Genomic DNA, 116,124 nt, shown 5'->3' on the forward strand with positions numbered 1-116,124 from the left:
CATTTTCTTAATCACACTTAATGTCTGAGACATACATTTTATTTTTTTTTAGGAAAGAAAGCTCAGGTATTAAATGTGTAGTTAAACTTTACACCGACATTACGAGAAATTTCACCCACTTAAGATGTAGTTTGTAGAGTCTGACATCCCTCGTACAGTGCGAAAATAGATTTTTTTTTCTCCCTAAACGAGTATGATAAAAACCATAAAATAAAACACTGACCTGAACTATACTGTCAAGGCAAAGAATATAAACAATATGTAAAGGTTAGGGATGCTATTATACATGTATTTTCCAGCCTTTAGCCATGTCCCAAAGAACGTTTCTTTTCACCGTACGCCTAGCGCCGCTCTCGCGAGGACTTTTGGCAAGTCACGTGGTGCGGATGTTCTTCCACGCTGCGACAGAAAACATGGCTGCGCTCTTGAGATCGTCCCGGTTACTCAAGTTTTCGCCTTCGGGTGTGCTTCAGATCACATGCACTAAAAGAAACGGACCGACGCTTGGTCGGCTGTACAGCGGGGCTCTCTGCGGCAGAAGGACCGGAGTTTGTGCCCGACAGATCGGACCTGTTACTGAAAACGCGTCCAGGTACCAGGCATCTGTGATTCACGCGTGAGCATACAGCAGCAGAGATGTCATTGAGGCTCAATGACACCCAAAGGCACACGCAAGTGTTGACAGATATGACCTGCTGCATTAAATGTGGTTTGTTATCATGTTAGGATACGTTATAGATCACGTAGGTAACAGCTCAGTTCTCGTTGGTTAAACATGGCTACCAGGTTATGCAAGGTGATGATGAGTTGTTGTGTAACCAGGGTAAACTCACTGTCTGTTTAATCTGTAATCAAGCCGGTTACTATAATCTAGTTCGTAATGAAGCTGTAACTGTTAGCAACCAGTTCCTGCTATCAATTTGCTCCCAGCTGTACACACGCTGACTTTTGGGCCTATCCTCCTGACTACCAGGAAAAAAAATGTTGTCCAATCAAAAAAAATAATTAAATCCCCCAATGTTTGTAAGGTAATTAGAAGACTGAAATAATTTTTTGGGAAAAAAAAGTTTACATTTTTTAGATATCACATGTCCACTGCAGAGGACATTGGAAGGCCTAACGTGTAAAAATGAACTTTGATGGCAAACATTTGCTTCAACTCTTCACCAAGGAGAAGTTTGAACTCAAGGAACTGTAGTGGTTTCTTCCCCCAAAACTGCAAGTCATTGCTATACTGAAGCCACGAGTTGGTGATTGCCAGATCAAAAAGTAGAAAACTGCACAAACTGTCAATTTCTGAGTGTGAGAGACCATCCTGTAGAATCTCAACATTCGGCAACAAGGTCCACGTCACCTATATTGGTAGTGTACTCAGCAATTGCCAGTGGACTTGGCACATGGACAAACCTTTTGTTTTTCTTAGACCATCTTGTGCGTCTGTCCTGAGGTTGATTGCCATAGGCAGAGGATGCCATGACAACTGTCCAACCACTTAATGACAGCAAGTTCAGGTCTGAGTACCATCCCTGATGCTCCTCCTTCTTTCTTCTTCAAGGGCTTATTCCCTATGATCTTCTTCATCAGACAACTCAAGATCTGAGTTTCCCTCATCAAACTGCAATAAATTTCTTTCTGCTTCTAAAAAGGACTCCTTTTCTGGTCATTTAAAAAAACAGAACAAAATGGAGGAAATGACTACAAATGTCCACTATGGAAGACATTTTTTAAACACTTCAATACTATACTAAAATGAAGTTAGAATTAAGCATACTATGTTTTAATGTGTTATTAAGAGACTTATTTAAAATATGCTAACAACATTTATAGCTAAAAATTGCTCAATAAGAAGTTTTATGCACTTACTTTTCTTCTTCTCATAAAATGTGCTTGCAGCGATGGCCGCCATGTTCCTTAATGAAAAAACTAAAGTTCCCAAAGCTCCACCCCTTCACATTTGGTATCATTGGAAAGCCCTAAATGTCCTCTGTAGATACCAAAAGGAGGCAATTCTGTAGTATGCAGTGCATGGGAGATATTCAGGTTTAGAAAGGTGCTCTACAGAGGACAAATTTGCATTGCTGGTAGTCAGGAGGCTATCACTGGAGACCAGTGTGCACTGTTACACAGCAGCCACGATGATGCGCGTAAATTGCAGCTTAAATGAACATTTATAGTATTATTAATGAGCACGAAAGAAAAACTGGCCTCAGCTGATATAGAAATGATGGCTACTAGCAGCCGTGGACCTATTTGGAGGGACTTTTTCTTCACTTCAAGGTCACAGGTCTGGCTTTCACTGTGTACAGCTGTGTAACTGTCTTTGACAACATGCCTGTTGTTGTGCAGTAAACACATACTGTGATGGTGGGGCAGACTTTCTGAAATTAAATATTTCTTTTCTCTGATATGCATCCACAGCAGAACTGAGTTAGTTATTTTTCTGCTGTTGCATTTATACCTGTGGCCTGTATCTTCACAGTCGTGTGTGGTCATATGCAGCGGGGTGTGTGCGTAGTTTTTCTGTGGCCACCGAGCTAAAGGATGAAGCCAGCATTGCAGTGCGCTCCAAGCAAGCGCAGCAGTTTGACTGGGCCCTGACCAGGCTGGACAGTTCTGTGAGGAGGACCGGTCGTATTACCAAGACCCTGCTTCTGCGCATCTTCCATGATATCTGCAGGGCAGGTAGGCAAGAGGATGAGCAACCACAGAGGGACCTTTAATAACGGATGCCTGCTAACGGCCATTTGAACTCTTTGAGAGACAGTAATGAAATGTTTTGCTTTCTCTCTCCTTCCTCATCCACCTCTGCCATCTGCAGGCTATCCCAGTGGTAACCAGGCCCTGTTGCTGCTCCGTAGCTGTGGGTCCCTGCTGCCTGAGGTGCCTCTGGAAGAACGCACTGAGCTGGCACACCGTGTGTGGGAGAAACTGAAGGAGTTGGGTAAGGGGCTGCGCTAAGTAGAGTGTTTGTTTATCCTGCACACACAAGAGATGTGCACTACAAAATCCTAGTTGTGTAGTGAGTGTTTTGTATATGTTTAATTACCCTGGCTGCACATTGTCTTCGCTAGGTGCACAGTATGATGTGAGCCACTACAATGCTTTGCTGAAGGTTTACCTGCAGAATGAGTTCAAATTCTCCCCCACTGACTTCCTGGCCAAGATGGAAGCGGCTAATATCCAGCCCAACAGAGTAAGTAGTGCAGTGCAGAGTGCTGTAATGGCAAGAAATGCATAGTTAGATTTGTGTTCTTGGTCCCATCAGCTACATGAAGAGAGTATTTCATTTTGTTAATTCTAGCTGTTTTAATTTGTTTTATTTTATGCATAGGTTACCTACCAGAGGCTCATCGCGGCCTACTGCCAAAATGGAGATATTGAAGGAGCCAGGTGGGTAAACGTTCTTTTCTTAATAGTAACCTGTCCACTGTGGGTACTTTTGCTGAACTAACAGTTTCACAATTCAGGTGAATGGAGTAGGTGTCTTTAAAGAAACTATTTTGGTTACTCCTAAAAGTCCACATCCATATAACACCATGTGAAATGTTTTCATTGAACCCAGTACTACTGATGAGATTGTCTCTATTTCTACTGACTGCAGTGTGACTTGTGAGCACTGATCTTGCCAGGCGAACGCTCCTCCTCACAAATTTCAGTGTATTTCCTGAGTGAATGACTCATTCACTATTGTTTTTTTTTTTTTTAAAGGAACAGTGCATATTAATTAACATGAGCATTTATATTCATCATGTAAATATGACTTTAGTCATTTGTAGTCCCTGGTATGACCCTACAATAATAAAATCCATCCTCCCCAACAATCAGATTGCCCACTATGAGCAAGCACTTAGCGACAGTAGGAAGTTAAAAAGTACCTTTTAACAGGAAGAAACTTTGGCAGAGCCAGGCTGAGGGAGGGGCAGCCAAGGCTTTCCATGGTCAGCCCTCTTGTTATATCGTGATCAGGAGGGCTGATCATTATAAATTTTTCTGTGTGGTGGTTTTTGTTTATTTATTCTTTTAAATACTTGTCATTCAGCTCAGCAGCCTTTTCTGTGTCTGGGTATTTTGGTTTACTGTGCTTCTCATGGGTTTACTGTTAGATTACTTGTTGTGTTGCTTGCTTTTTTTTCTTCTCATTTTAATGTTGATGTAATGCTTTTCGGCTTTCTCAGCACCATATTGGGTTTCATGAAGAATAAAGACTTGCCCATCACTGAAGCTGTGTTCAGTTCGTTGGTGACAGGTCATGCTCGTGCAGGGTAAGTGTCAGTACTTTTTTATTTATCTATTTTTTTTAACATACTGAATTTAATATCACATAACAAATGCTATAATTGAAGGAATTTGGATTTAAATAAGCTGTAATCTTTATTACTCCACAGTGACATCGAGAGTGCTAAGAACATCTTGTCTGTGATGCATGGAGCAGGAATTGAACCGGGTCCCGACACTTATGTGTCACTGTTGAACGCATATGCTGAGAAGGGCGATCTGGAAAACATGAAAAAGGTGTGTGCATTAATTGTGTGTAGTGCCACCTAAGGGTTGAAGGTGTAGGTGTATTTAAGCGTGCAGCTTTTGAACTGCTTGCCACTTTTTTAGCTTATCTGGTGAAGGTATGCTGAGCTTGTGTGATGCGAGGTCTCCAACAGTCCATCCAAAACTCAAAAGAGTCAGTACTCCAACTACAGTTCTGGTCCAACATTAATTTAATTTACAGATAAGGATTATTTAATGGGTGATCATGGTCTGTTGCTACTCTTGCTTTATTTATGTACTTCACACATTACAGTAACCTTTGAATTGTGAGCTGGATGAGCTACTGTGTCACTGACATTGTAATTAAAAATATAACATATAATTGTATTTTCAAACCACATGTGATGATTTTTTTCTGTCTCACTGCATTTTTGCCCATGTTGTATATCGTGAGTAAGTTGAGGAAGGGATTTTACCAACAAAAAGTTCAAAAATCTTCTGTTTTGAGTCTTTTCTACGGTGGCCCTGAGAGGCCAAACGGACTGCAACTTAAGAAAACACCAGCAATAAGAAAAAGGCTGCAAAAGCACACAAAACACAACGGAAATAGGAAAAAACAAAACAGAAATAGGAGAAACAGATTTCCAAAAGCACAAGGAAAGTGTTTCTGGGGAGACAATAACCCGATGGACCATTTGCAGGAACCAAAATATGCTAAGAATTGCGCTGGGAGACACTTAAAAGAAGTGGAGGATCTATCGGTTTTGTGAGCAAAGAAAAGATGAGAGGTAAGTGTGTTAGCCCAACTATTAGCCTAAAAATCTGTCATCAGTATTTTATGAATCATGATAAAACACACCTAGCATGTTTTGGGTTCCTGCAACTGTTCCATCGGGTAATTGTCTCCCCAGAAACACTTGCCTTGTGTTTTTTCCTATTTCCGTTGTGTTTTGTGTCCTTTTGCAGCGTTTTTCGTATTGCTGGTGTTTTCTTAAGTTGCAGTCCGTTTGGCCTCTCAAGGCCACCGTACTTTTCAGGTATTAGCACGTGTCATCTTAGACTAAGCCTGATAAAGTTTGTTAAATGGATTGTTGATTTAAATTGTCCATTACATCTGAGCGGCTAGCACAGGGAATTAATCTGTTAAAAACAAACATGCCCCCCCTAGGGGGCACAAACATATGAAAAATGGGTTTGGCTAATAATTATATTGCTAACTGTATAATAAATGTAATTTTGTCTAAAATAAATAATTCATCTGTCTAGTAATAATGCTGTTTAAAGTCAGACATGTCAGGTTGCCAAATAATTGATATATATAACTTTTGATTTTCAGACAAAATTTTATGAAAGTTATCAGAAGAATTTTAGATTTTCAAGGTTGCTTACTCAGTTTTATACCCCTCCTCTCTCTTCCTTATTAATTTGCTTTCTTTCAGACTCTGGAGGCGGCAGAGAGTGCAGACTGCAGTCTGATGGACCGGGACATCATGCAGGTCATCTTCACGCTGGCCAAGTCCAAACACCAGCAGCACATCCCAGAGATGGTCGAGCGCTTGAGGCATGAGAGGGGTTACGTTCCAGGTACACATTAATGTGACGTGTTTTACAGCACTCACTTTAGTTTTATGAAAGTAAAATCATAAAAAGAAATACAATTTAGTCAAAGTCTCGATTTAAAGAAATTGGGAGCTGTTATACAAATAGTGTGTGTGTTGTTGTTCTTGCAGATGCCATGAACTTGTGTCTGAGCCTGATAACTCAGGGACAGGAGGACACAGCTTTTCACATCTTGAAGACGTTTCCCACTCTGCAGTCTGATAACTCAAGTGACTCTGCCAACCTGGGCAACTTCTTCCTCCGACATTGCATCAACATGGATACGGTACTCAGGCCCTGGTTTCTTTAAGAGACAAAAACACAGGATCAGACCATATTTTAGAGGAGGGGTGTCAAACATATGGCTGATATAATAAAGACTTTCTCCCTGCCCATTCATACTACACCAAAGTACTTAAGTAATAGATATTCAATTAAATGACAGAAAAATTCCTAAAATTCACTTGACATCAAACTCGGCTGTTTATGGCTGCTAATGTAAAGTTGGTTTGATATCTCTGGTCAGTTCTCTTTAGCAGTTGACTGTTAGCTGGCATTGATTTTCAAACTGGATGCAGGGTTTGTAACGTTAATAACAATATAAATTACATTTTTGTTTCCTATATGTGGACTCCAGTCTCTGGAGAAGATCATCTGCTTCTGCAAAGAGCTCCAAGAGTCAAATATGCACACATCACCACTCAGCTTCACTCTGTCCTGCGCCCTGGAGGCCAAGAAAACTGGTACGGCACATGCTTTCACTTACATGCATCTGCTTACTCACAGATATATTTATTTGCTACTGATGCATGCACACTCGCCAATTTACTTGCATGTGGTCAATTGTAAGCAAAACATAAAAGTTTTCCAGTTATATCCAGTAACATATCAAGTTATTAATTAACTTTTTTACGTGTTTTTGCAGGTACTTCTTTAGAGCTGATGAAATTATTTAAGGAGGAGAAGTTGCCCGTAAGACCTCACTTCTTCTGGCCCCTTCTCACTCAGCACGTCAAAGACAAGAACATAGCTGGTACACACACACACACACACACACACACACACACACACACACACACACACACACACACACACACACACACACACACACACACACACTTACTTTTACTACTACCTTTGTGATGATTAAGCCTGATTCAAACCATAACCTCAGGATCAAGTCGTACCCACTAAAACAGCCCTTTAAAGACTTTTTGGAAAGTCAAGACCAGCTAAAATGTTGCACCTCCCTAAGATACTCATACAACTTTGATTTTGCAACATTGTCATATTGATGAGGTCCATTTGACTTTATTTTACATCCTGATTAATTGCTGTAGAAGCTAAACATGTCTTCATGTGTTAATGTTATGTTTTTTTATGAATTATTGCTCATGTGCTTGTAATCTGTGCCATCACTTGGAAGCCAATAACTTGACAGAAACCATTAGATCTTGTAGCTAAACAAGCGGCTTTACCTGATGCGAGCAATCGTGTGTGTATGAGAACCTAACAGGTGTTATACAGCCTTGTGACAGAAGGAAAAACTGACCTACCAGCTGTTTTTAATACACGTAATAGGAAATAGGTTTTTGGTGAATGTCATATTAGCAGTTTTTGAACATGTTTTTCTTTTTTTTTCTGTGGTGCAGAGGGGATTATGACTTCCTCTGTACCAGAAAGAGCTTTTAAAAGAGTTTCCCTTAAATATTAATGACTCACAGAGTGGTCCAACTGGGACAGGTTTCACTTGGCTGGGGCAGTCAAGGGCGAAGAGGTCTGATCCTTGCATGACAGAGTCGGAGCAGGCGAAGACGAGACAAACGCACACAGAAACACCTACTCACAAATCCACACGGGTCTCTCTAGAGAGTTCTTGGAATAGATAGCAAATTTTAGAAGATGTACACACTTTGCATTTGTTCCGGATCCTAAAGAAATGTTGACTTTCAGGAAGTGCAGAGGCAAATGAACATTGTATTTTTAGCTCATCTGGCTGAAGGACCGATGAGCTTATGCCATGGCGAAGCTTCTGTACGCACATCACAAGAATTGCTACTTTTCCTTCAGCATTTCTCATAATTTAATCAAACTTGCACACATTGGTCACCTAATGGGTCTTTTGGCCTTTTTTACAGGAAATAACTAGAAAAGCTACTACGTCATTAACGTTTTGGTTTTTATCGGGTTTCCGGAACTCTAAACACTTTTAGATCTGTTGTGTAAGTCTTTGAAATAATCTTTGGTATGTGCTTCTAGCAGTGTTGCAAAAAGACACCGTACATATAAAAGCAAACACTACATCAACTGCGCAGAAGCAGTCTGAATGGTTGGACTTCTGTATCTCCCTCCTGCTCATACAGACCCACATAGATGGATGCACAGACCTCTCGGATGCATCGAGGGGTCAGAGGTCATTTTGCTTCAGTCGTTTCCTCCAATCATTTGTCTAAGTCAACTTGTTTTTCAGTCCAGATGTTTTTCCGATTCCCTGCAGTACTCCTTTTCCACTGAAGTGTTATGCCGATGCCCTGTGGGGGCATGGGGCTACATTTAGATTATGAGAGTAATCTTTGCTTTATTTCTTTCCAGGATAATAATCAAATGGGGACTTTTTTTTTCCTCCTGAGCAAAAAAAGCAGTAGCAGTAACTGGTTGTATGAAATTAACACATAAGTGGAGCCATTACATCAATTAATGTAATTTATTTCTGCAAAGTATTCTGGACAATAATGAGCAGGGTAGGTAAAAAAGTATATTTCATAGCATATTATTTTGTACTCTTGGACAACAATGAGCTAATGCGTGATATTACACAGAAAATGTGACGGCTGTCAGAATATTTACAGGAGCAGCTTTTTTTTTAAAAAGCTGTTTCTTTCATGTCAGAACAAGCTTGACAAATAATTTCATTTTTAACTTTTAAACTTTACTCACCTGGAGCTTTTGACAGGTACTATGTGTGATTTGTGTTAAATCTGAAATGTGGCACAGCCCCCCTTTTTTCCCCCCTTCTTTCACTGGGCACGTTACTTTTACTGGACTCTTGTCTGACACTCGGTTGAAAACTTTTTTGGGTTTTAGCCTCTTGATATAGTTTAATGGCTCAGCAGATGCATTTTATGGGAATATTTCTGTCCCCAATTTCTGTCTCGTTTGAAGGAAAATAATTAGTTTCTTTCTCTTGTCTTTGTCAGCTTGTGGGGGAAATCGTCTCACTGACAGATAGCTGGCATCTGGCGACTTGTCAAAATTCATAACTCATTAGTGAATGTGCTCTGTCAAATGTGTTCAGCAGCCGCTTGGTTTTTAAGTGCTTTATTTATGCTGAACCCTGGGTCTCTCTTTGGGGTTTTTTAGAGCGATTAATAAATGATGTATTTTTCAACTGTCAGCCAATTGACAGCATTTGAACTGGCAGGGAGTAGAAACCGGTTACGCCGGTGTGGCGATGCTGCAGATTGGCTTCTCCGTGTGGTCGAGACAGATTCGCAGTTTGAATGGTGAGATGTCTCGGCGGCTAGCTTGACAGCATGAACAAGTGGACTAGACAGGAGTTTAAACATGCACAACCACACACACACAGACACTTACTCCAGCTTAAATTCTCTGACCGCACAGTCTCGAAGCCACACAGACACATCGGACAGGATCCATTTAGGTATCACAGAAGGAGAAAGGAGGAAGAACGGAAGGAAGGAAAACGGAGAAACTTCACTCTCACTCACACACTCGCTTGTTTGTGATGGTGTTGGCCTCAACGCTCATGAATGATGCAACTTCTCTTTTCTTTCCCCCCTTTCTCTCTCCTGCTGTTGTTGGAGGTGTGTGTGTGTGTGTGTGTGTGTGTGTGTGTGTGTGTGTGTGTGTGTGTGTGTGTGTGTGTATTGAAAGTTGGAAGTGGAGAGGGCGGGCTTTCGAAGACCAGTGCAGGTGATGTGACTGATGCAGAGTGACTTGATTTCATGTAAATGTAAGGGCTCTGAGGGAATTCACTTTGGATTACGCGCCCCACTGTGCACGGCCTATGAAATATTAAGCGCCGTGTCACTTTTTGTCCACAGGTGTCACTAGCAGGCAGAGAGGCCGGAGCTGTGGAATTGAAGGCGGGCAGTGGCGGGGGATGGGGGAGAACATTCTGATTAGGTGTGGATTTGGCGGGTTTGGAAAAAGCATATGTTTGGCCATATATGCCACCTGCCTGCAGCTAGTCGATGCTTGTCAGTCCTCGCAACGCAAAGCACTCTTATCACATCTGACATGGAGGAGCAAGAAAAGGGAGCGGAGGGGAAACTGTAGAGGAAGGTGGTGTTTCTGGCCTTGTTTGTTTGAGAGTTGGGGTGATGAGGTAAAGGCTCCCTTCTCTGCTTTTGCCCCTTACCTGATTTTGTTTACATCCTCTGTGGGAAGCAGACTTTTCTGTCAGATAGTTAGCACGTTCACAGCCTGACCCTGAACTTAATTCTGATTTAAAACGTGGTGTGAGAGCCAAGTATCATCTTGATTAAAAGAAAGAAAAGGAAGGGTGAAATTGCAGCTCTTGATGGCTCACAAAATAGACATTTTCTTATGTTTTTAAACATAACCTGCCCTTGCCTTGCAGCAACAATGTCTACCTTTAGAGAGTCATGGACACGGAGAGACAGATGGTGTTAGGGGGGGAGAGAGCAAAGGGGGAAGTGACAGGTACTCATGTCCAAGGACAAGAGGAGATGACAGCGACCAGTTCACTCCACTCCTCTCCTCCTCTCTCTTCTCCATCCTCACTTCTCGTCTGTGACAGTTAACCTGAAGACATGAATCTGATGATGATATCTTGTGACCACTGCCATGCTTAACTCACTACTTTGATACTTCTTGCCTGGATGGTATGTCAGTCTTAATGCTGACCAACCTAGAGAGGTCTCCCCTCTTCTCAGTTGTCCTCTGTGCCAAATCTGTCTTTAAATTGTTCAGACAGGGAGGAAAGAAGAAAGAGGCTTTCACATTATTATGTATTCTGGAGTGAAAAGACAAAAGAGAGAGCGGTATAAAGGACACTACATATTATCAGGCCTTGTTTAGCGTTGTAGCTGAACTGTTCTGCTGTACTAATTTATTCGTAGTTAACAGTTTTGACAGATGAGACAAAGGCACTGGTTCTGTATTTACTATATTGACGTTACTTAGATATAGTACTGTGCAAAAGTCACCCCTCTTTTCTTTACATTTTGCTAGGGATATAGTAAAACGTGCATGGAAGGCAAAAACAGTCTGTACAATTCTAAGAAGCTTGAAAGTCAATATTTTAATAGATAGTATTGGATTGTGGATCAAAATCTGATGATATCCATCAGATTTCGACAAGATCTCAACACCAACGCCAAAATTCAGCCCCAAACCATCACAGAGCCTCCATCTTGGTTTATAGATGTACCTACTGATGATGATTTGAACCTCCCATTGCATTTGTCTTCCACTTCCACTCCCAGTTTCCTCAATTGTTTTTAAAGTACACACTGCACACCTTGTCTAGTTCTTCGCTAATAGCTCTTTGGGAATCACTTTATTGGTCCAAAAAATAATAATTCCTAAAGATATGGTTTTAAAATCCGTTCTTTACCAAGTTATTGGTGATGTGTAGGCACAACACTAGTTCATCCCTTGAAATAGGTGTCATTTTAAGGATGAGTGATTCTTAGTTCAGTTTAAAGTGGCTTTACAGTGAAAAGGAGTGAGAAAGCAGCCAATGTTTAAACGAAAACTTTTAAAAGATCTTCAGAGAGCTTGGAGAACTATTTCTTAAGACCACTTTAAAAATTCTAAGAAAGTTTGGCTCCCTGGAAGTAAAATATAAAGAAATTAAGACTTTTGCACAGTATTGCATGCGTAACCCCCTTTTTTAAAAAACAAAGAAAGAAAGAAATTTTTAATAACTAGTATTATTCATAGGCTTGCTTCTTAGTTAACTCAATTCAAGCCTTTAAATCAAACCGAAGAAGAAACAACCTGAAGTTCAGAGGAATTAAAGCTTTTGGTTAGAGTTGATTGTGGGGATGAAAGCACACAAACCTGCTCAACTGACCAAAGAAAAGTGCTGACGGTCATGAAAGCTCATGTGTGGAAGCTGAAAAACGTGAGAGAACCTGTCCATTTATATACTTCCAGCTATCCATTCACTTGTTTTCAGCTCCTTTTGCTCTCTGTGAAATTGATTATGGATTATTCAGGAGGACAGAAGGTGCTCCCTGTTTTCTTTCATAAAAAAAGAGTTGGATGAAAGCGATTAGGGGGTAAGAATGGAGGGATGGGCAGCAGAGTGGATGGATCCTCCATTGAGAAGATCGTCTGTTTACTTTAACTTGAAAGCAGGTAGATGGATAGTGAGAGGGGACGATGAATGAGTGAAATAGAGGGCGGAGAAGGGTGGATGGATGGAGTGGTTCAGGTAGCCCTACCTGGGATAATGCACCCCAGCGGCAGGTTTTAATGGCATATAAAAGCCCAGGACTCATCTTTTATTCAGCTGAAAAGAGGCTGCCAGGTGAACACATACGTCCCATTAGGATGCAGAAACACAGATATGTGTGTGTGTTTGTTTTAGTACCTGAGTGCAGCTTAAATACACACAGCATCTTAAGATATGTCAACTCAAGGAAGCACTTTAGGATAGTTTTCAGAAGTCCGCTTGGGAGCCAGGTGTATAAGCCCTTGATGTGCTTATGCATAGCATGTATAGTACCATAGATGGATTATTTCTGTCCTTGCACCAAATTGTAACACTTAATAAGAGCAAACACGCACACACAGACATGTATATGTGCTCATTTAGGCCCATTTCCTTTGTGGCCATGCTCCCAGAAATATGCAAAGTGCTCCAAAGCTGCTTGCATATGTGCACACACAAACATGAAGATGCTTGAAGGCATGTTAAACATGCGAATGGCTGTTCCATATGCATGTGACTGTTTTTGGCCTCTTTCCCTGGAGCAGGACCTCCAGTTTCTGCTGGAGAACAGGGTGAGGGTGCAAGAGTCCACTTCAGGGCAACTGCATGTTTATGCACACGCACTCACTCGTCTGAGGTAGATCGCGAAAGAGTCATTTGCACTTTGTTGCTGAAAAGAAGAGTGGATTTAATAGTTTTTTGTCAGACCTGTGCACAAATATGAGAAAAGGAAAGCATGTATAAAAGTTCTTAATTTCACCCTTTCAGTCACATTAACTTCAAGGCCTTTCATATTCTATAATGCATTTGTCATTAGAATCTGAATGATAGAAAAGCTGGTTTAAAAAAAATTAAGATTATCATTTATAACTGTGCAAATAACAACCTTGCTTTTATATTTGTGTGTTTGAGACTTTTCTTCTGATTTTTAAACTGAATATATTCTGGTTTAAGGGTACCTGTTTGACAGCAGCATCCTAGATTCTAGGAATGAGTGATTTTCAAACAATATTTAACTGAGTACCTTCAGAATTCAAAGGAACCTCTGATAGAAGCATTGATCTATTTTTGTCTTTTTTGTCTTTTTATTCTGTTGTTTCATAAAAAAAACAACTCTTAGTTGCTTCTTTCACTACACAACATAAATGCATCCATCTGGGGGAAGAAAGGCAGATTTTTCTTACTTATTACTTAATAATAATGATAATAATGGATTGGATTTATATAGCGCTTTACAATGCCACTATTCATTCACTCTCACATTCATACACTACTACAATACTTGTGTGTTGTAGGTGTTGTAGAGGTGATGAAAGGCATGCAGGATCTCGATGTTTCCCCTGATGTCGAGACTTTATCCAACTACAGCCTCCCTGTGTTCCCCAGCATTGATGCAGCTCGACAAGCCCTCAAGGTAATCCATAAATCTGTGTGAGGGTTCTTGTTTGTTGGTTTGTTTGGTTTTTTTCATGTGACCAGTTTGCATTTATGTTTATTCTGATTTAAAGTTGTCTGGGATTTTTTTTTTGTTGTTTTGGTCTTCAGGATGCAGGCATCTCTGTGGAGTCGGAGGGCTTTTTATGCTCAGAGATGCGCTTGGTGGCTGTGACCGACCTGGCCAAACTCTACACTCTGCGTAAGTACACACTCTCTTATTCAGTCTAAAGAATCTCTGCAGCATTTTTTGCACTTTGCCTGCAGGCTAATTGGCCCAGCATTAACACACACACACACACACATTTGCCCACTTGCTTCTCGTTGCTCATCAGGCCTTTTAAGAGATTAGTTTGTGTGAATATGTAAGAAGCGAGAACGAGAGGCGCCTCAACTGGCAGAGGAATGGGATAGAGATGGCCGCTAAATAATGGATGACTCTTCCTGTTTTCCCTTTCTTCTGTTTTTAGTCTCTAGCATCCACCACTCATTTTCACAGGCAGCTGTTGGTTTCTTTCATTTGTACTCCCTAGTGGATTTATTTCCTTTTTTCCTTTTTTTGACCTCATGTGAAGAAAGTTTTACGGATTCTTTAACCCTCACATATCTTCCTAGAAATGGTGCTGGGTCTTATCTGCTGCCAGCGTTATGTATTGCCTTTTTGTGTGCAAAAAAATAGTCTTGGCAGAATAGTTAGATACTTTTCTGGGGTCAAAAAACAATTTTGACCCACCCCTGGAATGTGGAAGCAGAAACCAAGACCATGTCTGCATGCTTAAATGCATTGAGTTTAGGGCTGTTCGATATAACGATATATATCGGATGACGATATAAAAACGTCTATCATTTCATTTTACGCTATCGTTTGTTTCGTGGTGTCGCAAAATAAACTGTTTACGGCAATATTTTTTCATCGTTTTGATGGTCACTGTAGTGGCTATATTAATTTCTTAAAGTTTTCTCTTTCTCTTATATTTCATATAACCACACTATGGCTGGACAAGCGCCTGTTTTTATGCGTTGTGGTTAGCAACAATGACGGTAACACCATCGCATGTCCACTTGTTTATTTTCCACATAAACCTTTCACAATAAAGCTCAAGATCCTGTTGAGACTTTTCAAAATAAACTGAATCACGTGAAAGAGCAGATTATTTACGGATGAGAATTAAAAAAGAGCCGCCAGGTGCTAAAAAATAAACCTTAGACCAAAGAAAACGGCGGCCTTTACAACTTATGTCTAAAAATGTATAGTTTCATGCATCGGTTCACGCAAGACAAGCAGCCCGAGATTCACAAAAATTCACAAAATTTACAGAAAATGCTACGTTTTTGTGATTTATATCGTTATCGGGACGATAGAATTCTTATATCGGGATATGAGATTTTGGTCATATCGCACAGCCCTAATTGAGTTACTGCCATGTGATTGGCATAGTGGTGTTTCTTCCAGCTAATAATGGCAGGTGAATGTAGAAGTCTTCACACAGGCAATGTGTCATCAGTGTTACACTTGGACACTGCCTTTTAGGCAGCGTTTGGGACTGTAGCTTCTGGCTTATTACTGGAATAGCATTACTTCTAATCACATTCCCTGGGTTTTATGCAGACTGGTGAGGGTGGAATAACTATCACATTACAGCTTTAAACAAAGCTTTGAATTTAAGCTTTCTCCTGAACTTTGCTGAAAACGTGCTGAAAGCCTTGCATGTTAGATTATTGATTAGTTGAATTGCAAGGCCACCAATCCCAATCTTAAACTTCATTGTAGGATTCCAGAATGTGAATCGGTTTGTCGCTTTTTTCCCCTGTAATCATGATTTGTCTTCTCTTTCCAGTGTCGGATCCTTCCTTCCCCTCCCTGGATCTCGGTGTTTTCCGCAGCAGCCTCATTCTGGGCTTCAAAAAGTGAGTTATTAGCCTGCCGTCCCTTCATGTGTTCACATGTTCCCCATCACTTTATATTCCATATTTCTCCATATTTTGCCCCCAAACTCCTCACTGGTGTTTGAGGGAGGCCTGTAGCTATGTGGAGGTCACTGCAGCATATGCTATGAATATGACATGTGCAGCTGATCACACCATCTACTGTGTCTGTGCTTCAGCAGCTGCGGGGAAAAACACTACCACACACACATGCATGCAGACACATGCACACACACAAAAGATATACATGGATGCCTCATGCATATGGAGCTTGCCATCCCTTAGCTCTTGCCTCAAAGCACCGTGGGAGATATGTAAATTAGCAGATGCCCAACACTGTCGCTCATACCCAGACCCCCATACTGGTCTCTGGTTGTCTCACCCTACACAGACACACAAACGCAGACTGACCCACAGGCTTTCTTGAAGGGATGTTTATGAATATTTACAGTTTAGCACTACACACCCACACAAAAACACTCCAACCCCTGAGTGAGGCTGGAGGTGTGTCAAGAGAAAAATGCTGACTTGTCTGCTGGGACCAAAGTTATTTCTTCCACTAAGCCAGGATACGCTCAGTTGAGCTTAAATTTGAGCTTTATAATTCAGCCGGTAGTTTCTTTGTTGTAGTGCATGCTAACTAACAAAAGGGAAAAAGTTATGCTGATTATTCTCAGGAATCCATCATTTAAAAAACAAGACAAAACAATGCCATAGTTTGAGCTTGGCAGCATAGTTTTTACTTTAAGGACTAGAATTAGAGCAAAATGCCTTTTTTTTTTTTTTTTTTTTTTTTTTAAAGCTAAAAATTTATTCAGAAGCTTTATAATAAAAATGTAGTAAAAATAATAAGACAAACTTTAAATCGATATGTTTCTCTACATATGTGTCGTTTCCATTTTAACTCGCAGTATCCACGTTTGTTTTTATTTTATCTCCAGAGCTTTTTTTATTTGCTTTTCTCTCATTGCACACACACGTACGCGCACACACACTCTCTCACCGTTCTGATAGTTAGGTTGGCTGACAGGGTCATAATTGGGCTTGTCACTTGGGGACCGTGTGTGTCTGTGTGTGCATGTGTGTTTGCGAACGCCGTGTCATCGCTGTGTAAGACCTGCTCCTGTCAAAGACAAGGTCAGGGGATAATTTAATCATTAAAGACCTCTTCTTCCCTCCTCTCATCACCCACTTTCTCCTCCTTTCCGCCAACTAGCTGACAACGCCAGAAATGTCACACATTGTCATCATTTAGCCTGTGTGCATGTGTGTGACTTTGTGTTTCACTGTGTCTTTTGTGGTTTTTCCAGGCTTTTATACTGCCGTCTCTCCTCTCATGTACAGCGAGGTTGAGAATGTCAAATTACAAAATCTGTCGCTCTTTCTCGGTGTATTGTGCCACGCTGTCAATTCAGAAGCTACGGGAACATGACACTGTCTGTGTTACGATTACTTGATTTCAAATGTCATATCATGTGTGTTGTTAGAATAAAAGTTACGTCATTTATTGAGTAAGTCCTTAATGCAAAACGTCTTTGAGCGAAGATGTATCATTGTAGTTGCTGAAGAACTGGATTTTCCTCACTTTGGGGGGAAAATGTAGCAAAATGTACAGAATTTGTGTTTTTCTTTAAAGGTATGAAAATGTATTTTTGCTGCTTTAAATATTATATAGTGTTTTTACCTAATACTTTTTTTTAGTGTGGCGTTAAAGGGAGGCTGTTAACTACTAGCTTAAAACAGTTATATATTAACACAAAGATATTAAGGGGAAGTAAGCTGGTGACGCATAAAGATGTCCTTTTATATTTAAAGTATAGCCTATGCTTGCTTATGACCAAACTGCACAGCAACTCTGTGAAGTTGGAGTCTTGTTGACCTGCCCGTGTTTCGTGCTGACTGGGTACTCATGTCTTGTCCTCTACTGCCCCCTGCAGGTCTGCTGATGTGGAGAGCATGGTGAAGGTAAGAGGTCAACATGCCCACGCGGGCTGCAAAGAGTGATATAGAAGTACAACAGAGAGGTTTAGAAGGAGTTTATCAGCGGCTATGTTAGAAAAAACAAGTGCAAATAAAAAGAAGCATTTTTTAAACTTGACACAAGTTTAATGAGACATGAGATGAATTTCTGTCTGCCTCTGATTGGCTTTTTTCTTGTAAGTTAAGATGAGTTGCATTTAGGAGGGTTGTAAAATAAGGGTTTGATATTTAATTAGATTTTCTGACAGAAAGTCAGTAACATTCAGTAAAATCTAGATTGTTAAAACATATGTACATTCTTCCACTTGCTGCATATGACGTACTGTAATTTCTATGTGTGATCAATTTGTGTTTCCAGATTACTGAGGTCTTATACAAAGATGAACGCTTCTCTAAAGGAAACTTTTCCCCTGCTGGTAAGGAAACATTTATATGTCCCATTCCTACCAACAATTCATGATGCTGATATCTTGTATACAAGGACACGGCTGGAATGTGTTTGTGTGCATTTGTGCAGGTGAGAAGGAGAGAGGAGTGAGAGTATGGCTGTACGTGTAACTCATATTGGTATTCAGAGTCGGGACTGTATGCGCTGTCACTTTCTAACTATAATTCAGATGACAAAAAAATGCTTTGCATGTGTTTACGTTCAGTCTCAGTAGCAGTGGACTGCTGCCCGGCCCACTTCTCATCATTTTGTGTGTGTGTGTGAGTGTGTTGCTGTGTGGATGAAAGACCTGCCCTCTCCATCGGAGGAAAGGGAGCCTAGCTGCTGACACAGCGCAGAGTAGTTAAAGTGGGTATGTGTGACTGTTAGGCAGCGTTTTTGCGCTGTCAGTGTGTGTGCAGAGCGTTAATGTCGCTCTGTGTGTGTGTGTCACAGAATGTCCAAAGTGCTGAAACTGGTGTGTGTGCTGGTGGGAGCGATGGAGACCGTTATCCATGTCACATCCAGTTACACGACATCTGCAAGTGTGTGTGTGTGTGTGTGCACGCTGCAGTAAGAGGAATCTGTCACTGCCAGCCGTCGTACATTCACTCAAACTCCAGCCCAAAAGCAGCTTCTGTCAGCAGAAAAGAAACACAATCACACACTCTGCAGAGGTTACAGAAAAATAGTATAAATGCACAAATGGCCAGAGTGACTGACACGGTGGCAAATGAAATTTATTCCCAAGACAACGGCTCACTGTGCATGTGTATATGCGTGTGTGTTTGTGCAGAAGCTACAGCCTACTTCCTGTATAATCTGATCGACAACATGTCAGAAGGGCAGGTGCGGGCGCAAGAAGACAAACTGCGGAAATTCTTCAGTCAGCTGCAGTCTAAGGTACACACACCGATTAAGTTGATTGGGGGGAGAAATGCACACACCACACATTCATGTACTAACATCTCTATATCCAGTACATTCATAACCTTCCCACTTTAAAGGAGCTTGGACTGTCTGATCTGAGATGATGCCGTGTGTAATCGGACTCGGATTATTTACAGTATACACGCTCATCCTGTGCTCTATTTTTCAAGAGTGAAGGTTTGAGTTACGAGGTCCAGACATGTCGAAGAAGATTAAATCATGTTTTACATCAAGGATTTAGGGGGGAAAAAGTAAGAAACAAAAACTGTCTTCACTGGCTTTGTTTGGAATTTAAAGTGTAAAAAAAATAAATGTTAATCCTTAAGTGGACATTTTTTTTGATACCAGTGTTGGCAGTGCTGTTTCTCACCTTCATCTGCGGAAATCCTTTTCATATAAAGCGATACTTCATATGCTTTGGAGCAAATATGAATATATATCACAATATTTATTAATTTGTCATTTTCCTTTAAATTCTAATCAGCATAAACATTCACAAGATGAAAGTATCCTAATCAATTTCTCAAAGTCCAGACTAGTGTTTTGTGAGAGTGTGTATATATATTCTATTTTATTATTTTGGGTTTTGAGGTCTTTCATTTTTATCCAGAATTACATTATTTTATTCACCTTCAGGGTTTTTGACTATTGTATATTATATATTTTAGGATTTTTTTTTTCTATATGTATCCAGCCATTATTTAGTTGTTTTTAATGTATTTTTTGTCTTGTATGTATTTAAAGTTGTCCTGTTGTATTATATTTTCATTGTTTTCATCTCATTATTGGCTCATCAGTCATCTGTGGAGGGCCTTAACCCACATAACATAAAACACACAAAAGCTCAAACTCTCATCTGCAAAGTGGAATCCAGTGAATAGTTGCATATTCATTTTTGACTAATGAGTCAATAGCATCAACTCTAATTTGCATGCAGGTCATCTCTCAGGTATTAATCACCAAAGAAAGGATGTCACTGAAAGAGTTTTGCCATTTTGTTGTTAATTAGTCGTTAATGTCCCTTTATTGAAATTGCATCATTTCCAGTAGCACCTGATTACAGCGTTATGCTCCGCAAACGATTTTGAGCATAAGCTCTTGATGGATTATTTTTAATTTAGTTGTGGCTGAGAGATTTTCAGCTGACTTTGTAACAGAAATCGACAGGTTAAGCTCGAGTTTCTTGCTGATGTTTGTTTTCCTGCTGATTTCTACACAGAATATAATGATTTCAGTAAACCTCTATCGAGGGATAAGGAACCTTCTGGATTCCTGCCACGTTCCTGAGCTTATCAAGGTATTGAGCCCGACCTTCAGTCTTTTATTTTTAAATATACCTACTGTTACTTTGGACATTTTATTATATCGTTTTCAGGTAAATTAGAGTCAGTTTTTCCACTATGTTTTCTGCACTGTTACTCTAAGTGCTCATTATACTGCAGTAGAAATTGGATGCCAAGTGTTGACGCTGTGTGTGCATGTGTGTGTGTCAGGATGTGATGGCTTTGGTAGACCCCAAAGAGAAAGTCTCCAATGGCCCTGTGCCAGCTACTCCTCGTGCCACTGTAAGTAGGACATTGTGAAGGACGCATACAAAATGTTCAAGTTTCACAATTATCCTCATAACTTTCTTTGATGTGCCATTTTGTAAAGACATCTTCCCCACACCCCAAGTAAGAGCGCAGCTCTCCTGTGGAGATGAATGTCCATGTGTCTATTTGTACAAGCTCCTGTACCCGTGAGGTTGGACAGTGGTCATGTACATGTGTTTAACACCTTTCTGTCGCCTTTAGGGAATTGAGGGCAAGGTGTTGGCACTTGAGAATAAATTGGCTGAACTAAAAGCAGAGAACAAACCATTAGGACTTGTTCTCAAACAGGCTATCCAGGCTCTGAGTGCTGAGGAGGTAAAATTTCTTTTGGTCTCATAAGGCTCTTTTTCTTTTGTTTTCTTTTTTGAAGTTAGCTGCTTTGTTTTTGTGTTTGGTTTTGGGTTATTTTTTTTCCCTGAGAGCGTTGTTGTCTGATCAGAACCTGCAGCGTGCCCTCGAGCTGAAGCAGCAGCATGAAGAGGAGATGACAGCCGGCGGCTACGCCATCCTCATCAACCTGTGCTGTCGCCAAAACAATGTGGAGGAAGCGCTGAACCTGAAGAGAGAATTGTGAGTGGAGCATAATGTGCGCACACAAACAAATTTTCTACACGCGCGCACGCACACAGACGCACACGGCTGCACTGTGGCCAGTAGCAGGCCATTAAAGTTTAACTTGAGTGGTATTAGGGGAGACATTAATGCAGGGTCCAGCCGCTTAGTTGACTGGCTAAAACACAGGAAACTCTCCCCTCTGCCTCCCCCGTTTCCTTCTCTTCACTCACCACCTGCTTCCAGCATCAGCCTGAACACTGAGAACGTACAATAGATGAGTTGCATTACTGTAAGTGGAATACATTAATCAAGTCTGTCTGTTGCTATCTTGTCTCTGCTTTTAGGAGTCGTAAGGACTCATCAGTAGCATTGGATGCCAGCAAATACCTTGCGCTGGTCAAGGTCCTTTCTGTAAATGGCAGAATGGAGGGTAAGTTAACCTAGAACTACAAATAATGTATTTTTTTCCTTCTTTGTGCTATTAGTTTGACAAATTCTTTGATTAATAAATTTCTTAAGTTGTTAAGTCCTTTTTTTTTTTGAGTGATTAATCCTTTTTTGTTTTGTTTATTTTAAATTTGCGTGATGAGGATATTCTTATAAAGTTGAGCTTGCTCCAGTAGCCTTCCCTCTTTAAATAAAAGTAATACATACAATTGACTGCTGCTTTTTCTTTGTCAGTATATCTGGCTTGAACTTAAAAACCGATGCGCTTCTTTGTACGTGTCACCAGCTCTGTCACAATCTGTCGTTTCCCCTCCCTCAAACCACATTAGCTGGCTATTTCCAGAATGCTACGGTGGGTTTCCTTCAGCCCATCGAAGACCCAATTACCATCAGTTTTGCCGCTCTGCTTTTTGCACCCAATGACAGGAAAAATGTTTCCCTTGTCTCTCCTCGCCGTTCCTCTCCTCCCCTTTTGCTATCTCTCTGTCTTCCTCGGCATCTCTCTATCTGACCTTCTCTCCTCTGCTCCGTCGCAAAGCGTGTCATTCTCTTATCCCCTCCAACACACACACATACACACACGCACATCCGTGTCAGTGAGAAACGAGAGAGGGGAAAATTACAGGACTGTGTGTATTTTTCCAGAATTATTGAAATCTGCCTTGATGCTAATGGCAGATCATGTCCACCAAGTGCTTGAACATTTCTCACACACACATACACACAGCGACACGCAAATTTGCATGTGAATTCAAGCAAAAGGCATTTGGTGGCACGGCGGTTGGTGTATCCATCTGTGTATGTGTGTTGGGGTGTGTATAGGCAGCGCTAACGCATTTGCCATTAGTCGGAGTGTGCATATGGAGGGGGACGCTTGTCAGCCACATTAGCACACATGGCTAACCTTGATTTTAGCCTGTCCCCACCCAGACGCTGGTCCGCCTGGCTCCCAGCACACACCGGGACCAGATGAAGATCATGTCTCCTGGCATCCTTCTTTACTTCTCACTGTCTCTAATGGCTTTTTTTGTTCTTTGCTCATGGCTCTCTCATTTCACCTAACAGGCAAACTTTGTTTTTACAATACGTCATCCTTTTCACTTTATTCTTTTTACTTACCTTCCCCTGTTGCTCTTAGGTAATTCTTCATAATTGATTCCTCTTCTAAAAGCTGATTGATCTTCCTATGCTGCTCGCTCCTCATATTAACTTTCACATGTCCATAAATCTTCCTGATCTTGCATCTCTTTGGCTTTTTTTTCTAGCATGTTGATGTCCAAAAACATCATTGTAAGTTCATCTTTTGAGATTTAGGAAAAGATTCTCCTGTCAACATGGGCAGGTGGAAAACTGCTGAACATTAAAATGTTTATTATTGTTATTATGTTTTATTCAGTACTGTAATACTCCACATTTAGTGTCTATTTCAAACAAATTATATAAAATCCAGTGTTTATTGGCTAATACAGACATATGCTGTTATAAACACTTTTGTTAACAAGATCTACTCCAGATATCTTACTTCCACCAAAATACATGTTTGTGGTATTTTCTTGAGAATATCAAAATGATGTGCTTTAACTCACTGGATCTAGATGCAGTTCTGGATTAATCAAAGTTGAGCCAATCTTCACCCAATGCATCCATAACCTATTAAGTAACAGATCCAGACGATCACAAAGAGTGCACCCAGCATAGCCTCTGTCCTCTGAGTATCCTCTCTCTCCATCTTTGCAAGCTCTGTCCTTTTTTTAAATATACCTCTTCTATCACAACCATCTGTTTGACCTGCCCTTGCTCCGCTTCCTCCACCTGTCCATCCTCCCACTTTGGTAAACAGAACTTGTTCTGGCTTTTGGTGGTCCTGGATATGTCTTTGGAGCTATGTGTGTTTGGGAAAGAGACATCACTAGCAGTCATGTCATGGAACATTAGGTGAACCACTGGGCTGTGTGATGTTTGTTTACCTGGCCTGTCTGCCTCCCCATCTCTTCAAGTGTGTGTGCGCACACGTGTGTGTGTGTGGTCTGGCTCGCTGTGCTGGCCATGATGCTCGGCTGAGCTGATGGATATGCATACTGGCTAAACGAACAGATAAAGGGGGAGATGGAGAGAGGACGCCGTGGGGGAAGTTTGGACGGTGGACGGAGGGATGTTAGCTAGTGTTGATCCATTTGGGCAGATCAACTCCAAGCCATTGGTCTCAGTGATTAGTGGGGCTGTCAGTTAGTGATGGAGAGAGGTACGGAGAAAGGGAGAGTGGGAGGCACTGAGATGGATAGTTGGAGTGAAGCACAAGTTTCACTGGAAGTGATAAATAGTACAGACTTGACAACGACTCAAGTCATTAGAGATATTATTTAATGTTGATACCACCATTTGTAATCAACTCTGTGGGGGAAACTGTTCTGTTTTTTGAAGGTTTTCTTGTGGATAACCTTGCTCAGCTCGTCTGTTCATGAAGTGATGTCCGCTTCATTTTTGTCATTCTGTTTATTGACATTTGAGTGCATTGACACTAGTAGTGCAGAGACCTAAACTGTTATTATAAGCATGTTAAGAGCCACCAGTGTAGCTTTATTATCATGTATGCTGGTTGAGTTGAATGAAGAAATATTTTTACTATGACAAAATTAGCATAATTTTAAGTTTTCCCACGAAGGTGACTTACAGCAACATTATTAAACTGAACACATTTAATTATCAAACGTTTGTGTCACACATCCACACATTCTTCCATCAAGCTCACCTCCCTGATTTGTGGTGCTTGTGTTCTTTGTTGAAAGAAGTTAAAAGCACACCTATGAGTGGGACAGAATATGAATATTGCATTATATCTTTTTGCTTCTGCTTACATTACATACATTTATACACTCGTTTTTACACGAGTGGTGAGCAATGAATTTTCACCAAAGGGCCTCATGAGAGGCTGGGACCGTCGTAGAGAACCGCTCCAATAAGCTGATCTCAATTCTGCTCATGAATTTTATCTCTTCATAAGCTTATTAGTGCAGTCCACCACAACAGTCCCGATTTCTCATGTGGCCCCTTGGGGAAATTAAATGCCCACCCCTGCTTTAAACCAATTCCACCACTAATTTTACTTATCAGGGTCATGATTTAGTTGCTGCTTAAGGTAATGCTTATGAAATAAATTAGCCTGAAATGAAAAGACTTGAGGGTAATTTAAAAGTTGCAATGAAGAAAGCGGCTAAAATGTTGGGGTGGGGGGGCAATTGGAGGGCAGATCGTCTAAATCCTCTTGCTTTGTCTTCAGTTGCACATATATGATACAGGGAATTGCAGTGTGTTGAGTATCGCAGAATTGGTAAAACGTGGGAATATATTTGTAGTTGGAAACTATGTTGATGGTATCAATTGCTGATGTCTTGATAATTAAAAACAGAAACAGAGCAGCAACAGAAACCCGATAAGTTGAAAGAGTGCCCTTATCTTCATCAGGCCCACATTCAATTAACCAAACTTATCCCTTTTGAAAAGCTTAACCCTCCTTTTATTTTCTCCCCCTGTTTAGCGGTGTCTCCTCCACTGCTAGTCACCCCGTCCCCCTCTTCGCCCCTCTATTTTTTCCCCCCGTCCCATTAAATCTGTGACAGCCATGGGTTCCCATCGCCATAACAACTGGCATAGGGAGGTGGAGGGCTGGAGAGACAGACTGAAATTAGGATGCCAAAGCACTCACCAGTGGCCCCGTATCTCAGCCCACAAGGGTGTGTTCACAGTAGAGTGACACTCGTTTGAGGGGTTTTGTTGTATTAACAGCTGTGTAGGTGTGGATATCATTACTCCCATGTGTTCACTTATTTGCTTTCATGCGTCTGTGTACTAAAATCTTCACCAGTGAAAAGAGCGAGGATCTTTGTTGTGTGAATTGTAAGACAGGATCCAACATTATCCTGCATTTGGAGGCTTAATGGTGATTATTCAAATATATTCTGTGTCTGTGCATCGCTCCATCTCCCTCCTCCTTCTTGGTCATGCTGTATAGATTAGTATCCGTGGTGGAGAGCGGCTGTATCGCTGTCAGCCCATTAGCAGCTGTCTAAATAGATGGTAAACGCATCTTAATTGCTTTACCCTGATACACCACATATACACACACAAACCACACTCTCTTTTCACCATTTAGCCCCTAGTGTTGGCCAGATGGACGCGTGGCCCAGTAAAAAGCCCTCCATTACCGGCTGGACTTGACCAAACTGATCCACCCCTCAGCCCGCTTAGCGAGGTCTCACTGGGTCCACGGCGGGCCCTTGTCGCCACATACCTATAATTTAGCCCCCCAAGTGCTTTCCACATGGCCACGGCAAAAAGCTGGCCTCCATTGTAGAGGTCTGGTAATTGTAGTCTCGTTTAGAAAACTGCAAGTAGCAATTAGCACAGAGTTGGCATTATACGGGGTTGGATTTGCATCCCCCGCTGGGTGCAAAATTCTGTTTTAATATGGGTTTGTTTCCCCCACATGGAATTAGCTAAAGGGGCCTTTTATCACATTCACACACCCTACTCTTCTCCCAGCCAATATCTGCCCTCCTCTCGCTTTCTTTCTCCTCTCTGCATCATCTCTCTTTCTCCTTCTCTTTTGTTCTTTTCATGTGCCCGTTCTCTGTCCATCTAATCCACTTTCACATCGCTTGTTTTGATGGAGAGGTGCATGCTGACACCTCACTGAAGCGTCGCACACAGATGTGGGAGCAAGCGTTGCTGACGTTTCTTCCTTTCCATCTCAGAGGCAGTGGACATCCTGAAGGAGATGAAAGAGAAGGATGTGCCGATGAACGACACACACGTGACCACCCTGTTTCGCACGCTCAACGCTGTAGCGGCCGAAGGCGATATCCCTTCCATCCGCCGACTGCAAGACACGGTCTTTACCCTCGGTCTGGTCAAGCCCACTGCTAATCTCTGCTCCCCCGTGGTTACTGCCTACCTGGTCAGGTAAAAGAGATCCTAAGTGTTACAAAAGTGTCCCAAACTCCCTTAAAGTTAAAACATCTATTTGAGTTGTATGTTCCAGTTTTATGGCTGATGGTGTCCACTTAACCAGCCAACAAGCTCACTTTTGTTTTCAGATTTGAGCCTTCATCTGCCAAAGCCTGTTGCCAGGTGTGTGTATGCATGTGTGTCTCAATGAGTCACTCATTCCTCCCTATGATCATAGCTGAGGTTATATTCTGGGTCAGCGATTCAGATAGAGAGAGGATGTGGAAATTGCTCATTTATGTTAGCCGTGTGTGTTTATGCGCGTCAGAGCCAGGTTTTGTTTGTTTGAGGATGCGCCAGCTGCAACCTCTCCCATGAGCTCCCCCACCCCTGATCCCCTGAAACACCCACTGCTCTCCTCTGAGGTTTAAGTGTGGGTGTGCGGGGAGAGATGGCCATCGATGCTGCTTCTCATAATGCAAGTATGCAAATGAGCATTAGCAAATATTGGCTGCGGGGTCACTGCTATTGCCCCACCCTCAACTCTATTCGGTTTGTGTGTGTTTTTTCAGCGCATGTGCGTGTTCTATTTGTCGAAGCAGCTTTTAAGTAGATCAACTCATTAGCATGTTAATTATGTACAGACCACTAATTGCTGGATTTACCATAGACACGTAATGCGCGGTTAGGGGGCACACACACATACTGTGCATGCTTTCATGTGCAGTTTACCTCTAGTGTGCTTACTGCAGCAGAGGTAGACCTCTGCAAAGAAAGCTCTCTTGCGCGCACACACATACACACACTCTCTCTCACCGGGTGCTCCCTTGTTGCTGTTTGTGTTGCTGTAAGTCTGGTCTCTGGCACAAACAGTTTCGAGGTTCACTCGTTAATCACTGCCTCTGTGAGATTAGCAGGCTAATTTACTACTGGGTCATCAACAGCCGCCAAAAACACAAATGCACACAGCAGCTTAGCACAGCCTCGTTCACAAATCAAGTGCCAGTTGTACTTCCTCCAAATGATACTGCAGTGAACACACACTAATAAACACGAAGGAAAAAGATGGCTGCTGGTATTCTAACATCTGTCATGTGTTTATGAATTGTTAGTAGGACATTTGGGTGCGTTTAGTTGGCTGGTTATTGAGTGTTGGTCAACTCATCTGGTGTGCAGATAAAATTTTGACAAAGTTGTCCAGTTTGCTGTGCATAAAGTAGATTGGTGTAATTGTAACAGATGGCTTAATTCTACTTAAAATTGATAGATGAGTAACAACTTAATAATAAAGCTTATTCAGGACACTTTTGTGAATAATCACTATTTTATTAACTTTATTTTACTTTGGCTACAGAGTTATCTTAGTTACGTTTTTAAATCCTATTTCAAAACAGCAAATGTCTTAAATTAGTCTTTTGTGAAAGTGCAGTGGTGGTTCTTGTAGTTCCAACAGTGGTTCAGTCAAGCCTCAGTACTGCAACACTTGACTTTTGCACGCCGGTTGAATCAGTCTCTTTGCCCTCTTCTCTTTTTTATCTTTTATCTTCACCCATTCTCCACCTCTTCATTCCGTCAGTCAGCGGACAAACAGTCGGAAGGAGGAGGAGGAGGAGGGATGAAGGGAAGCGATAAAAGAGGACAAAGCAGGCATCACTCCCGCCTGCACCCATCTCATCGCAGCGTCAGCGCTAATGACTTAATGAACACTTCTCCGCCAGATTAGCCCTTGACAGCCCATCATATGCGCCGCCCCGTTAGCCGTCATGCCTGTCCGCTTTGTATTGTGTCTGCTAACCTGCGACTACGCTAGCTGGCAGCTAGCTCACATTGCCACATCCTCGTGGAAGTGATTAGCAACAGTAAATGCTAATGAGTCCAGCAAAATGAAGAGCTGGCAGGACGTGGATGATAAGACGGCAGCCACGTTGATGGAATATGAGGAGGAGGGTAGAGCTGAAAAGAGACAAGTGGCTCAGAGAAAAACGCCTCATTCACTCCCACTCCCTAGGAATAAAAGGAAGAAATGGAAATCTTATGTAGAGAAATCGAAGCAGCCGGAGTTGAATAATGGAAGAACGTGAAAAGACATGCTAAAACATGCATGTTTAACTCTTAACATGGTCGATACTAAATTAAGCTTATGTTTAAGTTGGTCTAATGAATATTTTTGACATATTTATCCTTTTAAGCCAACTGTTTTCTGATTGGCTGCCCCTCATAAACATAACAGCAGGTGGGTGCTCACAGCCAGGGCAGTGTGCATGAGATGGCGATGTAAGGACGCTGCCTCTGATTGATGTAGCAGAACAGTCTGAATATGGGCTTTGGCTCATAAGGTTTGTATATAATGATTTACATAGCTGTTTGGTAACCAAAATGTGGCCAGAGGCACGAATCTCCCTTGGGGTTGCATCAGTGTGAGCTACCCACCGGCTCTTTCCCTGTGACAAGGGAATATGGATAAAGTTAGAAATTATTATTCCTATTAGCATATATATATATATATATATATATATATATATATATATATATATATATATATATATATATATATATATATATATAAATAAAAAAAAGCTATACAAATTTGTGAATACTCTGCATTTTAAACTAGCCATTAAATAACAAGTTGGGAACATCAGCTGAATTATCTGTTCAGCCAAAATGGTGATGGGAATGATTCACATTACCACAACGTTACACGCACAGTTTCAATCATGTGGGGGGTGAACCGTACTAGCATAAGTGCCTTTCTTGAATACATGTAGTGGTGTGATGATCAGTTTCATTTGTGTTTCAAGACACAGACACCTCGTTTTCCCTCACGCGAGGACAGTGGCTTGATAACAGGCCTGCTCATCTCCTCTGAACAAAAGGGGGAGGAGGGGTGACGGAAATGGAGAGGGAGGTAAAGAAGGGGGAGTAAGATGAGGTAAAATGAGCTTCCTTGTCTAATCCTTCAGGTTTCTATGGAGCAAAGCGCTCGTTATTTTTTCAGGGCTTAATTGGCTGGAAAGTGGCTGACATGCAAAGTTGGGGACATTAACAGGGCTGTGCACTGCAGTAAATGGCAATGCAAAGTGACAGTTAAATTGTACCTAGGGGAAATTATCCATCTTTCGACATCTTTAGCTCTTTTTTTGGGGGGGGGGGTTAGCGGGCGGAGAGAGGGGAGGAAGGCAGAAGGGGTATAATTGCAACGCCAGGCCCCTTTTCTCTCTCTCTTTCTCTCTCATTAGAAAAGAGGGATTATAAGTAGTTATGGAGTTGCTTGATGGAGGGATGAGTAAGGTGGACAGATAGTTGAGATGATGAAACAAATGTGGAATGAAATGGCCTTGTGCACCACACCATAATAGTTAAAGTAATTGTATGTATATGATACGTCAACTACAAAGAGCATACTGTACTTTTTTCCCCATCCCTCTCTCATTTTGGGGGGTAAACTGCACACCAACGCCTCCTTTTCTGGTCTCCTCCCATCTCCACACTCTTTCTCTCATTTTCAAAAATCTCTTAGTCTCTCTTCTGCGTTGTTCAATCAGACTGTTATGCATTTGAACAGCCTCTTGACTGCCGCTGCTGAATAATGTTGTCCCTCTTCATTTCAATTAGCAGACCTCTTTGCCTTCCAACCCTAATCACTCCATCCCTCCTCCCTCCATCACTCTCTTCTGCTGCTGCTGGCTCACAAAAGCTGAACTCAAGGTCACATCATTTTCGGTCCTTTTTTTCCCTCTAAAGTTGTTGGTCTTTTTGGACATATTTCACAAATCTGCTTATTTAATTGATTAGATGAGAGGGAAAAAAACACTGCAAAAACTATACCTGTCCATTCTGTCTAACACTGTCTTTTTCTCACTCATTCACTCTGCCCCTTGCCTCCTTTGTGGGTGCCTTATATGCTTTGACCTCTGTGTGATTGACATGGTAATTACCCAATCAACAGATTGATGGCAGCGCTGTCACAATAGAGGGGATTGATGTGGTCTCTCCCACTCCCCCTTCTTGCTCTTGCTCTCTTACTTCCTTTACCCATCTCTGCCTCTCTACTTCTCTCGTTATCACTCCTTCAGGTGCACTCATCCTCCTTCTGCATGCTCTTTTGTTTGTTGGAAGGCGTGAAAGTAGAAGGTTAGGCGGGGGGGGTGACATGAGATGAAGCTGTGGTGATGCTGCTGGCAGGGTGGGGGGGGGACTAATTTTGTTGCCATATTTCTGTTAAATTGCTCAGCTGGGGGGTGAGGTCATCGGAGGAGTGTGAGAGCTGACAGCATGGGGGGAAAAAAGATGGTGTGGAGGAAGAGAGACGGAAGGATAAAAAGAAGACGGGAAGGTTAGAAGAAAAGGGAAATGAGAGAAGAGAAAATGAGGGGAAGGTTAAAGGGCGTTGAAGAGACAAAAGGAAGAGCAAGAGAAGTTTGAAGGCGCAAGAGGAGCAGAGCAGAGAGGGTAAAGATCAGTGGAGTCCTTTTATCTGTTGCATTGCTTCCCCTCTAAAAGCCTGTCCAGAGAGACATTAGCCCCTCACAGATAGGTGTGTGAGAGTGTGCCTGATTGTGTGAGAATGATGTATTGGGGCCAAAAGGCTTCATCGCCCACAGTTGTGCTGTCATGAATTCAAAGGCCTGTATTGTTGGGGTGGGTCATAGTGCTTGAATGGGAGGTCACAGGGTTAACACCCCATGATACGCTCTTCTATTCTCTACTGACACAATCCTGTACATGACTGATTGCACAGACCTGGCATCTAACTCGCTCTCTGCTCTCTCTCTCTCTTTGTCTGTATCTGCAGTAAGGACGTGTCCGGAGCTCTCGAAGCGGCACTCGAGTGTCAGAAGCGCTACAACCACCTGCCTCGCATCCACGACATTATTGTTGCTCTGGTGGAGAAAGGAGAGACTGAGTTACTGCAGAAAGGTTACACACTTTGTACATAGTCATCACGTCCTGTCCTTCAGCTACCTTTTTCCACATCCAGTAACCCATCTATCATCAGTTTATATTAAAAAAAATACTAATGGGCAATTTATTTATTTATTTATTTTTCCTTAATATTGTAAAGACTATTAGAGAATCTGACAATCCCCTAGAAGGAAGCATTTGTCAAGGACTAATTTTTAACAGGAAGAAACCTCCAACAGAACCATATATTTATAACCCACTATAAAACATGGATGTTGCTATTGTCATATCACTCATAGATCCTTTTCAAGGTACCGATGGGCGTGACTTGTAGTTTGAACAACGATTCATCAATCAGACGTTGTTAGCCAGTTTGCATATCTGAAATAACCTTTCTTTCTGAAACATACTAACTAGAATATAGAAAATAGACTTTGCTTTATTTTGTTTGACCCAAAATTAGCAGCTGAGCTCATGAACTAATCGGAAAGTGTTTATAGATGTCTGGGCAAACAGCTGCTTTGATGAAAGTTTAGGGCACTTCCTGTATTGTCCTTACATTTCCGGCCAGGAAGCTTCGTCCAACCTTTATACTGCCTGTGGTCTGAGCAGGGGCTTAGGGAGTAACTTTGACTATTGTAACTCCCTTTATTTAGGCCTCCCTCACTCCTCTCTCTACCGTTTGCAATTAGTACAGAACGCTGCTGCAGCCTTTTATCAGGTGCCAGAATGCCTGATCATATTACTCCAGTTTTAGCCAACTTACACTGGCTTCTTGAGAAATTTCGCATTGATTTTAAAATTCTTTTACTCACTTATAAAATCTTAAACAATATCGCGCCTAGCTATTTAACAGAACTCCATTTGTATAATCCTAAAAAGCACTAAGATCTTCAAACCAGATGCTCTTAATACAACCTAAGTCTAGGCTGAAAACCAGAGGTGATCATGCCTTTGCTATCGCAGCACCTGGACTGTGGAACAGTCTCCCTATTGCCAATCGCACTTCCGAGTCTATTCAGTCTTTCAAATCTCGCTTAAAGACTCATTTTTTTTCTTGACTATGACTAGGGCTGTGCGATATGACCAAAATCTCATATCCCGATATAAGACTTCTATCAACACAAAAACATTTAGCATTTTCTGAAACTTCTGTGAATCTCGGGCAGCTCGACTTGCGTGAAGTGTTTCCAGCTGGGTATCGTGTACCTGGAGTTGAGTGTTGCATGAAACTGTACATTTTTAGACATAAGTTGTAACGGCCGCCGTTTTCTTTGTGAGTATTTATTACACGGCGTGCTGCGGGGAAAAGCCTGTTCTAACGTTTGAGTCTAAGGTTTATTTTTTTAGCACCTGACGGCTCTTTTTTGCTTCTCATCCGTAAGTACTCTGCATACTCTTTTACGTTTATTTTGAAAAGTCTCAACAGGATCTTGAGCTTTATTGTGAAAGGTTTATGTGGAAGATAAACAAGCGGACATGCGATGGTTTTACCGTCATTGTTGCTAACGACAACGCATAAAAACAGGCGCTTGTCCGTCTGTAGTGTGGTTATATTAAATATAAGAGAAAGAGAGAACTTTAAGAAATCAATATAGCCACTACAGTGACCATCAAAACGATGAAAAAATATTGCTGTAAACAGTTTATTTTGTGACACCACGAAACAAACGATAGCGTAAAATGAAACGATGGACATTTTTATATCGTCATCCGATATATATCGTTATATCGAACAGCCTTAAGTTATTTTGACTATCATTTGGTTGGCTTCTATGTTTGTCTTGTGTTGCTGTTTGGTAAATTTGTCTTATTTTATTTATTTCCTAATTTGTGAAGCACTTTGATGACATTGTTGTTTTTAAATGTGCTATATAAATAAATTTTGATTTGATTTATGGAGGGGCAGCCATATGCTATAGCTGGGGTTTAGGCAAGAGGAAAAAAACATAACTACGGGATCATTCAGGTTGTTTGATCGAGCTCAAATCAAATATTTAGTGGTTTCACATCCTCTAAGGACGAGAAGATTTTACATTTTCTTAAATTTAAATTTTTTCATTTATAAATTATAACATGCTTTCATAGCATGTTTGTTTTGTCATGCAAACAAGAATAGTCCTGGTGGGATTTCAAACATTTTTCATTAACCTACAGATTAGGAGTGACAAAAGACGGGTTAATCTGAACACTGGACCAGGATTCCCCAGAGTTCAGAAGTTCAGAATAGCTGTGTACTCTATCACTGCGTCTCACAGCTATAATCCAAATTTTTTCCCCACTCCAGCTTAGCGTGATCCATTTTTGTTTCCTCTGATTGACTCCAACCTTTTGTTATTCATTTGGGTCTTTGTGTGTGGGGAGGAGCTATTCCAAAGTGCTCATTCAGTGTTTGCGTTAAACGCACATGTAACAAGTGCCAACAATCCCAAGAGAGCATAAGAGGACCAGAGAGTGAGAAAGGTTCAGACCAGGGTCACGGTGAAGCATGTCAGCCAGTCACATTTAGAACAGTCTCCCTGTATGTTGACAGCGATGCGGTGAAAAGGTCAAGTTCGGTGAGCCGCCGGGGCAAGTGGCTTTGGAGTACGTAAAGGTTGAAACTGTACAGTGGAGCACCTCTCCACTTCCTTCCCTCCCCTCTGTCTCCTTTCATTCCCCCAACATGCCAAAAGGTGACAAACCCTCACAGTTAGTCGCTGCACCCTTAAATCCAAAGTAACTCTGATTAAAGTGCTGAAAGAGGCCAGCATGTAAAGCAGTGTCAACTTACGAATAACAAATTACACCGCCTCTCACTCCATCATATAAAGCATCAGAGAGGATGACTTGTGACATAAACCTTGAGTCGCACTCGCAGCATCGTGAGTACCCCTGTGGACCCATGCTGATGCAGTGCACGAATAGTCTAAAAATTCACCTTAAAATACACCTTTTAAAATAAAAGAGAAGAAAAGCTTCCAGCAGACTGGCCTTCAGCTGTCCAAAACACACTAAAAGCATGACACAGCTTGTCAAAATCTTCATTCACATGTGTGACCTTGGTTTGGTTTCAAGCACCAACAGAAAAATAAAGTATAGGGTTTTCAGAGGGTCTGGCAATTATAGCAACTACTGAGCTATTTTCAGATAAGAAGAGGACAGAATACATGCTTTTAACCTGGAAGTTTCAACAGGATCCTGCTGGTGTGGTTCAGTCTTGGGAAGATAGGATTTGCACATAGAAAATGCTACATCATTTAATCCAGTCAGAAACTCTGAAAACTTGTTCACATTGGAGCCAATCAGTGAAATATTTCCAGCTTTAAATGAGTGCAAATGAAGGGAGTAGGATTATTCTTTTTTTTCTGTTTGCTGAATATGCAGATTCATTTAGGTTACTGAAAGTTTGCAGGGTGTGTGTTTGTTTGTGTGTCTGGTACCTGTTCTGAAGCTGCTGGATGGAGATAGTACGTAACGCTGAGCAGAGCGTTTTAGCAAGTTCACCGGGGCAGCTTAGGCTTTCATTCGGGACCTGTGTTTGTTTGAGAGCTGTCTTGATAGGGCTGCTTTGTGAGTGGGACATTGTGCCAAATAATGGAATCAGAAGGAAATGAAGTGTGTGGTGGGTTTGTTTACCTTACGGGCGTTTTTATTCATGACCTTTCTCTGCTCCGTTTCCTCGCCTGTCTGTCTTTCTCTTCAGCCATGGACTTTGTGAGCCAGGAGCGAGGAGAGATGACCATGCTCTATGACCTGTTCTTCGCATTCCTGCAGACAGGCCGCTACCGCGAGGCCCGGAAGATCATCGAGGTAACATTGTGTCTTTATTGGAAGGTTTTATTTGTTTTTGTTAGACTGCACTCTGCACTCTGATCAGATCAGATCTCCAAAGAAAATTAGTTTCTTAGTCCTGGAGAATCTAGCTGATGAAAAATTGTTCTCCGGTGTGCGTGGCCGTCATAAGCCGCACAGGACATGTAGGATGGAATTGCCAACCCTCTTTTTGTTATTGTAAATCATCTGACCTGAATATTCTATGAATATTTATATCTTTGTCATCTTAAGTCCTGCTTTAAAATCTGTGTAGATTAGTGCGAGGAAGAGAGAGGCAAAGCGGGCAGATAAGAAGCGATTTTCACATAAATGGAGAAGGGGTTGGGAATGGACAACAAGATAGAGAGATTGATGAGCAGATGAATAGAGGGATGAGCCTGACAATAGAGGAACAGAAACAAGGCCGATCAGAATGAGAACAAAACAGTGAAAAATATCTTAACTCCCTCGCCCTGACCTTGCTCTCTCTCGCATGTCCTGGCGTGCACTGAAATGGGGATTTGTCCCTCTTGAGGATTTTCAAACCCTCTTAAATATTATCAGCGTGTTATTGTGGCTCTCGCTAGATTGTATGACTGTTATCCTACTTATAATAGCGAGTCAGCTACATGCTACATGTGTGAGATTGCTGATGCCTTTTAAATAGATGTACAGCTGACCTCGTCATGGAAAAAATAGCTCAGATTTGAATCCCACTGAAATGTTGTAGCACAGTACATACAAAAATCCCCAGACTGCAACTGAAAAAAAATGCAGGAATATTGATTTAAAAGTCCAGCAAGCCTATTTACATGCCTACTGAAAATTAAAGCATACAAGATGTTAGTGGACAATGGCTGCTTTTTAACCATAGTGTGTATTTACTACTTCCCACAAAGTATCACATCTACTGGCATTTTTATTAAATAAATAATTGTAATCTTTCCTTATCTGCTTTTCTGGACAAAGTTATCACTTTTCTTCAGATGTAGAATTTTTCTCACATTACTATAGTCGCTGTTGATTACACCAAAACTCCCTGGACTCCATTTATTTCGGGAATTATTGCCATGACAGGACTTGACGTCCCTGGCCTCAGGAAGCTATTGATTAGTTCTCTCAGAGGTGGGAATTGAAGATCCACAGAACAGGGCCTCTGCCAGACACTTCCATTGCACCCTTTCTGTATGTTTGGGCACGCCAGGCCTATCCGGCCACCCGCTCTAGCGCACCACCAGGTGGTGACCAGTTCACAGCTCAGCTTCTCTCTTCATCCCATTATCTAACATATGCCTCCATAGATCTGATAATACAATTACAAAAATCAACCTGCAGCCTAGAGTGTGCTGGTAGATATTAGGGGTGCAACGATACTCGTATCGATACAGTGCTTTCGGTTCGGTACGCATATGTATCGAACAATACAAAATTTGTAATTTATTTTATCAACTTTCCTTCTGACGATGCTGTCTGTGTTGAGCGCTCAGTGAATCTGCGTTCGACTACTCCGCCTAGGCTGCACTGTCGAGTGCAGATCCACTGAGCGCTCAACACAGACAGCATCATCAGAAGGAAGACCGCAGGGCAAGCTAGCGAGACAGAAGTTAAGCTCTCCTTGCAACATGGCAAATTGAACCTCCCCCACCCTCATTCAGATCTGGCCTTTGGAATTATTTTGGTTTTCATGTGACGTATGACCCTGAAGGTAAGCGCGTCATGGACTAAAGTAAAACAGTATGTTGGATGTGCCATGCAATGCTCAATTACATGGGTGGGAACTAGTGTGTTAGCGCAGTTAGCTCGTTAACGTGTTGGCCGTCTAGCCCCATGCACTGGGCGATCAGGGGTAGCTCGTTAACGGAGATTTGCCTTGTTGTGGCGTTAACGTCATTTCAACGAGATTAACGCTGACAGCACTAGTGGGAACACAACGAATATGACTGCACATTTACACCGACATCATCCTAGTGCAAAGACAAGTGGAAGCAGACAAAAACAACAAACATGCATGGTACAAACTTTACCCGAGTCATTTAGACAGCCGTTAGCACATGATTCTCCTTATGGGGACCTAATATGTTTAATATTGTGGCAAGCTCAGACAAGGAGGAGACGGAGGTATCGTTTGGTCTTGCTTCCCGTGAGCTAGCCAGGGAGCACAGCCGTTTATTGACATCTGCAGAAGAACACTGCCGCTAGCTAACTGCTCAGCGCGGCAACCGCACAGCAACAACAACACACAGGGCGCCCTCTGACCCCGGAAGGACACACTGTCGCAGCGAGAGGGCGTCACCCGTCACTATGGCAACATACACAAAACATAACTGTACAAACAGAACCCCGAACAGCCCTGACCCGCTACAATATATCAATGCTTTTGCATTCTTTCGGAAATGTAGCTGGGTAATTATGTCATTGGCATCGGTGAGCCACTGTCAATATGTGACATATTGAAATCGCGTTTGAATTTGCGCTTGTTTTTTGCTTTCACTTTGCAATCGCGCGAACTGTGTATAGAGAGCGACAGCACTGATTGGTGAGTGATGATAATTTGCGCACCAAATCCTCTGACATCGTCTTATCAATCGTTAGCTTACTATGCAAACATGACCTGTGAAATCTCCCGCAGCAAGCTTAAACATGTGAGGGGTTGATCGCGCAGAGAATCGCTGACCGTTATGTGTGTGTGTGTGTGTGTGTGTGTGTGTGTGTGTGTGTGTGTGTGTGTGTGTAAAAGTAGCAGGATATATATTTTAGTTCTGCTGAGCCAAATAAGACAGGTCAGGGTGAAGAAGTGACAGCCAAAGAAAAGCTTACCACAAAACGGAAAAGTTATGACAAATCAGACTACAAGGCAAAAAGAAAGTGCAGCTTTATGGTTTCATGGACAAAATAATTTCTGTGGCTGCAATGTGACGAGCTATATAACCAGGGCTGCACATAAGTGGTCCGCAGGTGCGCATTCGCTGTCAAAAGAAAAAAGAAAAAAGACGCGCACAAGATATGAAGTTGCAACGCGTGTTTGCATACATAAGATTTTCTGGAGGAGGACAGACATTTGTTTAGAACTCTTAAAGATGTCGAAGAAGCTCCTTTAAGCAATTACTTTGGTGTTCCTCCACCTCCAAACAAATGTCAGAAGGAGTCCGAACCACAAAAGAAGCGCGTATTCTCGGAAAAGTGGATTGCAAATGATGAACGCACAGAGATGTGGTGCGGAATGTGCCGTGAAAATCCCACTCTAGTGGACAAAAACACTGCCTTTTATATGGACGCAAACGCGCGTTGCAACTTCTTATCTAGTGCGCGTCTTTTATTTTGACAGCGAATGCGCACATGCGGACCACTTATGTGCACCCGTGTAAATAACATAATGTTCTGCCGGGTGTGTTGTTGGTTTTCTCTCGATTTCTGAGTCGACAAGCGCCTTTGTTACTGGGACCAGTCATTTTAAGAAAGGCCCCCATTAGAACCCATGAGAAATGCAAGAAACACATTATTGCTCAGTCTGCAATATCTTTCCCAGAACAAACACCAATTGCAAATAACATACTAAAAATAAACCTGAAAAATCCGTTTAGAACAGCGTACTATGTTGCAAAGAGTGAACTACCACTGGCAAAATTTAGCAGTCTTTGCAAACTTCAAAAAGCAAATGGCCTAGATCTTGGTTCCACTTGCCTCTTACCCGTGACTTCAGTGCAAATTTCAAATTCAGGATCTGACACAGACTGATTCATGTTCTACACAGTTCTTACAAGTTCATAGAAATTTCTGTTCAATTAGAACCAAGTATTTGAGTTGATGATTGTAATTTTTATACAATGTTGTAATTTGTGTTTCAACAATTTTTTGATTAATGTTTTGTTTCCTAAAGTATAATATTGTAAAGGAAACAAAACATCAATCAAAAAATTGCTCTCTTTTTTATTCGGGCTACTTAAATTTATTTTGGGCTACCAAAAACTGAAGAGTCCCTACCCGAAGGGCTACCAGGGATTTTGAAATTTTGAGAGCCCTGAGATATATTTATTTTTTTAATTACTTTTGTTTCAGCAACATTAAATTTAAAAACTGTACTTTTGAGTTAAAATATATATTTATAATTTTAATAAATGACAAATTAAAAAGGCATGAACATTGTTTTTGTATCGAAAAAATATCGAACCGTGACACCAAAGTATCGAACCGAACCGTGAATTTTGTGTATCGTTGCACCCCTAGTAGATATGTATCTGTGAACGCCTTAAAGCAGGGATTATACTTTTCACGAGTCTGTCAGAGTTTGCTCGGGTCCCAGTAATGTAAATTCCATTGCCAGATGGTTAGCGTGAGGGTCTATGGTGGACTTAAAAGAATATGTCAGGAATGACTGCTCGGCAACTGGGTCTCCAGTTCCCCAGTTTTACAGTTAACGGCTTTTCTTTGCTGTCTTTCAGAGTCTAATCAGGAGAAAACAAAAAAAGGCAGTTGATATATTTCAAAAGCCAGGATTCACTTAACCTTCAGACTTTTAGAACAGTCTAAACACAAAGTTCACTTTTGAACTCCCCCGTATTATACTTGGATGGCGATAGATCCACCGCTGAGGTGATAAACTACAATTGAATCATATCTTTGACTCAAATATGCATACGCACACTCAGATGCACAAATACTTTTCCCCCTGTGAGAGCGTCAAGTGGCAGTCCAGAGTGGTGTCTCTCTTTAGGCTGTGTTTGGTATAATTGGCAGCTGATTAATCACAGCTAATTAAATGTAATGATAGAGAAAGGTGGCCAATTTTGTGCTAAATGGTCATGGTTAGATAGGGGATTGTCAGGTGGCCAGGCCTATTATTGTGTGTGTTATGGTCAAGGTTAGGTAGTATTGCTAAAGAGTGGTAAGCATTATGTGTTTTTGTGTTAGGGAGAGGGGGTTTGCCTCTGCATGCGTGTATTTGTGTGTGTGTGGGGGGCTAAGTGGCCAGGTGATTAGTGGAATTAGGACATTAGGAATTGAGATGGAGAGGGTTTGTTAAGTGGAGGTGAGGAAAGGTCGACTCCAGCACTTTCTTTTTGTCTATGCACGTAAGTAGGTGGGAGAAACCTGTGAAGATGCTTTGGCAACTAAAGGCTACGCAAGACACTGAGCAAGGTGGCAACAGGGACTCCAGTATAGTTTTATTTGAGCTGTTTGACATGTTTCCTTGATCTCTGAGCGACCTTTTGTTTTTTGGGGGCGTGGGGGTTGTTTCGAACTTGAATTCTTTTCATGTAACCATGCGTGTGTGTAAACTATGTGCCTTCTTATTTCTGAGGATTTTGTTTTTTGGCCCAGATTAGGGAGATTTGTCCTGATGGATTCAAAATCCCAAACATATTCGTGTGTGTGTGTGTGTGTGTGTGTGTGTGTGTGTGTGTGTGTGTGTGTGTGTGTGTGTGTGTGTGTGTGTGTGTGTGTGTGTGTGTGAGCAGTTGTGGTGCTTTGAGCCCTCAAGACTTTACCAAGTAAAAGGAATCAGAGGCAAAGAGATGGAGCACTTGCACCAGGCCTTAGTCTCTAAGAAGATTAGACAGACTGAGAGAGAGAGTGAGTGCAACACATTTTAATTTGTCCCTTTGGCTGGTTGGGTAAGAACATAATGCCTTTGCCTGGGACAGCTAGAGGGATGGAGAGGAGGAGCAGGAGAGATTTGGAGGAAGAGGGAGGGATTGAGAGAAGTGGGGATTGAAAGAGGAAAGCATGGCAGTCAGGGGAAGGGATGAAGCCGGTCTTTCCGTTTTACTCTCCCCTCTCTCACAGTATGATGGGCTCCCCTCAAAGAGGCAGCAGGGATTGAGCGCTGTTGATCCTCATTCAGATTAACTTCCTGCCAGATCGGTCTGTCCTGTTTTTTTTTTTTTCTTTCTTTTTTTCCTTAGCCAGATATACCAGGAAGAACAGGCAGAGTGAGGTTTCTCAATCCTAGTCTTATTCAGATTGTATCAAAGCCCCAGGAGACAGATGAAATCCTGATCACTGTTATTCCATTATAATTCATCTAGTCACTCCTCATATCAGACTAAATCAATAGCATACATGAGCCTAGCAGATCAATCTATGTCAGCCTTTATTGACAGCCCACACACTCTGTCTGTCTGCATCTCACTGCTGTCCTAAAAATCTGAGCAAATCTCCTGGCTGTAACTGCTGGGGGTCAGATCCTCTGCATTTGAAATCATAATTTTGTTGTTGAAGTTCCTTTTTTTTAAATGCCATTTTCAAGAGTGTAGTGGGAGGTCTTTCTGTAGTATTTCCACAGTTCATATAGGGCAGTTCCAGTGTTGCATTGTGGAGTCCTAGATAATGGTCTCTACTACAAGGTAGAGTGTACTGGAAGTGGCTTCACTGGGTTTTTAAACTTATTCGTGGCAAACATTTGCTATTCCTGCTCCCCACGATATACATTAGCTATGAGAGTTTTTTGTATCAATATTGCTCTAAAATGCACTCAACAATCCTCTTTGTTTGGGTTGCCTCTGAGTTTTCTGCCTTCATTTATTCCCAGACTGTTATTCTGAAATACAGTAGCATATTTTGTATGACTTCCTCTTCTTTGTGGAGCAGAATATATGTTCTTATGAATCTGGCTGTATGTTTGGAGTGTAGAAGAAATTTCAGATCAGTTAGATGCTTCTATGTTGTTACTGGATTAAAAACAAAAATCTGAAATCCGTAAATCTTTGCACAGCACTGCAAATTTGTCAAATCTGAGTTTTGGATAACTGATTATTGAAAAAGTAATTTAAAGTGAAAAAGTACTTTGCAAACTTCTAATGGACATATTCACTACACTGTGAAACTCAATGATTTCCTCAGATGTAGCTTTGCTAAATGCATGTGTCCGACTCCTGAACACATATTATATATCAGCTCTGTTTTCTTGTATCAGTAAATTGCCCTTTAGCTTTTATGTATTGATAATCTGCCAAACTAATTATCAAACACATTGTCTTTAGAAATAGAGTGACTGAAGATACATCATTGATGATCTTGTAAACCACTGCACTTTCACAAAGCCTCCTGCCAGCAGACACATTTTTAGATATGTATCTGTGAACGCCTTAAAGCAGGGATTATACTTTTCACGAGTCTGTCAGAGTTTGCTCGGGTCCCAGTAATGTAAATTCCATTGCCAGATGGTTAGCGTGAGGGTCTATGGTGGACTTAAAAGAATATGTCAGGAATGACTGCTCGGCAACTGGGTCTCCAGTTCCCCAGTTTTACAGTTAACGGCTTTTCTTTGCTGTCTTTCAGAGTCTAATCAGGAGAAAACAAAAAAAGGCAGTTGATATATTTCAAAAGCCAGGATTCACTTAACCTTCACAGACTTTTAGAACAGTCTAAACACAAAGTTCACTTTTGAACTCCCCCGTATTATACTTGGATGGCGATAGATCCACCGCTGAGGTGATAAACTACAATTGAATCATATCTTTGACTCAAATATGCATACGCACACTCAGATGCACAAATACTTTTTCCCCCTGTGAGAGCGTCAAGTGGCAGTCCAGAGTGGTGTCTCTCTTTAGGCTGTGTTTGGTATAATTGGCAGCTGATTAATCACAGCTAATTAAATGTAATGATAGAGAAAGGTGGCCAATTTTGTGCTAAATGGTCATGGTTAGATAGGGGATTGTCAGGTGGCCAGGCCTATTATTGTGTGTGTTATGGTCAAGGTTAGGTAGTATTGCTAAAGAGTGGTAAGCCATTATGTGTTTTTGTGTTAGGGAGAGGGGTTTGCCTCTGCATGCGTGTATTTGTGTGTGTGTGGGGGGCTAAGTGGCCAGGTGATTAGTGGAATTAGGACATTAGGAATTGAGATGGAGAGGGTTTGTTAAGTGGAGGTGAGGAAAGGTCGACTCCAGCACTTTCTTTTTGTCTATGCACGTAAGTAGGTGGGAGAAACCTGTGAAGATGCTTTGGCAACTAAAGGCTACGCAAGACACTGAGCAAGGTGGCAACAGGGACTCCAGTATAGTTTTATTTGAGCTGTTTGACATTATGTTTCCTTGATCTCTGAGCGACCTTTTGTTTTTTGGGGGCGTGGGGGTTGTTTCGAACTTGAATTCTTTTCATGTAACCATGCGTGTGTGTAAACTATGTGCCTTCTTATTTCTGAGGATTTTGTTTTTGGCCCAGATTAGGGAGATTTGTCCTGATGGATTCAAAATCCCAAACATATTCGTGTGTGTGTGTGTGTGTGTGTGTGTGAGCAGTTGTGGTGCTTTGAGCCCTCAAGACTTTACCAAGTAAAAGGAATCAGAGGCAAAGAGATGGAGCACTTGCACCAGGCCTTAGTCTCTAAGAAGATTAGACAGACTGAGAGAGAGTGAGTGCAACACATTTTAATTTGTCCCTTTGGCTGGTTGGGTAAGAACATAATGCCTTTGCCTGGGACAGCTAGAGGGATGGAGAGGAGGAGCAGGAGAGATTTGGAGGAAGAGGGAGGGATTGAGAGAAGTGGGGATTGAAAGAGGAAAGCATGGCAGTCAGGGGAAGGGATGAAGCCGGTCTTTCCTTTTACTCTCCCCTCTCTCACAGTATGATGGGCTCCCATCAAAGAGGCCAGCAGGGATTGAGCGCTGTTGATCCTCATTCAGATTAACTTCCTGCCAGATCGGTCTGTCCTTTTTTTTTCTTTCTTTTTTTCCTTAGCCAGATTACCAGGAAGACAGGCAGAGTGAGGTTTCTCAATCCTAGTCTTATTCAGATTGTATCAAAGCCCCCAGGAGACAGATGAAATCCTGATCACTGTTATTCCATGATAATCATCTAGTCACTCCTCATATCAGACTAAATCATAGCTACATGAGCCTGCAGATCAATCTATGTCAGCCTTTATTGACAGCCCACACACTCTGTCTGTCTGCATCTCACTGCTGTCCTAAAAATCTGAGCAAATCTCCTGGCTGTAACTGCCGGGGCGTCAGATTCCTCTGCATTTGAAATCATAATTTTATTGTTGAAGTTCCTTTTTTTTAAATGCCATTTTCAAGAGTGTAGTGGGAGGTCTTTCTGTAGTATTTCCACAGTTCATATAGGACAGTTCCAGTGTTGCATTGTGGAGTCCTAGATAATGGTCTCTACTACAAGGTAGAGTGTACTGGAAGTGGCTTCACTGGGTTTTTAAACTTATTCGTGGCAAACATTTGCTATTCCTGCTCCCCACGATATACATTAGCTATGAGAGTTTTTTGTATCAATATTGCTCTAAAATGCACTCAACAATCCTCTTTGTTTGGGTTGCCTCTGAGTTTTCTGCCTTCATTTATTCCCAGACTGTTATTCTGAAATACAGTAGCATATTTTGTATGACTTCCTCTTCTTTGTGGAGCGGAATATATGTTTCTTATGAATCTGGCTGTATGTTTGGAGTGTAGAAGAAATTTCAGATCAGTTAGATGCTTCTATGTTGTTACTGGATTAAAAACAAAAATCTGAAATCTGTAAATCTTTGCACAGCACTGCAAATTTGTCAAATCTGAGTTTTGGATAACTGATTATTGAAAAAGTAATTTAAAGTGAAAAAGTACTTTGCAAACTTCTAATGGACATATTCACTACACTGTGAAACTCAATGATTTCCTCAGATGTAGCTTTGCTAAATGCATGTGTCCGACTCCTGAACACATATTATATATCAGCTCTGTTTTCTTTGTATCAGTAAATTGCCCTTTAGCTTTTATGTATTGATAATCTGCCAAACTAATTATCAAACACATTATCTTTAGAAATAGAGTGACTGAAGATACATCATTGATGATCTTGTAAAACCACTGCACTTTCACAAAGCCTCCTGCCAGCAGACACATTTAATTTTTAACATCTGTTGTATATCAGCTCGTGATTAGTCTACACCAATAGATGCTAATATTTAAGGACTCTTTATACTGGGGTACGGGTGGATCAGTGTTATGTTAAGGATAATGCTTTAATGGTTTTGTATTATATTAATTTCCACCCTATGTTGTGCACAGTGAAGTAATGTTTTTTTTATTTGTCCTTTAGTTTTGAGAGATAAAAATTCCTTTAAGGGAGACCTGGTCAAGGGCAGCAGAAATTGCAGCAAATATAAATAGAAGTAAAGAAACAAACACAATTGGCATGAAGTACAGACATTGTAGTAATAATAATAGTGACACTGATAAAATATAAGCCTGATGTTGGAAGATGTTATTAACCGGGATCAAGTAAAAAAAAAATTAAAAAAAATTGAAGTATATCTTGTTGCTATGCAGCGTCTGACCAGTTATTTGACATCTGAGACATGTGAGGAACAATTTACTGAAGCTGCTATTTATCAATTAATCAACTGATTTCTTTTGTCTGTTTTCTTTTATCTAGACCCCTGGGCTGAGGGCAAAGCCTGGACGCGTGCAGTGGTATGCAGAGAAATGCATTTTAAATAACCAGGTAGGTAACACAAACACACACACACACAGGCCTAAAATTACCAAAGCCACACAAAGAAGAAGAAGGAAAGAATATTAATGCAGAAAAAAAAAATCAACGTTAAAGAATATATTCTGTCTGTGTGTACAGATAGAGGCCTTGGAGCAGATGGTGGACATGACAGCCAAGCTGTTTGAGTGCGACAGAGATGAGATGTACAATTATCTCCTCCGACTCTGCAGTAAGTCTTTTCCTTTCATTTGTCTGTGTGCTCTTTTATTTGGTTTCTCTGTTTGTGGGTTTGACCTACAAACTGCCCCCCCCCCCCCCCGACCTCATCTTCAGTTGCGACTTTTCACCTCTGGGTGTGCCTCCTGAGCTCATTCCCAGACCTTGAGTGTGCAGCAGAATGGGATCAGTCAGAAGTCAGCAGAAGACATGGTGTGATTGCTGCACTGGAGAGCAGAACAGATAACGCTTGTGATTGGAGTGTTAAAGCTGATTGTCGACCCATTACCCTTCCCACACACACACACACACACGCACACACCACTAGCTGGTGTGTTTGATAAATTACAGCATAGTTGAGGGTCAGTCTGTTGATCAGATTAGTGCTTTGATTGCCTTCTCTCAGCATGGAGCGCTTTGTCAGAAATTGCTCTCTTGAGCATGCTGGGTAGTGAGCTGACTATACAGGCTCACAGGTCTGTGTGTCATGGCTTCCAATAACAAATCATAAACATTTTCTCATTCTCACTGCTTTGATTCTGGTTGCTTTCAGAGGAGACCAACAATTGGCAGAAGGCAGAAGCCATGTGGACGAAGATGCAGGACGAGAACGTCATTCCCAGGGAGAGGACTCTGCGTTTACTGGCAGACATCCTGAAGAGTAATGGCCAGGAGGTCCCTTTCGAGGTACCTGAGGTAAAGTCCCAGCTTGCAATAAAATGAAAATCCCAATAATGCTCAGTTGGCAGGTCTGTTATTAGAAAGATGATTGCCATGAGCAGGGAAGGCAAACCTAAAAGCAAAGGCAAGAAGAAAGAGCTGTGAAGGTGCCTGATATTAAATATGACATACAGCCCTGTAGCACCAATGGTAAGACTCAACATAGTGGGCCTGTTCATAGTTTGTGTCCTTAAGTCTTTAATCACAGCAGTCAATTTGATCAGTTGAAGTAATTACCTGTCAGGTAATATTTCTTTTTTTTGGAATTTTTATTGTCTAAAAAGCTATTTTTTATGATGTGAGATTGTTGCTATTTTGAGATATTATATTAAGTCATTGTTTAATCAATAATTAACAAATCATTGAGGCGTTCCCCAAGGCTTTGTCCCAGGACCACTTATGGTTTGAATATAATGCTTCCTCTCAGCCAGATCATTCATAGCCTTAATATTGCCCATTCAGTTTTGCTCATAACACAGTATTAAATCTCCCTCTGCTGTGCAACACCAGTAGCCTTGACAGTCTATTGACCTTTCTAAATGGCATCAAATCCTGGCTATCTCAAAACCTTCCAAAGTTCATTTGATAATAACTTTTATATATTACCTATTGGTCAGAAAGAATTCCACTTCTCTAGCCTACACTAAGTGTAGCTCACCTAAAATGTCAAGCATTGAGCTCATAGCCTAACAGGGACTTTTGGATACTGAGCTCTGTTTTGATGTTCAAACAGGAGGAACAGTCTGATGATTGAGATCAGAATGACAATTTCATTTATTCTTATAATTCTCTCTTTAAAATATTTTTTAATTCTAACACTTTTGTGACTGTTTAACAGGAGGTGCTGTTGATTTTATTTTTCCTGTATTTCTTATTTTGTGCCTTGTTAGTGTTTTGTTTGTTTTATAGTAATCAATACTAAGGCTTGCTCAGCCCTCTTTGATGGTTTATACCTAAAATTGCATGGTAATAACACAATAATTACATTTAATATTCGGTACATTACTGGTCCTGTACTGATGTGGCAAAGTGCTTTAAAAGTTGCACTCCCTCATTCAAATCACAATGGTCTAATTACTGCTTTTTTAAAATTTAGATGACACTACATGTTTATTTTTTTGTCTGAATAAAACTGTTGCTGACTGAATCGATTAACCAAAGAGCAGGTTGACCCCAGACTCTGATTGTAGGAGCAACCCCCCCCCACACCCCCCAAACAACCTCTGAAAACTCTTATCAGCTGCTCTCCATGCAGCCCCCCTACTCTGCTCCACTTTAAGCCCCTGTTCATTACATGCAGAGGAAACAGGATTGAAGCTCTGATCTGAAGTGTAGTCAATCAGACCGGTTGGCTGGTGAAAGGAATTACAGCTCGATCTGTCTCTAAATCTGTAATGCCAGACTAATTTAGCCAGACACTAAATGCTACCATATGGTTGTCGCTTGATGCTTGGCTCGATATGAGTGTTCAGCTGTAACGAAATTAAATGGAGAGAATTAAATTTTATTTCTTTACTAATTAAATACAATAATTAGTAAAGAGATGAAGTCTTAAAGCCTTAAATTCCTCTTGTTTGCTTCATTCCTTCACTATGCATTTTTCCTGAGCTTGGTGTGCACGCCTGAAGCAGCCTGAAGCAGCCTGAAGCAGCCTGAAGCATGATGAGACAGAAAGTGATTGCCGTTGCCTGAAGCGATGAACTTCGTGACCCCAGGGGCTCTTGAGTTGACACCACCCGCTCCAGCACACACATTCTCTAGCACGCACACTTTTCCTTTGCCCCTGGGGTGCCAAACCTAATTTGCCCCCAGCCGATACAGCTTAACCCCCTTCCCTTGCTGCTACATGGGTGACCGAGCATTGTGGGACCTTGCCCTGCCTGTCGGGCATTATTGCACTGTCATATATGCACATAAACACACCAGCTCTTTCCCAGGACACAGCTGAACATGTTTCAGACCTTAATACTTGGTGTAGCTGCATTTTGTGGGCATCAGACTGAGTTTAAGCATTGTTTTACACGTGTGTTTGTGTGTTGTTTTTCTAGACCTGGTACCAGCAAGCTGCCACCACACAGCAGGTCAAGTTCACAACAACCCCCACTGCAACTGAAAGTGTTAGTGATTACCAGGTCCGTCTGTTGGCCCTCTGTAAGAAGGGCAAGGCCAAAGGTAAGCAGCAGGAGGTCCTGCTATTGTTCTCCTGTAAGACTTAGAGGGGAGACATACTACATTTGCCATACTTAAACCATCAGAGGTGCATAAAATGACCAATTCCAGTCTCTTAAAACTAGAATTTGAGAATATAAGAGAATAGAAATTGTTTATCAGGCAATTTCCGTTTTATATTCAAAGAGTTGTGCAATTTTTCTGCAAAACCATGTGAAAGACTCATTGCCAGTTATTGCAAACGCTTGATTGCAGTTGTTTCTGTCATAGTTAGCAGAACCAGTTATTAGGTTAATGGGCGATTGGTTTTTCTCAAAGGGCTAGGTAGGCTTGGATACCTTTTTTCCCTCCTAATAAATGAAATCATCATTTAAAAACTACAGTTTGTATTTGCTCTGGTTATTTTTGACTGATCTTCGATTAAGAAACCTGCAAAAAAAAATCAGAAATCGGGAAGGGGTAAGTATTTTTTCATGGCACTGTATGTATTGCACCTGCAAAACAAATTATCTCCAAAAGCATCGAAATGTTTTTCTTTACTCAACCCCAGTTAACATCTTGATAAATTACAGTCTGTTACACTCTTACGTGGGATTCTCTTTCCTAAGAAAGTTTTTTTCTCCCCAAAATTGAGCATCTAACTTTCTGACATGTGGGGTTTTTACCTGCCCACCTTTTCATTTTGCTTTCTGCTGATTCATGCTGTGTAGGCATGGCATTTTCCTCTTGTCCCAGCATTTTTTTTAATTGTACTATTGGTGAAATCTACTGAGTGCCAAGCCTGCTGATTCATTGAGGGGGGGAAAAGAATAAATGTCAAATTATACTTGAAATGAAGTAGTTCATATAGCAGTCTTGGGTGACTGTTCGAAACAGATGCTCTTAAAGGCGCAATAAAGTGCCTGCTGTCATAGGAATGGGTCAAGTTTAATAACTGTTCAAGTTTTAAGGTGGTCACAGACACTTTTGGACAAGTTCAAGGTATCCAAACATCACACACCTGGCCAGGTGGTTGATTTTTGAAAGATACATGTCAGAATTTATTTGTCATACTGCCTTCACCACAGTTGAAGAACATCACCTTAAATTATTATTACCTTTTAAACAATGTTTGTATGTAATTACAAATATATAATTTTTCCAACGACTTTAGATACTGCAAATACATGTTTTCCTATAAATATTGAGGAGAAATGGTAACATCATGTTTTACTATTGTGTGTTCAGATTAGGCTGTTCCAATCCATCAATACAAGGATAATCTTAAATTCTATTTTTCAGTTATCTCAGCCAATCTCATGACTCACTTTTCCCCTCTCCCTTTTTTCTTGCTTTCTTCCTGCAGAAGCATTTGGGATGCTAAAGGAAGCTGACAAAAAAGGTGTGGCACTAGGCCCCTCCCCCTACGACCACCTGATTCGTGCTCTGTTGGCTGAGGGATCTATGGATGAAGCCATGGCAGTCAAGGACATGTAGGTGCATTCATATCTTGATTTGTGCCAAAATCATCTGGAAAAAAGCATTAAAATATTACTGCTTATAGTCTCAGTTTATTGTCTTGTACGTATCCCTGGTTGCTAAAAAGACTTCAGGTTGTGCAGAAGTCTATGCGGACTTGTAAACGCTGCTGTGTTTAGGGGCTTAATGTCTAGTATGAAAATCATACAGTCATGCACACAATGCAAAAAAACCCTTTTCATTTGTAGGTGTAATGCAAGTGTTGGTAATCTCACACAATGCCTGGATTGCAGATTTTAAATTCGCATCTGGAGGAATGTCACTGGTGAATTCATCTCCATCCAGCTCACAGTCAGCTTTGAAGTGAATTTGTATGATGGATTGTCACTTTTATAATGGATCACACCCTAAAACATGCAGTAGGAGGGTTTTCCAATGCTTTCAGGTTTAGCAGTTTGGCGTGACATAATGCAGTTCTCTCCATACATCTGCTTTGATTTACAAGGAGTGGGTTTTAGCTTTTGTTTTAGAAGGGCAATCAGATTTTTTCCCGATATCTAAGTATGATAACCAACTAATTGTGTTTAGTTTTTCCTTGAAAATCAACAGCAGCAAAACAAAAGGGATCCCTTTCCATAGTTGTTCATATTTTAGAAGAGGTAACATAAGTGAAATATCCAGCCCCTAAAGCAGACAGAAAGCATAGCAGTTTGCATTAAACTTACAATTCAACATGTAGTTTAATGCTCTGCTACTTTTCCGGTCACTCCTCAGCTGGTGGTAGCAGGTCGCCTCAGGCTAAATCTGCAGCTCCTCAGTAGACATGAGGATTACAAACTGATTGTGTGCTAACACATTCAGTTCTGCTGGATATGGACAATGGTTCTTACTAAGCCCTGAGAGACACACACACGCTTGGATATATAGATTAATTTTGGTTCTCTGGAAAGCGGGTGACTTTGTGCAGGGACATCGGTCTTCTTCCAATTAGTAATGTATCATGTGTTGTTGTTTCGTTCGTGGGCCATATCAGGGCTTAGGCCTGGAGACGAATGGATGGACAGACAGAGGTATTAAAGATGCGAGCTTAGCACAGGGCTGATCTTCTTCTCTGTTTTGTCTTTTATAGGTAATCTCCAACTTTCCCTTTTTTCTGTCTCCTTTTGTCCCTTTCTTTATATCACTTTCTTTCTGCAGAGGAGAAACACAGAAGCAAAGAGTTACGATAATAACATAATGACACACACTGACTGAAGAGCTGCAGTTACTAATTTGTGCTGAAAGAAAAAACATGTAAAAACATCTATTACACTATCAGTCTCTTCCCTGTTTCCAGCTCCCTACATGGTTCACTCTCTTATATTATGAGAAATAATCATATCAATTTTAGAGCCATGTTTCAACAAGCACAAGGCAATACAAGCGATAACCCATCTCCAGTCTCTGTTTGAATTGGTTTATGGCATCCCTGCCTGGATAAAAGCTTAGTTTATCTGCGCTCTTAATGAGAAGTGAAATGAGCTGAGAGGAAAGTCGGGGAGAAATGGAAATGGAAAGGAAAGGATGGAGATAAAAGGGGCTAAATGGGAAAAGAGGAGTGAACAAGGGGAGGAGGGCTAGATTTAATCACGTACGGGGATAATGAAGACGCTATAGGCATTAATTCTCAGTGTGTGTGGGTGTGTTTGTTTTTGGGTAATCTGTACAGAATTGAGCAGCGGGGTACTTATGGTGAGATTAAGGGATTGGGAGAGAGTGATGATGAGAGAGAAGAAGAAGTGGGTGACGCACAATATCCCTAGAAGGAGAAGGTGAGAGTGTGTGTTGGGAGACAGCTTCTGGAGATTTTCTTCCACCTGATAAGAATAATTCTGACCCGCTGCTCAGTCTCCGCAGCAATCTGTCGCCGACCCTGTTACTCCTCCAATCTCCGGCGTGACCCTGTCACAGCGGCCGCCGGATGCTGCCCGGCCTGGTGTCGCCACAGTGATAAGGATTGCCAGCCTGATGCTCAATTGAGCGGGCAGATTAATCTGGTTGCAGGGGTATAATAATAAAAAGGGGGGGGAAAGGCAGGAGGCAAGCTTGATTGAGGTTTTAGTGGCAAAGAAATGAAAAAGAGGAGGGCTGGAGAGGACAGCAAGTTAGATGGACATGCGGAGTGAAAGGAGGAGGATTTGATGAGAGGGAGCAGCTCCCAGAGGAAGGAACATCACGTATACGACAACATCAATCAACCGCTTGATGTCTGCATTATTTTCAGGTCACAGAGAAGCTCAGACTTGTTTTCAATCAGATTTGTTCCTATTGTCTTGTCTGTCATATATCTTTCAGCTCATGCGTTTATCCCCTCTCTCTCTATGGAGTCTAACGCTTTTCAAAATGCGATGCCTGATAATGGCGGGGACGACACCGTCGCACGGCTATCGCAGATTATAAAGATGTGTTTTTAGAGATACAGTATCGGCTTTGAAGTTGGAAATAATGGACTTGCCCATAGCATCGTTCAGATATGGAACAAATCTGTCATGTATATTATGTATTTCTGATATCAAGAAATGGAAATATTAATAGAGGCATTATGAGAGTCAAATATCTTTAAAAATAAACCCAAACAGAAACACTGTGGCAGTGATTTGCACATTTATCTTATTTTTACATAATTTACTCAACTACTTATGTGACAAATTGAAGTTTAGCAAAAAAGGTATAAATAAAATGTTAGTAGAACATTTTTCTTACAATGGGCAAAACAATATTTGTAAATTGGCAAAATCTCAGAGGCAGCTTTGTCTGAAATGGATAGCTTTGTCTGTTTTTGTTTATTACTTTCCAACTTTGTGCAAGAACAACATGAAATCTTAATTCTCTTCTTCATTGTCGTCTTCTTTTAGCAGCTCCCTTTAAGCGTAACCACAGCGGATAACCTGCCTGCTGCCAAGCATCCCCTTCTGTCACACCAACCCCTCTGCATCTCCTCCTTCACTACATCCATGAATCTTCTCTGTGGTCCTCTTCTTTTCCTCCCATCTCAGTCTTGTTTCTCAAACTTTGTCTCCAAACTGCTCAACCTGAGCTGTCCCTCTGATATACTAATTTCTAATCCCATCCTTTCTGGTCACTCGCATTGAAAATACGAGCATCTTCAACCCTGCCACTTTCAGCTTGGCCTCACCAAGCCATACATAACAGCAGGTCGCTCTATCATCTGTAAACTCTTCCTTTCACTCTCCAAAACTCTCGTATTTATCCATCTTGTGTAACTAATATACAATTGGAAATTATTTTAACATTTATTAACTCACAATTGATGTGAGACAAACAAACATCATCAATCCCTTTGGCTGATGTATTGGTGCACTCCTAGCGTATTCTCTAGTTTGTCTTTTTCTTGTGTATTACTGTAGTACACCACAGATAACCAAGGAATTATTTGTCTCCCTTAGTGCTGAAACTCGGGTGCCAGGTTTCAAGCTGACTGATATTGCCAGCAGTTTACTCATCATCACACAAAGCAAGAAAGGCCAGGTCAAAGGTAAGAAATGGACATGCATGCTTAACACAAACATACATATTGATTTTTGTACACACAGTCACTTGTTGCACTCCTCCACAGAGGCTCTTGAGAGACTGAAGTCTATGCTTCAGTTGGACCATGTGCCCTCGCATCTTGCCATCACCAGGCTGGTTCAGGCTCTGGGTAGTCACGGCAACGTGGAGGGGATCCAGGATGTGGAATCACTAATAAAGAGCCTTGGTACAAGCCCCAACTTGTCCAGCATGGTGTTTGTCAACAACACTGCCCTGGCACACATCAAAAAGTAAGTTTATATGTGGAGATTTGTCAGTGGACCTGTTAGGTTCACAGCATGTACAGCTTTTCTGACATTCCCCAATATCTGTTCATCCATCACCACCAACGTGTAGTGAAATGTTTGGACATTTAGCAGGAAAAAGATGACTGAAGATAGGTTGCATGAGCAAAATGTTTCAACGCAGTCGAGTGAGTCTTTTATGCCATTTCGTAAGCACTGTTGGATATAAACAGTTTAATGCACTACCCCACAGGAGAGTGTGGCAAGATCCAGGCTGACACACTGTTAAAGTAAAAGCTTACAGGGCTGCCAGGGCGTTAAGTACAAATGGGAAACACGGGCATAATAGGATTATTCATGGGTTCCTTTTAATGTCATGAAAAGAGCCGTCCTCCGTTCCTCCTTTGTCTCTTCTCAAACTGCAGAGCAAAATAATAAAATGCATTGTGCATCAAAGTTTCATTGTGCCACTTGTGCATTAGAGCTGTGCGCCAGCTCGAACAGAGGCATCCCCGCGCCATCTCAGAGGGACAGCGAGAAGTGAAGAACAGCAAGGCGGTCTCACGCCTGATTGGCCATCGTAGCGCGGATCTGTCAGCTTGAACTCTGACCTCTGGGAGCTGCGCTCTGAGCCTCCCTGACACATGCTTCCCCTTTGTATCTGAGTCAAGCTGACTGGTTAAGAGCAGCGGCGGAAAAGCAAGCGGTCCCGGAAAGCGGGGCACCACATTTAGAGGGGCCCTTTGCTGAATTATTCAGACGGTCCCAGTCGCAACAATCAGCGTAGATAAGTTCCCCCACCTCCAGACACTCACACTTTTATATATATATATACACACACACACACACACACACCCTGGAAGTTAAATATTCATCACGACTGGTGACGGCAGGGGGTGAGCAGGGAGCATAAAGTGTTAGTAGTGTAGCTGGGTTGCCAGTTTGAGTTGTTTTAGGTTTGTAATGCTGTGGTATGCAGGCTTTGTGTGGTTGTGGCAACCTCAGCAGAAAAACATTTCACAGAATAGGCGGGAGAAGGAGTGTGCACTCAGAGGGAGGCTGTAAGGGACAAAAAGTGAAACTAATATAATTTTAATATTACATTTTAGATATATTTAAACTCCAAAAATGGCATTTTGGAGTTTTTGTTTGTTTTGGTTTTGTTGTCGTTTTATCGGCCACTTTATCCCATTCTTGGTCTCTTTAAAAACAGCTGTATTGGAGGTTTATGCATGTTGCAGTTTACGCATAATAAGTTAGTGCGAATTCAGAATGAAACCTGATCTTTTTTGAGGACAAATCAGGTGTGGAGGTTTGGTGGTGGTTGGGCTGTGTAACAAGTCCAACTTTTAAACAAGGAACCTGCTTTCTCTCTAATGAACTTGGACAACTTAAATCACATTGTGAGGTTTAAAGTGTTGCATTACTTTCGAGTTTTACGCGAATTTCCAACTCTATATTTTTAGTCTTAAGCTCATCACAATAATAAACCATATATCCGCTCTCACTGGCGACTTATAAATGCAAGACTAGAGCGCTAACAAGCCTGAAAGTCCCACACCATTACACCACCAGCAGCAGCCTGAACTGCTGATACAAGGCGGGATGGATCAATCCTTTCCATGTTGTTTAAGCCAAACTTTGACCCTGTCATCAACTTTTTGTTTTGTTTGTTTTTTAGTTTCGTTTTTTTTTTCCAGTCTTCACGTTGTCCAGTTTCAATAAACCAGAATGAACTTCAGCAGGTCATCTCATCCATGCCTATATGCCTTGTGTTAATGCCATGCCATAGGACGATTACATATTAGCATTAATGAACGTTTATAAAGATATACCTTATAAAATGGCAGGTGTGTGAATATAACAGAAAATTTGTATCCGTCTCCCTCTGCAGTGATGATGTGTCGTCTGCAATAGAGTTGCTGGAGGGAATCTACACCAGTCCAGACAGCACAAACCCCAGCATGTCCTTCGTCTTTAGAAAGGTTCTGGAAGCTGGGAATGACCATGCCATGGACAAGTGTAAGACATAAGCAGAAATATAAGGCCACAATCAAAGTAACTGATTTAAACTGAGTGTTGCTCAATAATCCTTTACCAACACAACATGTCGTTCTGTAGTGAGCGCTATGGCCGAGCGGCTAGCCAACCACTTTGCCTGCTACAGACCAGCTTCAGACCTCTTCCTCCAGCTGCTGGATATGGACAAAGTGGAGGACGCCAAATTCATGCTGGCTGTAAGTGTGTGTGTGTGTGTGTGTGTGTGTGTGTGTGTGTGTGTGTGTGTGTGTGTTAGCTCATAGGCTAAAAGCCAAGACATTTTGGTTTGAAGTGTCAGAAGTATACTTTTAGCCAAGTGTTGTCCAAAGGTATGTTAGATTCAGATTATTTATCTCCTCTGGCTTGGTTGTAGCCTTCAGTGGCTGGGATGAGCTAGAATACTCATAATTAATATTAGAGGGAAATTAGCTACCTTTCATACATCGATACATTACTTTTCTCACGTTACTTCATCACAATTTAATCACGGCGTGAAGGAGTCTGTGTGCTTCTCACTGTGCTTCTCACTGTGCTTCTCACTGTGCACGCTCTCAATAACCTCGATTTGTCTTTGTGTAAAGAGAAGATAAGAGTGACTTGAATGATGCTGAATGTCTTACAAGAGGAACACAGTGGGTTGTCCTGAGTAAATTCAAATGTGTGACTGTTACAAAAAAATGTGCAAAAATAGAAATGAAAGAATCTGCTGTGAAAATGAAAACTTAACTATTTCTTATGGCCAAGTTAAGGTACTATTTAAGCCCTGCTGAGTTTTGTTTATTCAGCTTGGAATTGGAGCAAAATGCACATACTAAGTGATGCTCTTCATTTTTTTTTTTTTTTTTTTTTTTTTTTTGTGACCACTTTGGATAAATTTTAAATCATATGGGGTGTTTCTGTCCCAGTGAGCGCTTCTCCATTTGACTGCTCTGTGCTTTTACATTTTAAATTATGATATCAAAGTAATTAAAATCTGCCAAAAGAGGGGAGAAAATATCAACAAGGGACCTTGTAGTGAATTTAGTCCATCACAACTCCCAGTTGCTTTCATCCAGTTGTCAGACCCCAGTGTTGTTGGAGAGGTTCTCCTGCTACATTTGTTCACTTATTTATCCAACCTTGCGTTGATGTCAGGAAAAGCTTGCCCGCTTTCCACCACTGAGTCTTGTGGTCTGAAATTTGCCTCCTACTCTTTCACTTATTCAACAGTTCGTATATTACAGCTCAATGACTTTGCATTGAGCCTGGGGATATAAATATGTAGCAGCTAGATGGGTGAGAGACAGGAGAATGGATGGAGAGCATGGTGCAAAATAAGAGACAGAAATGAAGAATCGAAGGCCTGCAATGTACAAAATAATTATTTGCCCAAATTCAGTGCATCTCTTGGGACAATAATGGTCCCTTATTCGCAATTGGACACCACACCAGGTAGCTCTGCATGGAAGGACCTGGGAGGCTGTGTCTCCTCCTTGGTTTGATCCAGGGATCTTGCGAATCCTTAAAAAAAAAACTAAATTAAAAAAAAAAAAAAAAACTGTAGCATTAACACAAAATTAAATCAATGGGACACTGGTTTCACCTTTACACTGCTTCCCTGTTAAGTAAAACATCAAATCAAGAGACAAATAAAGTCTAAAATAGGCCTTCTCTGAAACATTTTGTCTGCACAGCAGCATAAGTCGCTCCCAAATGTTGACAATTAATATGGCTTTTAAAGAAGTCACTAGTCTGTGTGCACTGATGAATCCCCACACAAATGCAGATGACTCAAATCACCTTTATCTATATAGCGCCTTTAAAAACAACAGGATTTGACCCAAAGTGCTTTTCAGCTCTGGCAGATGGATTAACAATGCAAGTATACAAAAATACACAGAACAGGGATCACAGGTTAAAAACAAGTCTAATACAAACCCAGAAAACACGATAAACACATGTATATGCTAAGAAATGGATCAGTAAAAGGAGAAATTTATAAACAAACAAACAATATTAAAGACAAACACATAAAGTCAATTGGAAAAAGTAATAAAGTTTAAATCGCATTAAAAAAAACCCAAATAAAATGGTACAGGATGGCTTAAAAAATAAGAGTGCAATTGAACAGTGACGTCCTCAGACTGATATAAGAAAGCAATGCATTAAATGGTAACATTCTTGCTTTTACCACATATTTTCCTTACTGTATTTTTCATGTTGCAGTGGACCTGACGATAATAGGGGGGGAATCTCAGAAAATAGGTTGGATAAGACGCTATTGCAGAGCCTTAGAAAGTAATCTCACCTTTAATTTTTGAAGTAAGAGTCAGGCACTAAGGGGAACGTGGTTAGGAAAAATATCAAAGTACCATCAAAATGATCCTCATTTGTACCCCCTGAATAAAATGATTAAACATCAGCTTCACTTTAACCATCCAGAAGAATTAAAAGATGCATCAGAACTGCAAGGCGCTTACTAGGGTGGATCAAATTTTCCACATATTTAAACTTCAAGCAAATTTTAAGACTGAAAACTGCAATTTTAAAGTCACTTTAAACTTTAAAGTCAACACTGATAATGATAGTGTCCCTTTTTGAAGTCTGGTGGGGGTGAATGATTGCTTGTATAGCTTATTTGATCTCAAGATTATAGTTTTGCTGTAAACTCCGAAAAACCGTAACATTACAAGAATGTCTCATGGTAACATGTGCCGTCCTGTTGTTAAAGTTTGAGTTTAGTCTCACATGTGACCGAGGTTGAGCTACATGCTGTGGTTTGTCCCTCTCGTTTTCCTGACTCTCCCCTCCAAGCTGCTCTTCCAGGGTCACTGCAGGGTAGCTTCCCAACTCCTCCATCCCATAAGTGAAGCAGGACCACAACTCTGAAAAGCTTTTATGCAGGCAAGCACACTATAATGATGACAAGTATATCAGGAGAGATGGAGGTGAGGTCGATGGGGAGCGAGAGGGATGAAGTCATTAAGGAGCGAGAAAGAAGCTGTGAGGTGTGTGCGTTACAGTCTCGTCTATAACTGCGCTGGGAGAGGTCACTGAGGAAAAAGGGGAAGAATTCCCGAGGTATCCAGAGCTTTTAGGCAGTGTGTGTGAGCAGCAAAGGAGAAGGTAGGTCTGTTCAGCTGCGGCTTTACCACTGGGACTGTTTGGAGTAGCAAGGGAGGGCAAAAAATACAGGAGAGCGAATGAGAGCATGGAGCAAAGTTGCTTCAAAAAGTGAAGTAGCATAGTGGTAGTCTAATTGCCTGATTGTACTAAAGCTATTCTGCACTTAGTGTGACTCCAGAAGAAGGCAGGCTGCTCCGTGTCTGTGTGTGAAGCTGCGTTTTAATAGCCTTGCAGGCCATCCGCTTTTAATTCTGCGCGGAGCAGAGGAGGGAAACGTGTCAGTTTACGACTGGCTAGTAATCGGACCTCAACGCAGCTCAGCCAAGAGACTCACTCAGTCACAGAAAGGCAATCTCCTTCACAAACCCACAGAGTATATCATATGTATGTTTGCGTGTTTTCACAATAAGCAGTCGTTAACTGGCCAGTGACAGAAACATGTCAGTTACTGGGGGGGGGGGGATGCTGTTTTTCAGTGTAATAGGAACTCAAAATCTGACACCCAGTTTACCAATTTCTCTGACAGTTCTTTAAAAAGAGCAACTTTAAGTGTGTCCCCCATAAAGGTGACCTCCCTGTACCATTAATGACGAGTTTTAACACGCTATAGATAAATAAAGATGCGATTTGACAAACATTAGAATCGTTTCTCAATGTATTTATGTGTTTTAAATAGAAATGGAAGAACCATACACAGCCACAACAGCCTTGGTCGCACTCTTCAACCAGTATTTGTCACAAGTCAGCCAATGTGGTTATGTTCAGCACTCTTTCATGAGCAGGCTTTCCAGTGGTATAAGATTTAACGTCACAAAGCTTTGGTTGATTATTTCTATGTTGTAACAAACACAAATTGTCTGACTTCTTCAACCGCTAGGGTTACTCCTAAAAGATAAAAAGTTAAGACGCCTGTTTGTGGCAAATTATTTGCTGGAATCTGCCTGAAACTTTTTCACTTCTGTTTTGAATTCCTGTCATCAGCTCATCAGTGTAAATCGCTCCAGTCCAAGCTGCACAGGAAGCAGTCACGCTATGACCGTACTGATGTTTCCACTGAGTAACAGACATGGCCTTTAGTTGGACTTAGCGATAATTATGCTTTTTGTGAAGCTCTGTACCTATTAAGGTCATAAAGAAATGAGTAGTTATTAGATTCACAATTATCCTTTAACCTGAGTGTAACCCTGAGTGTGCGAATGTTTATACGAATGCTTGGGTGTGCTGGAGTGTGCGTGTGTGTGTTTATATACTGTACCTATTTAAAAAGAAGACTGAAGTGTCTTCTTGACTTCAGAAAGAGTCGAGAGGATCAGCTGTCGACTATCACACTTAAGCTCTTATTTCTTTCTCTCTCTTTTTTTTTTTTGTCTCTTTTGTTCTAATGCAGCGTTGCAATGCTTTGGCTGAACAGAAGGAAGTGCTGCTGTCCTTTGTAACCCAAAAGGCTCAGACACCTGGGCAGGTAAGAAATTCTATCATTCGTGAACACATTATTTGTGACCAAGTGGGTTTCCTTAATTATGGACTAATCAAAATGCAACCTCCATGATATTTAACTACACTTCTCCTTTCAAGTGACTGCTGTAATCCTGATGTCTCAGATCTCTAAATCTAGTCTAAAGATTTGAATTTTTTTGACCCTATTAATGTTTACATTTGGCCACAATCCCCTTCAAGTAGGCCTTTCTGTGCACCTCTGGACCTTTCGCATATCTTGATATGTGTGGATTTTCCCCTGGAAGTCCAGTTCTCACCACTTAATAATCCCAAATGTCAATTTCTGAAGGCACTGGGATGTACTAGATTGCCTGAGCATCCCCTGAGTTGTGCCTGTGTACTCACCTTGGTGAAGTTGAGTACACAGAAATGCATCTACATTGATTTTTGTCTTTCTGAATGAAGTCTGAAATGTCAGAGAGGCAAAATATTCCTTAATATGACTTAGTTCAAATAGCCACACGTGGAATTAGGAACCTGAGCGTCTGCAGTCTGTTCCATGTTTAAAAAGCACACTCACTTTTGAACAGCATTATTATTTTTACCCATTTTGTTGGAGCATATTTTAATTTCTATTTTGTTATCGGGATATGAATCACAGTTCAACTCCTTACATGCGCGTCCTTGCATGTGTAATGTGTTTGTGTTTAGGTGGGTAAGATCAAGAACCTGCTCAGCTTGATTCCAGACTTTGCGGAGAAGGAACTGCTGTACCCATACCTGATGAAATGTCACGGTAAGATGCATAAACAGGCACTCGTTCTTACAGAAGAGCTGAACGGGTCTGGTAGTGCAGCATGCGGTTCACTGGACTGTAGCTAAGTCAACATTAACAGACCCATTAACAATGCATCAGGTCAAGCTCAGGGTGTGTGTGTAGGAAAGCGTTCAGGGGTTAGAACACATGTCCTCTAATGAGTTAGCTGTCCTGGCTAGCCTAGCGTGCTAATCTCAACACGTTCCACCACTCAGCTTTTCCCCCCTCTCTCCACCTTTTTGCTCCTGTCTACATTTTCTTGTCCTCAGTTTTTTTTCTTTTTTATCCTCCTCTCTTTGCTTTTACTTCACCTTCTCACCCACCAGTCCCCCCTTCTTCCGTACCTTGTCACACCAGAGATGAGAAGACATGACTATTTAATTAGCATTAGCTCGCTGGTCGGTCAAGGCAGCCATAGGGGAAGCAATTAGTGATGCTCTGCTCGCCTCCGTTCTTTGTCCCATCTGTGTACTTTTTCTTTTTTCTCTTTCAGGGCTTTTCTTTTTTCCTTTCACTCTCATTTTTTTCACCTTTGTGACCTTCCCTCTTGGCTGCACACAACCACAGATATTTGTGTGCAGTTGTTTCAGGTTTGTCTCCCTAAAAATGAAAGTTACTGACCCTTTAATATTTTTTTTCTTGTCATCATTTTTAATGTCTATAAAACCTTATTTTACTGTCCAGCTGTTTGTAATTTGCGCCTTGAGAATATATTTTCCACGGTGCCAGTGACTCCTCGCCTATTTCTTCCCCTATGTTCTCTTTTTCCACCTCCTCCATTGAACCAACAAACACAAGTAATAAAAAGAAAGTGTCACACTGCCAAGAAAAAAAGGAAAAAAATGGAAATGCACAGATAGTCAAATGTGCAGCTGCATTTAAAAATCAAATTTCTTGGCACCAATAAATTGCCGGGAAAATAACATGATTATCCCACCACACTGTCAGTTTTCTCTAAATATCCAAATTCAAATAAGACATGTTTCTTGTCTCATTTGTTGACTTTCTCCCTCCCACTCCCCACTTTCATCTGGCAGTTCTGGATAAGGACTTACCAGCAGCCAAGGCTTTGCATGAGCAGATGCAGAAGGAGGGGATAGTTGTAGACGAGCTGTCACTCAAACGTCTGGCTGTGCTTTACCGCGAAGCAGGAGAGACGGTGCCCTTCCCCGAGCCCCCCGTAAGTCTCCCTCTCTCACACACACACACACACACACACACACACACACACACACACACACACACACACACACACACACACACACACACACACACACACACACACACAGGAGATGCTTTGAGCAAACACTCGGATGCAAATGTGTTTCTCTTTTAAAATTTTAGAGGTTTGATTAAATAAAATGAACCATAGATATGAAGGGCAGAAAAACTGCAGGAGAAAAGTTGCTCTTCCTTCATTCAGAAAATTCAGTTGTGAAGCTTTTGTGTACTCCACACTGTTGTACATTTCAAACTCTGACGTAAAGGAAAAAGTTGTTGTTTTTTTAAGTGCCCTTAAACACAATTGATTTTTGGGTTAGAGGTGAATTTTGAATGATGTGTACAAAATACCGAGTTTGCATCAGACCTCCACAAATGACAATCTGGACCTGTGGAAGGAATTATGAGCAACTGCATTCATATTATCAACATTTTTGTTTGTGTTACCAGCATAAACATGGAAAGCATAGTTCACTACAACTAGAAATAAACCTAAAACAGAATTTATGATGCATTTTTAAATGCATGTTTTTTCTCTTTACATTTCTGCCTTTCATTTTAGGGTGAACAAAAATTTTTACTAAGCAGTGAATTAACCTCTTAAGAAAGAATTGACAATGAAGCTCCAGTTGGCAAGTTTTCTTTAAACGTGACTTTTTCCTTATGTTTTGCCTCTGTACATCACCACAGTGGATTTTAAACCACACACTAAAGCTGTCATTGAAGTGCACACTGTCATCTTTAATTCAGGGATATGAGTTAGAATTGCATTAACAGTTTATGCCGTCACCGCGTTCTGTTTCCTCTCTTGAGATGCTCTGTTTGGCCTGCTGCACCTCACAGCTCCTAACCAGTGCTAGCACTTGTTGTGCTGGTGTCCTAATGTGTGCTGTGGTCTCTGTGTGCCATACTAATATGAAGGAGCAGTATGCCCGCTCAGTATACTTCAGCATGCCCAGGCCTGCAGCAAGCCTCCTGAAGCCATTAGAGTGTGTGTGTGTGTGTGTGTGTGTGTGTGTGTGTGTGTGTGTGTGTGTGTGAGAGAGAGAGCGAGAGAGAGAGAGTAAAAAATGGTGCCCCAGAGTCACGGAGTTGTGTAAGGGAGATGGTGTCACTGCAATAGCCACTCTTCTTTTTGGGTTCATAGTGTTTTTGAGCATTTCAGCACGATGAACATTTTTTTTAAGCTGATGTGGGTCTATTTTTAGCAGAGGACACACACACACACACACACACACACACACACACACACACACACACACACACACACACACACACACACACACACACACACACAGAGGCCTCTCAGCCACAGCACTTTTGATACACTGTCCCCTTGAGGCAGGTATAGGCCGGAGCCTTACCTTCACATCACTCACCTGCAGTACGAAGATAGAAGGAGAAAGAGGGGATGAAGGTAGAGAAGCTCTTACATTATTTACTGAACACCAGGGTAGTTAAGTGATTGCTGGATTTTATAAACAGAGTAGAGGGAGGAGAGTTGCAAGGAGAGGGAAAGGTGAAGAGTCACGGTGTTGAGAAGTTTCTACAAATAAAAGCGCAGCTCCCGACGCTGGTCTTCATCCTCTCCGAATGTATAGAGGTTTGCATTTTCTGGCAGCCTGTTTCCAAAAAGAAATGTTTCAGTTTTATTTCTTTTTATTTCTAAATGCTTTGAACTTTGTCAGAATGTAGCCAAATAAGCCAACATGTGGACAAACCTTTAGAGGAAATAAGATATTTTTAATTAGGGTGCTCTGACCCCCTCGAAACTGTTTGAAACGCGTGCCAGGATCTCCCTCTCCCTCTCTGTAGTGAGCACGGCGATTTATCGGCATTAATTACTACATTAATAAGCAAACGTACATTGTAAGGAGCTGGCGTAATCTGCAGAAAAGCTCTCACCTTCTCCCCCTCCCAAAAACACCCACCACAACACTTTGTTTGGATCAAAACACTGATTAATTAGCCAGGAACAGAGGCAAAGAACGGAAGTGCGTGTTTGGGGAATGTGCTACAAATCCCTTATTTGTGTATTAATGGGGATTTAAAGATGAAACGAGACAACCTGGTTGGAGACTGGAGACTATTTAGACGGACCCAGGAGGGCTCCAGTGCCGCTTACTTTAAGAAGGAGGCGAGATACAAAACACGCCTTACGGTGTAAGGCTGCATCAGGTGAGCAGGTGTTGGGATGTTTGTTGCTGAATGGTCTGCCTTTGCTTTCTCTTTGCAGGAGTCCTTTAAGTTTTATGCAGACAAGCTGAGAGCTGCCAAAGCCCAGGCGACAGCGGAGGAATAAAGATTAATCATCCTCTCCTCATACCTCATTGCAAATCCCACAATTTTCTTCCTTTCTTTTTTTTTTTTATATGAGTTGTTCAATCTGAAATGTTGAGTGTTGTAACGTTTGGATGCTGAGATTCTGTCCACTGCGGTATCAATACTGTTGAACATGTTGCTAATGTACAGAAGTATTTATGCTAATAAACGATGGTAGGAACCCAGACCGAGTGCGTGAGGTTTTTGTGCAATTAAAAGAAAAATTCTTTTCAAAATACCCAGCCCACCTTGGGTGATGTTTTATGTCTTAATCGGGTGCAGCTCAGGGGACAAAATGCATTTACTCAAGAACAACAGTTTTCAAGGTAGTGCATCTTTTACTTTACAGAATTAAGTTATGCCCACAAAACCTATAAATTCTTCAACATGTTTCAGGTGGATCTCCAAAACGACTGGAGCCATGTGTTGCATGTGCATTACATCACCAACGCTCAAGTTTCTGACTTGAGCTTTTTGAGGGCCTCTGCACAAGTTAAACACATAATTAAATGTAATACCTGTTTTAAAGCATGTGTAAAAACACATGAGTGAATAGGTTTTGTATTTGTCATATACCCTACATTACAATCTATATACCCAAGCAACAATGTGAAGCTGAAGAAATGTGAAGAAATGAGATGAATGGATGGATATATGACTAATTTTGAGTCAAAGGTCATAATTAATCTAATGTTGGGCTTTTTCCTCCTTTTTTATGTAAGGTCATTTCCAGCGGCAGGCTAGAAACAAACACAATTTGGAAATTTATGTTATTAAAGGTCCTTTTCAAAGAAGTGTTGAAGCTTGCAAATATATTAATGTATGTTTGACTGTTTTTGCAATATTAAAATTATATTTCAAACACTGAAATGCTTGTTTTGGTCTTAAGTTTAAGGTGTGGCTTACATACTATATTTTCAGTGTTTGTGCACTGAAGGCTCCAGCTTTTCCCATCGCACATAATTAGCTACCATATGTTTGTGAATTCAGCAATCTAGCAGGTCCAGGTCTGTAAGTCTGAATTTTGAGTGAGCATAGAGAAAATTTAGACTTTCATTGTCGTGTGTGAAGAAAGCTTAGGTATCAATAACAACCAGCTTGTGCAAGGTCAAGGGCACATACCGGGGTCCTGACCTGTTTTTTTTTTTTTTTTTTTTTTTCCTTCCTTTTTTTGTTCAAGTGATTGGCAACCCCACAATTAGTGTACCTGTGACAGTCTTGAAGCCATGAAACAATAAAATAGGCTCAAACACGCCATCCTACACAGTCTGCTCAGAAAGCTGCATGTGTAGATACATTTTCATGCAAGACATGTAGCCATTGATCTGATCTGGGAGACATTTTGCTTGACTGATAGATGACCTTATGCTGTCTAACCCCAGCTCTCTGCAGCTCTCCTCTACTCGACATTGAACTCTGTGCTGGCCTCGGATATTCCCTAGATATTCATGTAATGCAATGCCCGCAGCCCTCTCAGAGCCAGGCCTTAGATAACACTCACTGGTTTTTCCCCAAGAAGATTGCGGGTTTGTTGAGGTCAGCGGAGCTCATTTGGAAAACAAATTAAGGCACAGAAGAAGGAACTTCTGATGTAAACCAGCATGTTTTCTAAGTTATGGTGATATATATATCCTCTTAATATTTCTGCATAAAGGAGCATTGTGTGTTGCCAAAATAGCCGTGATGCAAAGGATGATACACACAAAAAAAGAAAGAAAAATCACACTTCCAGTTTAATTTTCAAGCAGCTGCAGAGCTCCAGTGAACTCCATCGTGTAAGTGAATGTGAAGGCTGAGGATGAGTGCACAAACCAAACATAAACACGCAGAAGTGAGGCATTTTGAGACGACACTTTACTCATTTGGGCTCAAACCACGTTAGAAAAAAGATTTAAGAGGTTTTTGCACCAGTGCAAAAACTCACAGCTTACATAGGATTCAGTCTACACAAGAAGTTTTTTCCGAGTGTGAGTTGGCCTACTAAATTTCTCTTGGTCATCTTTCTTCAGTGCTCAGTATTCTGTCTTAATAATATGCTTAATAACTTTACATATACAAAAAAAAAAAAGATAACGCTGAGAAGGAAGATCGAAAATGGAACAAGCAAAAGCTGCAGATTGATATCTGCTAAAGTAGCGCTCTAATCATCTGCCATGCCTGGGGAAAAGAGGGCGAACGAGAGAAAAGTTCATTATTTTCAAATCAATGTTACGACAGTCCTCTGCTGCCATCCAGCAGCAGGCAGCGGCACTGCAACTCCAAACTGTTTCATCACCACGCTCAACTTTTTCTTCTGTAAATCTTTTTCTGTTTTTTTTTTCTGCATTTTGAAATATTTCAGATGCGTAAATATAGTATTTTATGAATATTTTTCCCATTACACGGGTAAAGTTTGTGATGCTGAAATTACAAAAATCCAAACATTTTAATCATGCATGTATTTTACTTTTATAGCATTTGAATTAAATGTCTAAAGAGGAATAAAATGGAAAGTTTGGTATCGAAACCAGCCGAACTAGAACCTCCCTTCCACTTATGCAAAATAAAAACCCTGATGATGTCAGAGGGCGTTTGGTTTTTCTCAGTTTTGTTCACCAGTCTTGACTGGACTTCTGCTTGATGAATTTTAGGGACAGGAAATAGAGCACCATGAAGCCCAGACAGACTCCAAGTAGGACCAAGTAGCAAGAGTACAGCGGGTACTGGTTCATGTGCAGGGCCTCCACCACCTGAATGACATATAGAAAGGATTAGAGAAGAAAAATGTTCATCAAATGGATTTGTCCATTAAAGTAAGAATTAGCAGGTCCTTAAAAACATTAACAGTCCTGATAACTCTCTTATGGTCTGATTTGTTTAGTCCTATAAATCTTAAAGATTTAATATCTGTACAGATAATAGCAAACCTAACAGTAATGTGTAAACAAATCATAACTTTAGTTGAAATGATAGTGTTTAACTCACGTGTATGCCATCAACATTGATAGACATGTTTGCAATGGTGACGGAATACTCGTTGCCTCTGAACTGCACCTGCAGCATGCCCTCAAAACCCCAGCGCATGAATGAGGCATAAGAGAGCCATGATGCCACTGTGGAGACAAAAAACGTGAACAAACATTAAATGCTGACCAGCTCATTTTTCTTTCCGAAGCTGTCGCCTGCTGTTTATGGTTTATAACGCAAATAATTCCTCACCAAGCCACAAATTCTCCAGGTTGATAACATAGCCTGCAGTCAAGTAGAAGACGGTGAACAAAGAATTGCCCATGAAGGCAGAAGTCTGCAGGGTGGGAAGCAAAGCAGCTACAAACAGGGCCATGGCCCGGCTGCAGTAAACCATCAGCCACACTAACAAGAAGTTCAGAAGGAAACGGTCTGGCGCCTTGTTAAGTCCTGCCAGCCAATAGATGGGCAGACCATAGACTAATGTGAACACACAGTGTTCTGGTAACTCCCCCAAAACCTGAAAATGGAGAAAAAGCATATATTCAAAAATACACGACAGTCAAGAATGCATAAAACATACTTGCAGTACTATTCAGCATACAGTGACTCCAGCATGGAACAAGACTGGCCCCTGCTGGAGATTCAGTTTTATCACTGGACTTTACCTTGGCAAAGAAGTAGGAGGTCACAGAGTACATGCCGTCCTGCAGCTCGTGGTAAAGCATGGCTCTCTCTGTGTGACCTGCAGAGAGCATTCAGTCTAACGACACTCAGTTCACAATACATGCAGTAGGATCAGCTTCATGAGCTGTATTTAGCCTCAGCCAGGCAGTTTGTTTTTTTTCTTAAAAACTAAGATGTCAAAGAGTTGTATTAGGTTAGGACATGAATATATAGCACAATGTCTCTCTACATAAATGTTATGATACTGGATAAAATGCAGTTTCAGAGATTTTTTTAAAATTTTCTCTCTGCAGTTAGAGTCACAGTATTTAATTCTAAGTGAGCCTGGCATCATTTTTCTATCTTTTGGTGTCTTCTGACCTTGACCTGAATTAAACTTGACTTTTTATGGTTATGGCTAGACACCTCTACACTGCACATGTGGCTGGATGTCATAAAGTTCAGGGTTAAAGAACACAAATCTGTCTGATAACTCTGATAATCTTTCCATTCTGAACCATCCTACCTTTACCTGCTCTGTTAAAGTGTTCATCATTAATTCAAAGAATAGAATAGAATAGAATAGAATAGAATAGAATAGAATAGCCCTTTCGTCATTGCGCATGTACAATGAAATTGTGGACATCTGCAAATGACTGCAAATGCAGAGGTCACAACTTGAAATGCCTTCAGTGATTTTTGCTTTATTTTAAACAGATAATTTTTTTTATGATACTCATTACATGTGAACATTTATAACATAAAACACTTAAATAATTTAAAGTAAATGCATAGAGAAATCAAAACACAACCTCAGTGACACTTATTACTGGCTTTATCCTTTCAAACTGCTTTATTACTCACATTTAGCTATGACGTCCAGCACCACAGCAAATGGGGTGAGAGCTCCGATCATGTAGAGAAGAGACACGGTGTCCTGAATGGACAGGCGGGTTTCTCCTGCCCCGTAGTAGAGAGAGCCGACCAGCAGCGACATGAGGAGGGCCTCGAAGCCGTGAACTACTAGGGTGACCAGGTCTCTGAAGTCATTATACATGTGACGCCTGATGAACAAGAGGAGAGAGGTCAGTGTTCATATTCAGTCACATAGATTTGAGTGCTCCAAAACATTCATGCTCGTACTTGATGAGGGTGTTAAACTGGTGTAGTTTGCCTGGCAGTCTGTTTTCATGCCTGGAAATAGTTATTACTTCATCTTCTTTTCTCCTGCTTGGCTGCTGAGGGCTGCTGTGTGGGGGAAAAAGAGTAATGGATGGGTTAGTCTGGGTTTTAAACGTTTGGTCCACAGCTTAAGCATGACCATAAAGGATTTTTAAGCATCTACAACAGATAATCACAAAAAACAGTAAATCCCTATATCTGGAAAGCTGTAAGCAGAGATATTGTGGTGTTATTTCTTACAAAAAATACAGAAAATCTTATGCTTTATTAGAAAAATGCTGGTTCATTATCACTACTTACTGTTTTATTATTGAATGAACAATTAAAATAAAATTTTAAAAAAGCCAAACTTTCACACAAAAACATGATCACCTGTCGGTTTGCGCTACATCAGTCCCAGCGGCTTTCCACATGTGGTCGTCAGTATCACGAACCTTTTCCATGAACTGCTCAGCCAGAACTCTGGCCCTCTCCAAACACTCGGCTTCTCCCTCTGGACTGCGCCGGTCTATACTGATCAGATCAACTGGATACACATGCACACACACACACACACACACACACACACACACACACACACACACACACACACACACACACACACACACACACATAAAAGACACAGGACACCAACAACATGAGGCTTAAATAGGTTTAAAAGAATGAAAAACACAAAGAGATGTAGTATTTATCATTAAGATGAAAACAAATGCTTCTTTTGCAAAATTAGTGGTAAATTGTTGGGTCCCAGCTTTCCTTAAGTTACCAGTGAGCATGGGGTTGGTAAGAAGATGTTATTGCATGCTGGGTAGAAGCACATCTTAATTCTCTTTTGACACACTTACTAACCATAGTAGTCAGAGGGGTTGCAGTATCGTGGGCAGGGGTGTCCCAGAGCAGTGAAGTAAGGCACCATCTCACGAGCTGCACCGCAGTAAACAGCTGAACCTGAAGACATCAGGACGACGAGGTCGAAGAGCTGAAAGATATCTGATCGAGGCTGGTGGACTGAAAGCAGGACCAGACGATTTCCCCGAGCCAGACGGGACAGTGTGATCACCAAGTTATGAGCGGTAAAGCTGTCTAAACCTGATGTGGGTTCATCCAGGATCAAAATACCTGAGAGGGGAAATAGACCAGTCTATCACCTCTGATAAACCCTGTTCTTTATATAACAGATCTTAACAGTATGAGCTCGAAAATAACAGAGGAATCATGATTGTTAAAGTCAGTAATTAGTCAAATGTGTTTGTTATTCACAGGAAGAACTGTTACACTCGTGTCACTTCTCAGTACTTTATAGATGTTCAGAAACGGTGTGAAATACCCTGTTTAGAGCTGAAACATTTAAAACTCGCATAAACACAAAGGTTAAAAATGTTATATCTATAGTAACTTTAGAAGTTGCAATAAAAACAACATATATGACACTGATTACAGTCAGATGCTAAATGGAAAGGAGGCACTGGAGGTGGGTTGCAAAGTGGCTTGTAGAGGACACAATTAAAATAGTGTGCCATATATAAAAGCTGCTGCTTGGATTGGGACTTCAGTTTGAGTCATTGCCCTGTCTTAACAACATAAATGACAGTTCAGGGGACCACATTAATTAATCTCTGTGTTAATATCTCTCACCGGGGTTCCAGAGAAGCTGGACAGCTATGCTGACTCTCCTCCTCTCTCCACCAGAAACCCCCCTGATGTAGTTGTTTCCCACCCTGGTGTGTGCACACTGCCGCAACCGCAGCTCTGCGATAACATCATCCACCTGTGACAGACAGCGACCAGAGACACTGTTAGTCATTGTTATCTGGACGCATACAAGCATTCTTATCATTTAACACGTGTTTGTTCAACAAAAACTCTGAAGAGTTTAAAAGGGCATGCCTTAACGAGAATGTGATAAACATGCTGACAACGGCTCTATTATAGAATGGATAAACAAGAACCTCCCAATCCAAACAATCATGCAAATACTGTTATGGAAATAGTTTGAGTCCCATTTATTGACCAGTCTTAATCTTACCCTCTGGTCCCTTTGAGCCTGTGTGAAGTGAGTGGGCAACCTCAGTTTGGCAACAAAGGAGAGAGTCTCTCGGACGGTGAGGTGAGGAAGAAGCCGGTCGTCTTGGCGGACGTGAGCGATGCTTTTCTTGACGAGCTGGGGCGTGTTGTGCTTCCCATTAATTAGAATCTCACCGGACTTCATGATGCCTCCTTCATCCCGACAAGTTATTATGTCCAGCAGAGACGTTTTACCACAACCTGAAAACATATTGAATTCAAGACATTCTCATCTTTGCTTATGTTAAAAAAAACAAACCATAAGCAATATAGAACCGGAGGAATGCATCTATGAGTCTTCCAAATTAGCAGATTTTCTACTTATTTTTACTTAACACACATTTATTCTTCAAGAAAATGCAGTTTTTTCTTTACTGTTCTGGTGGAACAAAGCATATCTATTACTTTATTTAATAAAGCAATACTTCAAATCTTTGTGCGTCACCTGAGCTGCCAATAAGGGCCAGCATCTGTCCGCTGTGGACAGTGAGGCTCAGCTTGTTGATGGCTGTCTGCTTATTTCCTTTAATTTCCCACGGCATTTTGAACTCTGACAGCCTCTCGTACCACGGGATCTGAGCTGCTGTATCCACCTGTGAACATAAACACATGTACACGATGAACACCTGCAGCATGTATACACATGAACCAGTCAGGAGGTTGAGAAAACTCGTGTAAGATAAGAGCAGGCGACCTATAGTTACCTCATAGCAAAGGTTTTTGACCTCCAGCACATTGCAGCCTCCGCTGTAGGTGAAGTAGAGACTGCTGTCCTCCTCAGATGAGAATAACTCTCTGTCTTGATGCTGTTAATGCGAAGCAAGCAAGTCAATAAGTTTCATACAGACCAGGATACATGTACTAAATGTTTTTATATATATATATAGACCTATATATACCTTAAAAACTATGAGAAACAAGATGTTCTTATTTCAAAGTTTCAAATCAGAATTACAGATTTGCTGATTTTACACCACAAAATTGGGTTTAGTTAGTAACAACAAACAGCACAGTAGATAATAAACCTGTGGCCACACATTAGTTGGATGTGATTAGAAAATGTGATTTTGTCTTTTGTCATTTAGTCTTTTATGGAAAAAAATTGTTACACGCATTAACTCGTGTGTTTGATTGTCTACCTGCGTGTGTCTGTTTGTACTGTATGTGCAAATATCTGCCTGTGTGACCAGAGTCCAATTTAAAATAAACTCAATAGTTCAGTTGCAGAAGAAAAAAAATACAAATGTTCAAATTGAGATTAACAGCATGCTGCCACTTAATCTAGTTTACATGGTGTAGATTATGACATACAGTTCTGTTTTAAAATTAATGACTTTTTTAGCCACACATCAAATTTGATCATTTATCACTCATGGAAGCTTCTATAAAATAATAATGTACTGGCTGAAAAAAACAAATACATATTTGGGTTTTTTTACTGATTTTTTTTTCATTGTATAGCAAAACGAGGTCGGACATCAGATAGATGTGAAAATGTGAGTCGTGAACGTAATAAAACAAAGAACGCAATTAATACATTTACAACCAAATTAAGCCATTAAACAAATGAGTGAAAAATAATTTGATATTTTACTGAATGTATTAATTAATGAGACACTTAACTGGGCACGATCAAAAATATGTTACAAATCCTGATTTGAACACTGGAAGGAAAAAGGACCTGGATTTCAGTGCTGTAACTGGGAAAGCTTGGTCTGAAACTGGTAAAAGCTGCTGGCAAGCAAACAACTTGGGTTTGCTGGGGTTAGCATATTTAAGCAGTGAGTCTGCGTTGCCTTACTTAACAGAAGTTTATGCATTTCTAGCCATTTGATAGAAAACATTTTTTTTATGCTTGAGTAAACGAAACCCAGCAGTGGACATGTTATAGCTAAGCAATAATAACTGAACAGGAAGCCAGTGTAATGACACCAGGAAAGGCAAAAGGTACCAGGTGTGATCGTGACCTTAGTGCCTACCAGACTTCATGTACTGAAGCAGTCTACTCTGGACTTAATGAGTTAAATAATTTTACAAATAACGTTAAATGGTTCATTTGGGTTCTCATTGCATAAACATCCAGATTTCAGAGCATTCTGGTCGCATTTTTAAGGATATTTATCTCGACAAAATGCATCATAGAGTTTGGAAATGTTGTCACTGCTGATCCCGCCGTTGCAACCAGAACATGCCCGATGCAGAAACTGACATAGGAGAAAAACAGAGCTTGCTAAACCATCTATCCATCCATATGTTTTTCCAACCAATTATCCAATTCAACATTTCCTATTTGAAATTACAGTTTTTTTCTAAATTAATTTGCACTTAAGTGCATTCAGGGAAAAATTCCAGTTTTTCAGCAAAATGTTAAAATGATATATTAGGAAATCAATCAAATTCTGTTCTTTAAGATTATAAATAAGTTGTTTTTTTTTTTAAGAAAAAACAAAAAACCCACGTAAAGTAAAGTTTCTAGTACTGGTTGAGCACACTAGTGATCATAAATTGATTTAGGTTACTTCAGATTAGTTAATAAAATCCCATGTTATACTCAGTCAAAGAGAGGAGTTTAATGGCTGGTAGGGCTATAAATAAAGTAAAACAGCACAAAGTTAAGACCTGGATTGGTCATTTTCTTTAGGAGAGCTAAGATTTGCATATTTTGACCTGACAAACCTGTGAGAAGTCGTTTGTGTTTATAAGGTCACTGCCATTGTCCATGGTTAAAATTTGCAGGTTAGAGAGGTCAATACTCCTCTTTTCCTCTTCTGTTAGGGTCTTTATTTTCCTCTCTGTCTGCTGCTTTGTGTCTCCAGTTGTTCACGTCCTCCTGAAGATCTTCTCCCTTCTAGTTCACAATTCTTTCTTCTTGAAGCATCCGAGTTCATGTCAGTTCGCCCTCTGCTTTATCCTGTCAGTCACAGCTTTTTTGGGAAGCAGCCGACAATATGAGGACTGAGTCCACACTGAAGGGCTGTGAACTGACTTAGCATGTGTGCTTTTTGTCTTCATTATACAACCTTTGATCAAAGTTCTCTGAGATAACATGACATTTGCTGCGCTCACGCTTCCAGAGAGTCACTACTGATCTCGCATTTCTGCTGTGTGCAGGCAACAGGCGCAGAAGACAAAGTCTGGGACTGAAACAATATGAACAATCTGATGTGAAACAGATTTGACACAGACCTGGAGGAGACATGAACAGATTTTATTCAATGCAGATGGAGGAGCCGCAGAACGGGAAAGTAAAAGAGTCCTTCAGGTTTGTGGCGGAGGTGAAGAAAGATGTGTGGAGAGACAGCAGAGAGGAGCAATCAGAGCCCACCTGTTCTCTAAGTGTCAGAAAGATCTCCTACACAGTCAGGTAAGTGCTGCTGACAACCAACACGAGTAACTCAAAAACAGACTCAGAGAATTTAACTTCATTTACTCATTATTACTTGACTGTGATTGTCTGATTATCTGATTGTTCATAAAGAGCTGATTTTTCCCACAGCTGAGATAGACATCGTGTTGAAAAACATATAAATACTGTCCTTGTCCTTATGCGTGTGTGCATATATACATGTGTTTCACAGTGAACGTGTGGGTCCGTGGTGGGACTTACCCTCCTACAGGAAACGATGGACTCGTCAGATCCTGAATGATGTCTCCTTTCATGTTGACAGTGGGCAGATCATGGGCATACTGGGCAACTCAGGTTCGAGGTTCAGTTCAACCCAAGAGCCAAATGTTTAAAGTGAAAAAGAAATACAACATTTTTTATCAGGAACCGTTAAAAATCAGTTAAATCATGAGTGTTTTATGCATATGTGTCTTTATCTGCACTTTTCATTATAAAGGCTCAGGAAAAACCACATTGCTGGATGCCATCTCAGGGCGGATTGGGAACCAGGGCACGCTGCTGGGAGAAGTCTTCGTTAATGGTAGAAAACTGAAGCAAGAGCAGTATCAGGACTGCTTCTCCTATGTGCTGCAGGTAAGACAAAGAAACGTCCACACATCAAGATTTAACTCATAGCTTTTACTTATTATCCCAGTATTGCATTTCTATTGATACAATATTGATATAATAAGCATTCATAAATAATTAAAAGTAATATTAATGTTAATATTACATAGTGTTATATGTGTTAATATTATAAACATATAAAATATTATGTGTTAATAACTATTAGGTTACATATAGGTATTACATCAATAATAATCAATAATAACATCAATACATAAATTACATACAATAAATGTTAAAATAACACAACAATTGTGTTTAAGTTAAATTAACAGACTTTTATTTACACTTATAAGAAAATTGTTTCTCTGTTTAAGTTAATAAAACCCTTGGGTTGCTTAATATCCTTAACTACCATATCAATTTTGACATTTTTAAACTCGTCATACGCTTTTCTGTTGCTTTATTACAAAAAACATGTACATTTATAAACAATTTACTGTGTAATTTTAAACAGCTGCATAAAAAGCACATTTAAATGGTAATAATATACACAGAAACAAAAGAAAAGCGCTCTAAGACTGCATGACCTCCATACTTTGTTCAAATTTCGGATTCTAATCCTTTCACAACATCAGTTTTTTGGGGGTCAGGAGTTCGAGTGGTTCGATCACTGGATCCTCACGTTCAATATTTGGCCAAAGCGTCATTGTGTAAATACTGAACCCTGGTTTAAAATCACTGCACACCTGAATGATCAACGGTTCAACAAAAAACTTCCTCTATTACTGTTCAAGTTTATTATTAATTATTATTACATTTATTAAGTTGCATACTCTCGCACACACTCAGATGTGCATGCTAGCTAGTGACCGCTTCACACGAGTGGATGGCAAGGGTAAGGCTAAAATAAAATATCAGTTTGACAAACTGAATCCTTAGTAACGTCCAAAAAGCCTCTAAACATTTTTTTTTCACAAAAAAATAAATACAATAATTTCCAGCTACATCTACACAAGTCAAAAGAGGGTCCACAGGCATTCACCAAACATTACAGATACTGAACCCCAAACTGACTCCAGTGCATCCATTAGAGTGTCAGTGTGTGCATAGTAGTAAGACATGCCTTCACAATGGTAAAGAATTCATGGATTGAAACCCAAATGAAATTTAAAAGATGGGCCCAATCCCATCTTTTAAATTTTGAGCAATCCTGCTAACAATCAGATGGATAACAAACAAAAAGTCAAAGCAGTTGAAATTACATGACTTCTAATAAAGGAAAATTTATTCCCAATTCATAATTGTCACAATTGTCACTTAACAGAAGTTGAAACCCAGCAGTGGACCTGTTAGACAAATGATTAATGGGAGACTGAACAGAGTTTAAAGTAATTAGCAAATAAGTGCATGCACATTTCACTTTCCTGTAGTTCACACAAACACTCATTAAACTTTCCACTACAGTTTCAAATGCAGCTGGCCTCATGCACATAGCCTGTATGTATTTAGTTTTGCCTGTGGTTGTACAAACCGCCACAAACTCAATGAACATTCTGCAGTAACTCCTGAAAAGCTGCCCTGGCCTCCGTATGAAATTAACTTAAGACCCCTGATAGCCTCCTCATATATGTAATCTCGCAATGAGAGGTGCTCAAGTGTATCCAAAGCCTGAATTAAAAACACTGGTTTAAAACCAGCCTTGCTTCTTTTCAAATCATCTCTCCCCTCTAGCTGATAGCTCCCCCTTCTGCTCTCTAAGCCTCGTCATTAACTTCCGCCGCTAAGCTGTAGATGAGGAGGTGATATGAGCTCCTCATATTAAAGTCATTCAGATGAGAGAATAAGGAGAAGTGGGATTGGGAGGCGCCATGTGTTAATTGAAGCAGGCAGCAGGTTCAGCTGGTTTAAGTCATGCGCCTGTGCCTGTGTGTGTGCACACATCTGAGGCAAAGGTATATTACAGATGGGTCGCACTGGCATATATGAACATAGACGTTTATGAGGATATATGCTCACTGTACGGGGATGTGCTACAAAGATGCTATAGATGGAGAGAGTGTGACATAAAAGTATCCAGTCCAAACATATACTTCCATTTGTTTACTGATGACCACTCAAGAGAAATACTGAGATGTTTTCTTAATCCATCTCCTTGAGGAATAGAGGTGGTAGTTTCTAGTTTTAAGGCTGCCAAATCACAATTTACAGTGGTTTTTTTTGTGTCTAGTTTCTTTTCTGTTAATGCCCTGTTTTCTCTTTCTGCCATTCTTTTCCAGAGCGATAACTTGCTGAGTTATCTGACAGTGGAGGAGACTCTGACCTACACAGCTCAGCTGGCCCTGCGGAAACGCTCGGCTGAAGCTATCAAGAAAAAGGTGACTTTAGAGCTGCGTCTGGGCATTTCTTTCATTATTTTCTTAAACCTGGCATCTCTGCCTGCTACAGAACATATCCCCAAAAAAATAAATAAATAAATAAATTACAGGCTGATGGATATCAGTATCCACTAAGATGTCAGCACACAAACAGTTTCAGTGCTTATTTGGATGATCAGCTTAATCTTCGAAGGTGCATTACTGTGTTGTTTTATATTTTAGGTTAGTTAAGTATGGCTGAGTTATTGCTTCACAGAGAGTCATGTGCAGCATCAAGATGACTGAGAATGTGTTACATTTTGTTACAGATCTCTTTGCTTACAGCACATAAATGCTGAAAATGCCCATTTTTTAAAAAAAGTACCTGACCTGACATTTAAGAACGGCAGGTCAGTTGTTCTCGGCCTAATATTTTGTTTGAGTCCCTCGCTCTGAAATATTTCCAAACTGTAAAAACAGGAAAATATTGCTTCTCCTAATCTTGTGGAGCTATCAAATACACTCATCAAGGTCTAATGAAGCTCATGTGGTGCTTGGCACCAGCGGTGGGTCCTTTGGATCCTGTAAGTTTAAAGTGGAAACAAGATGAGTTTTTTTCTGGTGCTGGTTGCTTCTAGTTTTTTCTTTCTTGTTCTTTTGAACATTATTTTTTTAGACTGTGTAGATTGTTGCTGGGGTCAGACTCAAACCCCTGAGCAAATTTCTGAGTATTGTTCCCATGAGCAGGGTGATTATCTGAAGAGTTCACAGCAAATCTTTTCATCATAATGAGGGGATTTTATTCCAGTGTTTTAGCTGATCAACGTATGATATCTCCTGCAGGCCCTTTTTTAGTAGATTTGCTAATAGTTATAACTCTTGTCTCGCCTGAACCTTGACCTCTGGCTCCCATGTAGGTGTCAGCAGTGATGGCTGAGCTGAGCCTTAGTCACGTGGCCCACAGTGTTATTGGAGGTCAGGTTTTCCCTGGGATCTCCGGGGGTGAGCGCCGAAGGGTCTCCATTGCCAGTCAGTTACTTCAGGACCCAAGTGAGTACCAGTGCACCTCAGATACACCTGAGGAGATTTACACAAGTTCATCTGTGACCAACCTGTTTCCTCCAAAGCAAACATTTGCTGTCGGTTTAAATCAAAATAATGAGGTGACGCAGAGTAAAAGTCATTAATCACTCAAATCTTCACTTTTAATAGATGTAAAATAGATAATAAGAGGGATTAGAAGTGATTTTCAAAGACTTTGGCAGATAAAAGAAAAGGATTATACATAACATGCTTTCATAAAATGTTTCAAAATATGTCTTTGGTGGAGTCGTGAAAAAGAAAGTTTCAATGAGGTTGTGTCTGAACTTTGACTGGGCCATTGCTCCACCTTGATTATTTTCTTTTTCAGTCATTCTGTTGTAGATTTGCTGCTGCTTGTTTGTCAGACTAGCAAACTGCCAAAACAGGACTGCATATAGTCCCGTGAAAACTTTCTTTTTTCCCACGACTGTGGGAGAATGCAGCAGAGGGAGGCAGAAGGATCAGACGCACGAGAACAGTGGAAAGTTCACCACATAACCTGTCTCTCCCCAGAAGAGTTTTGAAGTCCACACTGGAGAAAAACAAAAGGATCTAAGTGAGACAGAAGAGACAGAGAAAAGGGAGAGATGGAGAAGAGTAATAAAGGACTGGGTTATCACACCGCAAGGGGAATGAGCAGAAGCCCACTTCAGTGTGTGTGTGTGTGTGTGTGTGTGTGTGTCCCAGGTGTAGTTTATCAGGACTTCAGTCCTCTGGGGAGGATGGAGGGTCTCAGTCCTCATTCAGGATTAAAATGCCCATGAACACACTCACACACACACACAGAGTCACACACAGAGTAATGAGGAGTTCCCATTCGGTGACTCTCCAATCAACCAGGAAATGAATTAATCTCACAATTAAAGTATCTGCTAATTCCACTCTGCTTTCATAATGCGAAGAGCCAATCTTTTAATTGTCCTAATTAGAGTAATTAACTAAAAAAAAGAGAACTCACTTATCTCCTCAAGTTAAGTCGGCCCCACAGAGAGTCCTGCAATGTGCCACTTAATAAAAAGTACATCTGAGAGTTTTTACTTAGAAGGAAAAAGTTATTGTCCTGCCTTTCACTTATTCTCAGTGTTTCACTGCGTGACAAACCTGCAGTGACAGCAGTGATGTCATTGGGATGCTGTCGTTGCAGGGGTGATCCTATTGGATGAGCCGACCACTGGTCTGGACAGCATGACCGCCAATCAGATTGTAGTGCTGTTGGCAGAGCTGGCCAGGAGAGACCGTATCGTCATAGTAACTATCCACCAACCACGCTCTGAGCTCTTCAGGGTGGGTTTTTGAGAAGAACTGGTGAAAAAGAGAATGAATGGCTTGTACAGTCAAACTCACACCTATGTGCCAACATCAGCTACATTTATCTAACTCACAGCTAAAGAATTTGTTTTGTTTTTTTATCAGAATTACACCACTTCATATATTAGACACATATTAAGAAAACATTTTGGTTACACTGTACACATGAGTCTTTGATCCTTTGATAGTGAATGTTTTGTGAAAAGTTGCATGCTGATGGAATCAAAGGAGCTTGCAAAGAAAAGCGTTTGGACTTCTTTAAGTTGCTTGAAGATGTTTCACCTCTCATCCGAGAAGCTTCTTCAGTTCTAAGGTCAAATGGCGGAGAGTCCCAGATTTAAACCTAGTGGGAGTATCTCCCCAAAGAGGGACAAAAGGACCCCCTGATGATCCTCTAATCATCTGAGCCAAGGTGTGGAAATGGGTGTGGGTCACAATCAGCCAGGGTTTCGGGTGAGCTCATTGTGAAACCTGGCCCCACCTTATCATGCGAATTCCTGAGGTCAGATGGCCCAGGATGTGAGTGGGCGTTAAGGCGTCTGGGGAGGGATCTCAAAACTGGATTATAGATGGCAGACAGTTGGTGTCGTAAACCACCGCCTCTGTTCAAAGATGGTCGCTCACAGTGGACATAGATGGCTTCCTTCACTCCTCTTTCAAACCATCTGTCCTCTCTGTCCAAAATGTGAACATTGGCATCCTCAAAAGAGTGTCCTTTATCCTTAAGATGCAGATGGACAGCTGAGTCTTGTCCTGTGGTGGTGGCTCTTCTATGTTGTGCCATGCGCTTGTGAAGTGGCTGTTTGGTCTCTCCAATGTAGAGGTCCGGGCATTCCTCGCTACACTGTACAGCGTACACCACATTGTTAAGTCTGTGTTTTGGAGTTTTGTCTTTCGGGTGAACCAGTTTTTGTCTGAGCGTGTTGCTGGGTCTGAAATGCACCGGGATGTCATGCTTGGAGAAAACTCTCCTGAGTTTTTCTGATACACCGGCTACATAGGGGATGACAATGTTGTTGCGTCTGTCTTTCTTATCCTCCCTTGCTGGTGTCTGATCTTCTTTTCTGTGCCTCTTTGCTGACTTTATGAACGCCCATTTAGGATAACTGCATGTTTTGAGTGCTTCCTTTACATGTGTTCCTTCTTTTTTCCTTCAGGCTTAGAGGGAACATGTTCTGCCCGGTGGTGTAGGGTCCTAATTACTCCAAGTTTGTGTTCCAGAGAGTGATGGGAGTCAAAGAGGAGGTACTGGTCCGTGTGTGTGGGCTTCCGGTAAACTTCAATGTTGAGGTTGCCATTCTCTTCAATGTGCACAGCGCAGTCCAGGAAAGGCAAACAGTTATCCTTTGTGTCTTCCCTGGTGAACTTGATGTTTTCATCCACGGCGTTAATGTGCGCAGTGAAGGATTCCACTTCTTGTGTCTTGATTTTGACCCAGGTGTCGTCTACATATCTGTACCAGTGGCTGGGTACTCTTCCTTTGAAAGAGCCAAGAGCCTTCCTTTCCACTTCCTCCATGTAAAGGTTGGCTACAATAGGTGACACGGGGGAGCCCATGGCACAGCCATGTTTTTGTCTTTAGAAGCCTTCGTTGTATTTGAAGTATGTTGTGGTAAGGCAGAGGTCTAACAGTGTGCAGATCTGATCGGGTGTGAAGTTGGTCCTGTCTTCTAAGGAGCTGTCTTCTTGTAGTCGTTTTCTGACAGTCTCCATGGCCGCTGTGGTGGGTATGCAAGTGAAGAGAGAGACTACATCAAAGGACACCATGGTTTCATCTGGGTCCAGGGTAAGTTTCTGAACCTTGTCGGTGAAGTCGGTGGAGTTCTTGATGTGGTGTGGGGTGTTCCCCACGAGAGGAGCAAGGATGGTAGCAAGGTGTTTTGCAATGTTATAAGTGGCTGAGTTTATGCTACTGACTATGGGTCTGAGTGGGACACCTTCCTTGTGGAGGTCAGGGGCCAGGTTTCACAATGAGCTCACCCGAAACCCTGGCTGATTGGGACCCACACCCATTTTCACACCTTGGCTCAGATGATTAGAGGATCATCAGGGGATCCTTTTGTCCCTCTTTGGTGTGTATGCTTGCTTGTGAAACGTCTTCAAGCAACTTAAAGAAGTCCAGACGCTTTTCTTTGCGAGCTCCTGTGACTACGATGACCTGGATGACTGAGAACCTTCACAGACATGCTGATGGAATAATATTGTTTCTTTGTGTGTGTCTACCTCCAAGGTGTTCAACAGGATAGCTATAATGAGTCGTGGGGAGCTAGTATTTTGTGGACAAACAGAAGAGATGGTGGATTTCTTCAGCCAATGTGGATATGAGTGTCCAGAGTACTGCAACCCCTTTGACATCTATGGTACAGTATGACATGACCCAGCACACTGCACGGTGTTGTGTTTTTATTATAAGTCTTTCTTTTTTTTAAAAAAAGATGATTTTTCCATAGCTTGAACATTAAAAATTCAATTTGATGTCAAACAGTTGACTTCACCTCAGTGGACACACGCAGCAGCGAGAGGGAGGCAGCCACATTCACTCGCATGCATGAAATCACTTCAGCCTATCAGAGGTCTACCATCTACCAGAGCATGCTGGAAAAAATGGAGCAGAACTTGCAGAGATCAGACAAGCCCGCCATACCCTTTAAGAGCAAAGAGTCACCCAGCGGTGCTGCCAAACTTGGAGTTCTCCTCAGGTCAGTGTGCTTGTACACACCACCCATAAATCACTATCTAAAACTGAAATATGATCACAATATTCCAGGTACAAATTACAAATGTCACTTAGTGTGCTGCTTTATAAAAGACATGTAACATATACAGATTACTTCCATGCATCATGATGATTTTTTTGTAGGGTATCAGTAGGTAAAACATTTGCTCATTAATTTTGCCTTCCTGTGTTCTGTGTGCAGGCGCACAGTAAGAAACCTGTCCAGAGACAGGATGGGTGTTCTGATGCGTCTATCCCAGAACCTGATTTATGGTCTGTTTGTGGCCTTCTTCGTCATACATTTAGACATCGACGTCACTAAGGGTGCTGTGCAGGACCGCATCGGCATAATCTATCAGAGCATCGGTGCTTCACCATACACGGGCATGCTGAACGCTGTCGCTCTCTGTGAGTTCCGCCAACACCAAACATCTGCTCACCAGGATGAATTAGTACATTTACATTTGCACGTCCCAAACACCAGGATGTTGCCTGACAGTTTTATAAAAAAAAAAAAAAGAGGAAGCTGGATAAAAACTTTGAGTCAGTAACTTGAAAACATGATTTTTTTCTTATTCAAAGACTAAATTAAAACATAACTCAGAAGCAGCTTTGCTCAGTGCTAGTACTGACTCTTGATTCAGGATAATGTTGGCTTCCTTCTATTGGACAGACAGATCCAATGAAGAGCTAATAAATGCAGTTTCAACACTTGGAATCAACTCCAGATTCCTTTATCCGCTTATAGAAAAAACACACAGAGGGATTAGGTATCAATTAATTTTGAACTTCTGAAAATATCTCAAATTGACTTTAATTCCTAATCAGCTAAATGCAATACTCTTGTTCAAACCCTTGAATTAAAGCTGAATATCTGCACTTCGATGACATCGTGACTAAATTGCACTGTTTGACCACTGTGGTGGTGTACCGAAACAAAATCACAAAAAATGCATCACTGTTTGAAAATGTATGGACTTAACTGTATAAAATGCTGAAAATAACAATTAGACAAGACAAAAGACAAAATGTGAATGTCGACTTTGTTGTCCATACATTCACTTAATCTATGTGACGTTACAGCACATCTCTGTGCATGTTTCTAACAACACTTAATCCACATGAGGTGGATACTTGTTAATTCTGAGAAATGGATATGAAGCATGTTTATCACAGCTGTGTGTGAGGCCACTTCACTTGTAAAATCACTTTAATTTCTTACTTACTTTTGTCACCTTTGGCAAAACTGTGTAAAGTCTAGCTTGATCTTGGATGTTAAAGATAGTGTACACTATTGGAGATAAGAATACATGAAAGAAAAAATGTCTATTAGAAGACCGTGCATGAAGTCATACTTTAGTTGCTGAGGAGATCCTTCAGTTTACATATTTACATATTTGAAATGATCATTGGGTGTTCATGACCTTTAATCTGTTCAGAGCTCAAAAAGTAAGGTTAAGAAAAGGACAACAATCAATAGACAAAATAAAATACAACTATTTCCAAAAAGGCTCTATTGGAATGTGGGTTTCAGTGATAGGAATGGATGAATGAATCATCTTGGCTGTATTTCCTTACTGTCGGTGACACCCTTCGTCATTTACAAGGTTTTATTAAAACATAATAAAAATGTTCCAGTTCTCGCCAGATCTGACAGGTAGAAATAAACCTCAGATGAAAAACAACACTTGACATATCACACAGTGTCATCATATAGGCCAGAAAGCAGAAGCACTTTGTGAAAAATTGAGTACACCATGATTCAGTAGCTTGTAAAACCACCTTTAGCAGTCTTACTACATCAGTCTCTCACACGGAGGGATTTTTGAACACTCTTCTTTACAGCATTGCTTCAGTTCATTGAGGTTTGCAGGCATTTGTCTCTAGAGAGCCATTCTGTTAGAGATTTGCTGCTGAGCTTGGGATCATTGTCCTATTATTCTGTTAGCCAAGCTGTAGCTGTAAGACTGTCAGTCTGACTCAAACCAAATCAAATGCCCTCCACTCCCACAGCTGACAGTTAATAGGTGTTTGTGTGGATATGTTGTGTTTGGATTTCTCAGAATGTGACACTGTGCCTTACAGCCAAACATCTCCACCAAGGACATTGTTCCAGATGTCTCGTGGTGTCTTCAGCTGCAACTTTAAACCTACAGTACACTGTGCTGCCATGTAGAGAGAAGAGATTTTCCCCTGGAAACCCTTTTTAAACAAGCCATACTTGATCAGTCTACTTTTCTTTGTGTGCGTGTGTGTGTGTGTGTGTGTGTGTGTGTGTGTGTGCTGTCTTGAACGTAAACTTTTAACTATTTTATGCTAACCGGGCTCAGTAGAGTCTGAATTGCAGCTGTGGGGTTTTTTGCAGTTTCCATGAGCATAGAAAATAAACTTGCTCCGACGTCCACTCCTGGGAAGGCTGCCAACTGTTTTGAACTCTTTCTCACTGTAGAATGATGTCTTTATAAACCTATAATAATTACTTCTTAAAGATTATATCTAACATCTTTATTGTTTGGCATAGATAGGGATGATTGGACATGCTGATGTTTAATTAACTGTGTGCATTTGATCATCAGCACCTACCTGCTACTTACCTCCTTAATTCCTTTGGCAGTAGTAAAGATGTACTTAGTTTTTCATGTACTGCTTCTGCATTTTGGTTTAGTTAATAATAACATGGTGCAATATGTCATCTGTTGTTTTTAATCTGCGCTTGTATTTACCTAATTTGGAGGACCAGATGATTTTTATTATGTCTTGATATATAAAACCTATAAGAGTATACTTTCTCTTTCCTATGACTGTATCAACATAGTCTAAAATCTTGGCTTCAGGTCTCCAGCCCTCACAGACACTGAGGAGAATAGATGTGATAAACGATTGGGCTGAGCTGAAGTCAGCCTCTGTAAACACTCAAACAATCAGAGGTTGTGCTTGGGGATATCATTGTAACCTTCAGTCTCAGAGATAACAACTGATAGGATTCAATGAAAAGCTTTTTTTTTTTTTTTTTTTTAAAGAAACAGGCCCATCAAGTTGTCTTGGTAAATTCTTGGCATAAAAACAAGAACACCTGAAATATGGAGCGATTGCAAAAATCCATAATCGCCATCATCCTGTTACGGGGGAAATTAAAGGAAAGCCCTTTTGATGTAATTTGTTTTCATATGCATGCTTTCAGTTATGAGACAATAGAACATAATGAACTGTTCATTATAATATGCAGATTTTAAAGTACTGGAACTGAATGAAATATGGAAAAGGTAAAACTCCACTTAAGAAATTTTTCTGGGTTTTGCACTCTTGAAATCATCATATTTTTCCCAGTTTAATGCAAATTTAAAAACTGCAAGCAAAACAACATTAAGCCTTTTATACATACATGTGCATGTGCACAATCGCTCAGCATTATTATATCCCTTGAATAATCAGTCTCAGATTTGGCAGGCATCAATATTTGACAGTATTCATTTATCTAATTTATATCTATTAAATATAATAAAGTTATTCTTTAAAAAATAAAGGAATAGGGTCAGGGTTTTTGTTTTTTTTTATTTTTCAGATTTGGTTGATTTTATATGGAATGGACCAGAAGTCACTTTTATCTTTTTTTGCACCCTTTCTGTTTTTATACTCACAGTCCCAGCATTGCGAGCCATCGGTGATCAGGAGAGTCAGGATGGACTCTACACTAAATGGCAAATGTTCTTGGCCTACATCTTCCACATCCTGCCCCTCAGCATCCTGAGTGTCTTCATCTTCACCTCCTTCCTTTACTGGTTGGTCATAAACTTGATGTGTTTTTGTGTTGGCGGTGGAAGAAGCACATTTATCCACTCAAGGATTTTGGTTTCATAGTCATCAATGTCTCTCCTGTGTGTTTGTCTCTGCCTTGCTTTGCTCTCAGGACAGTGGGGATGCATCCGGAAGGTTTGCGCTTCCTGTGTTTCACTGCTGTAGTTCTGGTGCCGCATGTTATAGGTGAGCCATTTAAATAAAAGGGTAAAGTGCTATTTTGGGGGGCACAAATTGGTTAAATGCATTTAATAGCCACGTTTCCACTTTCTTTATCTTTTAGCTGCACATATTCATATGTTTGTTTGTTTTTTTCCACTCTCATCAGGTGAGTTGCTGACTGTGGTGCTACTAGGTGTGGTCCAAGACCCTAACATGGTCAACACTGGAGTGGCTCTACTCAATATTGCAGGGATAGTGGTGGGATCTGGCTTTCTAAGGTAAAATCCCAAATATGCTTAACTTTATGATGAGAAAACTTGTGATTTAGAATTTATTGAAAATGAAGGTATAATAATGCTAACTCTCAGGACATATGCTCACTTTCCTCTCCTCTTCTTTGCAACAGGAGCACCCAGCAGATGCCACAGGTCTTTCAGTGGCTCAGTTACCTGACTTTCCAGAAGTACAGCTGTGAGCTGCTCATAGTCACGGAGTTTCATGGTCTCCAGTTCACATGCAGTAAGTTCATTTTTAACATGGGACCATCCTATTCTAGAGGGAATGCTATTTTGTTAATTTACATTGTATTAATAAGAACACTGGCATTGGCCAATATCTACACTATTCTGCGAGTAGTGTAGAGGATGAAGCAGGAAAGATCATTAGAAATAACTGATTTCAATTATCTGTCTTACATTTGATCTTTCTGCTATTGGTCCTTTTAAGACTGATTTATAAAGGATGGGTTCAGGATCAGTGGTCAAAGTCACTCAGCAGCACTTACAGTCATTTAGACTAAAAGGCACTTTCAGAAGATGAAATCTCTTAACACTTTTTTGTGTTTTTGTGATTACAGATAATTCCACATCTTTGCCGGGAGCTTGTGTGGTCACCCATGGCAATCAGATCATTGAGGAGGGTTATCCTGGCGCATTGTCCCGATACACACTAGACTTTGTTCTCCTCTACGCTTTCCTGCCTGCTCTGCTGCTGCTGGGCATAATTAGCTTTAAGATCAGGGACAAGGTTGTGCGTCACTAAGCCCACAAACACGGCTTTGTGGGTAAAATCTTCTTTTTAAGTTAAGCTTATAAAGCATTTATGTTATGAAATTCACTATTCAGAGATGACCTACACCCACCACTGTATTAGGTACACCGTACCCTTTTTGCTTTCTTGATAATAAAGGGATGGACATTTTCAGCAATACTCAACAGACTGTTTAAATGATGGCCACCTGGTAGCAGCCCAAAGTGTGCTAGGAAAATAAATTACACCACCACCACCAACAAACTCAACCACTGATATAAGACAGGATTCTTATATGTTTAGTTTTTGTTGCTGATTATGCCAAATGTTGACCCTACCATGCAAATGTCATAGCAGAAATCCAGACTTTTGGTGAGTTTGTGTGATTTGTACCCTCGGTTTCTCTTTTCTAAGCTGACTGGAGTGGCACATGATGCCACTGAAGCCCAATTGCTTTAAGGTTTGACGTGTTACGCATTCAGAGATGCACTTCTGCTTATCATAACGAGCGCTTTTTGAGTTACTGTTGCTTTCCTATCAGTTTGAGGCATTCTGACAATCAAAAAGCCATATTTTCTTTTTCAGAACATTCTCCTTAAACCCAAGAGATGGTTGCACAGGAAAATCCTAGTAGATCAGCAGTTTTAGAAACGCTTCGACCTGCCTATCTGGCACCAACAACTATGTCATGATCAAAGTCACTTAAATCCTCTTTCTTTCAAATGCATGCTTTGAATTTCAATGTCTTACATTGTTACCACGTGATTATCAGATTAAACATTTGTGTTAAAGCACTTTAACAGGTATACCTAATAAAGTGGTAGTATAAGCACTTAGAATAAGTTTAAATGTTTACACTTGATGCACACAATGTAGTACAGCACGGTTTATCTCTGTTCACTGGGATGAAGCCATGCACATTAAAACACTTAAATATCTGCAGATGTTCTGTAAACTACTTGAAACATGTTACCTGAAAAACGAGCATGTTTATGGCATGTACAGTTTTCTTGTGGTAACCTTAATCCTAGAACCACTGATGGCCGGGAAGAAAAAAACATAAATTTGTTTGTTTTGTTTGGAAGAACAAACATTATTATTGGTAAGCTAAAACTATATTTTTCTTGATTAAAATGTCAGCATTTATTTATGTAATTATAGAAAAGTACAACATAAAATATAATACAAAAGTAAACAAATAGAATATATATACCCTATGTACATTATAACATGTTGTATGTGTGTAATAAAGCAGAAGATATCTCATGTCTCCAGCTCTAGACCTTTCCATGATTTCGCTGCATTCCTTTTATACTGCTCCAACTCCTGAAAAACAGACAGATGTAACACTTTTCACATATTACTGAGGCAATGCAAGAAAATCAAAACAGTGCAGGTAAATGCAAAAACACACGCTACTGTGAAGAAATACTCAAGACTAAATCTGATGATGCAGATGAAGGAAGGTTCCACCAAAGGCAAACGTTTTCAATCTTGTTCTAATTTTACTGTTATAAATTTTAACATATAACATGCCAACTTTGGCGTATCGAGTTTGAGATGCAGCCCTCTGGTTTTTTCCAGCTGAACATTGCACGTCTGACCTTGTTTGGCTCCAGGGACGACTGGCACACACCTGAATGCTCCACACTTCGAAAATGCCAAAACGTCTACAGAGGCGCTCACACCTCAGAGCAGTACTGTGAAACTTTCTTTTTTTTATATCAGTGTAAATAACCACAAGACACTGAAGCGCCTAAACTACAACAAATACACATTAACTAGGGGAAAACAGAACTATAGTTAATTAGCTTAAAACTCTTAAGATTGGTCTTTATTTGTATTCGTACTGAACTATGCATTTATACATTTTTACTTCGCAAACCTATCTCTAAATTCATTGTGTTGTCTCTCAAATAAAGAGGTCATTTCTGACTACCATGATCTGCTGAGATTCTTTTTAATCCAGACTAGAGGGTGCTGTCTAGAAAGGAGTTTCTCAAGACTTATTTGGAATTAGCCTTTAGCCTGTTTTTCTATTGAGTTCTCAGACCACACAATGGCTGAGTGAAACGACGAGCACCAGGTGAAAGTCAGTCAGCGATAACAGCCGGTGATTTGGGTTTGTGACTCCATCGGGTTACTGCAGTTCAAGTTCCAGAGTGGCACTATTGCAGGCAGGAATGAAGACAGCTAATCTCTAAGTTTATCACCACAGGATATAAAGTTACAGCCTGTTCATTTCAAGACAGAATCACTACTAGAAACAGACTACTGAAGGACAAAGTGTTACTTTGGAACATTAACCTTCTTTAAGATGTCAAATGAGTTTCTCCATTTGTATATTTTGTACAGCGTACACAGTTTTTAACTCTGTTACCCACGCCAAACAGGCCATGTCATTCGTTTGATTTGTCTGTTTGTTTAGCTATGCAGGATTACTCAGAATGTTATATGAACAGATTTGCATTGAATTTTTACCACAGCCTCGAACGCAACAATACAAATCTGGATTTGGATGCAGGAATTTGTGGGGGATATTTTACTATTGGGAGATGGAAAAATTAGACATCACATGATATCTTTGCAAATTAATATAAAATTGAAATAAGGAAAATCGGATAATGTCAAACTGAACTGAAGTCAGATATCCTTCTGGATCCAGAGACTGAAGTCCTTCTGTCATTTCGACCTTGCAATTTCAGACTGCCCTTAATAGTGTTTAAAAAAAGAAATATACAATATATTTTTATTCTGACTATTAATATATTATATATTAATTAGCTTTTGTAACTTTGTATCCCACGAGCTTGTCATTTTAAGCAGGGTTATTATTTTATAAACACACATATCTTAACAGCCTCTTTTATCTGGGCTGCCATTATGTCTAATCCCTTTATCAAATGAAACTGTGCTATGTCACAGAAACTTATCTTCTTCATTTTGCGTTAAATGCTTTAGTGATTTATTATCTTCCTAAATACTTGCTACCCCTCAGAAGGAGGACAAAAGTCAGGGTCACGAATCTGAGATAAGTGAATGGGAATTCTGATTACCACTGATTAACCACCGTACTGCCAACTCATGAGTCAAGAGACTTGACTGCAGTAGGTCTGTCAAAATAAATGCAATGCAAACACGTATATAATGTATTACCTGGTCTTTCTGGGCTCTCATGGCATCAATCTGAGGCTCACTGTACTGGGGATCTTTAGCTGGATCCTTTAGCTCTCTCTGCTCATTTGTACTCTGCAATGACAAAGTTGGTTAGACGAACAGATGCTTTTAAATCATGCAAAAGAAAAAGTAGTTTGTCTACATAAGTTGGATTTTGCAGAAGACAAACATGTTGCCAGAAGCTTAACTACCTCTGGGGGGAAGACACGCTCATACACTTTCTTCCAGAGGTCTTTTGGATTTTTAGCATGAAGAGACGTTATATCCACATCGACAGTAGGTGGGGAACCTATATTAACAGATTTTAAATAAAATATCACACCAAATGTTAAATAAAGGAGGGTGGATTTAAAGGAGATGTTTTGTTTCATCACAGAGTTTTGTAGTTTATTCAAAACTTGAAGACATTTCTACTTTTGGCTACTGGGGGGCGCTGTGCTCACCTATTTGACCGAAGGAATCAGAGCCTGCCGGAATGATGAGCGGCTTGAGGGGGTCAGAGGAAACAGTTTTCCTGATTACAGAAAAAAAGAACAAGAAAAACAGTATTACAGCTAAAACATTAACCAACAGACCCCTAACATAGACAGCATTTTACTTTTTTTTTTTAAATACTCAATGAGAGCAACACACATTTTCCCTTCAAGAAACAATGACAGTTGTTGTAAGTAGCAGCCATGCTCCTTTAAATGCAATATCTAATACCTCCATCATAAATAAAGGTAAAGATTATAGACTTCTGAGTGTGTATATCTATCTGGAGCTGTCCCATCACATGATTATATAACTAAAGTGAATATCCTAAGCTCACACTGTTTATGAAAACCTGTTCTATATCATACAATTTTTATACAGTACAAAAATGTAAATAAATCTGCAATGAGACTGTGAAATCTAGTATTATCAAGCATTAGTGGTAACATTAAAGTAACTCTATTGAAACTATAATCTAAAATGAAAGCCCATGCCCATTACTGCTTTGTGTTCAATGTTGCTTTATCCTCCTCACCCTCTCTCCAAACCGAAAGCCAGGTGCAAGAAGAAGCTCTTGGTTTTTGATATAAGGCTCTCTGATTTGATGCTAGTGAACTAATCAAAGCATTAGGAGACAAACACAAATACAAAGCGGTGGTTAGAGACAGCAAACTATAAGAAATATATGAAAAAGTGCAAAATTATTTGTTAAATACAAATGTGCTGCAGGAGCATTAAAAACGTTCTTACAACGAGAGAGGCCGCGTAGTAATGAGCAATAAAACGCAGTGTTTTACTGACAACTTTCTTCTTGTCAGAGTCAAATTCCTGAAAAGCAGATGGGAAAACTGGAAATCTTTTATACAAATATTACTGAAATTCATGATCTAATAATAATTCTGTGTACGTGTCTTTTTTTAATAAATCATTTAAAAAGAGTACAAATAGTGTGTTTTACCTGGAAGATGTCGTACTTGCTGCCGATGATGAGCAGAGGAGCAGGAAAGGGACTGATCAACTCTCTGTCCTGCTGACAGAATCACAGTTAACTCTGGAAACAGCACCAGCCTTACACACTTTTACACTTTTAGTTGAGATTTGCTTTTTGTTCCCTCTGACAATAAAATATCTATTTTCTTGGTTGCATTTGTCAGGTCGAAGCACATTTTACTTTGTGACATTTGAGTGTTTAAAAAGCCAGAGGCATGAGTAGTTCATGTAAACACTTTAAATATGCAACTTGTTACGGATGCCTCAGTGCACCAGCACATTTACCCATTGATGACTGGTTTTTTTATCATCCTTATTAATCTGCAGTCTCTTTGTGCTGCATCCCTTGTGCTGATCGACTGTAGAGGCTCACCTGTATCACCATAAACCCTGAGGAGGCAGAGCTGCCTTTTCCCTCAGTGCTTTTTACAGTCTATTATGTATTAGCTGAGATGGAAGTTATTTGTGATCCTGTTCTTGGTTACATTAATTTAGTCTAACGATATTAGAATTATTAGATAATAAATGGTTAAAGAAATTTGCTTCATCTCACATGTTGAGTTCCTTTGAGTCGTGGATTTAGAAATTGTAACACAGCTATAAAATTGCTGTAATACAAATTGTATGTGTAATGAGACAAGGTCTTACAGGATAGTCTTTAGGTAAGACACGTGCTGCTGAGTGGCTGGGAGTCTGGTGTTTGACTCCGGGTTTGGATTTCTGTACTTGGGAGGAGGTTCTCTCTAGGTGAGCCTGTGCAGCCTGCAGTAGCTTCTCCATTGTTCCCCACAGAGCGTTGGGTTTAGACAGGTCCAGGACGAGGATGACTGAGAGACAGCTGAACAAGACAGGAAAGGAAAGATGGTTTTCCTCTGAGGTTCAAACCAAGAAAACATTCTTCTTCTCTACTGACATGACATTGCTGTTCAAGAGATTCAGATTTTAAAGATACAAATAATAATCTGAACAGAAAAGATAAATAACATAATTCACACTGTGAATGTGTCAAATACTGACCCCTATTCAAAAGCAGGATGTTTGTAAGAGACCTACCTGATGGTGACAGGAGTGATGGGGATCTGGATGAGGTCTGACAAAGAGGTCCCTCCTCCCAGCTCCCATAGGTGGGCTATGTCTTTAGGCTGAAAGAAGTATATAACAGTTTTATCTTGAAGTTACATAAACATCCAGTGCAACCCTAACCCTCTATGGCTTGTTCCACATTTCAGCTGCATTTAATACCAAGAACTAAAATATTTACTTGCATAATGAGCACATCCTGCCACATAAGTACACTAAACGTACTCTCTAATGTGGTCACTGTGCTGAAATACTGGAAGGAAGTTCCTTCCTACTAACGCAAATAAAACATATACAGCATAAGGTGTATAACCACATTTGTCTTCTCATTTTTAAGAGACTAAAGCAAAGTGTCCAAGACTAAAAGGATTTACTTACCGTGTTGTGTCCTCGTGCTCGTCTGCCAAAAGTGTACTCCAAGGCCAGAGTTGGTTTGGATAGTTCATCTCTAGTAGACAAAAAAAAAAAGTGTGTTTATACAAAGTGTGATGTCATGAAACTAACTTGTGCTTTTGGTTAAATATTTTACAGTACCTCATTCGTGTGTTTTCTCTAGATCAGCAGAGACACACTACACTTCCTTCTGGCCTTCTCTGTATTTCTCCATTAACACTCTCAAAGCAAACGGTACATCTGTAGAGGTCGTTCTAGACATGAGCCACACTGCTGCTCACCAATCATCACCCCGTTTCCCAAATAAAGCTTAAACTCTTTCCCATATCTTCATGGTATGTCTTAACAACTCTATCCCTCTGTTGTCACTACAGCTCTGCACATCACGCTTGTTCTTGAAAATCACTACACTTCTTTTCCATTCCTCAGGCATCCTCTCACTCTCCAAGACTCCACTCTTAGCTCACAGCTGCCATCACTTCCTCCTTACTAAACTGTCCTCCTCGCTCTCATTTTCTTCATTCATTAGCTCTTCAAACTACTTCATCTTCTCAACAGCCTCTCATCATTCATTAGTACACTTCCTTCCAGCTCAATCTTGCCGCCAAGCTAATTTTCTTTCCTTAGTGCTGAGCCTCACATAAGCCTTTCCTTATGTGACGCAGATCTACATGCTTTCCCAAATTTTTATTTGTTAACCCCTCCCTTTGAATAATTGCCAGCACTCCCTCATCCCACCACCAGGTACTCCTTATGTCAATAGGATACACCAAATACTTTCTTGGCAATCTCCCCAAACACTTCAGCCATATAAAAGCTTTGCCAAATATTGACTGTAAAAGGATCAGTTTTAGCTTTCGTGTTTCACTTTGCATGGTGTAAACTGCCCCTGCAATGGGTCTGAATAGTGAATATGAAGAGGGGTTTAGAGCACTCTAGTCTGCCCGGGCATCATCATACCAACCTGTCCAAGCACCTGAGGAGAATGGACGTTTTGCCCTAAAAAATAAACGGATGTGAGTTTACGCAGTACAGTAACAAGATACAAGCGCTTCCGTGTGAAATCAGTGACACACACACCCCAGCTTTGCTCCCCATCAGAAGCACCGTCCGCTCGTTCACAGCCTCTCCACCGTCCCTGTCCTCTGCACCTCCGCTCTCCCGGCTGTGGACTTCCGCCGCAGCCAGCTCCCATAATGTGTCCGAGCTGACCCATACCAGACGAGACGGGACGAGTCGGTCGACAGATATTATTATTATTACTGTTATCACAGTAAACAGTTATAATGATAAAATAAAGTAATTCTCACCTTATTTTTGGCATCGAGCTCGATGGTTAGCGAAGGCTACACAGCTAATAGGAAGGCTAACCGTTATAAACGTTGCCAAAGCAACAGCGCGTTTTGATGACGTAACCATCTTATGTTTTAATGTACATTGTGGGATATGTAGTTTTACGCAGACAGACTATAAACTTGTAAAATACATTTCCATATTGTCATATCTACAATCTGCTATATGCCAACAATGTTTTAAATTAAGGTACCCTTTATTACAGATATATTTCACACAGAGGTTTTTAACAAAGGTTTTCAAAGATAATTCTTTTTGTGGCTTTAAAGCAGAGCTGATTCTTGTTGTCTGTGGTTGTAACAGCAAATTAAGTCTGGGACACTCTGGAAATACTTGTAGTTAATCAGATAACAGTTAACATTTTTTACAGTACCAGCAAATTAATATTTTCCCCTTGTTTGATTCAATCATATGAAGAAGCCAGCAGATTATGTTTCAGTTCCATTTCATAACATGCTGTACACGAAATGACATGATCCAGTTTTCCCAGCACAGATTCCTTGAAACAGAACGAAGTAGATCCTTGCTGAATCAAAAGTGTTGAGATGATCTTATATTTTATTAATGCTCCTTCTATAAAGCCAAACTGAAGATGAAAAGGCAACAAATGATATATAGTCTCTTTCCTGGTGATCATGAAGTTATCAAATGGTTTGTCACGACTTTTCCCTTGGTTTGTCACAATAGGGGACGTTTTCTAGCAGAAGGTCATTTCTGGGCCGAAGCACTGAGAGTGAGGAGAAAAAAAAACAAAAAACACAATCGTATCATTAGAGGAAAAAAAAAAAAATCATTAGCGAGTATATACATTATGATACCTGATGTATGAGTAATCTTTGCATGCACATGCTACTTCCTTAATAAAAAGAAAAGACAAATCATGTCATACACAGCTTATCTTCTGCTACGTGTTCCATTTGCACCACACTCTGTCGAAGGACGATGTCCACGTCTGAGCCCATTTTAATCAGCTATAAAAAAAAAGTAAAAGTAGAAGTGAAATAAAGTCAATTTTATTTTCAAATATCAAAATGCTTCACAGTACCTTCTGGATGTTTTCTTCTGACGTTTCATTTTTGTTTTTCCGAAACTCCTCATTGATCTTTAATCGTGCAGCTTTGTAGAAGAAAACAAACATATTTCGAGTCACCTGAGCAATTCTGCAATTCTAATTTGACTTCACAGCAAAAGGCTCAGAAAAAAGGTTTCATTTACACTCATTAGATGAAAATAAATCTCTCCAATGCAACCTTTCTATTACTCTGCGTACATGCTGCTATTACACACGGCCCTCATTACTGATGTAATCCAGATGATTTTCACATGTTTATCAACCATACAATGCAAAATTACATTAAATATCAGTTTACACTGTAAATAAGAATAACAGGGTGGACGTTTTATGCTTTAACATGTTGGTGAACCATAATAAAACATGGAAAAAAAATGCTTATGAGAGAGTCTTGATTCATCCTCAATCATTCAGGTAAGGAAATCCCAAAAAGTTGATCTGGACATAACGTTTTCAGGAGAATTGTTTTGTCACTCATTCCCTCAGACACAGCGGCCACACAAGCAGAAGAACATCACATTAAAAAAAGCCCTGTAAATGTGGTTATCCCAGCTGGACATATGTCAAAGTTGGGAAAACACCTAAAGAAAGCTCCAGGGTATCCAGGAGGGAAGAAGGACAAATGCTGCCTAAGGGATCACTAAGGGTTTTCTCTTATGGGTCATGAGTATCGAAACAGACTGTGAGGTCTATTTACACCTATAGGCCATTGGACACTCTTTCAGTGATGAGGATGTATACAATCTGAACAGAGTGGAACGCTGGTTTCAATGGAAAGTCATGGATTTATGTGAAAAGCCCTAAGGCGACATCTTTCTTTGCTGTGATTGCAGCCACTCTGCAAATTGTACTCATGGGTGAGAGTACATTCATCATTGAGTGATGAAATGTTTCTACCAATGAAAATGCTACATCCAGCTGAAAAGAATCAACTTTTTGGAGTTGATGAAAGAGGTTCATTTACACGAGTTCCCCCAATAAATATATATATATATATATATATATATATATATATATATACACACACACACACATACATACACACAACGTTGGTGTAAGTCATGAAGCCAGAGGAACAGTGAGGGAAACCTATTCAAAAGGATCTTCAAAAGAGGACGGCCATTCAGGAGCACAATTTATTTGTAAAAAAATTCAAAGTCTTTAAGTATTTTAAAAAAAAAATATATTAATAACAAAAATAGAATTTGGTCGAGAATATTAAAATGCTGTGCATCTGATATGAACAAACTCAAATTATTTTGACTTTTATAACTTAAACTGGTAATTGAACTTGCACAAAGACGTCTGGGGACATGGCATTTTAGGCTGTTTGTCCAGCTGAAAAAATTAATAATTTTAGGTATATATATATAAAAACTTTTAATGGTAGAGAGGGGTTAATAATATAAGACACGCTCATGGGGCTCATATGACACCGAACATTAGGAATGACCCATTTGATGAATGCTGAGCATGTGTTCACTCATCTCCTGTTTGATAAGCATCAATTATCAGTCTAAGATACTGCTCACAGACTCACCTGTCAGTGCTCGGTCATCATCTTTGAACACAGCCATCCTGGTCCTGTGTAGCGTTTTAAAAACGCCCAGAACCTGTATTCACAAACAGGCAGCTTTTATAACAGCTGTGAATGATGCTACCAGTCACCTGCAATTTCAAGTAACATGCAAGCAATGTTGCAATAAAGGTATTTAAAAAGACGATAATATCCCATACTAACCTTCAAACGAGTGCCCATGTTGCCTTCTTGTGTTCACTTCCGATGTAGGGAGACGTCACATATGTCAGAGCCCAATCAGAGCCGACGCTGGAAATGAAGCTGTGATTGTAGCCAATGAGGGCTCAGAGTAGTTTCACTGAGCTACTAATTCGATTGAGAACGGCCTCTCTCTAGATTTCCCATTTTATGGGGGGCACTAGTGAGCTGTGTTTCGTGCTGAGAGCTCCCTTCGGACACAAAAGTGTAAATGTTGTGGTGCATATAATCCATTTCTTGGATATTTTACAGGTTTCTGTTGGAGTAAAAAGAACTTTCTGGACGGCACCATGAGTCACTTTTATGGCTATTGCCGTCTTGAATAGGGGAGTGAAGCTAGCAGCTAGAGAAAACTTCTAACAGCGGCGGGCCTGATAGCAGTCGCCGCTGTTTCTTATTATACACACGTTTTGTATTGTTTTTTGGTGTGGTGTAACTGCTCCTCTAACGTCTATGGATTTGTGCACTCGTAAAAGCTAGCATTTATTAACATTTCACTAGCACAACGATGTTTTTCATTGTACTAAAGAATAAAGGACACGAGTCTCGTTTTATTTAAAGTCGGGTGTATAATCGAAACCGTGTTTGCGAAAAATAAATAACTTAGTAAGTTTTTAAATCAGGAAGTAGGTGTAAATAATTACTTTCACCATTTAGCTTCGTCCACGCTTATCCACTGAGGGACGTGCGCCCTCTGCTGCCCCTCTGTCTGAACTGCAGCCTGTACAGTGGCATTAACAGGAATTGGAGTGGCTCTTATCATAGATCGGCTCTGATTTTAGTGACACTGGAAGCTGCGTGGGGGAGCCGTGGCTCATCTGCGTCAACATGGCTGATGAAACAGCGAAAGCGCAGACCGCCAAGCCGGGCGGAGATACGATATTTGGAAAAATTGTACGCAAAGAGATTCCTGCCAACCTAATCTATGAAGACGATCAGGTATGCGTTCATCACTTTGATTCACGAGGACGTTTAAAGTCTGAATGTTTCTCATCGTGGCTCCGCAACTGCCTGCAGGAGGCGTTCAGCTAATGCTAACTCAGCGTTGCAGAAACGCTGTTTTTGTGCCTACTTGCATTTAAAAATGCTGCAGCAGAGCTTGCAGAAATCATGTAATGCATCAGAAGAATCTGCAAGTTTTATAAAATAGTCATATTTGCTGAAGTTACAGATAGTTGGCTTTGCACCAAGAAGTGACAAGGTTCACTCCAGTGCTGTTTGCGGACTCGTTAAACATGTAGCCGCTGTGGGCTAGAGCAAGACAAGGAAAATTAAAAGGTGAGGTTCCTACAATAAAGCAACATCAAGTGATTTGCAGCAGACATTAGTGAAATGGGGAATCAAAGCGTTAAAAAAAAGCAATATTTATTTTTATTTCTAAGTTTTGGAACTGCTTTGTATTCCCAGTGTAATGAGCTATAGTTGATGACTCCAGATAATTTATATCTGTCATGTTTACAGATTCCACATTTTTGTACGCCTTAAATGCAACAAAAACATGTAAACATTGTGTCACATTAAGGCTTGGGCTGTGCCACTAGTTGAATTTTAGTTGCAATTTTGTCGAAGTCGACATTTGTTGTTGTGCCCCATTCTGCTTTCTTTGATGTGTTTCAGATATTTGTGACAGAAAGATAGCAGCAAGATTGAAAGGGAAGGTTTACAAGATGACAGTGAGGCCTGCTGTGATGTAGTGTTCGTAGACAGTGGCACTGACAAAAAGGCAGGAAGTAGAGCTAGAGGTGCAGATGAGATTCTTCATTGGGAGTGATGAGGAGGTACAGAAATGAGATTTAATAAAGAAGAACATGCAGAGGGTTGGTGTGACAGAGGAGGATGCTTGGAATAGGGTGGAGGCAGGTTATCTGCTGTGGGGAAGAAAATGAGAGTGACTCATGATCATCTCATTTAGAGCTGAAATTACAATTAGAGTTGATGGAAATTAGCTTAAAAAAGACAATTTTATTCCTGTTTTTTTTTAAAGTTTAATAAATCTGTTTTTCCAAAATGTGTGTTTAAAATTTTCAGTATTGACCAAATATTCATGACTATGATTTTTGAGATAAGCAAGCAGCCTTAATGTGTTTAACTCCAAATACTGGGGTGTGCATAAACACGTAAAACTATCTAAGTACTATTAAGACCTGAGTTATTATCATTTTTTAATTATATTTTTATTTTTTGTTTTCAGCTAACTTTCAGTTATTTCCAATTTTGATTGTGCACAGTCTAATTCTGTTTTCTAATTTCTTGCTTTGGCTCTCAGTGTGTAGCCTTCCCTGATGTCTCACCTCAGGCTCCCACTCACATCCTAGTTGTCCCAAAAAAGCCAATTGTTCAGCTCTCTCAAGCCGAGGATGACGATGCTGCGGTAAGTATCATTGTAATGACTTTTGCTTGTGAAATAAACTATAAACAATCTCACACAATCATTTCCCTGGCATATTTCTATCAGTGACCACTAGGGGGAACTATTTGCCTTTTTAATACTTTAATGCAGGGTGTATTTTCAACTCATTCTTGCTGTTTGTCTCTTAGTTGTTGGGCCACATGCTGATTGTTGCAAAGAAGTGTGCTCAAGATGCCGGCCTTTCCAAAGGCTACAGGATTATCATCAACGATGGGCCGGACGGAGGCCAGTCGGTGTACCACATCCACATCCACGTTCTCGGTGGGCGCAGTATGGGGTGGCCTCCTGGCTAACGCTCAGCTTCCAGCACCCACCATCCAGCCATGCATGTTCACATCTGTTGTCTGATTACCAGTGCTGTTAAATCTGATCAAGCCAAAATATATCTGTGGAATTAAAAGGCACATCACAACACCACTCGTGCTGGCTTGTCTTTATTCTTAAACCGGACTTTTTTTTTTTAATAGAAAGCTTGATCGTGTTCTTCAGTGGGGTTAGCAGTAATGTCATTTACAAGCCTTTAACTGAAAGACGAGCAGTTGCGGTCAGAAGTCTGCATATAGTCATGATAACTTAATGATTCCTTTGCATTGTTCTTTTTCCAGGGATTGAATGATTGTACAGCATACCTGATTTTCTCTAATCTACACAGAGTCAAAACTGTACTGACAGACTCAAATCTATACATACATAATCCTAAAGTGGTGCTGAAGGTTCTGCACTGTCCTTTAACTTGTTAATGCTAAGACTCCAAAGTGATCATGACTGATTACAACTAGTAGTTTGTCTTTGCCAGCATTAAAGGAATTGTTTTACAGCACTCATTAGATTGGATCCAGGTCTTCCATAAACTGGAAATTACTGGAACACCAGTACTACTGTCTTGAGAGGATGCTGATCAAGTAAAAAGCCCCTGCCTCAAAATTGACACCTTCAAGCTCAACTGAAATACGCAGCTGCCCACATGGACAAGCCAAATACCTTCTGGAGAAATGTTTTATAGTCAGATGAGACAAAGATTAAGAAATGTGGCCACAATGACAAAAGGTGTGTTTGGAGGTGTAAAGGTGAGCCTTTTAAACTTAAGAGTAGTGTACCAGTCAAGCTTGGTGGTGGTAGCATCATGGTTAGGTCTTCACCTTAAATCAACAGGTAGAAGGTTGAAACTTGGACACAGGTTTTCCAACAGGAGAATGATCCCAAACTGTTTTTTTTTTTTAAAATGGATTTTATGGGCTAACATTACACTTCTGAAATGGCCTTCTGAAGTCTAAACTTATAAGCCCAGTCTGTGTCAGGAAATCACCAAATTTACCCAAGAGTGGTCAAATATCTGGCTGGAATTATGCCAGAAGCTTATTAATTGCTGCCAAAAGCACCTAGCCAAGGTTCAAGTTGCTAAGGGACATTTGTCCACAAATTAGCGGGAGTGTATTTGAGCTTCTGTGTATACTTTTGACCCTGTGTGGATTAGAGAAAATCCAAAATAAGTTCAAACTCGTGCACCCAATTCTTGTTCTTTAAAGTCATTAAAGATGTATGCTGTACAATCGCTCCACCCTGGGAAAAACAAAAAACAATTCAAAGAAATCATTAAAATGATGACGCCCATGATGAGTGTATGCAAACCTGACCACAACCGTAGCTCTCGTGGTTGAAAGGAGTGCAGCTGAAAGGATGAGGGATCGTTCCTGCTCAAAATGGGACTGTGGGACCCGTTAGAGTGTGGGTTTCAGCTTTCTTATAAACCACTTTCCTAGACAACATGAGTAAAGTCATCTGTCACAAGAAAACCAAGGGAAAAATAAAAATATGAGAACCAGTCTGAGTTTTAGATCAATAGAGTGATTATATCTTTGGGCCAAAATAAAGCGTGCCCTCACTGGTTTCAAGGTTAAGAAAATAATTTTGTGTTATGTTTAGTGTTTGGAACTTGGTTGTAAGATTAATATTAGGGGTAAGAGGCTTGGGAATCCATTAATAAGAGAACAACTTTTAGCCAAAATATAAGAGGTACCCATCCAAATGACCTCAGCACTGCACTTATTCAGGCCCCCAGCCACAAACCTGACAAGTCTGAGGAGAGATGTGAGAATTCTGAATTTATTAGTGGGATAAATTGTATAACCTCCTACATCAATTAAATAGAATTAGATGCCAGGTACCATGTAAAAAAAAACTGATGTATTGTAGTTTGAATATAGTTCTTGTAGATTACAACAGCTGAACATGCAAATGTCTAACTGTTCAGGCATCACAAAGCGAGTAGTTGTATAATTTGCATTTTCAGTTGACGCACTATTAATGGCAATTCTACTCAGTAAAAATGATAGTTCAACTGACTGTAAAGGAGTTCCTTTTTTAAGGAGGAATAACAACAGGTTCCTCATTAATCAGTAGTGCTCACGTTACTTCTGTGCAGGTTAACTAAACCCCAAAAAGTAAAAGTGGGACAATTTGAGACGGGTTACTAAAACGGCTGAAACATGACCATAAGCTCCAAATGTAAATACAGTGAGGATAAAAGCAAGTTAGAGTTTAATCCTTTAAATAACAACCTGTTTTTTCTTTACTGTTTTTTGTCACATCACTTTTTGAGTTCCAGGCTTCCTAGGCTCACCTTCCAACAGTCATGGGATGTTTCTCAGTTGTTACTGGAGATGCATTTCCTTTTCTTTGTGGTTAAGAGTCTGGGATAAGCCAGGTTTATGTTAAAAAGGGACTTGTTTATATACACTCACACGATCAAGGTGTGAATCAGAATGGGGAATAAAGGTGATTTAAGTGACTTCGAAGATCGCATTTGGTGCCACATGGGCTTTTCTGAGTATTTCCAAAAAAAACAAAAAACAAAAAAAAAAAACTGCTGATCTACTGGGATTTTCCCCACATAACCACAACCATCTCTAAGGTTTACAGAGAATGATCCAAAAACAATATCCAGCAGTGGGAGTTCTCTGGGTGAAAATCCCTTTTTTATGTCAGAAGTCAGTGGAGAAATGCCTGATTGCTTCAAGCTGATAGGAAAACAATATTAAGTCAAGTAGTTTCTCATTATAACCAAGGTTGCGCATTTGGAGAAGAGCATCTCTAGATGCACATGCAAACAACTGAACTAGGTGCGGTTAGTGCAGGACAGGAACTATGAAGACAGTTCTCACGGGCTCAACAAAAGACTGGAAAAATGTGGCCCGGTCAGATGAATCTCAATTTGTGGTGAGACATTGGGATGGTAGGATCAGAATTTGGAGTAAACATAAGAATGTGCCTTGTATTGGTGTAATGATGTGGGGGATATTTTCTTGACATCACAGCCTGCCTGAACATTGTTGATGACTGCATCTATCTCTGTGTCACCACAGTATGCCCATCTCCCGATGGCCGCTTCACTGTAAAATCTAATTCGTTCCCAGAACTCAAAAAAAATTAAGGAAACTCGTTGCCTCAAAAAAACTAAGTCAAGTCTGCAGTATTAAGAATAACTTGATATTTCTGACTGTACAGTGCTAATTGTTTACCTACTGACAAACATTTCATGTTCAACTAAATGAAAAACAATTTGTGGTAACCTGAATATGATTAAAAATAATTAACAACACTTTTTGTAAGGATGTTAAAATCAGACCAACTTTTATTTTCAAACACAACAAAGTATAACAGCCAACATACTGGACACTGTTCTGCTGGACAACAAACAATTATATTGCCATCACTGTTATAAACTTACAATGAAACAAAGTCTCAGATTTAGTTATTCTGAAAACAAGTTTAGGCCTACCACAACTTTGTTTTGTACTTACATTACTTATATAATCAAAATAAAATATTTATTGTTCTGTCACAAGTGCAGTCTCTAATTTAAACAACACATTTGTTTTGCATTCCAACACATGAGCTGGAATGTTGTATTATTTTAAGGATGGCTTGTTTCCAGTCCAGGCATTACTGCCTGAATGACTATCATGGATCGAGGTGACCCAAATGTAGGTGCAGAAGAAAGTCTTTAACTTCCCTTAAGTACAGTGGCAGTGGATGTGGGTTGGAGATGCAATGAGCTTGAACCTGCAGGCGACCATCTTCACTGACCACACCATCTGTGACGGAGGACTCATCTCTCCTGGTGTCCTACAAGCAAACAATCATATTTTTTGGAACATGAACTGCTGAATTGCTTTCTTAAAACATTTTTTTCTGCATTTGGTATAAAACAGACTCCAATTTGGACAATCTCAGGCTCCCTCCCCACCGGAGAGGTGATATTCAATGTCCCAATTGTCAGTCTGGATAGCCGTGACCCCCACCCGACACACAATAATGTCATGAAAGCATCATTTTAAAAAGGGCTATGCAAACATGGCCAATAACTTTCATTCTAATGATGTGCAAAATGATTTGGGCACAAAACAAATTTTGCTGTTAGAAAACTTGCAGACTTCACTATATACAGTGTAGACCCTCTAAACTAAGTTTAGGGGATGTGATCTTTCAAGAAATGCAGACCAAACTGTTGTTGTTTGTTTACTTACACAGCACGTCTTGTAGAATTAACTGGAGTCACCAGCAACAGCATAGTGCAGTCATATCTCAAGTCTAATAACAGAAGACAGGAAAAGATCAGTAAAGAAACAACTTCCCCAAACCAAAAAAACAAATAAAACAGTAAGTAAAACAGGCTGATCTAAAGTATGATTAAAGTTCAGCCTGAATAATATAAATGTCACTGACAGTTGCTAATATATTGGAAAACCAAAATACTTACCACTGAGTTGATGTCTTTCTGTCCAACAGCAGGAGTGCTGGTCCCCAGCCTCAAAGACAGTATGAAGCAAGCAGAGGGAGAAAAAACAGAACATTTTTCAGAAACCGATTTGATCCTTAATGGCTGTGCAATCATTGTAACATAGAGTTTGCTTATGTTGTTAAATAAAGGCTAGATTTGACATTAATAGATGCCACAGATGTTCAAGGTGCCACAAAGCATGAAAAAAAATGGACGTCTGGGAAAACGTCGGGGCATTTTTGCAAATATGTGATGTCTTGATAAATCGAGCAGATATTTGAACTTTCGACAGCTACATTCTCGCCTGAAAATATCTTAAAAGTTGATTTTGTGACCCAGAAAAAGTAATAAGTGTTTTAGCCGCGCTCCTCCGCCATTGCCGCGCTTACAAGTACGCACAGGCTCCGACAACCGTGGCCGACATATGCGATCCTCCTTTCCCCCAGATTACCCTTTCTGGGTCACAAAATAACCTTTTAAGATATTTTCAGTGGAGAATGTAGCTGTGTAATGCTCAAATATCTACTTAATTTATCAAAATATCACATACTTGCAAAAGTGCTTCCACGTTTTCGGAGAGCTCTGTTATCCACCAGCGCGATAGCTGACCGGGAGGTCAAGGCTTAATAAGAGTCCGCGAGTCCTGGCTTATTGTTTTCAAACCCCCCCCCTCCGAAGAATTTTGTCTGGGCTCTTATCTCACTTTTTTTTTATTTCAAACAATCAACAGAAAATTTCACAGACATATTTTTATATAAGGTTTTTAAGGCTGTGGTGTTAATTTTTAAGTAACATGAGCCCAGCCGCAGCAGCAACGCTAGGCTAACACTAACTAGCTAGCTAGCACGATTATAAACCTGGTGCTAAACTAAGAGAAGCCACAAAATCAGTTTGAATAAGAGTAAACATTTACTCACCAAGTCAGTGTATCAGGTAAAGATCCACAGCAATGACAACAATAATCTCTTGAGCTGACGCTTTTCTAGGTTTGCTCAACATATTCCATAAAAAATGCTGGCACCATGAAAATGCGGACTGATCCGTGCTAGGGAGGAGGACGGTAGTGACGTGGCATTTTCAAAACACATCTTTCATCCTTCCGCACTGAGAAGAAAAACTTCCATCTTACTTAGTTTTTCTAAGTTAAGACAACTCAAATAAATTGAGTTTATCAGCGTTTTTGCATAAAATGTACTGGTAAAACTTATTTAAATCGAGTTCTGATAACAAATTGATAAAAAACTGAGTTCAGCCTATTTAATATTTTTAATTAAACACAATATTACATTTTACAGTGTACTTTTAAATCACTATGGAACACCAGCATTTCTGTAGAGGACAGGACCACCTGCTTTAATCTACCATGATTCTCTGTGTTATGTTGCCATGGCAATATGAAGTCAAATAAATACAAATACATAAAATGCACATTTGAAGGAGGACAAGAAGACAGGCAACTGGAAGAGCTTTTGAAGCAGGAAAACTTTTCTGGATTACTCTTAATTTAACTGGAAATTTTGCGAATGCAAGTCAAGGAGGAAACAAGGAGGCAGGTTGGATTATATCTGAGGACAGGACCCATGAAGGAGAAGCATGAGGAGAGAGAAAACAGCAGAGCGATGGTGCAAAGCTAATCGTGGATCAAGTCGAAGAAGCAAGCATCAAAACTGTGAGTAAACATAACACATAAAGACTTAAAAATGACTGTGCTGATTAAGGAAACATTAAATTTGGTTAGTTTGGAGTCTGCAGCTTCAGGTTTGCGGGTTCAGTTGGTCTCAAAATTGAGGAAAGACAAAAAATTTTCTTTTGAAAGGTTGTTGGAGGATTCTTACTGTAAGAAATACCTGGGTGTGCAACTGCTTTTATTTAAAAAAAAGTTGAATTTTATTTAGTCACATTGGAAAGGGAAAATTGGAGGATCGGGACAATAATGTGGCCAGATTTACTGTTTCCTTAATCAGAACAATAATTTTGATCTGAACTAGAAATTTTGAAATGGGTTATTTTCTTTCTTCTCTACTGATCACTGTGTTTAAGGTTGAGTTACTTGTCAGTCTACATTTATGTTAAAGGTACTTTTAAAAAATGCAGTTTATTCGTAATTTTGTAGAAAAGTTTTGAGCTGTCTTGCTGCAGAGAAAGTGGAGTCTGTCATCCTTGAAAAGCTCCCAAGATAGGCAGCTGGCAGGTTGAATGATGCTCTGCCTCTGTGGTCAAGTACAGACATAGGCCTTAAGCGACCACGAGCCACTGATAAGCGTGACAGATTAGGAAACATGCATACAGTTCATTAGTTAGACTCCTATGAGCCACTAATAGGAGAAAATGAGCACGCAATAAAGTGGACTTGTTAGGGAGAGATTGCCATCAGAGTTAAAACACTCCAACTCAATTTTTGATGACAGACACAGCTAAAAAAATGAGCGTTTTGTTGACACTGATGACAAAATCCTGGTCAGATACAGACAGACACATGCATACAACACACACTACTGCTCAAAAGTTTGTGGTCAGACTGAAACAGTCATCTTTTAATTAATAACTTACATTTACTTTAACATAATATTACACAAAGCTTACCAGTAATGTTTTCACACATGTGTGTTTAATGAATCATTTAAGTTAAATCACCCATGATGCATTAGGAAATGTCTACACACTTATACATGGGCCCATTTTTAGTAACCATCACTGCTGTGTGGACCGATCACATGGTTATAAACCAGGTGAAAATTGCCTTCAAACTTTTGAGCTGTAGTGTAGATTGCAATGATAGTGTATAGTTATCTATTACAGAAGAATATATAGAAGTATGAGGACAGGGACACACTGTAAAAAAGTTATGAGCTGTCTTGCTGCAGAGAAAGTGGAGTCTGTCATCCTTGAAAAGCTCCCAAGATAGGCAGCTGGCAGGTTGAATGATGCTCTGCCTCTGTGGTCAAGTACAGACATAGGCCTTAAGCAACCATGAGCCACTGATAAGCGTGACAGATTAGGAAACATGCATACAGTTCATTAGTTAGACTCCTATGAGCCACTAATAGGAGAAAATGAGCACGCAATAAAGTGGACTTGTTAGGGAGAGATTGCCATCAGAGTTAAACACTCCAACTCAATTTTGACGACAAACGCGGCTAAAAAAATGAGCGTTTTGTTGACACTGATGACAAAATCCTGGTCAGATACAGACAGACACATGCATACAACACACACTACTGCTCAAAAGTTTGTGGTCAGACTGAAACAGTCGTCTTTTAATTAATAACTTACATTTACTTTAACATAATATTACACAAAGATTACCAGTAATGTTTTGACACATGTGTGTTTAATGAATCATTTAAGTTAAATCACCCATGATGCATTAGGAAATGTCTACACACTTATACATGGGCCCATTTTTTGTAACCATCACTGCTGTGTGGACCGATCACATGTTTATAAACCAGGTGAAAATTGACTTCAAACTTTTGAGCTGTAGTGTAGATTGCAATGATAGTGTATAGTTATCTATTACAGAAGAATATACAGAAGTATGAGGACAGGGACACACTGTAAAAAAGTTATGAGCTGTCTTGCTGCAGAGAAAGTGGAGTCTGTCATCCTTGAAAAGCTCCCAAGATAGGCAGCTGGCAGGTTGAATGATGCTCTGCCTCTGTGGTCAAGTACAGACATAGGCCTTAAGCAACCATGAGCCACTGATAAGCGTGACAGATTAGGAAACATGCATACAGTTCATTAGTTAGACTCCTATGAGCCACTAATAGGAGAAAATGAGCACGCAATAAAGTGGACTTGTTAGGGAGAGATTGCCATCAGAGCTAAAACACTCCAACTCAATTTTTGATGACAGACACAGCTAAAAAAATGAGCGTTTTGTTGACACTGATGACAAAATCCTGGTCAGATACAGTCAGACACATGCATACAACACACACTACTGCTCAAAAGTTTGTGGTCAGACTGAAATAGTCGTATTTTCATTAATAACTTACATTTACTTTAACATAATATTACACAAAGCTTACCAGTAATGTTTTCACACATGTGTGTTTAATGAATCATTTAAGTTAAATCACCCATGATGCATTAGGAAATGTCTACACACTTATACATGGGCCCATTTTTAGTAACCATCACTGCTGTGTGGACTGGTCACATGGTTATAAACCAGGTGAAAATTGACTTCAAACTTTTGAGCTGTAGTGTAGATTGCAATGATAGTGTATAGTTATCTATTACAGAAGAATATATAGAAGTATGAGGACAGGGAGACACTGTAAAAAAGTTATGAGCTGTCTTGCTGCAGAGAAAGTGGAGTCTGTCATCCTTGAAAAGCTCCCAAGATAGGCAGCTGGCAGGTTGAATGATGCTCTGCCTCTGTGGTCAAGTACAGACATAGGCCTTAAGCAACCATGAGCCACTGATAAGCGTGACAGATTAGGAAACATGCATACAGTTCATTAGTTAGACTCCTATGAGCCACTAATAGGAGAAAATGAGCACGCAATAAAGTGGACTTGTTAGGGAGAGATTGCCATCAGAGTTAAAACACTCCAACTCAATTTTTGATGACAGACACAGCTAAAAAAATGAGCGTTTTGTTGACACTGATGACAAAATCCTGGTCAGATACAGACAGACACATGCATACAACACACACTACTGCTCAAAAGTTTGTGGTCAGACTGAAACAGTCGTCTTTTAATTAATAACTTACATTTACTTTAACATAATATTACACAAAGCTTACCAGTAATGTTTTCACACATGTGTGTTTAATGAATCATTTAAGTTAAATCACCCATGATGCATTAGGAAATGTCTACACACTTATACATGGGCCCATTTTTAGTAACCATCACTGCTGTGTGGACTGATCACATGGTTATAAACCAGGTGAAAATTGCCTTCAAACTTTTGAGCTGTAGTGTAGATTGCAATGATAGTGTATAGTTATCTATTACAGAAGAATATATAGAAGTATGAGGACAGGGAGACACTGTAAAAAAGTTATGAGCTGTCTTGCTGCAGAGAAAGTGGAGTCTGTCATCCTTGAAAAGCTCCCAAGATAGGCAGCTGGCAGGTTGAATGATGCTCTGCCTCTGTGGTCAAGTACAGACATAGGCCTTAAGCAACCATGAGCCACTGATAAGCGTGACAGATTAGGAAACATGCATACAGTTCATTAGTTAGACTCCTATGAGCCACTAATAGGAGAAAATGAGCACGCAATAAAGTGGACTTGTTAGGGAGAGATTGCCATCAGAGTTAAAACACTCCAACTCAATTTTGATGACAGACACAGCTAAAAAAATGAGCGTTTTGTTGACACTGATGACAAAATCCTGGTCAGATACAGACAGACACATGCATACAACACACACTACTGCTCAAAAGTTTGTGGTCAGACTGAAACAGTCGTCTTTTAATTAATAACTTACATTTACTTTAACATAATATTATAGGAAAATTATCAGAAATGTTTTGACACATGTGTGTTTAATGAATCATTTAAGTTAAATCACCCATGATGCATTAGGAAATGTCTACACACTTATATATGGGCCCATTTTTTGTAACCATCACTGCTGTGTGGACTGGTCACATGGTTATAAACCAGGTGAAAATTGACTTCAAACTTTTGAGCTGTAGTGTAGATTGCAATGATAGTGTATAGTTATCTATTACAGAAGAATATATAGAAGTATGAGGACAGGGACACACTGTAAAAAAGTTATGAGCTGTCTTGCTGCAGAGAAAGTGGAGTCTGTCATCCTTGAAAAGCTCCCAAGATAGGCAGCTGGCAAGTTGAATGATGCTCTGCTTCTGTGGTCAAGTACAGACATAGGCCTTAAGCAACCATGAGCCACTGATAAGCGTGACAGATTAGGAAACATGCATACAGTTCATTAGTTAGACTCCTATGAGCCACTAATAGGAGAAAATGAGCACGCAATAAAGTGGACTTGTTAGGGAGAGATTGCCATCAGAGTTAAACACTCCAACTCAATTTTTGATGACAGACACAGCTAAAAAAATGAGCGTTTTGTTGACACTGATGACAAAATCCTGGTCAGATACAGACAGACACATGCATACAACACACACTACTGCTCAAAAGTTTGTGGTCAGACTGAAACAGTCGTCTTTTAATTAATAACTTACATTTACTTTAACATAATATTACACAAAGATTACCAGTAATGTTTTCACACATGTGTGTTTAATGAATCATTTAAGTTAAATCACCCATGATGCATTAGGAAATGTCTACACACTTATACATGGGCCCATTTTTAGTAACCATCACTGCTGTGTGGACTGGTCACATGGTTATAAACCAGGTGAAAATTGACTTCAAACTTTTGAGCTGTAGTGTAGATTGCAATGATAGTGTATAGTTATCTATTACAGAAGAATATATAGAAGTATGAGGACAGGGACACACTGTAAAAAAGTTATGAGCTGTCTTGCTGCAGAGAAAGTGGAGTCTGTCATCCTTGAAAAGCTCCCAAGATAGGCAGCTGGCAGGTTGAATGATGCTCTGCCTCTCTGGTCAAGTACAGACATAGGCCTTAAGCAACCATGAGCCACTGATAAGCGTGACAGATTAGGAAACATGCATACAGTTCATTAGTTAGACTCCTATGAGCCACTAATAGGAGAAAATGAGCACGCAATAAAGTGGACTTGTTAGGGAGAGATTGCCATCAGAGTTAAAACACTCCAACTCAATTTTTGATGACAGACACAGCTAAAAAAATGAGCGTTTTGTTGACACTGATGACAAAATCCTGGTCAGATACAGACAGACACATGCATACAACACACACTACTGCTCAAAAGTTTGTGGTCAGACTGAAACAGTCGTCTTTTAATTAATAACTTACATTTACTTTAACATAATATTACACAAAGCTTACCAGTAATGTTTTCACACATGTGTGTTTAATGAATCATTTAAGTTAAATCACCCATGATGCATTAGGAAATGTCTACACACTTATACATGGGCCCATTTTTAGTAACCATCACTGCTGTGTGGACTGATCACATGGTTATAAACCAGGTGAAAATTGCCTTCAAACTTTTGAGCTGTAGTGTAGATTGCAATGATAGTGTATAGTTATCTATTACAGAAGAATATATAGAAGTATGAGGACAGGGAGACACTGTAAAAAAGTTATGAGCTGTCTTGCTGCAGAGAAAGTGGAGTCTGTCATCCTTGAAAAGCTCCCAAGATAGGCAGCTGGCAGGTTGAATGATGCTCTGCCTCTGTGGTCAAGTACAGACATAGGCCTTAAGCAACCATGAGCCACTGATAAGCGTGACAGATTAGGAAACATGCATACAGTTCATTAGTTAGACTCCTATGAGCCACTAATAGGAGAAAATGAGCACGCAATAAAGTGGACTTGTTAGGGAGAGATTGCCATCAGAGTTAAAACACTCCAACTCAATTTTTGATGACAGACACAGCTAAAAAAATGAGCGTTTTGTTGACACTGATGACAAAATCCTGGTCAGATACAGACAGACACATGCATACAACACACACTACTGCTCAAAAGTTTGTGGTCAGACTGAAACAGTCGTCTTTTAATTAATAACTTACATTTACTTTAACATAATATTACACAAAGATTACCAGTAATGTTTTCACACATGTGTGTTTAATGAATCATTTAAGTTAAATCACCCATGATGCATTAGGAAATGTCTACACACTTATACATGGGCCCATTTTTAGTAACCATCACTGCTGTGTGGACTGATCACATGGTTATAAACCAGGTGAAAATTGCCTTCAAACTTTTGAGCTGTAGTGTAGATTGCAATGATAGTGTATAGTTATCTATTACAGAAGAATATATAGAAGTATGAGGACAGGGAGACACTGTAAAAAAGTTATGAGCTGTCTTGCTGCAGAGAAAGTGGAGTCTGTCATCCTTGAAAAGCTCCCAAGATAGGCAGCTGGCAGGTTGAATGATGCTCTGCCTCTGTGGTCAAGTACAGACATAGGCCTTAAGCAACCATGAGCCACTGATAAGCGTGACAGATTAGGAAACATGCATACAGTTCATTAGTTAGACTCCTATGAGCCACTAATAGGAGAAAATGAGCACGCAATAAAGTGGACTTGTTAGGGAGAGATTGCCATCAGAGTTAAAACACTCCAACTCAATTTTGATGACAGACACAGCTAAAAAAATGAGCGTTTTGTTGACACTGATGACAAAATCCTGATCAGATACAGACAGACACATGCATACAACACACACTACTGCTCAAAAGTTTGTGGTCAGACTGAAATAGTCATCTTTTAATTAATAACTTACATTTACTTTAACATAATATTACAGGAAAATTATCAGAAATGTTTTGACACATGTGTGTTTAATGAATTATTTAAGTTAAATCACCCATGATGCATTAGGAAATGTCAACACACTTATACATGGGCCCATTTTTAGTAACCATCACTGCTGTGTGGACTGATCACATGGTTATAAACCAGGTGAAAATTGCCTTCAAACTTTTGAGCTGTAGTGTAGATTGCAATGATAGTGTATAGTTATCTATTACAGAAGAATATATAGAAGTATGAGGACAGGGAGACACTGTAAAAAAGTTATGAGCTGTCTTGCTGCAGAGAAAGTGGAGTCTGTCATCCTTGAAAAGCTCCCAAGATAGGCAGCTGGCAAGTTGAATGATGCTCTGCTTCTGTGGTCAAGTACAGACATAGGCCTTAAGCAACCATGAGCCACTGATAAGCGTGACAGATTAGGAAACATGCATACAGTTCATTAGTTAGACTCCTATGAGCCACTAATAGGAGAAAATGAGCACGCAATAAAGTGGACTTGTCAGGGAGAGATTGCCATCAGAGCTAAAACACTCCAACTCAATTTTTGATGACAGACACAGCTAAAAAAATGAGCGTTTTGTTGACACTGATGACAAAATCCTGGTCAGATACAGACAGACACATGCATACAACACACACTACTGCTCAAAAGTTTGTGGTCAGACTGAAACAGTCGTCTTTTAATTAATAACTTACATTTACTTTAACATAATATTACAGAAAGCTTATCAGTAATGTTTTCACACATGTGTGTTTAATGAATCATTTAAGTTAAATCACCCATGATGCATTAGGAAATGTCTACACACTTATACATGGGCCCATTTTTAGTAACCATCACTGCTGTGTGGACTGATCACATGGTTATAAACCAGGTGAAAATTGCCTTCAAACTTTTGAGCTGTAGTGTAGATTGCAATGATAGTGTATAGTTATCTATTACAGAAGAATATATAGAAGTATGAGGACAGGGAGACACTGTAAAAAAGTTATGAGCTGTCTTGCTGCAGAGAAAGTGGAGTCTGTCATCCTTGAAAAGCTCCCAAGATAGGCAGCTGGCAGGTTGAATGATGCTCTGCCTCTGTGGTCAAGTACAGACATAGGCCTTAAGCAACCATGAGCCACTGATAAGCGTGACAGATTAGGAAACATGCATACAGTTCATTAGTTAGACTCCTATGAGCCACTAATAGGAGAAAATGAGCACGCAATAAAGTGGACTTGTTAGGGAGAGATTGCCATCAGAGTTAAAACACTCCAACTCAATTTTTGATGACAGACACAGCTAAAAAAATGAGCGTTTTGTTGACACTGATGACAAAATCCTGGTCAGATACAGACAGACACATGCATACAACACACACTACTGCTCAAAAGTTTGTGGTCAGACTGAAACAGTCGTCTTTTAATTAATAACTTACATTTACTTTAACATAATATTACAGAAAATTATCAGAAATGTTTTCACACATGTGTGTTTAATGAATCATTTAAGTTAAATCACCCATGATGCATTAGGAAATGTCTACACACTTATACATGGGCCCATTTTTAGTAACCATCACTGCTGTGTGGACCGATCACATGGTTATAAACCAGGTGAAAATTGCCTTCAAACTTTTGAGCTGTAGTGTAGATTGCAATGATAGTGTATAGTTATCTATTACAGAAGAATATATAGAAGTATGAGGACAGGGACACACTGTAAAAAAGTTATGAGCTGTCTTGCTGCAGAGAAAGTGGAGTCTGTCATCCTTGAAAAGCTCCCAAGATAGGCAGCTGGCAGGTTGAAT

General features: G+C 40.3%; 6 protein-coding genes and 1 long non-coding RNA gene across 10 annotated transcripts; 3 read left to right on the forward strand and 4 right to left on the reverse strand.

The window, feature by feature from the left end:
- The first annotated feature begins 365 nt into the window (after positions 1-365).
- Positions 366-65,378, forward strand: lrpprc (leucine-rich pentatricopeptide repeat containing). The gene is made up of 38 exons (XM_040037060.1): positions 366-592; positions 2,480-2,682; positions 2,819-2,941; positions 3,072-3,193; positions 3,332-3,390; positions 4,176-4,262; positions 4,386-4,512; positions 5,922-6,066; positions 6,213-6,367; positions 6,719-6,824; positions 7,007-7,114; positions 13,804-13,922; positions 14,054-14,144; positions 15,781-15,850; positions 17,806-17,833; positions 18,207-18,264; positions 19,072-19,178; positions 20,425-20,502; positions 20,699-20,770; positions 20,999-21,112; positions 21,237-21,367; positions 21,697-21,782; positions 26,551-26,758; positions 31,539-31,663; positions 35,334-35,440; positions 45,812-45,880; positions 46,010-46,100; positions 46,641-46,783; positions 48,856-48,979; positions 50,322-50,448; positions 53,881-53,969; positions 54,051-54,255; positions 56,144-56,271; positions 56,371-56,486; positions 60,782-60,856; positions 61,543-61,627; positions 62,686-62,828; positions 65,106-65,378. Exons 1-38 carry the CDS (start codon positions 387-389, stop codon positions 65,169-65,171), a joined length of 4,296 nt encoding a protein of 1,431 aa, XP_039892994.1. The 5' UTR covers positions 366-386; the 3' UTR covers positions 65,172-65,378.
- A 1,464-nt stretch (positions 65,379-66,842) lies between these two features.
- Positions 66,843-75,043, reverse strand: abcg8 (ATP-binding cassette, sub-family G (WHITE), member 8). 2 transcript variants are annotated; one of them, XM_040037062.1, is made up of 13 exons: positions 74,726-75,043; positions 72,754-72,855; positions 72,495-72,642; positions 72,012-72,250; positions 71,621-71,753; positions 70,835-71,104; positions 70,358-70,511; positions 69,947-70,048; positions 69,668-69,867; positions 68,806-68,882; positions 68,390-68,657; positions 68,156-68,283; positions 66,843-67,920 (listed from the first exon to the last, which is right to left on the reverse strand). In XM_040037062.1, the coding sequence occupies exons 1-13, from the start codon at positions 74,768-74,770 to the stop codon at positions 67,783-67,785; spliced, it is 2,004 nt and encodes a 667-aa protein (XP_039892996.1). In that variant the 5' UTR covers positions 74,771-75,043; the 3' UTR covers positions 66,843-67,782. The 2 variants fall into 2 exon arrangements, with proteins under 2 accessions (XP_039892996.1, XP_039892995.1); XM_040037061.1 differs by having other exon boundaries at positions 69,947-70,051.
- An 87-nt stretch (positions 75,044-75,130) lies between these two features.
- abcg5 (ATP-binding cassette, sub-family G (WHITE), member 5) lies at positions 75,131-88,684 on the forward strand. The gene is made up of 14 exons (XM_040037063.1): positions 75,131-75,413; positions 75,628-75,749; positions 75,892-76,028; positions 78,281-78,379; positions 79,276-79,408; positions 80,586-80,725; positions 82,980-83,109; positions 83,235-83,448; positions 83,668-83,873; positions 87,106-87,244; positions 87,373-87,446; positions 87,589-87,700; positions 87,829-87,941; positions 88,279-88,684. The coding sequence occupies exons 1-14, from the start codon at positions 75,247-75,249 to the stop codon at positions 88,461-88,463; spliced, it is 1,971 nt and encodes a 656-aa protein (XP_039892997.1). The 5' UTR covers positions 75,131-75,246; the 3' UTR covers positions 88,464-88,684.
- An 895-nt stretch (positions 88,685-89,579) lies between these two features.
- On the reverse strand, positions 89,580-96,026 carry dync2li1 (dynein, cytoplasmic 2, light intermediate chain 1). Of its 3 annotated transcripts, XM_040037064.1 has the most exons (13): positions 95,876-96,026; positions 95,646-95,772; positions 95,530-95,564; positions 94,551-94,620; positions 94,146-94,234; positions 93,741-93,930; positions 93,061-93,129; positions 92,853-92,930; positions 92,638-92,717; positions 92,072-92,142; positions 91,820-91,917; positions 91,608-91,700; positions 89,580-89,777 (listed from the first exon to the last, which is right to left on the reverse strand). In XM_040037064.1, the coding sequence occupies exons 1-13, from the start codon at positions 95,887-95,889 to the stop codon at positions 89,715-89,717; spliced, it is 1,077 nt and encodes a 358-aa protein (XP_039892998.1). In that variant the 5' UTR covers positions 95,890-96,026; the 3' UTR covers positions 89,580-89,714. The 3 variants fall into 3 exon arrangements, with proteins under 3 accessions (XP_039892998.1, XP_039893001.1, XP_039892999.1); XM_040037067.1 differs by lacking the exon at positions 95,876-96,026 and having other exon boundaries at positions 94,707-95,564; positions 95,646-95,731; XM_040037065.1 differs by lacking the exons at positions 95,530-95,564; positions 95,646-95,772.
- A 453-nt stretch (positions 96,027-96,479) lies between these two features.
- On the reverse strand, positions 96,480-98,842 carry lyrm7 (LYR motif containing 7). Its single transcript, XM_040037069.1, has 5 exons — positions 98,732-98,842; positions 98,531-98,603; positions 96,964-97,034; positions 96,808-96,889; positions 96,480-96,645 (listed from the first exon to the last, which is right to left on the reverse strand). Exons 1-5 carry the CDS (start codon positions 98,747-98,749, stop codon positions 96,575-96,577), a joined length of 315 nt encoding a protein of 104 aa, XP_039893003.1. The 5' UTR covers positions 98,750-98,842; the 3' UTR covers positions 96,480-96,574.
- A 708-nt stretch (positions 98,843-99,550) lies between these two features.
- On the forward strand, positions 99,551-101,594 carry hint1 (histidine triad nucleotide binding protein 1). The gene is made up of 3 exons (XM_040037068.1): positions 99,551-99,706; positions 101,034-101,138; positions 101,306-101,594. Exons 1-3 carry the CDS (start codon positions 99,596-99,598, stop codon positions 101,468-101,470), a joined length of 381 nt encoding a protein of 126 aa, XP_039893002.1. The 5' UTR covers positions 99,551-99,595; the 3' UTR covers positions 101,471-101,594.
- A 3,568-nt stretch (positions 101,595-105,162) lies between these two features.
- LOC120736764 lies at positions 105,163-107,133 on the reverse strand. Its single transcript, XR_005696604.1, has 4 exons — positions 106,875-107,133; positions 105,937-105,985; positions 105,704-105,767; positions 105,163-105,302 (listed from the first exon to the last, which is right to left on the reverse strand). It is a non-coding gene; the product is annotated as an uncharacterized LOC120736764 (long non-coding RNA).
- Positions 107,134-116,124: the final 8,991 nt, after the last annotated feature.

Source organism: Simochromis diagramma, unplaced genomic scaffold (genome assembly GCF_900408965.1).
Source record: "Simochromis diagramma unplaced genomic scaffold, fSimDia1.1 OVJJ01000330.1, whole genome shotgun sequence".
In the NCBI taxonomy this organism is placed as follows: domain Eukaryota; kingdom Metazoa; phylum Chordata; class Actinopteri; order Cichliformes; family Cichlidae; genus Simochromis; species Simochromis diagramma.

What these genes read in the sequence shown, in the direction of transcription:
- lrpprc (XM_040037060.1), top strand. Translation starts at nt 387, where the DNA reads ATGTTCTTCCACGCTGCGACAGAAAACATGGCTGCGCTCTTGAGATCG. An exon ending in CTAATATCCAGCCCAACAGA is followed by an intron (nt 3,194 to 3,331) that starts GTAAGTAGTGCA and finishes TTTTATGCATAG; the next exon opens with GTTACCTACCAGAGGCTCAT. An exon ending in ACGCCAAATTCATGCTGGCT is followed by an intron (nt 56,487 to 60,781) that starts GTAAGTGTGTGT and finishes GTTCTAATGCAG; the next exon opens with CGTTGCAATGCTTTGGCTGA.
- abcg8 (XM_040037061.1), bottom strand. Translation starts at nt 74,770, where the DNA reads ATGGACAATGGCAGTGACCTTATAAACACAAACGACTTCTCACAG. An exon ending in CAACCCCTCTGACTACTATG is followed by an intron (nt 70,512 to 70,834) that starts GTTAGTAAGTGT and finishes ATGTGTATCCAG; the next exon opens with TTGATCTGATCAGTATAGAC. An exon ending in CCTCCTACTTCTTTGCCAAG is followed by an intron (nt 68,658 to 68,805) that starts GTAAAGTCCAGT and finishes CTCCATTTTCAG; the next exon opens with GTTTTGGGGGAGTTACCAGA.
- abcg5 (XM_040037063.1), top strand. Translation starts at nt 75,247, where the DNA reads ATGAACAGATTTTATTCAATGCAGATGGAGGAGCCGCAGAACGGGAAA. An exon ending in AAGATCTCCTACACAGTCAG is followed by an intron (nt 75,414 to 75,627) that starts GTAAGTGCTGCT and finishes TGTGTTTCACAG; the next exon opens with TGAACGTGTGGGTCCGTGGT. An exon ending in TCTGGTGCCGCATGTTATAG is followed by an intron (nt 87,447 to 87,588) that starts GTGAGCCATTTA and finishes CACTCTCATCAG; the next exon opens with GTGAGTTGCTGACTGTGGTG.
- dync2li1 (XM_040037064.1), bottom strand. An exon ending in GCAAGTACGACATCTTCCAG is followed by an intron (nt 92,931 to 93,060) that starts GTAAAACACACT and finishes TCTGCTTTTCAG; the next exon opens with GAATTTGACTCTGACAAGAA. An exon ending in ACTACGCGGCCTCTCTCGTT is followed by an intron (nt 92,718 to 92,852) that starts GTAAGAACGTTT and finishes TGCTTTGATTAG; the next exon opens with TTCACTAGCATCAAATCAGA.
- lyrm7 (XM_040037069.1), bottom strand. An exon ending in TGATGACCGAGCACTGACAG is followed by an intron (nt 97,035 to 98,530) that starts GTGAGTCTGTGA and finishes TCTTCTACAAAG; the next exon opens with CTGCACGATTAAAGATCAAT. An exon ending in CGTAGCAGAAGATAAGCTGT is followed by an intron (nt 96,646 to 96,807) that starts GTATGACATGAT and finishes CCTCACTCTCAG; the next exon opens with TGCTTCGGCCCAGAAATGAC.
- hint1 (XM_040037068.1), top strand. Translation starts at nt 99,596, where the DNA reads ATGGCTGATGAAACAGCGAAAGCGCAGACCGCCAAGCCGGGCGGAGAT. An exon ending in TAATCTATGAAGACGATCAG is followed by an intron (nt 99,707 to 101,033) that starts GTATGCGTTCAT and finishes TTTGGCTCTCAG; the next exon opens with TGTGTAGCCTTCCCTGATGT. An exon ending in CCGAGGATGACGATGCTGCG is followed by an intron (nt 101,139 to 101,305) that starts GTAAGTATCATT and finishes TTTGTCTCTTAG; the next exon opens with TTGTTGGGCCACATGCTGAT.